The sequence below is a fragment of the Myotis yumanensis genome, unplaced genomic scaffold, assembly GCF_028538775.1.
Source record: "Myotis yumanensis isolate MYYU_CA2020_CCGP unplaced genomic scaffold, mMyoYum1.0.hap1 SCAF_5, whole genome shotgun sequence".
Classification (NCBI taxonomy): domain Eukaryota; kingdom Metazoa; phylum Chordata; class Mammalia; order Chiroptera; family Vespertilionidae; genus Myotis; species Myotis yumanensis.
This window is the reverse complement of record NW_027223756.1, coordinates 76,155,010-76,270,693: the sequence shown is the minus strand read 5'-3', so window position 1 is coordinate 76,270,693 and position 115,684 is coordinate 76,155,010. Positions and strand designations below refer to the sequence as shown.

At 52.2% G+C, this 115,684-nt stretch overlaps 6 protein-coding genes, 1 non-coding gene and 1 pseudogene across 13 annotated transcripts; 4 read left to right on the top strand and 4 right to left on the bottom strand.

Moving 5' to 3' along the window:
* Positions 1–3,413: 3,413 nt before the first annotated feature.
* Positions 3,414–3,515, top strand: LOC139011827 (U6 spliceosomal RNA). Its single transcript, XR_011471658.1, has one exon. It is a non-coding gene; the product is annotated as a U6 spliceosomal RNA (small nuclear RNA).
* Positions 3,516–6,439: 2,924 nt separating this feature from the next.
* PRSS57 (serine protease 57) lies at positions 6,440–11,993 on the top strand. Of its 2 annotated transcripts, none has more exons than XM_070415594.1 (5): positions 6,440–6,499; positions 6,944–7,119; positions 8,737–8,881; positions 10,382–10,645; positions 11,642–11,993. In XM_070415594.1, the coding sequence occupies exons 1-5, from the start codon at positions 6,440–6,442 to the stop codon at positions 11,879–11,881; spliced, it is 885 nt and encodes a 294-aa protein (XP_070271695.1). In that variant the 3' UTR covers positions 11,882–11,993. The 2 variants fall into 2 exon arrangements, with proteins under 2 accessions (XP_070271695.1, XP_070271696.1); XM_070415595.1 differs by having other exon boundaries at positions 6,440–6,518; positions 6,966–7,119.
* A 398-nt stretch (positions 11,994–12,391) lies between these two features.
* On the bottom strand, positions 12,392–18,424 carry FSTL3 (follistatin like 3). Its single transcript, XM_070415590.1, has 4 exons — positions 18,242–18,424; positions 16,701–16,886; positions 14,435–14,650; positions 12,392–13,910 (listed from the first exon to the last, which is right to left on the bottom strand). The coding sequence occupies exons 1-4, from the start codon at positions 18,342–18,344 to the stop codon at positions 13,537–13,539; spliced, it is 879 nt and encodes a 292-aa protein (XP_070271691.1). The 5' UTR covers positions 18,345–18,424; the 3' UTR covers positions 12,392–13,536.
* Positions 18,425–23,480: 5,056 nt separating this feature from the next.
* On the top strand, positions 23,481–34,411 carry RNF126 (ring finger protein 126). 4 transcript variants are annotated; one of them, XM_070415586.1, is made up of 9 exons: positions 23,481–23,635; positions 30,129–30,187; positions 30,551–30,614; positions 31,184–31,395; positions 32,487–32,555; positions 32,629–32,698; positions 33,324–33,417; positions 33,659–33,774; positions 33,862–34,411. In XM_070415586.1, exons 1-9 carry the CDS (start codon positions 23,561–23,563, stop codon positions 34,009–34,011), a joined length of 909 nt encoding a protein of 302 aa, XP_070271687.1. In that variant the 5' UTR covers positions 23,481–23,560; the 3' UTR covers positions 34,012–34,411. The 4 variants fall into 4 exon arrangements, with proteins under 4 accessions (XP_070271687.1, XP_070271686.1, XP_070271688.1 ...); XM_070415585.1 differs by having other exon boundaries at positions 31,151–31,395; XM_070415587.1 differs by having other exon boundaries at positions 31,151–31,395; positions 33,659–33,782.
* Positions 34,412–35,177: 766 nt separating this feature from the next.
* FGF22 (fibroblast growth factor 22) lies at positions 35,178–39,644 on the bottom strand. 2 transcript variants are annotated; one of them, XM_070415610.1, is made up of 3 exons: positions 39,428–39,644; positions 36,750–36,856; positions 35,178–36,663 (listed from the first exon to the last, which is right to left on the bottom strand). In XM_070415610.1, exons 1-3 carry the CDS (start codon positions 39,639–39,641, stop codon positions 36,469–36,471), a joined length of 516 nt encoding a protein of 171 aa, XP_070271711.1. In that variant the 5' UTR covers positions 39,642–39,644; the 3' UTR covers positions 35,178–36,468. The 2 variants fall into 2 exon arrangements, with proteins under 2 accessions (XP_070271711.1, XP_070271712.1); XM_070415611.1 differs by having other exon boundaries at positions 36,750–36,853.
* Positions 39,645–43,424: 3,780 nt separating this feature from the next.
* On the bottom strand, positions 43,425–43,825 carry LOC139010751 (large ribosomal subunit protein P1 pseudogene; annotated as a pseudogene).
* Positions 43,826–50,755: 6,930 nt separating this feature from the next.
* Positions 50,756–83,769, top strand: POLRMT (RNA polymerase mitochondrial). Of its 2 annotated transcripts, none has more exons than XM_070415551.1 (21): positions 50,756–50,859; positions 51,373–51,471; positions 59,989–60,584; positions 74,810–74,940; positions 75,122–75,314; positions 77,227–77,376; positions 77,662–77,826; positions 77,914–78,084; positions 78,382–78,579; positions 78,804–79,592; positions 80,023–80,145; positions 80,486–80,608; positions 80,888–81,067; positions 81,363–81,449; positions 81,529–81,642; positions 81,739–81,791; positions 81,916–82,014; positions 83,035–83,107; positions 83,302–83,393; positions 83,487–83,545; positions 83,652–83,769. In XM_070415551.1, exons 1-21 carry the CDS (start codon positions 50,772–50,774, stop codon positions 83,699–83,701), a joined length of 3,633 nt encoding a protein of 1,210 aa, XP_070271652.1. In that variant the 5' UTR covers positions 50,756–50,771; the 3' UTR covers positions 83,702–83,769. The 2 variants fall into 2 exon arrangements, with proteins under 2 accessions (XP_070271652.1, XP_070271651.1); XM_070415550.1 differs by having other exon boundaries at positions 78,355–78,579.
* An 85-nt stretch (positions 83,770–83,854) lies between these two features.
* HCN2 (hyperpolarization activated cyclic nucleotide gated potassium and sodium channel 2) lies at positions 83,855–115,072 on the bottom strand. Its single transcript, XM_070415555.1, has 8 exons — positions 114,429–115,072; positions 104,688–105,111; positions 103,907–104,068; positions 102,321–102,539; positions 101,005–101,151; positions 87,316–87,556; positions 86,918–87,082; positions 83,855–85,214 (listed from the first exon to the last, which is right to left on the bottom strand). Exons 1-8 carry the CDS (start codon positions 115,070–115,072, stop codon positions 84,520–84,522), a joined length of 2,697 nt encoding a protein of 898 aa, XP_070271656.1. The 3' UTR covers positions 83,855–84,519.
* Positions 115,073–115,684: the final 612 nt, after the last annotated feature.

Here is a 115,684-nt window from a genome sequence, read left to right as displayed (position 1 = left end):
CACTAGGGAGCCACAGCAGAGTTTAGAGCAGGAGAGGGACTAACCTGATTTATTTTTGTGATGGCCCCTCTGGCTGCCAGGTGGGGAGTGAATTAACAAGGGCAAAGTGGAGAGGCTTGGAGGCCTGGCAGAGGCTGAACTGGGATCCCCCTCAGGCTGAATAAGATTGAGAGGCAGGTGGATTGTGGACGGATCTTGAAGGGAGAGCTGACAGGATTGCTACCAACAGGTTGTGGGATGACAGGCTTTGGGATTGTGGACGGATCTTGAAGGGAGAGCTGACAGGATTGCTACCAATAGGTTGTAGGATGACACCCTTTGTTGCCCCTCCCCATTTGCAGATTGAGCCACTGGAAGGGACATGTTAACATGATGGGGGTGTGGGAGGGGCAACAAAGGGTGACATTGGGTGGGCAGCTGGCCGTCCAGGTTTAGGGTGAGGCCCGGGCTGAGCTAGGGGAAGTCTAAACAAGATCATGTGAGAAGCAGGCACAGGCAGAAAACAGAGGCAACCAGTTCGCCTGCCTTCCCCTTGATTCCTTGCAGGCTATCTTGAGTCCTTCATGCTGCATGTGTCACGGTGTGAATCCCACAGACTAGGAGAGAGACAGGACCTGTCATTGCCAACATGTAGACTGCAGCCCTGACTTCCCAGGTTCTTTTTTTTTTTTTTTTTTTTTTTTTTTCCAGGTTCTTATAAGAACTCTAGTCCCCTGCCCCAAACACACTTACTTGCTGGGGTCTGGCTGGGGGGAGGGCAGGGAAGAGAGATTCTTCTAAAACCCTTCTAAACTATTTTCTTGTAAGTAAAATCGTTCTGCTCAGCAGGTGCTTAATAAACGGATGTGTGTGCAAAGGGAAATAGCTTTGGATGGGCCCTAGAGAAGCATCAGGATCCCCCCAGAGGGGACAGGGACACTGCCACCTCTTTGTTTACAGGTCTTTTCATCTCCTCCTTTTTACAATGAATGTGCATTCATTTAGCATTAAAATAATGAGATAAATTAGCAAACTTAAAAAAAAAAAAAAGACGCAGAGAAACATCAGGGGCCCTGGGCTTGAGTCCCAGCTCAGAGCCTCATGTGCTTTGGGACCCTGCGTCTGTTTCTTAACCTCTCTGAACCTCATTTCTTGTTGGGGTTCAGCCCCAGCAGGTCCAGGGGTTCCCAAAGGTGTGGACGGAGTCGGTGAAGAAGGACACGGAGGCAGCGTTCAGTTGATCAACATATCAAGGTTCTCCCTGTATTGTCCTGTTACATCTGTATTTATACCATTTGATCCTATAAGCATGCCTCTATAACAGTGATGGCGAACCTTTTGAGCTCAGCGTGTCAGCATTTTAAAAAACCCTAACTTAACTCTGGTGCCGTGTCACATATAGAAATTTTTGATATTTGCAACCATAGTAAAACAAAGACTTATATTTTTGATATTTATTTTATATACTTAAATGCCATTTAACAAAAATCAACCAAAAATATGAGTTCGTGTGTCACCTCTGACACGCGTGTCATAGGTTGGCCATCACTGCTCTATAATAACATCATGGTATGTTTTGGGTAACCTTCTACAGTTCCTTGTTTCATTTCCATAGTTTCTTATCTGACCTTTACCAAAAATCCTGTCTCTATCTAGTTCTGTTTATTTTAATCTTGTCTAGGTTAATCTCTGTGTTCCATTACAAGGGCTATTCCAAAGTCACTGCTCTGCTGATAAGCTACAAGGAGTGACTGAAGGAGATTATCCTATCCAGTAAAGGTTATGTCCTCCCAGCCTCGCTGCTTGCCTTACCTGGGACTGCCCTGTGTCGGTGGGTCTCCAGGGTTATAGGCTTTGGTGCTTTCCCTGGTGGGCAGACCCCTGGGGATGTGGGCCCAACAAGTCCCAAATTTATTGCCAACAGTCTTAGTCCAAGTTCTTCATAAGTAGTTGTTGTAATGTACCCCGTGAATCACAGAAGGACGCCTCAAGAAGTCAAATTAAAGAGTCACATTTATCGCAATCCGGGACTATGAGGGGCCATTTTGCTTCCCCAAATCTCATAGTAACAAGATGGTGGCAAAGCCAGACTTATATAGGCAAAGGTCACAAAGGTATTGATTACATCTCAAGGTTTGGAATGAGGACCCTGGTTTGCTAAAAAGCAGTTTACAGAAGCAGAAGCAGCATGTTAATTATAGTTTTGGGTCTTGGGGTCACTGAATTGACAGAAACACATTATCTAGAGCCCTCGGGTCTGCAATGAGGAACCTGGGTTAAACTTGGGCATGTTATCTAAATTACAGTTTTGGGTCTCTGGAACGCTGAGTCAACAAGGACACGTTAACTGGAGCCCTCTGTCCTTGGGATAACTGTGCTGTCCTTCCCAGGTAAAGGAAAATGTGCTTTCTAAGACCAGTATGACCACAACCCATGGGATATTCACAATACAATCAATAAGGCATTTAATCGAATGGGATGATTTATACAATTCAGAAAATCAAAGTAACTTTTCTATTGTTAAACAAAGCAAATAAGTACAAAAGCCAAACAATAGGGTTAAAGTTAAACTACAGTTTCTACCTGAAATGATTGCTACCATAGTTCATAGTACATGGTATTTCTGTAACACTAGAGGATTTCACTGATTTATTCTCTTCCTTAGTCCTGTTAATCCCTAACTCAATGGAAAAATCCTCACCTGGGGAAACAACCTTTCTCGGGGAGGTGGTCCTGTTTAAAACACATAGCGCTAAGAGGGGGAAGCAAACATGCCATGTACACCAGGTCCCTTGAAACATAAGCTGTGCAGATGTTTCTTCCCTGCAGCGACTGTGTCAGCAGCAAGGGTGGACCGGCTTCAGGCAAATTCCCCCATTTTTATTTTTTAAATGACAGTGCGTGTAAATCAGCGGCCACCTCTCGGATTGGGTTGTTTAAGACTCGGAAGACCTGTTTGTGACTTTGCCAACAGGTCAATCCGAGGCTTAACCCTATATTGGCTCCCCACAATTTCTCCATCTCCTACGGCAGCTGGGAGGGTTAACAGTGACTACACAGGAAAGGCTTGGAACAGGGTCCAGCACACAGTAGCGCAGGGTTTGGCAAACTATTCCTATAAAGGGCCAGATAATAAATATTTTCAGCATTGCAGCCGCAGGTCTTCCATTGCAACATGAAAGCAGCCAGAGGCAATATTTAGTACATGTATTGCTCAGCAAAAGGAAGCTGTGAGTAATCCCATCGCTGCCCCTCTGTCTCTGTGTTCATTCAGTCCAAAAGATTTATTGAGCACCTACTGTGCACCCAGCAGTGTTAGGTGCCAGATATGCAGGAATCTTATCCTCAGAGAAATGGCATTTTTTGGTTTACTAAGTAAATGATTCAAGGTTTTAGGGATGCTGGATGCATTTTGTTTAAAAATAGGAAGAAGAGTGCTGGCTTTGGCAACACATATACTAAAATTGGAAGGATACAGAGAAAATTAGCATGGCCCCTGTGCAAGGATGACAAGTAAATTCATGAAGTATTTTTTTAAAAGAGAAGCCAGTCAGGTGTGGCTCCGTGGTTGAGCATTGACCTATGAACCAGAAGGTCAAGGTTAGGGCACATGCCTTGGTTGCCCAGTAGGGGGCGTGCAAGAAGCAGCGGATCAATGATTCTCTCGAATCACTGAGGTTTCTAGCTCTCTCTCCCTTCCTCTCTGAAATCAATACAAATATTTTTTTAAAAGAAAGAAAATAGGAGGATGGAGAGGGACTGTTAGCAGCATCTCCCCTCCCACAAAACATATACACCTTTCTCAGCCTTAAACTTTCCAGGGCTCCCACCTCCCTTACATCAAAAGTCAAATTCCTTCCCACAACTCTCAAGGCCCTGCCTGGGAGCCCCAAGACCCCAACACCCACATCCCAGACTCAGGCATGCAGGCTGTTGCTTCCTAGAGATAGTGACACATGAGCTGGGGAAATCAAGTCAGGCAGAGATGGTGGGGAGAAGCATCCCAAGTAGCAGGGACAGCCCCCCAAAAGATGGGACAAGGCAGAGTGTGTCCTGAACTAGCGCACTGGGCTTGAGTTGACCTTTCACCCTCCAGAGAGGCAGCCACATCACCCAGTCCTCAATCCTCTCTGCTCAGTGTGCTGCAGCTCCCATCCCTCTGGGGCCACGCCCCCTTCCTGTACCACTTGCAACCACGATTGCCATGATGATGCCTCTTCTCCTTCCGCCTCCTTAGCCACCTCTGCCCAGCACCCCTGCCCCTGCTTTGAACCCATCTCACAGCTTGGCTGCTCCGGGACATCTTCTGGGGCCCTTGGACTCCAGGGGAAGTTTCACACTGGGCTCTGTGCAGGCCCCAAAAGCCCACTCCTCCTCTATCCTTGAGTCAGAGATCCCTTTCCCTCCCCCTAGCCCTGACTTCAGCTCAGGCCTGTGTCTCCCACCCCAGAAGGGGCCAAGGAGGTGTAAGCTAAACATGAGAGGGACTGTATCCCAGAAAAAAAGGGGCTTAAGCTTCCCCACCCCAGCTGTATAACCCCAAACCTCGGGCCCATCTAGGTCAGGCCCTTTACAGAGCAGCCTGCCAGAACCTCCACTCCTGCTGTCTTCCTGGCCTGGTCCATAGCCCTGGGATCCCCGGCCTTCACAGGTAAGGGGAATGGGCACCTGATGGGGCTACCCAGCTCTGGCTGGTTCAGCATTGGTCCAGCTACAGATCAGCAGAACCCAAACTCACTCCCCAGGAGGGCTTGTGTCCTCTGCACCTGGGAATTCTCAGAAAAGAAATTAATATGACCATGAGTCAATCTCCTCAACATATAAAGAGCTCTAACAAATTAATAATAAAAGTAGGACCCTAGCTGGTTTGGCTCAGTGGATAGAGCATCGGCCTGCAGACTGAAGGGTCCATTCCGGTTAAGTGCACATGCCCAGGTTGTGGGCTCGATCCCCAGTAGGGGATGTGCAGGAGGTGGCCAATCAATGATTCTCTCTCATCATTGATGTTTCTATCTCTCTCTCCCTCTCCTCTCCTCTCTGAAATCAATAAAAAAATATTTTTAAAATATATTTATTGATCTTAGAGAGGAAAGGAGAGGGAGAGAGAGATAGAAACATCAATGATGGCCAAAACCGGTTTGGCTCAGTGGATAGAGCGTCGGCCTGCGGACTGAAGGGTCCCAGGTTCGATTCCGGTCAGGGGCATGTGCCTGGGTTGCGGGCACATCCCCAGTGGGAGATGTGCGGGGGCGGCTGATCGATGTTTCTCTCTCATCGATGTTTCTGACTCTCTGTCTCTCTCCCTTCCTCTCTGTAAAAAATCAATAAAATATTTAAAAAAAAAAAAAGAGTAAAAAAAAAAAAAAAAAGAAACATCAATGATGAGAGAGAATCATTGATCAGCTGCCTCCTGCATGCCCCTTACTGGGGATCGAGCCCACAGCCTAGGCATGTGCCCTTGGCCGGAATCGAACCTGGGACCCTTCAGTCCGCAGGCCAACGCTCTACCCATTGAGCCAAACAAGCTAGGGCAATAAAAATATTTTTTTATAAAAAAATAATAAAAGTGTTTGATAAAGGGCGCTATTATTATCATTATTATTGTTATCATTGTCACTGCTGTTGTTGCGTCTGCTCTGACTGGGAAAGCCACCCAAGTCCTCCATGGGAAGAACAGTCAAGGACTCTAGCCCAAGAGTTCTGGGCTCACGACCACCTTCCATGCAGCCCCAAACAAACCAGACTCCCCTCTCTGCACTTCAGATTGGAAAATGGAAATATCGACCCCCATCGAGCCCATTTTGCAGGGCTTCTGGGAACTTGGTTAGTGGGGACCATGAAGGACAGTTGTCTGTTTCACAACTGCTCGTCAGATGGGAAGGAAATGGGCCTGGCTGTGGGTAGAACTGGCCGCTGGCAGGAGCAATAGGAGCTGTCCTGAGGCTGCAACCCTGGCCTCTCACTCCCTCTCTGTGCCTCAGTTTCCCCATCTGTAGCATGGGGATAGAAACAATACCGACATCCTCGGGTCACTCCAGAACTAAATGAGGTTGCACACACCTGCAGCTTCAGTGATGCTTATACCAACCCCCTCAAGGGTGTGTGGTTGGGGGAACTGACCAAGGTCTGGGGACAGCTGCTGGATAAACTGAAGCACAGAGAGGGTAAGTGACCTCCAGGGCCCCAGGGACTGGTGGAGCCAGGGTTTGCCTGGGCAGGCAGCCCCCTGCTCCCCCCATTGCTGTTTCCTCCTGTGCAATTGTGATCAACCACCCCAAGGCCGTCAAATCATCGGTTTCCTAGTATCACCAGCTCAGATCTGAGCGTTGCTGGTGGGGCCTGAAGGGGCCTCCAACCACAGACCACAGCTGAGTTCCCCCTTTCCAGGCCGTTGGGTGAGGGTAGGTGCCTTGGTCCTCAAAGCTCTCAGGGAGACTTCAGCCTTGAGAAGTCTGGGGCCATGGGGCCTGGGGCAGAGGGCTGGGACCAACTTTTACTGACTATGGCCACTGCTCTGATGATGTCCATGAGGCTTCCAGGTAAGGACCCCCAGGAGTCCCCATATAGAGGCCCCATCAGGAACTCCCCAGGTACCCCAAGGACCCCTCCCAGGCCCACCCCAGAAAATTCTGAGGTACCCCACACACGGGCCCTGACTTGGTTCAGCTACACAACCCCTGGCTGCTCTCCCTCTAGGGCCTCACCAGGCAATGGGGTGGGAGGCCCAGCTGGGATCTTGACCAGGTGCAGATGCAGGCGCAGGCCCAAGTTTTCTGGGGTCCAGTCCTCCTCCTGGCACATTCAAGGGCCTTCTCTGGGCTCCTTGTCACTCACTCTGTGTCCTTCTGCGTCTCTCTTTCTATCTCTGTCTCTCTCTATCTCTGACTCTTTCTCCCTCAACTCGACCCCCATCCCGTCCATTGCCTAAGCTGCCCCCATTAACCCATCTTCTGCCCCTCCCAACATACCCCTCCTCCCCTCTGCAGGCTCCTGGGGGGCTAGGATCATTGGGGGCCGAGAGGTGACCCCACACTCCCGTCCCTACATGGCATCGGTGAGCTTTCAGGGCCAGCATCACTGCGGTGGCTTCCTGCTCCGTGCCCGCTGGGTGGTCTCAGCTGCCCACTGCCTCATCGACAGGTGAGCCCACCTGGGGGCCCTCCTCCTGCTTGCTGCCACTGGGGGCCCCAGAATGCTCTGGCTATATTTCAGGGGTGGGAGTGGTGAGGGGTGTTCCTGGTGTGGGCATTGCTACATTCCAGGTGGGGGGAAGGGTTGGGATGGCCAGATCCCACCCCCTTCCCTGGGGGTCTCTTGCAGGAGGAGGCATCTCTGGGGCCAGCTTTATGGGACAACAAAGGGGAAAAGGTGGGGCTACCCCCACCTTGTCAAGGATCCTCCATGATAATAAGTAGATGTTATCGCTGTGCTTGGTTTATAATCTATCTCTATATATAAAAGCCTAAGCGACCAAATGACCTGTCGCCTGGTCACTATGACATGCACTGACCACCAGGGGGCAGACGCTCAATGCAGGAGCTGCCCCCTGGTGGTCAATGTGCTCCCACAATGGAAGCGCCACTCAGCTGACCCATGGGTGCCAGAAGCAGGGCTCACGGATGGGGACTGACTGGGCTTGAGCCGGTGGCAGGCACGCAGGGCCAGGATGAGTGGGAGTGGGCAGGCAGGAGGGGCAGGTGGCGTTGGACTGCCAGTTTCAGCACAATCCCCACAGCCCACACCGAGGGCCCCACCAGTGCACCGGACCCCTAGTAATTAATCACATTAACATTAAAATTATTGAAAAAAGAAAATTTCCTCCACCTTTCTAGGTTCTTCCAGATGGCCTGATAATTAAATCTACATGAGACAGATTAACAAAGGAAAATAACCAAATTTAATGCAGACATACATGTGGATGACCCACATACATGAGGGAGTCAGAGACCCCACATCCATGAGAGGTTCAGGAACAGAAGGACAGATGAGGTGTCTGTGTCACCTGAGCTAGGGATGCGGCATCAGAGGGAAGAAGGGTCATCCTCAAGACCTTCGGTGATTAGAAGCTTGCCCTGCCCTCTAGATAGGTCATAAAACGTTATCTTTGGTGGTAACTCTCATTATGGGCCAGGACCCCAATTTAGACTCATGTAGGTGGTTAAGCAAGAAGTAGAAGTTTCTTGTGAGCCCAGAGGGTCTTGATGGCCTTCAGCTCAAAATAATCCACATGTCAGCCTGGCCAGTGTGGCTTAGTGGTCGAGCTTTGATCTATGAACCAGGAGGTCATGGTTGGATCCCCAGTCAGGCACATGTCTGGGTTGCAGGCTCGATATCCAGTAGGGGGCGTGCAGGAGGCAGTCGATCAATGATTCTCTCTCATCATTGATGTTTCTCTCTCTCCCTCTCCCTTCCTCTCTCTGAAATCAATTTTTTTAAAAATCCCAATGCTAAAGGGGCACATCTTGGGGAGACATGTTCTGAACCTCCGCAGAGATAATGTGATAATTGAGGTGGGAATTATATTAAATATAAAAATATTCAATTCCTCCTAAATATGGCTTAGTTATTAGAATTAGTATTGCAATATTAGCGTTAATACTGTAATTGAGGTGGGAATGAAACAAACATGATTATTATCACAGGGTTGACATCAAGGTTAAATGGGTTGCTGTGCACCAGTTTTGCCAATGGGGCTACCAACGCCTGTGATAGGTAGCCTTACCCCAGTCTCCCTCACTATACCCCTCTCCACTGCAGAGACCCACGAACAGTCCGGGTGGTGCTGGGGGCTCACAACATTCGCACCTCGGAGCCCACCCAGCAGGTGTTCAGCGTCTCAGCTGTCATCAGGCACCCTGACTACCAGCCCGCAACCCACGCCAATGACATCTGCCTGCTGCAGGTGAGCTTCATGGGGAGGAACGCTGGATGTAAGTCTGACCTGTCCCCGCTACTCCTGTGATGACTGAACCTGTTTTAAAATAGCTGAAGGATCCTAAACACCTGAGTCAGGTGAAGTCTTTGCTCAGATGTCCCCTTCTCAGGAGACCTTCCTTGATGACCCCCTCATCCTGCAACCTGCCCCTGTCCTGCTGTCCCTTCTCCCTGTTCCACCTGTCTTATGTCCAGCACGACTGTCACCTGCTAGCAGCACCTGCACATTTGCTACTTCACCACTGTTCACTGCCTACTCTGGACCTGAGAGCAGGGATTTTTGCCTTGTTTATGACCATTTATGGCTCACAGCAGGTGCTCAATGTTCAGGCTGGTAGGGGGAACAAACGGGGCACCAGGGCCACGAAAGACCTCAATTCCCTGCTACTTGGGCCCTTCTTGGGGTTTTCTGGCCAGGAAGTAGCTTCACTCATAAATGTGAATTTCCCTCTGCTTCCCCATGAGGTGTGTCCTTTACAACTTCCCCCCCTGCAGTTCCCACCCAGGAACCCCAAATTCAACTCCAGGAACCCCCAGGGCCTCTGTTTCAAAGGGAGAATGCCCCAAACTTGCCCTCCAAATGTGTTGAAAAATTAAAAGGGGGAGATACTCAATATGACTGAATGGGTCCCTGGGAACAGGAAGGTCAGGGGTATGGGGTTCTCTTGGCAAATAAAAAGGGGGGGAAGTGGATGTCAGCAGCCAACGCCTGAATTTTACTCACCTGTGGAACCCCAAAGCTTGGAACCCACTGCTCAGACTCACCCATCCCATTGTGCAGATGGGGAAACTGAGGTTGGGGTGGTCAGGGATGTGCCCAAGGTCAGGGGGTGTGTACCAAAGTTAGGGGTCCAAGTCATTCATTCCAAAACTGTTGATTGAGTGCCAGCTGTGTGCTGGTCAGCAGAGACACAGCCAGGAACAAGCCATGGGGCTGACCCCCTTAAAGCCTTCAGTCTAACCGGGGGGCAGCTGGGTAAACTGGCCTTGACAGGGGCACATGGTTGCCCAGAGGAGGCACCTGCCCTAGCCTGGGAGTCTTGGAGAGCTTCCTGGTGAAGGTGGTGTCTAAGCTGAGACCTGAAAGTTGGATAGGAAAGGTGCTCCAGGTGGGGGGGGGGGGGGGTACAGTATGAGCAAAAGTGTGGGGGTGGGCCCAGGACATGGCAGTAAATTCATTCTGGCTAGAGGGGGTGAATTAATGGGGGGCAAGCATTTTATTCCAAGGGCAATACAGAGCAATGGGAGAGCTTAGAGCAGGGAAGGAGATGCTGTTTAGAAAGACCATTTGGGTTGAGCGGGTAAGGGCTGATGGACAGGGGGCATGTGGTGGCAAAAGCAGTGGGCCTTCTGACAGCCATTGCTTTCTCTCCATAAGGCCAAGAGATCAGGTGTCACAGGTGGGTAAACTGAGGCAGGAGCAGTGGTGATGGTTTGGGTGGTCCCAAACTCAGTGTTCTCCCCGTAGCTGAACAGCTCTGCCATCCTGGGTCCTGCAGTGGGGCTGCTGAGGCTGCCCCAAAGGGGCACCAGGCCACCCAGGGCCGGGACGAGGTGCCATGTGGCCGGCTGGGGCTCTGTGTCCAACTTTGAGGACTTGCCACCCGGGCTGATGGAGGCCGAGGTCCGCGTGCTGGGCCTGGACGTCTGCAATAGCTCCTGGAGGGGCCAGCTCAGCCCTACCATGGTCTGCACCCAGAGTGGGGACCGACGGCGGCGAGGCTTCTGCTCGGTAAGATATTCATTGTCCGTCCCTCCCACTTACCACATGGGGGGGACCAAGGCTCACAGAGAAGGGTCAGAGCTGGGCAGAGCCTTGGGAACCAAGTCCAGCTTAACCTAGACCAGACCATGTATGGCTGTGCCGTGCACAAAGAGCTACAGATTGGTGTATTTATAAACAGTATCCAGTACAGGCGGTAACAGATCTCCAGGAAGGAGCTCCTGCTCCTAATACCCTGGCCCTGGTGCAGAGGAAGAAACTCAGCCTGGAGGATCTTTTGTTTTAGGCAAGAGAGTCCAATGGTTCAGAACACAGTTTCTGGAGCCCAACTGCCTGGGCCCAAGTCCAGACTGTGCCACTTTCCAGGCCTTGGAAAAGTCGCCTCACTTCTCTGGACCTCACTCCATCTTCTCCATCTATATAGAACTGCCACTCAGAGGAGCAGAGCTAATTCCAGATGACAATTAGGGTGCTAGGACCAGGAGGGGAGGGGAAGAGAGGAAGCAGGAGTTTTAGGGTGACTATTCAGGAAGGCTTCTCTGAGGAGAGCACCTTAGAGCTGAGACTTGAAGGAGCCTTAAGATCTGAGGGAAGGCATTACAGGCAGAGAGACAGTCACAGGGCTGCCATGCACAGCTGTTCAGGTCTGCACTGCACAAACAGCTGCAGAATTCTATGTTTATACAAGCAGTGTCCAGTAGGGGACAGTAACAGGTCTCAAAGACACTCGGAAGCTTAGTGGCTGATGAAGCTTGGCTTGCTCTAGGAAGAGCCAGGAAGGCTGGTGTGGCTGGAACCAGATGAGTGAGGGAGAGAGATGAGGGTAGGATCCTCAGGGTCTTGAAGGCTGAGGTGAGGGTTTAGCCTTTGCTGTAAGAGCACTCGGGGGTCGTGGAAGGATTCTGAGGGCAGGAAAGGGTCCTGGTGGGCGTTACATGTAGAAGCTCCTTCAAGCAAAGTGAGACTGAGAGAACCCCTGACCTCACCTTTCCCTTCATCCCCCAGGGGGACTCCGGGGGGCCCCTGGTGTGCAGGAACCTGGCCCATGGCCTCGTTTCCTTCTCTGGCCTCTGGTGCGGCGACCCCAAGACCCCAGATGTATACACACAGGTGTCTGCTTTCGTGACCTGGATCTGGGGTGTGGTTCGGCAGCGACCCCACAGCCCCCAACTCAGCTCCTCACCCAGGACCACGGGGCCCCCACAGGAGCTTCCTGAACCACAGCAGCATGGTGTACCCAAATGAGATGACAACCAATGCAAACAGTTCTGGCCTGGAAGATGCTGTGGCTGGGGCAGGGGGTCCACAGAACCTTCCAGGGAGCTTGGAGGGTGGGTGGGCATAAATTCCAAACAAAAAGGGCCAGAATATCTGAATAAAATGTTAACTGACAACCAGACATGATGGTCTACCCTCATCCCTTGAGTTTCTTCTTGGCCTCAAGGTGGCTGAGGGTCCAGATGAGCCACTTCCTCCCTGAGCCACTTGCTTGGTCGCCTTTCTCTTCCACCCACTCCCACCACCACTCTACCTGTCTCAGCCCTCTCTATGGGTGCTGCCCACTGCCCAGAGCTAGACACTGAGGCCAAGATGGACAGTGGCTGTCCCAAGGACATATGCTCATGCTCTTCCAGATGCGTCTAGAGCCCCCACTTACTACCCTAATAGTAACCCAGGCTCCAGACTAGTAACCCTCTACCAAAGTGGGCAGCACAGAGGCTCAGAGAGAGAGTAGACCAGGAATTGACCCCAAGGTGGCTTTTTACAATCTTTATTTCTTTGGTGAGGCAGGACCCCAGGGTGGGGAAAATTGCCTTATTGGGTGGCTTGGGCAAACTCACCTACTCAAGGACACTTTTCTGGGTGACATAGGTAAGGCACTTCCTGGGGGCTGGGAGAGGGTGGGCACACTGCCCCCTGAGCTCCCTGCCCCAAACTTGAGGAGCTGAATTCCCATATCGGGCCTGAGCCTCTGGTCTACACAAAGGCACAAGGAGGTGGCATTGACAGCCCAGGAATGCAGGGAATTGGCCCTAGGCTGAGGTTGAGACCCCTGAGCCTAGCTGGTGGGCAAAGAGGGTTCATCAAGGAACTGGGCCTAGAGACCCAAGGGTGGGCCTCATGATACCAAGGGGTCCTGTGTCTGGACCTCACCTGTGGACGGGTCAGCAGGCACTAGGGGTGCTGTTCAGACACGTAGCTCCAGGAGGCCAGGTGTGCAGTGGGCCTTGGTGTCTACATCCCACCAGATGAGTAGGGGCTCCTGGGCCCCAGGAGATCTCACCCGAAGTGGATTGGGCCCTGTTCTGAGCTAATGCTGAGCTGAGGCCTGTGTCACGAGGCACAGACAGTGCCTCCCTGACCAGGGGATAAGCTGGGCTTTTCTCAGGGGCCTTTACAGGACCTACTGGGTATATGGAGGCAGTGGGGGAAGGAAAGCCCTCAATACTTGGGTTGGTAGGGGACAGACTGCTTCCTTGGCCTGTCCAGGGTTCTGAGCATGTTCTGAAGTTTATGTATATGCACCCAGGTTGTGGACCCCTCCTCATCTCTTGGTTCCTATTCTAGAAGGCTAGGGTGCCTTTTCATTAATTGCTGGCAAAGAACTCTCAGCCCTCTCAGTGGCAGTGATAACTAATAGTTATTCCCGAGGGAACAGAAGCAGGGTCCTCTTGAACAGTAGTAGGGTGTTTGGGGTGGAGGGTTCCCCTACCAGCACTGCTCCCAGGCCTCCTCCCACCAATTCTTCCAAGATATGGTTGGGGGGAAGGGTCCAGGGCTCCCGCAAGTGGTCCGGTCCTGTCTCTGGGGAGTGTCCATGGGACATAAATTAGGCTTTGCTCTGGCAATAAATAAAATGGGGGAGGCCTTGAACGCCAGGCCCAGGCCACCCTGTTAAGTCACACAAAGTTCTCCTCTTCTTCCTCCGACTCAACATCTGCTGGCTCAGGGGTGCCTGCTGAGTGGGAGGGACGAACAGAGAAATGGGGGTACGGAGAGGGGCTGGGGCCTACAGCCCACCACTGCTCCCCGCTCCGCCCCGCCCCTGCGCAGCTGCCCGGGTGTCGCACGCCAATGGAACGGCCCAGGAAGCAGGTGGCCTGGCGGAGGTGGCACGAAGACATGTAGGTGACGTTGTTGTTGCCGCAGAGTTCCTGGCCAGGGCTGGAGGGCGCGGGGCAGGGCGCAGCGCGACACATCACGCAGTGGGCACTGCCTGTCTGGTCCACCACGCACGACTGTGGCCGCTGGCACACCACGTGCGCGCAGGACTCTGTGGATAGGACGCCAGGGTGGGTCAGGGGCGCCACCTGGAGGACGAACCCCGCCCACAACACTGAGGACATCCTCAGGCCCCGCCCCCTCGGTTGTAGCAGAAGCCACACCCCTTCAACGAGACCCCGCCCACAGCCCAAGTCCACCCTCAAGCCCGTCCCCTCTTATTGCACCCTCAAGCCCCTGAGTCACGCACCCATACTTCTCACCCCACGGGAGCCCCAGAACCCCTTTCCAAACTTCCACCCTACTCTTCCTTATTCTCGATCCCACAAAAGACCCAATCCACTGACGCTTTCCCAGCAGCATAAAGACTCCCTTCATTAGACTCCGCCCACGACCTCGCCACCTAGGCCCCGCCCACCACAAGCCCGACCCCAACTCTCAAGACCTATACCTACACCGCTAGGCACGACGCACCGGAGGCCCCGCCCCCCGCAGGCCCCGCCCCCCGCACTGCGGCCCGGGTACTGAAGCGCCGGCCCGGTGGCTCCACCCCCAGCAGGCCCCGCCCCAACGTACTGCGGCAGCGGCCCCTGTACATGACGCGCAGGTCTGGGTGGCCGCGGCAGCGGGCTGCGCGCAGCTCACACTCGTCACGGTAGGTGGCGCCGTCGGAGCCGCAGACCTGTAGGCGCGCCGGGAGCTCCTCGCAGTCCGGGGTGCACTCGCAGCGCGGGCGGCCCCCCAGCATGCGGCACGCCTTGCCGGGGCCGCACTCCACGCCCTCGCACGAATCTGCGGACACAGGACGTGCGCCCGTGGGCTGGGGCTCGTGGCCGTGGCCAGAGGTCTTCTGAGTCCACGGCGCCTCGCCCCCTTTTCTGAGGGCTAGCGGCCGAGCGGGAGTGGGGGGGCTGTCCGAAGTAGGGGCGCACGGCGAGGATACTGATTCGGGGTCGGGGTGTGGGTCGGATGTGGGAGAGATTCAGCCACTGTCCTGGTGGACGCCTGGGGCTGGGGGCTGTGTCTGGAGGCGGGGCTCAGTGTGGGCGGGAAGGGCGTCTCTGCCCCAATCTTGGGGTCCAGCCCGAGCTACTGACGTCTGTTCCCTGACTCGACTCGCGTTTCTGGGCAGGCCGGCGGGAGGCCCTGCTGCGTCAGCCCGGGGGTAGGGTGGGGGGCTCCACCCCATCCAGGCAGTGTCCTTGCCCCATGCCTGCCAGAACCTCCCCAGAGGAGGGGACAGGGAGGGCGGGGCCTTGGCGCCTGGCATGAGGCTCACTTCCTGGGGAGCGGGCCTCTGCACTGGGAGTTACCCACCCCTCGCAGCCCCATTTCTCAGGTAGGGAAACAGGTCTGACCAGGGGAAGACTGCCTCTTGGGTCCCTGCCCCTACTCAGGCCCCGGTCCTTTGGAAATGCAAATCAGACCCCACTAATGGCTGCTCCTGCCTCTCAGGCTCTCCCAGGCTCATTGCAGCCTCCCAACCACTGTACGAGGTCATGCTGCTTGGAAAACTGAGGCCCCTCACTGCTGTGCTTGGAGAAGAGCCAGGAGCACCTCAGCATAACTCCAGGCCAGATCCTGGATGGACACTCTCCCCCCCTCCCCCCCTGCAACCCCAACAACTCAGTTCTGTTGCTGGTGGGTCTGGAGGGCAGACTCCGAGCCAAGTTTACACTCTAGCCTCAGTTTCCCTGTGTACAGAGTGGGGTTGATGGGGAAACCCACCTTACAGGATAAAATAAGTGGATGCTACTACTAAGAGAATGCACTGCGCCCCCACATTGCTTACCCATGCCAGGGCATGTGGGCTGCACCTGGGCGCCCGGCCGCCCACATACACATCTGGAAATGTTCTGCCTGTGTGGCTTCATACAAGAGAGAGAAGTGGGGGCTGAGTTCCTGTCCCCAAGGCCAGAATGGGGGGTGGGGTCCTGGACCATCTCATGTCCAGGCCAGGCATTTTTTTGAAGTCTGTCCTCCTCCCAGAAGCCAAAGGGGGTTCTAGAGTGAGCCAGGGTACATGGTGTTGACTTTAGGACCACCCAGCCAGGCTAATCTGGGATTAATCACATCTCAGAGCTCAGCCAGGCTCCTCAGCTTGGCCTTCTTCAGGTCTGCAGCCCTCAGCTCCAGCCTCCTCCCTGCTCCCCTGCCCTGACCCCACCCACCAGGACCCCACCCCAGGCTATGGTCTCTGCTGATGCTCCCCCCCCACCCCATACTTTCTACAGCTGTAAACTCCTAATCATTCCCCAACACCCTGTCTCTAATGCCCACCTCCTTCAAGTCATGTCCCTTCTAGGTCCCTGCAGGTTCAGCCCTGACCACAGGGGTGTGGGAGAGCCCCTGAAGAACTCCTTGTTGGATGGAGGAGGCAGCATTTCTCAGAACATGGTCCAGAAGGCCCATGATTACTAAACATGCAGCTGGGGTCCACCACAGTTCCCTGGAATCTGTGGGGTTAAGGGCAGATAAGGATAGTTGGGACACTGAGTGTGGGGTCACAAACCAGAATGGCCCGTCAGGAAAATCTACTTTCCCAGGAGCTAGTTGTGAGTTGAGTATACTTCCATCAGGTGGGGTGCAGGTGGGAAAGGCCATCCTGGCAGAGGGCTTGGGATAAGTAAAGGCCTCAAGGATGGAAACCAAGCTGGGGAGTCCTCAGAGCTTCTTCCTGAATCCTCAACTGAGGGAAGCTGAGACCAGGATCCCCTCCACAACTGCTCCTCTCAGCAGCCTCAACTTCCTCCTGCATACCCCTGAGACGGGGAGCTCGCTTCCAGCAGGTCCACCTTCGACTATAGTGACCCTGGATTGTGGCTGACGCCCGGGGTCTCACCTTTGCAAGGGAGGCAGTGGACAAGGCCCAAGAAGCCCAGGAGGCTGATCTTGTTCCCTGGGTGGGTGAAGTTGGACCAGGCGGTGTCAATGTTGCCAGAGGCACAACACTCAGCCTGGCTCACATCGGTCTTCAGCACCAGGCTGCAGGTGGCCTCTTTGCCCTGCTGGAGCCAGCAGACACCACCTGTGGACCAGGAGGGCAGTTCCTATGGGACCAGAGGTGCCCTCCTGTACCATTCCTGACACCCAAGCCTGGACCTTCCACCCAGCTCCCAGCCCTGGGGATGCATACAGTTGGTACTCAATAATTCCTAAGAGGGTGATCTACTCCCAACCTGGGAAGGAGGAGCTCCAGATCCTTTTGGGATCCTCCTCTCTGAGCCTCACCCTCCAACTACTCCACCACCAACCCCTAGCCAACCCCCAACGATCCTGGAAGCTCTCCTCTAGCCACGCACCCCCTTCATCTCCCCCCCTACCCACCCAGGCCTGGCATCCTGCCCAATCAAACACCCAGAGCTGGATGTGTCAGGGTCAGCAGGCTCTGGAGCTGCCTCCACTGCCTCTGCCCTTTGTCTAAACAGCACCCAAGGGCATGCAGAACCCCCTTCTCCTTGCAGCACTGCAAACCCCCCCCCCCCCCCCCCCCCCCCCCATCGCCTGGACTGCCTCTTACTCACTCCAAGTTGGGAACATTCCCTTTGCATGAGCTCACTGTCTCCCCGGGGACATGGCCTTCGGGGAGGGGGCTCCACTCTCCCTCCCTTCCCTCTGTGCAGGGCTGGGTGGAGCTGCTGGGTATGGGGGGGTGGGGGGGTAGATGGCCTCAGTTTCTTCACCCTTAAATGGGGGTAGGAATAGCCATGGCCCCCATCCCAGAGAGCTCACTGGTTCCCAGGTGCTGTCCTGAGTGCCTCCCAGAGACCAACTCTGGGAAGTCAGCACCTGGTGCTCATAAAATGGGAAAGTGAGACCAAGAGTGGCATCTCCCGATGAGTGGCAGGTAGGATGCTCTAATGACCCCTCTGCCTAAGCCAGACGCAGGGAAAACCTGAAGCTCCTGCTGGAGGTCCTGGGTCCGGCCACCTAGCCCTGCCTCTCTGAGGTGTCAGGACCCAGATAGTGCGGGTTCCAGTTCTGGCTCTGCCACTGATAAACTGTGTGATCTCATACCTCAGTTTCCCGCATCTGGAAAACAGTCATGATGAGTTCCCACACCATTGGACTGTTATATGGATTCAGGGAGGTAAGAGGTAGACACTAAGCGCTCAATAAATATCAGTCCTTGTGACTATTAATCATAATTGTGAGAGAGTCACATCTGCTCTGACCTCCTGATTACCCTCTTTCAGGCCCTTTGGGGCTGGGGGAGGGGGAGCCCCAAGCCCTCCCGGATTCAATCTGCAGCGGCCTCTGGTCATCGCCCTCCACCTCCCAGCTGCAGCCGCTGCTACGACCCCCAACATTCCCCCATCCGCATTCCGGGCAGGCCCACGTGGGTGGTCCACCCCACCCGCCTTTTCCGGCCACCCCACTCACCGGGCGAGGGGTCCCCCGAGCCTACGGAGCCCACGAAGCCCACGGCCCAAGCCAGGGCCCCCCAGGGCAGTGGCCACAGTGGCCCGGGCGCCCTGGGACGCATGGCGAACAGAGACGGCAGCGGCGGCAGCGGCCCCCGCGTTGGACCGGGACGCGCAGGCGGGCAGCAGAGAGGGCGGCGGCACCGACTTCCCAGTGCTCCGGGCCGGCGCTCCCTATAAAGGTCCCGCGGGCGGGGCCGGGCCGGGGCGGGGCGCGTGAATGGCGGGGCACGAGGCAGAGTCGTGCGCGATGTGTGCAGGGGCTGGGCCTGGCCACCGGGGGTGGCGGCTGGTGGGTGGTGGCCCGACCTGGGAGCCTTCGTATGGCTGTAGCGAAGGCAAGGGGGCCAAATTGTGATCGTGGTGTGAGTTCGAGGCGTCACCGTGAGTTTGGGGTTCTTCAGCTGAAGGGCTGTGGCTGAGCTAACTGGTTACTCATGGGAGTGTGTACCACCTCGTGGATTGCATGTGGTCACTTGCATGGCTCATATGAGATCCTCCCATCCCTATTCGGCCCATACCCACACTGGGGGACCTCAGCCCCAGACTGGCTACTCACACCCCAGGCCACCACCTAGCTCCTGGCTGCTCTAGCCAGTGGGCACAGCTGGGTGTGAGCAAGTGTTTTGGGGAGGGGAGGAGCTGGGGCTGCAGGGAGAGACCAGGGACACAAATGGTCCCAACATCACTGACTGCAATAATCATAGCATCAGACTTCCAAAGTGCCTACTGTGTGCCTATTCTTGGCCCCTCACACCTGGGAGACTGTGCACCCCCTCCCAGACCTCTGCAGAGGTGTGCCTGGGCCACACCCACAATAACTTACTGTCTTAGGGGAATTCCCTCCTCTCTGCTCAGGTTCTGTGCCCTGGAATCTTGGGTGTCCCGCAGTTTATGATGGCAACATCCGTGTGGACCTGGGAAGTGAGTCCACAGGGGCCTTGGTGCAGCCAGATCCTCTTCCTGTTGTGGAACTGATCCCTTCTACCTTGGGGGCCTCCCAAATTGTTCAGGGCACCCTCAAAGTGCTCATGGGTTCTGTGCAGCTCCTCTGTGTTGGTGCTTCTAAGAAATAATGAATGACCACCTCCTGGTGGCAGGGACTGTTGTAGGGTGCTGGGCTACCAGGGTGACCAAGGCAGGCCCAGTCTTGTCTTCACTGAGCTCATGGTTTGTAGGGGCCATAGCCAGTCAAACGCATAGACAAATAAATTGATATATAACTTCAAAGAGTGGTAAATGCTTTCAGGAAAAATTTAAAAATGGAGAACAACTGGGTATCTCCCAGGGCCACATCTGCCTCATCACCCCCCATTCCTGCATCTGCCTCCTCTTCAGGTGTGGACATTGAGCGTCCCTGTGGCCACATAGCACAGCACCTGTTCTGCATGCTCAATACTTTCTGCCATCAGATGCCAAGTCCAGACCTCTTCCTCCACCTTAGCTGCCAGCCTGACCCATATCCTCTAGCCAGTGGCCAAGGGTTACATTACTGCCCAGAGGCACTGAGGGAAGATGCCCAGCTTCTGAACTTGGCCTTGGCCTCTAACAGTCTGAGGAGATTCTCGCTTGGTTGGGGAATGGAGCAGGGATAAAACTCTGTGTTCTCACCGAGGATGTGTGGGGGCTGGACAGTGCGACCTTGGCCGAGACCTGATCTCAGACACCCTGGCCTGGGCTGTGCAAATCAAAAGGTCATTGTCAGCCCGGCGTGGATTCCAGAGGCCAGCTGCCAGTGGCCTCCTGCTCCCTAGCCTGGCGTGTCTCCCCACCCCAGAGGCCATGTGCTGGGTGACCTCAAGCAAGTCACTGGCCCTCTCTGGGGAGCCTCTACCTTCCCATTAAAGTCTTTTCCATTTGTACTTTCTTCTCTACCCTGACCCAGCCTCAGCCTTACCTGCTACTCCCAGCTCAAACACCCACCATGACTCCCCATGGCCCCTGCTTACCATTCCAGGCTTCTCTCTCCCCCGACCCCACAGGAAAATTGGCAGTAACAATTGATTGTGACCAGAGCTGTGATGAACACCCCAAGGCCATACCTGACCCAGCCTGGGAGAGACCAAGAAAGACTTTTCAGAGGAACAGGACATTTAAATTGAGACTTGGGAGTTGGACTGAACCATGGGGAAGAGGGGGGTGGGAAGAAATGCACAGTAATGGGATGTTTATGCTATAAGTAAGAGAAAGCCCAACTCAACCAGAGACATCTGATCCTAATCCCTGGACCCTGTAACTATGTCACCTTCGATGGCAGAGACACTTTGCATTTTAAGGACCTTCGGATGGGGAGACAATCCTGGATTTCCTGGTGAGCCCAGTGTCATCACAGGATCCTTAAAAGTTGAGACAAAAAAAAGTGGACACCTTTCCCTCTGTATTCAGAGAGATGCTACATAAGAAGGACATGACCTGCCCTAGCCTGTTTGACTCAGTGGATAGAGCGTCAGCCTGTGGACTGAATGGCCCCAGGTTCGATTCTGGCCAAGGGCACATACCTGGGTTGTGGGCTCAATCCCAAGTAGAGGGCGTACAGGAGGCAGCCGATCAATGATTCTCTCTCATCATTAATGTTTCTATCTCTCTCTCCCTCTTCCTTCCTCTCTGAAATCAATAAAGAAATATATTTAAAAAAAAAAAAAAGGACATGACCTGCCATTGCTGGCTGTGAAGATAGAGGAAGGGGCCAAGAGCCAAGGAATGTGGGCAAGTTCTAGAAGCTAAAAAAGGTTGGAAACAGATTCTTCCCTGGAGTCTATGAGAAGGAATGCAACTTTGCTGATACCTTGATTTTAGCTCCGCAAAAACCATGTTGAACTTCTGACCTCCAGAACTGGAAGAGAAAGACTTGTGGTTTTTTATGCCACCAAGTAAGTGGTGGTGATTTGTTACAGCAGCAATAGGCCAATACAGGTGGACCTTTGGGTTCAGTGTGTTGACACAACGATACAGTCCCTGCCAGGCTGGACACAAACAAGGGAGTGAACAAGGTGTGAAGACAGGTGGCAGTATGGAGACTCTGGGAACAGGAAGGTTGTAGGGTCTCTGAAGAGGTGACCCTGAGGCCTGGAGGTGTCTGTAGAAGCCCAGTCCAGACTGTGCCACCTTGGCCAGGCCCACAACGTTTTGGTGTACGGGACAATGCTCCAACCAACTGAGCCACCCGGCCAGGGCCTGAACTCGTAGTTTTAGAACATGGAAACCATGTGTTCTTGTTCCCACTGCATGGCCAGAGCTTTGCCTGGGTCTGGCACCCAGCAGGTACTCATCAATGTTCAGTTACTCAAAACTGTTGACCACGTACTGTATGTTGGGTGTTGGCCTCACATATTGGGAGACACCATTGCTAATTCCTGGATTAGGGGATGGCTGTAGTGGAAGAGATCAGGGTGCTGAGCAGCAGGATGCATTGGGGGATGGGGCTCCCCCATGAAGGGGTGGGGACAATCTCCTGAGAAGGGACAGTGGAAAGGGCACTCCCAGCAGAGGGCATACCCAATGCAAAGACCCTGAGGTGAGATCCAGCTGGCCGCACCCCAAAGGAGCCAATGAGGCTGAGCTGGAGAGGGGATGGGTAAGGGGCAGATGACCTCAGGGCAGACAGCAGGGTCCACTGAAGACCAAGGAGGTGCTGTGGCTACCCCATGTATGTCCCAAGTCTCATCTAAGCTCTGGGAGGCAGTTTCTGCCACTTGCCCAGAGAGGTTAAGCAACTTGCCCAGGGTCACACAGCCAGTGTGGTTTGTGAGATTTGAACATGAGCCTACTGGCTCCAAGGCCTCTTGGGTGGTACTTCATACACTTCTGCAGAATTAAAGAATGAATGTCGTCGGGTGAAGTGAGCCAGTAGCTGGGCATGAGAGGTTTTAGGCAAAGAAAGGATCTACTCCTCCCTGGATCTGAGAGATCCTGGATTCCCAGTGATGGGGCCAGTGCGCACTCTGGTGGTCAGAACAGGAATCGCCCCCTGAGCCTTGCGGGAGACAAGACACTGGCTGGCAGACAAATCCCTCTCCTTAGCCTTTTACATTCAAGACCTTTAAAAAATTTATATATATATATATATATATATATATATATATATATATATATATATAATTGATTTTTTTACAGAGAGGAAGGGAGAGAGATAGTCACAAACATCGATGAGAGAGAAACATCAATCAGCTGCCTCCTGCACACCTCCCACCAGGGATGTGCCCGCAGCCAAGGTACATGCCCTTGACCGGAATCGAACCGGGGACCTCTCAGTCCGCAGGCCGAGGCTCTATCCGCTGAGCCAAATCGGTCAGGGCCACTCAAGACCTTTTACACCTGGGCGGCACTTTTTATTTCCTCAACACCCTGGCTAATACCCTCTCCCCTCGGAAGCTCTGACTGTGTCCCCAGGAAGAGCCAGGGCCACCTTAGGGTTCCATCCTCTGGCTCAACCTCAAGCAACTAGCGGTGTCTGAACCCATCTGTGTTTGCTCCGGCCAGAGAGTAGTATTTCAGACCACCCTTTTCACTGTCGTTTCCCATGCTGTGTCCTTGCAGCCAGGTGCTCAATGGATATTTGTTGAGTAGAGAAAGAAAGAAATGCATGATTGGGCCGGGACCTCCTTTGATCCAGGAATGGGTCTCTTGTCTGTATTCATTCAACAGTTGTTTAGGGAATGCCCGTGTGCCAGGCACGGTTATGAGTCTAGCCGGAAACAAAATACAAACATCTCATCTGCTGTGGAGCTGACCCAACAATTTATTAGGTGAAAATAGTGCTAGTGAGGAGGGCATCTCAATAGATTAGACATTGTGAAAGAATTGAAAGACATGAGGAAGAACGCCCCCGTGTCTAGGAGAACGGTGCACCCGGCAGAAGCACAGCCAGTGCAAAGGCCCGGAGGTGAGAGCGCGCCTGTTGCGTTCCAGGAGCAATCAGGACGGTGAGGGGAGATAGTGGGACTTGAGGTCGGAGGAATCGTGAGGGGAAGTGGGGAGCCTTTGCAGGTTAGGAAAAGCAGATCGGCTCGTTCCATTCAGGCCCCGCCCCGCTGTCCAACGCCGAGCTCCGGAGGCTCCTGCACCTAGTTTGCCCCTCGGCGGCCACCGTCGACCGGGCCACCGCCCGCTGTGCGCGCCGCCAGACCGGCTCCCGCGCTCCCCACTCCGCCCCGTGCGCCGTGCGCCGTGCGTGCCGTGCGTGAGCGTGCGCGGGCTCGTCGGCCGGCGAGAGAGCAGCAAACGGCCGGCGGCGGACGCCGCGCGGTGGGCGGGCGGCGCGGAGGAGGCGGCGGCGGCCATGGCTGAGGCGTCGCCGCAGCCCGGACGGTACTTTTGCCACTGCTGCTCGGTCGAGATCGTGCCGCGTCTGCCGGTGAGCCCCGAGCCGGGCGTTGGGCGGCGGGCTCTCTCCTGCGTCCTGCGGCGAGCTGGCCCAGACGAGGAAACTGAGCCCCGGCGGCGGCGGTATGGGCCCTGCGGGGGTTTCCGAGGCGGGGCCTGTCCCCGGTGGCGCCGCGGGGCCGGTGATCCCGATCCGCGGCCTCCCGCGCCGTGAGGCCGCTGGGTCCCCGACGGGGAAACGGAGGTTCGTAGAGGCCGCGTGACCTGCTCCGGCGCGCCGCCCAGGAGGAAGCGGGGCCTCGGAGGAAAGGTGACCGGGGGCCGTTCCCGGAGCGCGTCGGCGGCGCCGCGCCTCGCTGTGGGCCGCCGGGTGGAAGCCCCCCACCTGCGCTCCGTCGTCGGGACGAGCGGCTGCGGCCCTGCGCCGGTCTGACAGCTGACCCGCGCCCGCGATCTTGCGCTTCCTGGGGGCTTGAGCCCACCCAGCATCTGGCTCTTTGAGGCCAGATTTCCCCAGGTGGCCTGGTCGCGCCGTGTAGTCCAGGGGGGGGGGGGGGGCTGCTGGATCCAGACAGTTTTCCAGGCCCTTCAGCCCGGAGATTCTGAGTCAGTAGGTTCCCCTGCTCTTGGCTGACCCGGTCCCATTTCACAGGTGGAAAAACAGGCCCTCGGCGGCCCATGCCGGCCACGGACCTGACATTTGCTGCTGGGCCAGTTCCCCGGGAGCGGGTGTGTGATCTGGAAGTGGCCAGGGTTTACCGAGCACCTACAAGGTTCGCTCCTTGGACTTTATCTCCCCACCGTCACCTGGCTGGTGGGTGGAAGAGCCTGTTTTGATTTCAAAGCCACACTTGGTCCTTCCTTTCCAGCTCCGGGGTTCCCTGGGAAGAGGGATTGCTGCTTGGGGGGGGGGCAGGAAGAGCCAGGAGAAGGAGTCTGTTCAGATGATCCCAGCCACAGAGAAGATGAGGAACTGGAGCCGGGGTTTGGAGAGTGGTGCCTAGGGTCCAGGAGGAGAGAGGGGGTAGGGGTGGTGTGGCTTCCAGAAGCAAGGGCCTTCCTCCCCCTCCTAAGGAAAGGGGAAAATAGAATGAAACCGAAACCTTGGGTGGGTGAGCACAGACTTGGGGAGCTGAACTCCAGTCTTGCTTCTGTCTCTTCTGGCCTCCTGCGCCCCAGCTCTTGGTTCTTTCTTTCTCCACTGTGGCAGGAAGGGGCTGGCCGCCTGACAGCCCACCGGCCTGGATGAGTTGGATGCAGTCCCTCACAGTTGGTGTGAGCCCCAGGGTAGGCCCTGGGTGGAGGCTGAGGCTGAGGCTGCAGCTGGGCATCTGCACGGTTAGCTGTCCTCGGTTTTCCCATCCGGGGGCCAGCACAGGGCCTGGGTCCTGGCCTGGCGTGGCCACTTCCTGGCTATATGGCCTTGGACCAGGCAGACTCTGACCTCTTCTGACTGTTGCTGGGCTGATGAGGACCTTCCTAGTCACAGAATCCAGTGGTGTCAAGATAGCCATCACCTTTGCCCTCAGGGTTTATAAACTGGTTGGTCAGGGAGCCAGCCTTGAACACTATCAAGTATTTAGTCAGGAATGTTGGTAAATATCCTAAGAGCAAGTATGGCGCCGGGGAGGGGGTACCTGGGTGGGTGGGAGGGTGCTTGGTGTGGGATTCAGTGAGGCTCAGTAGACAGGGGGATGTTTATCACTAAGGGGAACACCTGGTGTTCTTAGGGAGGGAAAGTTGGTTTTTGGTAACAGCAGAAGGTCCCAGCCAGCACTTGCCCTCAGAAACGGGGACTTCTGTTTGTGGGAAACTAGCCCCACTGTGTCTGCTGTAAGACACTTGGGCTGGTTTTCATGCAGCTCCTACTGCAGTTGTGACAGGAAATGGCTGTTGTCACAGTAGCTCTTTCTCAGGTACCCTGGACTCATGGGCTTCTCTCTATCAGCTGGGCTCGAATCTAGGATCCTGCTGAGGCTGCACCAGCTGCACCTCTTCTCCGCTGTGTGTGGGTGAGGTGTTCAACCTCCCTGGGCCTCAGGTCTCCTCTCTGTCCGATGGGTTTGATGAGATAATCCACACTCGCTCAATGAGGCCCACTGGGAGTATCTTTGTACAAAGGAGCCCAGCACCTGACTCCCAGAACGCAAAGGGAAAGGTGGGTCGCCTAGCTGGAGTGTGGCATGTGAGAGCAGGAACCAGACAGGCCAGCTGGCTTGGAGGCCTTGAGGCTGATGCACAGGCCCAGACTCGATCCTTACCTGGAAACGAGTGCTGGGGACATGGTGCACGTGCATGACTGCAGGGTCCTGGATGCGGACCTGCTGCGCCTGACATCCTTGGGGCTTGTGCAGAGGTCAGTTCTTCAGTGCAGGTTCTTGCACACCAGTTGTGTCCGTGGGAGGTGGGAGCCTCAGTCCCTATGATGGTGTCAAAAGCAGCCTGGGGAGATTGAGGAAGGTTGGGTTAGGTAGGTGCCCTTGAATTAAACCATCTGCTGAGGTCTGTGTCTGTGCGATGGGTGTGTGGCTGGTGTGAAGTGGGCCTTAGATGATGCCAGGTCCTGGTAGGGCTCATGGAGACAGATGGGGCATGACCGGGGTGTGAGGGACCGGGATGGGATTGGGACAGTTCTCCTAGTGACATTGAGGCGGTTTACATGGGGTGGAAGGAGCAGCAAGTGCACCCAGGGGTTTGGGCTGTAGAGGTCTCAATTTGTCTGTGTTTGGGTCTGAGTCCAAGTACCCCTGCTACACCTCTGCACCAGCCCTCTTGGGTCTGTGCTGCACCTGGAGCTCTGCTGATTCCCGAGGGACCCTGGGAGGCCTGGGCCACTGAGGCACTGTCACTGTAGTGGGTGATCATATGAGACAGGCATCTCTCCAGCTCCTGCCTCAGTTTCCCCAACTTCACTGTGGGCCCTCTGCTTATGTGTGATGTGACGGAGTCTTGGACAAAGGATGGTGCTTATCCTGAGGGCTGGTCCAGGGGACATGGGTCTCCATGTTAAAGCCCCCATGTCCTTCCCATCACGAATGAGGGGCCAAATACCGTAGTACCTTCTGACCATGTCCTAGGTGCCCAGTGTATGGAGTGAGTGCTCAGTGCATTTAGCATCTGTGTGTCATCCTTGGTGCGCTGGCCACTGCTATTGCTATGGTGATGATGCTGGGGTGGTCCCCTGTCACCCTTCCTCTGAGGGGAAAAGTAACTAATTCATGACAAGTCATTGGCTAAGGATAGGTGCTCACAAGTTAGGCCCCCGCAAGCAGGCTGTTGTCCCCACCTAGAAGAGGAGCACTTGCCACCTTGACCCTGTCACTGGAGATAAGTTCTGTCCTGTGGGAGGGATACATTCCATCTCACAGTCCCCTTGCTGGGATGTGGGTCTCTACCATTGGCCACTCTGATTTAATAAAAATCTCTGGGATATGCTCTCTGAGGAGGAGAGCATGGGAGACTCCTGGTTCTGGCTCCTCCCCACCGCCTGCAAGCAGGCTAGAGCCCTGCCTCAAGTCTGGGGCAGCCTATGGCTCAGAAGGGCCGCTCTGGACTCTGCACAGAGGCAGGGCCTGACCACGTCCCAATGTCAAACCACAGCCCTTGGGTCCTCAGCTGCTGGATTTCAGAGCCCTGGGGTTGAGGTCATCCTCCGTTTACAGGTGAGGAGACCGAGGATTGCAGCCGGGAGGTGACGTTTGAGCAGAGACCCAGCTTCCGTGAGGGGGCCAGCCAGGTAGATATATGGGAAAGAGTGCTCCTCCAGAGGGGATGGTATGTAGGCCTTGAGATGGGCAGGACCGGCATGAGGCTGCCAGGGTGAGAGGGCAAGGGGGAGGGCAGAGGTAGCCTGGACTTGAGTCTGGAGGGGGCGGAGCTGTGGGAGTGGCCTGGCCAGATGGTTCTGGACCTAACCATGTGCTGACTGTGCTTAGTGCTGAGATGGGGCTCCATGGTGACCTGCACAGAGCGGTTGGTTCAGGGGGGTGTTGGGACCTTGGAGGACAAGGACAATGGGACAGGCTGAGAGAAGTGAGCGCCCAGGAGCTGCAATGAGCCTTAAAAGTGGGAAAATAGGTTGCCCATTTCCTGCAGGTCAACCTGATGTTCATTCTGAGGCCACATGGCACATCTACAAGTCTGGGGTGAGGGCTATACTAGGATTTGGATCTTCCTGTGAACCTGGAGCTGAGGGGTTCCCTGGGCAGACTTCTGGTGATGGGCAGGTTTGTCTGACCTTGCCATGTTCATGGGGTGTCTGGTTCCCTGCATCCTAACTGTGGCCAATGCAGACCCCCCTGCAGCCACATTTCCCCGTGGGCCTGTTCACAAAGCCTCCTGTAGCTCATGTGAAACCGGCTGAGGGCTGGCAGGTGGGTGCTAGGAGGAGCACCTGAGTGACCCTCCACTGGCTGGGAATCCCGTGTTGGGTTATGATTGTGGTGATCACTCACTGTGGTAGAGCTGTCCCTTGCCCTCACACCCCTTCTCAGGAGGGCAGAGGGCTGCTCTCCTCACCATTTCTTATAACAATTTCCTGAGATATGACTCACTTAGAATGTACACTTCAGTGTGGTTAGTATACTTGGAGTCCTGCACAAACCTCTCCATCCAATTTCTGAATATTCCATCGCCCCAAGAGAAACCTGTCCTCATCAACAGTCACCTCATCTCCCTCCCCTGACAACCACCAACCCACTTCCTGTCCCTGTGGACTTGCCTGTTTTGGAGAGATCGCATAAATGGAATCATGCTCTGTGTGTAGCCTTTTGTAGCTTCTCCCACTGAGCTTCATGTGTTCAGGGTCCCCTCCACGTTATAGCGAGTGTCAGTGCATCACTCCTTTTCATGGCTGAGTAATGTTCCAGGACGAGGATGACCACATTCAAGCATTGATGGACACTTGGGTTGTTGTGGCTCTTGTGACTCGAGACATGGACATGGTTGGATAGGGTTCTTTGTAGGTGTGTTTTTATTTCTCTGGTTGGACACCTAGCAGTGGCATTTCAAGGTCATGTGGTAACTGTGTGACCTTCCGAGGAACTGCTCACTGTGTTATAGACAGACTGCCCATTGCACATTCCCAACAGCATGTTGGAGGTTCTGATTCCTCCATGTCCTCGCCAGCACTTGTCACTGTCGTCTGTTTGAGTGTAGTCCTCCCATGGGTGTGCAGGTGTCTCACTGGTTGTGACCTGCATTTCCCTGTTACTGTGGTGTCAAGCGTCTTTTTATGGGTAATGGCCATTTGTGTATCTGAAGAAATGATCCTTTGGTCATTTTTTAACTGGGTTGTTTGTCTTTTTAATGTTGAATTATAAGGATTCTTTATATATTTTGGATACAAGGCCCAATGACCTGTGCAGCTCCCACCTGCCCTCCCCACTTGGCTCTGGCAGCTTTGCTTTTGGCAGCCAGGCAGGTGAGAGGGACCAGGTGTGCGCTGTGGAGTGCCCGCTGCCCAGATGAAGGTGTCCGGCACCCCACCATGGGGCTACTCCTACAGAAGGCGGTGTCCCATGGGACTGTAAACAGCCTCGCCTTCTCTCTCACAGCACATGGGCCGTGCTTCTGAAATGTCACCTTGGGCAGAAGCAGGTCTTGCACACGTCTTGTGTCCTGTCTGTGGCGTTAGGGATACCTGTGATAACCCTGAAATCTGCACACACGCAACAAGCATGATGTAGGCTGGGCTTGTTTGAGGGAATCAGCATGGTTTGGGGCTCATACACATTGTGCCTGAGGCTGGTCCTTGCTCTCCCCTCAGGACATCACAGTCTCTGCCACCTGGCTGCGGGAGGGAGGGATGCAGTGGGCGTGGCCAGTGTGATGGGGTCACACTCCAGCTTAGGGTCCCAGATCCTCTGCCAAGGCTGCCAGTATGTTCCAGAAATGCCATTGTGGGGCATCCACAGGCCGGTCCCTCTGCTGTCAGTGGCCACTTTCCTGGGAGCTGACCTCTGAGGCCCACATAGCCCTGAGTCCCATACACAGTCTCTTGTGCAGCCATCTAGGAGTATAGGGTCAGGTGCCGGCCCAGGACCACATCTCCTGTATGTGCGTCTAGGGGGGTCACTCGAACATTCTCTTGAACAGCTTTACTGGACCCGCATTAGCTGGCCCGTGGTTGCTACAGGCCTTGTCAGAGCCTTCATCAGCTAATATGCTGAGTGGACACACTGAAACTCTGTCACTGGGATGTGGGTGGGTGGGGAGATCACCTGCAGAGGAGCAGGTCAAGATACAGAGGTTGTAGCTCTGGTTGATGTGTGCCCTGAGCTGTCCATACCCACCACCTGGATCTCTGCTGGGTCTGACCCTGGACTGCAACAGTTTCACAGATGGTTTTCTTGAGATGACACCCATCCTGGGCCTCACTCCTATCCTCTGCTGCTTGCTGGGGCCTGAGACCAGGGCCCAAGGTGTGTCCTGCCCCAGGCAGGGATGTCCAGTGAACCCACAGAGGCAGATGACATGGGGGTCAGGATCCTGAGATCACACTCACCTGCTTTCTCCTCCCACAGGATTACATCTGCCCACGATGTGAGTCTGGTTTCATCGAGGAGCTTCCGGAAGAAACCAGGTAATGCAGCCCCTTGGTCACAGAGGTCTCGGGCCCAGGTGCATGCTGATAGGATCCAGGCTTCTGGGGTGAGAGGGCAGAGCTGTGCCAAGGGGACATGTGGGTGCTGCACCCAGTGCTGGTTCAGAGCCGTTTTGATGGACAGAGCCTGGGAGGGTGATGGTGGGCAGGGGGTGGGCTTGGGGCAGTGCCCTGAAGTCCCTGGGCAGCCAGAGATTAAGATGGTCTTCACTCTCCTGACTTGGGATGAGGGCAGGGGCTGCTGAGGGTGGAGAGTGACCCTGAGGCCCGTGGGGGTCAGGCGGGGGTCCTGCCTCTTCTCCAGCGGTCGCCCCACTGCTGACTTGCACCGTGTCCACCCAGGAGTACAGAGAACGGTTCCGCTCCCTCCACAGCCCCCACAGACCAAAGCAGGCAGCCATTTGAGGTGAGTTGACTGGCCTCCCCTGACAACGGACCATGCCCTGCATGGCTGAGGAAACAGACTCAGCCCCTCGTCCTGCAGGTGGTTGCTCACCCTGCTCCCCAACAGGCAGGGTTGTCCTTCTCCCTGACTCCCGGGGCCTTTTTTTTTTTTTAAACGTAAAAAAATAATTTTTTAAAATTGATTTGAGAGTGAGAAGAAGGGGGGCGGATAGAAAGAGAAGCATCAACTTGCTTTTCCTCTTAGTTATGCATTCATTGGTTGATAGTTGTATGTGCTATGACCATGGATTGAACCTGAAATCTTGGTGTGTCAGGATGATACTCTAACCAACTGAGTATCTGGCCAGAGCCCTGGGACCTCTTGAACTCCCCATCCTTGGCCCCTCCTCCGAGAGCCTCCTGCATCCTGCATGTGCACCAAGATTTCTCTGGCGTCTTCCTGTCCCCTTGAAGCCCTGAGCCTAGAACAGTAGCCACAGTGGGGAGGAACTGTGGCGCCCATGCAAGGGGCCCACGGTCACGGCCTTCCTCCCGCAGAATGTGGACCAACACCTCTTCACGCTGCCGCAGGGCTACGGGCAGTTTGCTTTCGGCATCTTTGACGACAGCTTTGAGATCCCCACGTTCCCCCCAGGGGCGCTGGCCGACAATGGCAGAGACCCCGAGAGCCGGCGGGAGAGAGAGCAGCAGTCCCGGCACCGGTATGGCGCCCGGCAGCCCCGAGCCCGCCTCACTGCGAGGAGGGCCACCGGCCGGCATGAAGGCGTCCCCACGTTAGAAGGGTGAGGGGGCTGTTGGGGGCAGGTGGGTGGGTTGCTCTTGGGGGCTTCCAGCCTGCCCACCCCACTCAGAGACCATCTGCCCATCCAGAAGATGGTGTGGATGTTGCCTCTGGGCAGGGTAGTTCTCCCATGAGTTCTGGCAGAGCCACCCAAGCCCACCATGCAAAATGGGGTGGTGCAGGTAGGGGTCGGGGCCCTCGCTGGGGAACTGGGGGGGCTGAAGTGTGTCTCAAAGACCTGGACAGGGCTCGGAGAACCTCATGTCCACTGAGTGTCCCCATTGTCCTTCTGAGCAGGGCTTCATTGGGTGTGGATGATTCACCTTCAGGTCTTTGTCCCAGAGCAGCATCGAGCTGGTAGTTCCTGATATCCCTGCCCTGTAACAGGGCCCCTTGCCCCCTTCTGTGTGCAGGTACCCAAACGGCTTTTTAGCTTGATGACTGCACAGGAAGGGGAAAGGCGCTCAGAAGGACTGAGAATAAAAGCATTGTTCCTTGCAGGCCCCATCTCTCCAGAGGAGGCGAGGCGAGGCTAGGCTTCTCACACATCTCTGAGATAGACTTGACTGTACATGAAGCCCCCGTGTCACTTAAAATGGGTTTAAACCTACATAGAGCCCATCCATTTCCCTCACTGAGCTGGAGGCATTTCTAGCTCGGCCCAGCCAGCCCCTGATGCCCCTGCTGTCTCATGTCTGAGCAGCACCCACACCCCACAGACCTTGAGCTCTGGAGACAGCAGGATCTGGACTGGATGTTTTGGGCCCGCTGCAAACAGCAGGGTTGACCCCATGGCTCTCATGACCTCCAGGATGTTCCCCCAGGTTGTATAATGGGGGTTGGATGTGGTGTCACAGCCATAGGTGCCATCTGGGCCTTGGGGAAACCTGGCCTGGAACTCAGTGAGGGAGATGCTTCTCTGGGTCCCTCTCATGTTTCATTCTTCTTCCTTATCAGAAATCTTACTGGTCGAAAGCACAACCTTTCAATGTTGTGGATTTAGAAGCTGGGCTCCAGGGTTCTGTGTCCTCCCCAAGGGGTCCCTGACCCTGGGAAGGCACTGACCACAGGCCTGGCCTTGCTCTGTTTCAGGATTATCCAGCAGCTGGTCAATGGCATCATCACTCCAGCCACGATCCCCAACCTGGGCCTGGGCCCCTGGTGAGTAGGTGGGCGGGTCCCCTAAGTGCCCCCCAGCCCCTCTGCCACTTGAACCCCACACGTCTCTGCCCAGGGGTGTCCTGCACTCAAACCCGATGGACTACGCCTGGGGGGCCAACGGGCTGGATGCGATCATCACGCAGGTACAGGGTGGGCCTCCCCAGGTGGCACTAGGGTCATCACCATCGTTTCAACAGGCCCATTCCCCCCAGCCCCCCAGCACTGAGAGGGTGAGAGGATTGTAGGAGTGTTCTGGTGGATTACATCCCTGGCGTGGACGCTCAGTTTCCTAGCGCCCCAGAACTTCCATCCTGAGGCTAGGGCACACCAGCCAAAATGCTTCCTCCTGGCATGGCACCACTGTAGAGCAGGAAACCGCGTGCCAAGGATGGGTGTTCACCATGACCTCTGTGGCACTTGTGAGGCAGGAACATTGCCACTTTCAGGGCTGCTCACCAGTGACCCCTTTGAGTATTTTGTCTCTGATGGGATCTGGCCCTCTGGTTCTAGCTGATGCCTCACAGGACACAGGACCGCATGAGCCCCAGGGCCCTGTCTTCCCGCTCTGGCTGTGAGGTGACACTAACTAGATGAGCAGAAGAGTGGGCAGGAGCCAGTGGCTGGGCCTCATGGGGTGACTGACCTCTAACCCCTAAATGGAGGGTCCGGGGGACCAGGACAGAAGTGGCCTCAGTGCTTTTGCAGGTAACCTAGCCTTGCATTTCAGAGTCGGGCAGGGCTCCTGCACTCTGGCCTCTTGTCTTTCAGCTCCTCAATCAGTTTGAAAACACAGGCCCCCCACCCGCAGACAAAGAGAAAATCCAGGCCCTCCCCACCGTCACTGTCACCGAGGAACACGTAGGTACGTGGCCCTCAGTCACCCAGCTTCTTTTATTTTCAAGGTATTTTCCCTAGGACGTTTATGTTAGACCAAAGGTCGGTTTGAAGGGGAGGCTTTATCAGTGTCTTCTCTGTTCCCCTGGGACACAGGACTCAGGACATAGCCTCTTTCCCTCCCCTGGGTCCAAGGTGGCTCTGGATGGGCAGTCTCCCCAATGGGACACCTTTGATTGGATGTGTCACGGCATCCCTGCTCCCCGCAGGCTCTGGGCTGGAGTGCCCTGTGTGCAAAGATGACTACGAGCTAGGTGAGCGTGTGCGGCAGCTGCCCTGCAACCACCTCTTCCATGACAACTGCATTGTGCCCTGGCTGGAGCAGGTGAGCAGGTGGGTGGCCATGGCCACGAGCCCGCTCCACCCCTGCACCCTGCCAGCCTCTGAATTGCTTCCCTCTCTCCCCACAAAGCATGACAGCTGCCCCGTCTGCCGAAAAAGCCTCACAGGACAGAACACAGCCACCAACCCCCCAGTCATGACCCCCGTGAACTTCTCATCATCATCATCGTCCTCCTCCTCCAGCTCGCCCAGCAATGAGAACCCAGCAAGCAACTCCTGAGTCCCCCCACCAGTCCCCAGAGTAAGCACAGGACCCCGGCCAGCACCAGGCCCTGTGGGCAGGGGGGACATGGACATCCCAGAGCCCAGGAGGTGCCCCCCACCTGCCTCAGCTCTCACACCACCATGGCTCCCATGGACTCCGGTGCCAGCTGTGCCCCAGCTGTGGGCAGAGGCTCGGAGGACCCACTGCCTCCAGGCTGTGGAGGAAGCCCGGCCCTCCCCCAGGGATGTCCCTTGAGGGGCTGGGCACAGAGGGACGCAGGGCATATGTCGCCCTCAGGCGTCCCCAACATCCCCTGTCCCATTCGTCTCTAACCTCACCCTCTACATGTTCAACAGTGGAAAGGTTTTTATAATTTTAAATTATTACTGCTTTGAAATAAATGGACGTTAGCTCACATGCGGCCCTGCATGATCTGTGGAAAGATGGGGTAGAGCCACTCAGCTGGGGTCTTGGCCCCACCAGACAGGCCAACAGTCCCTACCTTGAGTGCAGGGGGCTCGGGACCACAAGAATGACCAGCAAAACGGAACTAAACTGCTCTGACAGATGTTTTTTAAAGGAAAAAATATGTGTATCTTGGAAGTTATTTAAAAATACACCTACTTAAAGAAGCAGGTGGTTGGCGTTTTCCTTCTGCGCCGGACCCTGGGTTGTGCCTCTTGGGCACCAGCCAACACCGCTGTCCCAAACCAGAACCCTGGAAGTGGACTGGTGACATTCGACCAGCAGGTGCAGAGGGTCACTGTGTTGGAAACATGAAACAGGAAACGCCAATGTGCTGAGCTGTCAGGTGGGCCTCCCCAGCCCGTGCTTACTGCAGCTGATGGTGTTCATGTACGAAGGCTGTTCTGGAGTGAGGGTCACCAGGGTGGAACCACTGGCCCTGACCACAGTGAGTGTCCACTCTGTACTATCATACCCCCCCAGTAAGTGACCCCTGGCTTTGTGTTCTGTATTTTAAGTGGCAGGAGGCTGGGATGGGTGGAAGCCCTCACCCCACTCCCCAGGGATTACCTGCCCCAAGCAGAATGTCCCACCTTAGTTTAGGAGGAGCTCCCACGTTAGCGCGCCCCCCCCCCCCCCAACCCCATGGGATAAATGGCATCATCATTCTCACTTTATATTTTTTGAAATATATTTTTATTAATTTCAGAGAGGAAGGGAGAGGGAGAGATAGAAACATCAATAATGAGAATCCTCATTCGGCTGCCTCCTGCATGCCCCCTACTGGAGATCGAGCCTGCAACCCTGTCATGTGCCCTGACCTGGAATCAAACTAACTTCCTGGTTCATAGGTGGACGCTCAACCACTGAGCCACACCAGTTGGGCAATCATTCTTCTCACTTTATAGGAGAGAAACTGAGGCCCAGAATGGAATTGCCTGGCCCAAGGCTCCAGAACTCAGCCCTGTGGTGGGGGGTTTCTGGGGTTCTGGGAGAGTGGTGGGCACTCGCCCAGGCACAGCACTTCCCATGTACTCCCCTCCATCCCCAGCCTATGGAGGACACTGACATGAAGCCCCTCGGTCTGCACATGGCACCTCTCCCCCTGAAGAACTGAGAAGCTTTGAAGACATTACTCAATTTCAGACCCTGTATGTGTGTTTCTACATCTGCTGTGACCACACGCATTTATTCTCTAACACTTCTGGGATCAGGAGGCTTGCCTAAGTCTCAGGGGCTAACCACAGGTGTGGGCAAGTCTGGTCCTTCCTTAGGCTCCAGGAAGAACCATTTCTGGCCTTTTCCAGCTTCTAGAGGTGCCACATCCCTGGCTCATGGCCCCTCCCTCCATCTTCACAGCCAGCAGCACAACCTTTTCCATCTCTGACTCGCATGCTCAGACCTTCCTCTTAGGAGGACCCTTGTAATGATAATGCTCCCCCTCTCCCTCCCATAATCCAGGATCATCCCCATCTCAGGGCCTTGACTTAATCCTACCGGCAAAGTCCCTTTACAATGTGAGGCAACATGTCCACAGGTCGGGACCTATCACCCATGGCATGTCCATGTTGTCCTCTCCCCGCTGGTCCCCAGACTCCCTGGTCCCTAGCTTCCCTTCTCTTTACCTCAACACTCCAATGGGTTCCCACTGCTGAGTCTGACAGGCTGTATCCCGACCCAGAATACTCTTCCAAGACCTGGTGACCTTCAGTCTCTAGTCCAGGAGGCGCCTTACGGGGACTCCTCGCTCCCCAGCTCATGACTCAACACCTACAGCCCCTACTCAGCTCAGTGTTCACCCGCCTCAGATTCAGACAAGGGTGGGTATGGGGTTCCTGCAGGGTCCCCAGAGCCCTGCAGACAGCAGGCATTCAATGCTTGTGAAAGGAATGAGTGACCAGACATGGTTTGGCCACAGCCTGGGCCTCCTCCGGCCTCTGGTCCCTGGCCACCTGCCCAGATGTCTTTTGGATCTTGTCTAGCTGTGCCTCATGGCCCCTCGGAGCCTCAGGAGACCATGACGGGCAGGAAATGAGTGGAAAGGTGGTGCCGCCGTGTCCGGCCACCGCGTCGAGGGACCCCCCGCCTGTCCAGCGCCAGGAACATGGGCCGGCCTCGGTGACGCCAGCGAAGTGAGGCATAGGTGTTGTAGCCGTTCTCCTCAATGCGCTCCTGGAACCTACAGTGAGCAGTGTAGATCCGCTGCGGGGGGTCGGGAACATGAGGCCACTGGACCCCGTTTCCTGCCAGTGCCTGCCCACCACCAGCCACCCCCACCATGCACTCACCGACCCATAGAGGTGGCCCCGGCGGCTCATGGCCACGAAGAAGCCGGTGTGCACAGCCTTGAGGGCCACGACGCCCACGCGGATGGAGCGGATCTCAATGATGCCTGCTGGGAAGGGCTCGGTCAGGGCCCTCAGCCACCGTCTGCTTCCCATGTGCTCCCTCATTCAGTCATTCCAGTGACATTCACCAAGCACCACCTGTGTGCCTGGCCCTGTGCTTGGTATGGGAATACACCGGGGCCCACAGGGCCTGTCCCCAGGATGTGCCCCTGACACAATGGAGGATGTAAGTGGGGAATAGTCGGGCTTTCTCCAAAGGGTACTGGGGAACCAGAGCAAGCTGTGGAGCAGGGGAGAGTCCTGGTTAGGTCAGGGATGAGGAAACCAAGCCAGAGGAGTTAGGTGCTTGCCTGAGTGAGCTGTTGATTTTAGTAAGAACAAGTATTGAGTGTAACAGTGACCATGGGCCATGCAGCTTCCCCTACAGTTCTCATGGCCTTTGCCATGTCCAGCCCTGACAACTCAGCCAGCTGCAGCCACTCGGTTATAGGGAGATGAAACCCCAGAAGGGAGGCACTGCCCAGGCAAAGGCCTGAGAGTGGGACAGGGGTGTTTATAGCACAGTGCATTCAACTTGGTACCCGCTTACACTGTTTCAGTGCCAACTCTATGCCAAGCACTATACCCCACTAAGCCCACACAGCAGTTCTGGGGTCGGGCATCTTACATAGTCTTAGGGGGCTAAGGCCAGGTGTGGGCAGGACTGGTCCTTCCTTAGGCTCTCGGGAGAACCATTTCTGGCCTTTTCTAGCTTCTAGAGGCGCCACATCCCTGGCTCATGGCCCCTTCCTCTAACTTCACAGCCAGCAGCACAGCCTCTTCCATCTCTGACTCTGACCCTCCTGCCTCCCTCTTATGAGGGTGCTGCCTGTGCCCACCTCCCAAGGGGGGAAACAGGCCTGGGAAGGAGCAGAGGCAGCTTCAGGCCCAATCCGTCGGTGGGTGACCCTGGGCGAGCTCTGCCCGGCTCTGAGCCAATGTTTCCTGTCCAGCGAAGCAGGACTTCAGGATGAGCCACACCCCCCCTCAGCCATGCACTGGGGTCTAATCTGGGCACCTTTTATATGCTGTGCTGGGCATTAGGGACATACTGGTGACCAGAGACGGCTTCACCTTCATGGGGTCAAATCTGTGCACGGAGGTCTAATCTAGAGTCAAGGTTTTGCCCTCTAGTTTTCAGTTTGTACTTGGATACCTGAGATAACAAGGAGCTCACCCCATCCCCCATGGGGCCTTGCACCTGCTGTTCCCTCAGCCAGGCCCCTGGCTCCTCTTGTGCATGGTCAGCTCCTTTTCTTGATAATAGGCTCAACCCAAGCCCACCTCCTTGGAGAGGCCCCCAAGACCTCCCCCAAGAGCTCCCCGAGTCACCTCTTGTACATTGCCCTGTTTTCATTTTCTTTGCACCACATGTGGTCCCCTCTGAAATTATATTACATGTTTAACCGCTTTACCCTCTGTTCTGGAACCCCCATGAAGGTGAGCTGTCCTGGTCACCCTGTGTCCCTTGTGCCCAGTACAGCATACAAGAGTTACCCAATAACCACTGAATTAATGAAGGACAGAAGACCTCCAAGACCAACCCACACAGAGCCATCAACCAAGCCATCTGTCACTCCATCACTGGCCAGATTGGGAAACTGAGGCTCAGATAGAAGCAGCAACTGTCTCAGGTCACCCAGCAGAGCCAGGCCTCAACCCCAGCCTGAGGCCACCCTGCCTGGCTGTGTCCACCACCAGTCAACCGGCCCAGCCAGTCCCCTGTCATTGCCCTGGTCTAGTGAATCTAATGAGGGCCTTGGGAGCCCCAGATGAAAGCAGCTGGGAAGGGCAGGGGTGATTATCTGCCCTAATGGTGGTGATTCAGGCAGTGGCCAGCGATTAGCTTCATTCCCCCAGCCCCCCACCCACCCCCGCCCAGGGCTCAGAGTTGTGGGGAGACTGAGGCAGGCCCATGGCATCACCAACCGCCCTGGCCTCCCAACTGTCCCCAACCCCCTTCTCTTTGACCCTGCATCTCCTCTTGCCTCATACATTCCACAGATACTTATTGAGTGCCTATTGTTTACTGGGTGGGGCAACAGGGACAGTGACTCCAACTCGATGGGGTTCTTGAGCATCAAGGAGCCCAGCAACACAACCCCCCAGCAGCGTGACCCTGGGCAGGTCATCTCCCCTCTCTGGCTCAGTTTCCTAGAAAGAAACAAAGTGGTCCCTCACCCAGGCAGATCCTGAGTTTTGTTTTGCATAGTGGGAGTCAAGTTCAGAGCCCAGCTCTGCCCCACTGCGTGATGTAACTTTCTAGAGTCTCAGTTTCCCCTCTACAAATGGGCCCAGTGACCCCAAACTCAACTATCTGTAAACACCCTTTCTCTGCTAGTGAGCCAGGCCTGGGGCTGGGAGCTTCCTCTGTGACCATTTAGGTTTGGCGGATTTGACTGCGGAGGAAAATGAAGCCAAAAGGGTAAATGACTTGGCCAATGCCATGCAACCACAGGAGCCCCCAGGACCGGCTCATCGTTAAGATTACCGCTGCATTTGTTACTGCCCACCCATTGGTCCAGAACCTCCCCCCGCCCCCCGCCACCCCTGTCACCCGGCAGCCCCACGCGACTCACTGTCAGGGCTGTGGCACCAGCGGGTGCCTTGCACGAGGCCGCTGGGGTCGACGCGCAGAAAGAAATGGGTGGAGGAGAAAAGGCGCCGCCAGCGCACGTCGCCCTCCAGGTGCGGGTAGCTGCGTGGTCTCCGGGGGCCGCCTGGGGTCCTCGCAGCGCCGGGAGCCCGTGCCAGCAGCAGCCATGCCAGGCCCAGCCACAGGCGGCAGCGCATGGCCTCGCCGCCCGCTCTCCGCCCGCTTTTGCCTCCCGGAGCAAGTCCGCGGCTCTGCCATTGCTGAGTCAGGGGCGGGGAGTCCGAAAGGGGCCGCCCCGGCTGGGCCAATGGGGAGCCTCCGGGCTGGGCACCAGGCGGGGCACCTGGAGCGGCGCCAGGACGCAGTGGGCGAGGGGCGGGGGCGGTCCATTTAGGAAAACCTGCTGGGGCCTCGGCGTGTGTTTGTCTTGCGCTGTGGGGAGGGTGGTGCGTGTCTGTGAATCACCGGGTTGGCCTGCAAGGGCTGCGGGGTGTCCGTGTGAGACAGGCAGGGCACAGAGACAGAGATAGAAACAGAGAGACAAACACAGAGGTAAGAGACTGAAGGACAGAGACGAGGACTTGAGACAGAGACGGTGAGAATGAGGCAGAGAAAGAACCCAGAGACATGGAAAGAGCGAAATACGAAGACTGAGAGGCAAAGAGACTAAGACGAAGAGCTACAACGGGGAACAGACTAAGCTGGAGAGATGGAGAGTATGAGACACAGGGGAAGATGGTTAAAAGAGACAGAGAGACAGATGCGGGAGAGACAGAGGGTAAGGCGGACAGAGAGACAAGAAGTGGGGTTGATTAGGGGTCAGAGGTTGGGTGGGAAGTTCTGGCCTGAGTGTTGTCTGTGCGAGCCAGGCCCCCGGACTGAGCATGTTCAGATGGAACTTGTCTGCCCTCCAAACTGGAGCTTCCTGAGAGCCAGGCCTCTGGGCAGGAGGCTTTGCTGAGGGGTGGGCATGGGGGTGGGGTGCACACAGGCATTTGAGCAGGTGGGGGGATGGGGTGTTGTGGGTGGGGGGATGGGGATTCATGGACGTGTCTGTGGCCAGTGGATGGTGACCGAGGCCAGCACCGCATCCCCAGCGTCTGGAGCTGCATGTCCTAAGCATCAGGAGTGGGGAGGCCCCCTTTATACCCACATCTGCTCATCATTTACAAGACGTCCAAGCCCCACTGGGAGCCATCCTGGGCCCTTGGTCCTGCGTGGTGAATACAATGAACCTCACAGACTCAAGCCAAGAGGCGCCATTGCTAGCTGGGGAAACTGAGGCCCGGGAGGGGCAGCACCTCCCCCCACAGCCCCTCAGAGGACGCATCCCAGGGTTCCAATCCTTGACCCTCTGCTCCCACCAGCCCAGTCCTATAGCCATAGCCCCAGGTGGCACCTTTAAATAGCATTGGGGTGAAGAAAAGGTGACAAGCCCACCCTACTGGAACGCTGGAGGAGTAACTGATCCAGCTGGAAGCTGAGTCCTCTTCCTGGAGGCTCTGGGGGATTCCATGATCCCTCTTCCTGGCCCCAGGAGGGCCACACAGGGGCTGCCCAGGCCCCGGGACTCCAGATGGGGGAGGATGTCCCTATGGCCTGGTCCATTCAGCCTGTCTCGCCACACTGGGGGCCCTGAGGCCAGCACCTGAGCCTCCTGCATGCGTTCAGCACGTCCCCAAGCCTCCGTTCCTTCTCTGTAAAATGTGCCAGAAAAGGAAAGGTTAGAAGGATGGAATGAGATACTCTGCACCTTGTTGGGCAGAGGTACAGCACACAGGCTCGGAATAACATTCCCCACTTGCCAGCCAGAAACTTGGTCTTCACTTCCTCACCTGTTTCCAACCCCCTCCCCAGGAGGATAACTGGGGGGGCCTTGTGTGACGGATGGGACCACCCCTGGGAAGCTGGCCCTGCCCCAAGTGTGGTCGGAGTTTAATGACAGTTTCATTTAAATATAATTCACATACCACACAGTGTTTGCAGTACAGGCAGAGTTTTCAACCACCTCTATCTAGTTCCAGAACATTCTGTCACCCCAAAATGAACCTGCTTCCCCTTTAGCACCTACTCCCCACCGCTTTCCCCAGCCTCCAGCACCCACTAACCCACTTTCTGCCTATGGACTTGCCTATTCTGGATATTTCACATGAATGGAATCACTCTGCATGGCCTCTTGTGTCTGGCTTCTCTCACGGAGTCTTGCGTTTCTAAGGCCCATCCACGTTGTAGCATGGGTCAGTGCTTCATTCCTTTTCACGGCGGAGTAATAATATTTCAGTGTGTGGATGGGCCACATTGTGTTTAGCTATTTACCCACTGATGGGCACTTGCTTGTGTCGACCTTTTGGCTGCTATATATCATTGCTGCTGTGGACATCAGTGCATGAGGGTTTCAGTTACTCCATATTCTCACCAGCACTTGGGATTGTCTGTCATTTTGATTATAGCGATCTTAGTGGGTAAAGCACAATACATGCTCTGTTCCTGGAGTCCCCAATTATATATCTTCTTTTTTGCTCTCCATCAGCAGCAGAATGGGTTAATACCGTGTAGCAAATGCACACAAGAGAGTACAGTGCCGCCATGAAAAGGAATAACCTCCTGAAACACACAACATGGAGGACTCCCAGGCATCATATTAAGTAGAAGCAGCCGGGCACAAAAGAGGTCCGTTTCTGTGACAGTCTAAAACAGGAAAGTCAATATATGGTGTGAGCCATAAGGATAGGGGTGTGTCACTCGCAGGAGCAGTTGACCGGGTGGGGCATGAGGGGATTTGGGCAGCTGGATGTTCTTTGGAACACCTGTGTATTCCATTTGTGAAAGGTAACCGGACTGTATACAACTGTATTCTTGATGTATGCTTACATTACGACTCAAAAAAATGCACACATGTAATGTCAAAAGGCTCAGTCCTTTGTCAGAACCACACTGCAATCTAATTCACCATCCATGCTCAAATGCCCCCTACTGTTCCCATAGTGTCCTTGAATAGCTTTTTTTCTGTTCCCAAACCATGAAGTACATTCATTTCTCTAGTCTCTGGGATTGGCTGAATAATAGCTCCCAAAGATATGTTCACATTCTTCTTTTTAATTTTAAAAAAATATTTTTTAATTGATTTCAGAGAGACAGAAACATCAATGATGAGAGAGAATCATTGATCGGCTGCCTCCTGCACACCCCACACTGGGGATCCAACCCGGAAACCAGGGCATGTGCCCTCGTCGACCGGGACCCTTCAGTCCGCAGGCCGACACTCTATGCACTGAACCAAACTGGCTAGGGCTGCACTACAGCTTTTTTTTTTTTTTTCCTAAATATTTTTATTGACTTCAGAGAGGAAGGGAGAGAGAGAGCGAGAGAGAAACATCAGTGATGAGAGAATCATTGATCAGCTGCCTCCTGCACGCCCCCTACTGGGGATCGAGCCGGCAACCCAGGCACGTACCCTTGGCCGGAATCGAACCCTGGACCCCTCAGTCCACAGGCCGACGCTCTATCCACTGAGCCAAGCCGGCTAGGGCTACAGCTTTTTTATCCACTCATTTACTGATGGGTACTTGGGCTGTTTCTAGATGTTAGCTATTGTAAATTGTGCTGCTATGAACATAGGGGTGCATACATTCTTTCTGATTGGTGTTTAGGGTCTTTTAGGATATATTGCTAGCAGTGGGATCACTGGGTCAAATGGCAGTTCCATATTTAATTTTTTGAGAAATTCCATACTGTTTTCCATAATGGTTGCACCAGTCTGCATTCCCACCAGCAGTGTACTAGAGTTCCCTTTTCTCGACATCCTCTCCAGTGCTTGTCATTTGCTGATTTGTTGATGGTAGCCATTCTGACAGGTGTGAGGTGATATCTCCTTGTCATTTTAATTTGCATCTCTCTGATGATCAGTGACTTTGAGCATTTTTTCATATGTCTCTTGGTCATCTGTATGTCCTCTTCTTTTTTTTTTTAAAGCCCACAGCAACAGAGGTCAGCTTTTATTGTATGTGTTACAAAAGAGCTAGTTTAGTCAAAAAGACCAAAGCCCATGTCATCATCAGACTTCTCAGATTCTTCTTTCTTTGCTTACACTTTCTTCTCCTCAGCTGGGGCAGCAGCGGTGGAGGGAGCAGGACCTCCTGCTAGGGCAGCACTAGCTGCAGGGGCAGGTCCACCAGCCCCTACATTGCAGATGAGACTCCCAATGTTGACATTGGCCAGAGCCTTTGCAAACAAGCCTGCCCAGAAAGGTTCACCATTTACACCAGCTGCTTTAATGAGGGCGTTGATCTTATCCTCCGTCACCGTCACTTCATCCACTTTATCGTCCGTTGAGCAGGATAAAGGCCGCGTAGATGCAGGTGAGCTCTGAGACTGAGGCCATGGTGAGGGTGAGTGCTGGGCGAGCGCTGCTAGTCGCTGGATGAAGTGAGGGCCTCACCCCAACGCGACCTTAGCTTCCTCAGAAGAACCAAGCACCTTCCCAGTAGCTGGGAAAGGGGGCTGTATGTCCTCTTTGGAGAGGTGTCTATTCAGGTCCTTTGTCCATTTAATTGGATTGTTTATCTTCCTTTTAAGTTGTATGAGTTCCTTATATAGTTTGGATATTAACCCTTTATCAGATGTATCATTGCCAGATATGTTCTCCCATACAGTGGGCTCCCTTTTCGTTTTGTTGATGGTTTCTATTGCTGTGCAGAAGCTTTTTGTTTTGATGTAGTCCCGTTTGTTTATTTTCTCCTTAGTTTCCTTTGCTCTAGGAGATGTATCTATAAACATAGTGCTACGAGAAATGTCTGAGATTTTGCTGCCTATGGCCAAACTCCAACCTCTTGATACCATATTCCCCATTTAGTTACATTTGTTTTCATCTACCTTGTGTCTTATTAATATTTTGCTTGCTTAAGTTTACAAGGAAACTAACTTGTTATCGCCATCAGGAGTGAAAAGCTAGTGCCATATATTGACACATTGACTTTATTATTATTATTATTTTTTTTAAATCTTTATTGTTCAGATTATTACATTTGTTCCTCTTTTTTCCCCCCATAACTCCCCTCCTTCCAGCTCCCACCCCACCCTCCCCCCTCACTCCCCACCCACTGAGTTCATCCATAGGTGCATGATTTTTGTCCAGTCACTTCCCGCATCTCCCACACCCCTTTTCCCCCAAGAATAGTCAGTCCATTCCCTTTCTATGTCCCTGATTCATTATAGTCACCAGTTCATTCTGTACATCAGGTTATTTATTCACTTGATTCTTAGATTCATTTGTTGATAGATGCATATTTGTTGTTCATAATTTGTATCTTTACCTTTTTCTTCTTCTTCCTCTTCTTAAAGGATACCTTCCAGCATTTCATATAATACTGGTTTGGCGGTGATGAACTCCTTTAGTTTTTCCTTATCTGTGAAGCTCTTTATCTGACCTTCAATTCTGAATGATAGCTTTGCTGGATAAAGTAATCTTGGTTGTAGGTTCTTGGTATTCAGCACTTTGAATATTTCTTGCCATTCCCTTCTGGCCTGCAAAGTTTCTGTTGAGAAATCAGCTGACAGTCGTATGGGTATTCCCTTGTAGGTAATTGAGCCTCTTTCTCTTGCTGCTTTTAAGATTTTCTCTTTGTCTTTTGCTCTTGGCATTTTAATGATGATGTGTCTTGGTGTGGTCCTCTTTGGATTCCTTTTGTTTGGGGTTCTCTGCGCTTCTTGGACCTGTAAGTCCATTTCTTTCTCCAGGTGGGGGAAGTTTTCTGCCATTATTTCTTGAAATAGGTTTTCAATATCTTGCTGTCTCTCATCTTCTGGCACTCCAATGACTCTGATATTAGTCCGCTTAAAGCTGTCCCAGAGGCTCCTTACACTATCTTCACACTTTCGGATTCTTTTTTCATTTTACTTTTCCAATTGGGTGTTTTTTGTCGAATCTTTGGTTTGATTCTTGTGCTCCTCTGGTCTGCTATTGGGTATAATATTCTTTATTTCAGTCCGTGTATGCTTACTTTCTAATTTCTTTATCGTAGCATCGAGGGTCTCATTAGTTTTCGTGAGGCTCTGCACAAATTTATGGCAAGCCCTCAAAATTGCGATTCTTAGCTCCATATCCTCCATTTCTGTCATGTTTTTTTGTCTCCGCATCTTTTATGCTTTCTTGGTGCACCCCCTTGTGGTCTCTGTGCGCAGTCTTGTTCTAGCCAAGCCTTAATTGTTGTAGTTCACACTAGAGGGATTTGACCACCAGGCCGACTGGTGGTGGAAATCAGCTGTGGGAAAACTTCAGTCCTCAGGGGAGGCGCTAGTCCAGCCCTTGCCTGAGGCGATAGGCAAATGGCTGTGCGCAGGGTTTGGGCGGGGCGGGCTCAACAGGGCGGGGGGAGGGAGCAGCTATGGCCGCTCTCAGTCCGTCCCCAGGGGCTCTGCCTCTCTGTCCCAGCAATCGCTGCAAACCTCGGAGGGGCCGTAGCCAGACAGTCCCACTTCTCCCGTTTGAGTCTGGGTCCCTAGAGACTCGCCCGGATCTGTAGCCCAGAGTCTGAGACTCACTCCTGATTGAAAACGACAATCGCGCCCTCAGCCGCCAGCCCGCTTTGCGCGCGCACCCTCACCACCGCACCGCCGTACCTTTAAATTTTCCACACTGCGCCTCCGCTGAGCGTCGGAATGCTGTTGTTTTTGCTTCTAGTTGAAGAGACTCTCCTCAGCCAGCCTTCCCGTGGTTCTGGTTGATGTCCGCTCCGACTTTTAGTTGTATTTTTGAAGTGGTTGTCCACGGCGGCAGTCTCCGGTGTTTACCTATGCCGCCATCTTCGATTCTCTATTTTTAAAAACATATTTTTATTGATTTCAGAAAGGAAGGGAGAGGAAGAGAGAGAGAGAAACATCAATGATGAGAGAGAATCACCAACCTGGGCATGTGCCCCTGACTGGAATCAAACCCGGGACCTTTCAGTCCACAGGTCGACACTCTATCCACTGAGCCAAACCGGCTAGAGCGACACATTGACTTTAAATAGAAATACAAGAAGAAGAACAGGTGATGCATTTTCATATCAAAAGGATCACAGCCAGGAAGCTGAGATAGGAGTTAAATATACTAGGTGGGCACCAAGTGAGACTTCCCATGTTTTAGTGGGACTGAAAGAAGAATAGCTTTCTTGACGCTAAGACCCAGGAATCCAGGTCTTGGGGAAATACTGGTTTAGGGCATCTGATGTCCCACAGAATAGAAGAAAAACGGAGGCATGAGGAAAGATGAAAGAATTCAGAAGTCTTGGCTTCCAGCCTAGGTTTCTGGCTCTGCCAGACTTTTGGGGTACAAGGGGGTGTTTTCAGGTCTTAGGGCACCAGACCCAGCTGATTCAGCACCCCCTGAGCCAGAAAGGCAACCCCAGTTTGAGTCCTGTCTGAAGTCAGTGCCCCTCAGGGCATCTTGGAGTGCACTGGGCTGGGTTTGGGCGGGTGCTGCCATCTGTGAAGACATTTCCAGCAGTGACATCACTGTGCCTCACAGCGCACTTGCCCATGTGGGCAGTCGCATCTGGAATGTGCTGTCAAGAGGCCTCCAGGCCCAGGAGTCTGGCCCTTCCAGAGCACAGGTTCAACCTCCACTCTGGGCTAGTGGGGAAATGGAAGTAGGAGCATAAGGGGACTGGTGGCAGCTTGAGCTGAGGCCCTGGGCCCACTGTGGTCAGGCTCCTGAGCATCACTCCAGTGTCCTTTCAGCTTCCTTTCTCCACCCCCACTCTGATTGAGTGCCCCTAACTATCCATGCTTGTTCCAGGGCCTTTACACTTGCAATGACCTCTGCCTGGAACGTCATTACCCCAGATATTCTCATCCTCTATATTGCCAGCTGATGACAGACCAGGTGCTCCCTTCCCCTGGCCTCAGTTTTCCCTACTGAACGATTGCCGGAAGCCGGTCCATCCTTGCTGCTTGACACAGTCGCTGCAGGGAAGAAACATCTGCACAGCATATGTTTCAAGGGACCTGGCATACTGATCTTAATATGTTTGCTCCCCTTCTTAGTGCTATGTGTTCTAACCAGGGCCACCTCCCCAAGAAAGGTTGTTTCCCCAAGTGGGGATTTTCCCCCTGGAGTTAGGGATTAACAGGACTAAGGACGGGATAAATCAGTAAAACCCCTTAACTAAGTGTCAGGCAGGTAGTTAATCATCTTAACTATGAACAATCATGCTTAAGCTACATAATCTTTACTTAGGATAATCTCCTTCAGTTACTTCCTTGTAGTTTAACAGAACAGTAGAGTAGTGACCTTGGAATGGAGATAACAAACTAGCCCTAACCTTTGGAATAGAATGGATAGGATTAAAATCAACAGAACTAGATGGAGATGGGATTTTTGGCAAAGGTCAGATAAGAAACTATGGACATGAACAAGTAACTGTAGAAGGTCAAGGGAGGACCCAAAACATACCATGATGTGACTATAGAGGCATGCTTATAGGATCAAATGATATAAATACAGATGTAATAGGACAATAAAGGGAGAATCTGGCTATGCTGATCATCTGAACTCTGTATCTGTGTCCTTCATTCTTCGCTGACTCCGTCCACACCTTTGGGAACCCCTGGACCACCGGGGCTGGACCCTGGCCCACGATAGGTGGTGTTAATTCCCCAAAGGAATAGACCCTCCAAGAAGGACTCTTTGTGGCTAATTGGGCTCAAATTCATAACCAGAGTCTAGCAGCCATTGTCTACAGAGGTCTTTCACCCAATCTGCATATCAGGGAAAAGCCACAGACTAGGCTGCCAGCCTCCTGTATTATTCTCCTGCCACTGCCTGAGCTGACCCTTACAAGAGAGCTCCTAGAATTGAAATTTGACCAATGGGCTGAAGACCTGCCCCATCCAATCTATATACATATAACTCTAATATACAAATGGACTGAATGCAGAACAACCGGTCGCTATGATGTGCGCTGACCACCAGGGGGTGTGTGTGGAACGTGGCAGGTGTTGGCCGAGGTGGGATGGTAGAGCAGGTGAGCGGAGTCACCAGACCAAGGCAGGGTGCTGGTTGCTGTCATTGGGGCGAGCCTTTGGTGGTTAATGAAAATTCTTTGCTCCTGCATGCCGCAGTCCCGCCCAGTGCCCGCACCTACTGCCAGTATTGATGTTCTTGGTGAACGGAGGCGCAGAGATGAGTCGGACGACAGGATACGGAGAAGCAGAGGGCTACCGCTCGCTCAGGCGAACAGCAAAGCCCCCAAAGCTCTCTTGGCTTTTATTTGGGGAGTACAGCAAGTAACAATGGAGTACAGCAAGTGACAATGATTAACAGGCATGCTTATGAGATCATCTGAACTAAGTTATACATTAAACTATTAATTTCCTATGTTATACAAAGACCCTTTCCACCTGCAGCAGTGCACCCTCCCCTGAACTTTCTATGCCCTCATGGACTATTCATCACGTCAAGGAAAGTTCTGCCTCGGAACAATAAGTCTCGCGTGCAAGACTTTGTTCTGACGCGGCCTGTGTGCAGGCTCACGCCTTCTCCCAGCAGAGCGTCCTCTTCTAGTTAACTTCTTTCCACTTTACCACAACAGCCAGTGCATCCGCTGCTGGCACTGGAGCTGCTGCTTGCACCTGCTGCTGGCGCCCAGCGCTGGCCCGATTGCTCGGCACCATCAGTGGGTGCGAGCGGTGGCTGCCAGCCCTGATTGCCCCTGATGACTTCTCCACCTCCCCCTGCTCCTGAGGGGCGGTTGGCACAGCAGCCACCACTTGCACCTGCTGACGGCACCAGCCCTGCTCGCACCTGCTGCTGGTGCTGGCCCCAATCGCTCTGCGCTGTCAGCAGGTGCAAGCCGGGTGGTGCTGTCAGTGTGTGGGAGCAGTGGCAGAGAGGGACCTGGGGGCCACTGCAGGAGGGGCTGGGTGTGGAGGATGGGCCAAGACCTGCCCCTGTGCCCACTGCAGCCTCAAGGCCCACAGTTCCTTTCAAGGTGCACTAATTTGTGCATTGGGCCCCTAGTATTTGCATATTTATTGACCAACTATGCAGCCTACCAATCAGGACAGTGCTATATAGACCAATCAAACTGAGCAAATTTGGAATCCTCATTTGCATAGGATTGGACCAATCAGGGAGATGGGGGGGGGGTGGACATTTGTCTCTATATAAGCCAGCCTCACCTCACCTCTGCTTCAGCAGAGTCCCTGTCTACGTTTCCCCCTGTTTGTTAATTGAGCTGTAATGCTTGATCTGGTTTATCTGAGCCATTCTCTCAGGGGAGCTGTTTTTACTGAATAAAGTCTTTCCTATGTCATTCCCAAGTTGGGGACTCCTGATATTGAATTGGTAGCAGTGACCTTCGGTTGGTCAACAGTGGGGATACCTTCAAGTCTGAGTCTAAAGCTCTGGCCCTGGAGGCCAGGGCTGGGAAGTTCCAGGCTCCAGGGATTATTTTCTTGCATTTGTCAGGTCAATTTAGTATGTTAGTCCACTCTTTCTGCCCACTATGCTCCTGTCCTTGGGTGTTTGGGGACTAGTGGGTAAATCAAGGCCAGAAGAATGGATGAGGATAATGTCCAGGGAAGTGTCCCAAACACATCTGCCTGGGGGTCAGACAGATCTGGGCTTTCATTCCAGTCTCCCTAATTAATGTTCACACTGTACCTTTGGGCAACTTGATTTATCTCTGTGAACCCCAGCTTCCTTCACACTAAACTGGGTATAATAATAGTTCTTGCTCCAAAGATGTTATTGGGTTAATGAAGACTGCGAACAGAAATCTAAATTGTGCTCGGCTGGTGTGGTTCAGTGGTTGAGCATCAACCCATGAACCAGGAGCTCGCCACTCTATTCTCCGTCAGGGCAAATGCCCGGGTTGGGGGCTGGATCTCCAGTAGGGGGCGTGCAGGAGGCAGCCTTCAGGGACTTTTCTCTCATCATTGTTTCCCCCTCTCCCTCTCACTTCCTCTCTCTCAAGGCAATAAAAACATACTTTAAAAAAAAAAAAGAAATCTCTAAATTGTAGAACGCTGTCCTAATTATTGTGCGATGTTAATTTACAAAAAGAAATCCAGGTTCTGGATCCTCCCAAAGACGGCCCAGTGTCTCCCAAACAACGGCACTGCCCACCCGCTCTTGACAGAGGAAGAGCCAATCAGAAAGCTGTATCTGCGCCTGTCCTTGTGCCTCCGGGGCCTCGCTGCTCCTGGGAGTTGTGGTTCCGAGGGCGCTTTTGCGGCCCTGGAGTCCCTTCGCAGCCGCCGTAGACCTTGGAACTACAACTCCCAGCAGGCACGGGCAGCGCAGGCGCAGAGCGGGCGGGTAGCTGGGTCCGCGTGTGTCCGGCATGTCGGCGCTGCGCTGGGGCCGCGGCGCGGCTGGGCTCGGGTGGGCCTTGTGGCCGGCGGGCCGCCCCGGCCTCCTGGCCGAGGAAGGTAACACAGGGGAGTCCCAGGGGCGACGTCGCGGCCGCTGCCACTCCCAACCTTTAGCACCCGGCCGTGACCTTTGGCTTTTCTGCCCTGGGCTCTAACTACAAAGCCACGACCTTTGCCTTCTGAGGTTTGGGGGAACCCATTAACGTGACCCCGCTTTCACCTGCCCTTGGCACACTCTTCTGACAGGGGTCGGCAGGACACTTTGACCTTTGACTCTTGGTTTCTTTTGGTGCCTTCTGAACCCCTGTTTGCTCTTGACATTTGAATTCGCTGTACCTTTGGTTCCAGGAACTCTTTATCCTTGATCCCTCACCGCAATTTTCTTAGCGCGTGGGGTCCCCTTTAACTTTGATCTTTTGTTTTCTTTCCAATGTGAGACCTCTGATCACTGACAGCTTCCACGGAAAATTTAGGGCTTCTTTGCCCCCGGATCCTGCAGTATCTGTCCATGTGAGCTCCCCCACCCCTCCCGGCTCCAGACCCCCTTTAACTTACCCCTCTCTCCCTCAGGGACCCTGGGTGGCCTATGGGGCTGCAGAAGGAGCTCGTCTGCCAGCCCTTGTGAACAAGACCGCCGGAGGGACTGGGGCCACGCGGAGCTGCTGGAGGGTGAGCCCTAAGGCTTGAGGCCTGAAGCCCCTTCACTGTCCCCTCTGCTTGGGGTCACCTTCCTGGTTTCTCACAGTGACCCCACAAGTAGGGTAACTAACATGGTCCCACCTCTCTGGTGGTCCTGAGGGCCCACCATGATGATGAAGCAGTGACCACTTGTAATGTCCTCCTTTCCCATACCCACCAGGTGCTCCCAGTTTCCAGACGGCCGGCACCCGAAATTGTGGCTGGAGAGACTGGCCCAGGACCACACGGGCAGAGCCGGGATTAGAACCCTGACCTGATCCTTGTTGCCCCAGCTGGGCTTTCTGAGTGGGCACCTGGTGGGATTGTTAACTTAGAAAGGCTTTCAAAGTGAGAGGCAACAAGTGTTTATTTGAGACCAATAAGAGTAGCCATTTGGGAGTCATTAATTCAGGCAGAAACCCAAACTGTTTCAATTAGGAGACAAAGGCAAAGGGTTTTCATGAGAAAGTGAAGGGGAACAGTTACATCCATAGAAGGAAGGCATTGTTATTGGTGCAGGCAACATAACGAAGTGGCGCTAATTCTACACAACATTTTAAATTTTTAGTCCGATAGCCATCAGTCCAGTAGTCATAATTATCTGCTTTCTTACCTTCATTACAAATAGTTTTTTATGACACAAGGTTGCTTAGGCCCAATCCAAAGGTTATCTTTCCCTGTTTCCTTTTTTAAGTACGTTTTCATTGATTTCAGAGAAAGGAAGGGAAAGGGAGAGAGGGATAAATACATCATTGATGAGAGAGAATCATTGGTCAGCTGCCTCTTGCAGGCCCCCAACTGGGGATCGATCCTGCAACCCAGGCATGTGCCCTGACTGAGAATTGAACTGTGACCCCCCCTAGTTCATGGGTTGATGCCCAACCACTGAGCAATACTGGCCAAGCAGCCTTGTTCTGTTTTTTTTTTTTTTTATTATTAATATATTTTATTGATTTTTTACAGAGAGGAGAGGGATAGTCTAGAAACATCGATGAGAGAGAAACACCGATCAGCTGCTTCCTGCACACTCCCCACTGGGGATGTGCCCGCAACCCAGGTACATGCCCTTGACTGGAATCGAACCTGGGACCTTTGAGTCCGCAGGCCGATGCTCTATCCGCTGAGCCAAACCGGTTAGGGCCCTTGTTCTGTTTTAACATTCCAAGGTTTGAGGTAAGAGATGTGCAAGGCAGTTCCTTTGGGATGGCTGCTCCAGCTCCATTTTAAAGTGGCTCCATTTTTTTTTTTACATTTCCCCTTTTTTGTTCAAGATCTTTCCTTGAAAACATTGCTAATCAACCATCGAAAAGCAGCACTGATCAGTTATTAAAAGCATCGTTGGTCCTTTGTTGTCAGGTGGCTCATTTTGGATATGTCATGCCATTGCTGGTTCCTTATCACCAGGAAGGCTCATTCCTGGTATGTCATGTCCCATGTAGGAGGGAAAGTAGTTTTTTAGGAGCCTCAGGACACATTTGAGCAATGAGCGCCAGAACAGAGGAAGGCTTTGCCATCATATTCCGCTCCCCCTCCCATCATCATATTTCTTTAAGGATAAACATCTGTAGTTTCTTGAGGTTTCTCATATGAAGTCTCAGGCCTTAGAAATAGTTTCAAAACTTTGAACAACCATTATCAAAATAGTACCTTTATAACATCGAGCTGTGCAAAACAATGCTCTAGAACAGCAAAAGTTTCTGTACAAACAAAATGCTAAGTCCAATATGAAGAATAGACCTGAGCCGGGGTGATACCTAAGTGAAGTCAGCTGAAGATGTTTGAGAACCATGAGGTGTCAGTGGGCACTGTATTTAATCATTTGACTTGGGCCTGAATTTTATCTAGTTTTTATTTTATTTTACCAGAGGTGTTTTATCCAAGTACAACTAACAGAGGAAACCCCACCTTGCTCAGCTAGGATATGGTCAACAGAAGTTCTGTTGTGTAATATAAATCACACTAGGGAACTTAAAGATTTTTTTTCCTGATTGGCTGTTGTTTTAGCGTAACTCCAGCAATTTCCTCTATGGTTTTGGATACGTTTCTAATAGTGTATATTTATTCATTGTAATACCTGCCCAAGGAAAAGTATTCTTCCAAATCTGGTACCTTCTTTAGGGCTGACATGCCAGGTATTAAACCTGACTACGTATGTAAATAGTTGCATGTTTTGACCTGTGAAGTAGGTTTAAAGATGATGTCCCTTGAGGAGCTATCATCCCAGATGGAAATTAAGGGGAAACAAAATATATAATGAGTGCTTGGCCTCTCATTATTTGTGAGAAGTAAGGAAAAGGAAGGTGTGTAGATTATACAGGCCTGATCTGGAATCTTGGGTTAGTTGTCCACAACAGGTGTTGTCTTCTTCACTTCCTAGTAATTTTAAATTTCACATCCTCTTGGTTGAGCAGTCTGTTAGATGCAAGAGTTTTCTTTAAATTGGGAAACATGAATCCAAAAGTCAACACCTTTAAATTTGGTCACATGGATTAGTTAAGAATACCTGGCCCTAGCCGTTTTGGCTCAGTGGATAGAGCGTCGGCCTGTGGACTGAAGGGTCCCAGATTTGATTCCGGTCAAGGGCACATGCCAGGGTTGCAGGTTCCATCCTCAGTAGGGGGCGTGCAGAAGACAGGCAATCGGTGATTCTCTCTCATCATTGATGTTTCTATCTCTCTGCCTCTCCCTCTCTGAAATCAAATGAAATTCTGGAGGAATCAAGTAGAAAGGAAAGGTAAATGTTTTAATTCTGCTTACAAAATTATAATTTACTAAATTGCAGGGGGGGAGGACTGGTCATAGCTACCTTAGGAGGAAAAAAAATTCTTATATCTGGAAAACAAGGATAAAAAACCCCAGTCCTTATTAGTTCATTTATTACCATGTTATTCTTATTGATCTTGATTTTTTTAATATATATATATATTTTATTGATTTTTTACAGAGAGGAAGGGAGAGGGATAGAGAGTTAGAAACATCGATGAGAGAGAAACATCGATCAGCCGCCTCCTGCACACCTCCTACTGGGGATGTGCCCGCAACCAAGGTACATGCCCTTGACCGGAATCGAACCCGGGACCTTTCAGTCCGAAGGCCGACGCTCTATCCACTGAGCCAAACCGGTTACGGCTGATCTTGATCTTTTTGTTAGCAGTTTTTCGAATCCAGTTTTTCTTAGAGTTCTGTAAATATTAACTGTATTCAATGTTGTGATCTGAAAGTTAATTAGAAATCTGTATTTTAGAGTGTCAGTCTTCTCCATAAATTTCTCTGAAGAAGGAACATTTTTAGAACATTTTACCGGTCAGAGTAAAACAATAACTGTCTGTAAATGACAAAATATATATATTTTTATTTCAGAGAGGAAGGGAGAGGGGGAGAGAGATCGAAACATCAATGATGAGAGAGAATCATTGATTGGCTGCTTCTTGCCACCTGGGTAGGTGCCTGACCGAGCATTGAACCACAACCTCCTGGTTCAACTCAACCACTGAGCCACGCCAGTTGGGCGACAAAAGATTTTTAACTGACCATGATTAAAGATCTGATGAGAGTTTACACATATACTTATACACATGTAAATAATGTAACTGACTTAGTTATCCATTCCAATCTTAATTAGCTTGGTCATATATAAAATTCTTTCCCCTCACTCCCCCCCAAAAAACACTCATTTTAATGTTTTAAAAGACAGACAAAAAAAAATGATAGGCAGAGGAGTCTAGACCAATTAGAACTAAGCCAACAGTAACAAAAATGAACACAATGTAATGATTTGACCTTATAAAGGAAATGACCAATTAAAATAAAAGTTCACTAGTCTTTATGTTTGTAATATATTAATGAACAAAATACCGAAAATACAATGTATGAATTTCCCCCCTTAGGTTTATAATAAATTATCCAACTTCGACTTAATACATTTGCTTTTTTAAAAATATATTTTTATTGATTTCAGAGAGGGAGAAAGAGATAGAAACATCAGTGATGAAAGAGAATCATTGATCAGCTGCCTTCTATAGGCCTCCTTCTGGGGATCGAGCCTGCAACCCGAGCATGTGCCCAGGAATCGAACCTGGGACCTTTCAGTTCACAGGCGGACACTCTGTCCACTGAGCCAACCTCTATTTAATACGTTTACTTTTTAAAATTTATTTATTTACTTACTGATTTTAGAGATAGAGAGGAAAGGCAGAAATTTATGATTTTAAAAATATAATCAAGATGAGCCCTAGCCAGTGGCTCAGTTGGTTGAAGCATCGTCCCATACACCAAAGGGTTGTGGGTTTGATTCCCAGTCAGGGCACATACCTAGGTTGTGGGTTCAATCCCCAGTCGGGGCACATATGGGAGGCACCAATCTATGTTTCTCACATCACTGTTTCTCTCTCCCCCCCTCTCCCCCTTGCTCTCTCTCTTTAAAAATCAATAAAAACATATTCTTGGGTGAGGATTAAAAAGAACAACAAAAGAAATAGTTATGAATAGTAAAATAGTAGAAAACAGTGAATGAATAAATATGATTTTTCATCAGTGGCCATTCATTATTTTACTTTTAGGAACCTATAAGAAATTGTCTTCTTTGTTTTTTTTTTTTTTTTTTTTAATATATTTTCATTGATTTTCTACAGAGAGAAAGGGAGAGAGACAGAGAGTCAGAAACATTGATGAGAGAGAAACATCAACCAGCTGCCTCCCGCACACCTCCCACTGGGGATGTGCCCGCAACCAAGGCACATGCCCTTGACCGGAATCGAACCCGGGACCCTTCAGTCCACAGACCGACGCTCTCTCCACTGAACCAAACCGGTCTTGGCGAAATTGTCTTCTTTGAATTTCAAATGTTCTAGTCAGTCTAGTTGTTTCTTAACTTCCTCAATATCATCTTGAATTGTTGAAATAAGTGACTCTAGAGCAGTGGTTCTCAACCTTGGCTGCACATTAGAATCACCTGGGAATCTTTTTTAAAAAAAATATATTTTATTGATTTTTTACAGAGAGGAAGGGAGAGGGATAGAGAGTTAGAAACATCGATGAGAGTGAAACATCGATCAGCTGCCTCCTGCACTCCCCCTACTGGGGATGTGCCCGAAACCAAGATACATGCCCTTGACTGGAATCGAACCTGGGACCCTTGAGTCCGCAGGCTGACCCTCTGTCCACTGAGCCAAACTGGTTAGGGCATGGGAATCTTTTTAAAATCCTGATTTCTGGGCCTCATCCTCCGGAAATTCTGTTTCTTTGTTATGGGGTGGGGCCACAACATTAGTAACAAAGAAACAGAATTTCCGGAGGATGAGGCCCAGAAATCAGGATTTTAAAAAGATTCCCAGGTGATTCTAATGTGCAGCCACAGTTGAGAACCACTGCTCTAGAGAATCAAAGTTTTTTTCTGGTCTGAGGTAACCAACAGTGGCCACATTGAAGATTTCTCCATGAAGGCCTCTTTGAAAGTATGCATGATATGAGTTTCCATGGACTTTTTGTAGTCTTGTAGTATGAGTTTTATCCTGTTTTCACCACCATTTTATAGACATCTCCACTTACAACACTGGCCCATTCATAAAAAATGCCAATGGATACATTAACTGGAAAATTATCTACTACTAGAGGCCTCACGGGTAGGGTCCCTAAGCCTGGCAGGCAATCAGGGCCAACCTGTGAGGCGACCGGTGGGGTGATTAGGGGGAGTCCCCTCACTGGCACCTGCCTTGGCTGACCTGGGGCCTGCAGGCTGGGGACAGCTCCTGTGTTAAGTGTCTGCCCCCTGGTGGTCAGTGTGCATCATAGTGACTAGTTGTTCCACTGTCTTTCCACTGTTTGGTCGATTTGCATATTAGGCTTTTATTATATAGGATTTTTTGAGGAAAGTTAGCTGTGGGGATGCCCAGCTGTTTAGAGCCACAGTCAAAGCCCTGCACCACGTGGCCGTAGTAGAAGTAAAGCATGTGTTCCCTGATGTCATTGCTCGGGTCTCAGGCTACTGTTTGGTCCACTGAAGTGTTGTCTAGATCCCCAGACCAGCTAGGGGACATGGCGGAAGCTCAACCTGTGGGAGCACAATGGGCCAAGAGGCACCTGCAATGCATCACAGCAAGCCCTTCATCCTGCTGACCCAGCAGATGCTGCTGGGTGACTCAGAGGCTGTCTCTCTGCCTTAGAGGGGCTAAAATTATTAAGATCCCTCCTCCACACATCCCTGCAACACCCACACTCCCTACGCAACTTATACACCTTTTGAATATAACTTCTGCAACTTACACAAACCTGCAACATCCACCTACCTTCTGCAAATTACGCACCTACAATTGTACACACCTGAAGCTTTTACACACCTTTTGTTTCTTACCCACCTAATTATTTTTTGTAAAAACAAACAAAACAAAAATGTATTTAATATATTCACCACAGGGACACAACCAGAGATTTAATTTAAAAAAAAAAACAGTGCTCACTTCGGCAACAAATATACTAATAAACAAATAAAATAGTAATGATACAGAGATTAGCATGGCTCCTGCACACGGATGACATGCAAAAAAAAAAAAAAAAAAAAAAAAACAGAAACAAAACAAAATAGTATACCACAGCTGAAGATAGAATCCTATACAGAAAGCAAGGCAAGGACAGACCATCAGGGCTCTTGGTTAGAGACCCGCTCTGCATAGGTTTATTGCAGGTACTTCTTTTTCCTTTTGTTTTTGTTTTCCTCACCCAAAGATATTTTCTCCATTGATTTTTTTTTTAATTTAAGTATTTTTAATTTTTTCCAGTTACAGTTTATGTTCAATATTATTTTGTATTAGTTTCAGGTGTACAGCATCCATTGATGTTTTTATTTTTATTTTTAAAAATATTTTTATTGACTTCAGAGAGGAAGGGAGAAGGAGAGAGATAGAAACATCAATGATGACAGAGAATCATTGGTCGGCTGCCTCCTACACGCCCCTACTGGGGATCGAGCCGCAAGCCGGGCATGTGCCATTGACTGGAATCAAACCCAGGATCCTTCAGTCTGCAGGCCAATGTTCTATCTACTGAGCTGAACCAGCTAGGGCAGCATCCATGGATTTTTAGAGAGAGTGGATGGGAGGAACGGGGAGGAGAGAGAAACATCTATGTGAGAGAGACACATTAATTGTTTGCCTCCCGCAGGGGCCAGGGATCAAGTCTTCCAGCTCAGCTTAGATGTCCCCATTCCCTCTCACATCTGCCTCATCTCTTCCTTGACTTGTTCCACCCTGCAAGTCTCTCCTGTGTGTTTGATTCTCCTGAATTTCAGCCACTCTGAGGGCCAAGTTTATGCTTGTCTTTTCTTTTCCATGAATCTTTCTAGAGCCCCTTCTGTGTGCTGGCCTCCTACTTTGGGGTTTGATGTTGTAATAAGAGGTGCAGGCAGAAGATAAATGTAGTTGATCCACTGATTGCATATTTACAAAGCAGTTAAAATTGATTTGCAAACCCAAATCAATTCTTGAGTTTTCACGATCGTGTATAGACATGTGCAGAGCAGTGAACATTGCAGTTTCCTGATGTGCGTGTACCGCGCTGAGGTGGAACCAAGGACGTTCTGCTTTATTTCAGTACATCCTAAAAGCCAGTGGCCTTTTCAGGGTGTACTTGGTGCCATGCTTTTGCATTTTTGCACTGTTTGTTGGTGATTTTGCTGTAAAGTGGCATCAGGTGTAAAGCTGGGGTCCTGTCCATTGATCCTGAGCAGGAAGGCAGTGCTGTGCCTTTTGGAGAAAATATTTGCTCACTTTGCTCAGGGGTGAGTGATAGTGCTGTTGACTGTGAGCTTGATGTTACTGAATTAGCAGTATATGTGAGATAAGGGTTCAAACAGAAACATACATAAAACGAGATGTGCTGATCAGCTGGCAGAAGTGTGATTGGAAGCTCGCAGGAACCTTGTGTTTCCCCAGGAGCCGTGGCTCTGTATTTGCTAGTTCAGTGTCTTGGGAACTGTGACAACAGAACTGCAGAGAACAGTGCTGCTGGTCCTGCATAGCAGGGCTGGGCTGGGAATCCTTGGTGAGAGCCTTTGAGTCAGCAAGAGCAGCAAGTGCAAAGACCCGAGGCCATTATGGCTGGAGCAGAGTGAGTGGTAGGGGCAGTGGAAGGCCATGGGGGCACCTGGGTAGCTTTTGAGAACAGAGTCCTGGGGATGTGCCAACACAGTGGACTTGGAGGGAGAGCGGTGTAGACATCCCTGGGGTTTTGGGCTGAGCACCTGGAAGACAGAGCTGTGGTGACAGATGCGGAGGGGACATCAGGAGTGTGTTTGGGAAGTTTAGTGCTAGGGGGATTGGGTGGAGAGGTGCTAAGTAGGTGAGTGGGGTGCATATGCTTAGAAGTTCAGGGACATGTGGGAGTTATTAGCAAATACATAGAAGGGAGCCTTCAAGAGCAGGTGAGACCAGCTGCCTCCTACCTCCTGGCTGGCAGGGTGTTTGGAGGGATTTGAACCAGGTTCCCCTGACATCCTTGCCCTTTGCCTCCCCACAGTGCTTGAGGCCAGAGTGCGGCAGCTGCAGGCCGACAATGTTTCAGAGGTGAGGGCGAAGCTGTTGGATGTGGCTCGACTCCCAGAGGCCGATGGCTCCCAGTCACCCAGGAAGGTGGAGGCAGGAAATGAGGGTGCTGCCCTGGGGCTCACCAGCCGCTGGGCACAGAAGTTGCACAAGGAGAAGCTCGTGATGCAGAAGCGCAAGCAAAAGCTGGAGGAAAACCTGCAGAAGCAGGCCCGCAAGCGTCAGCTGCGTGTGGAGCCCCAACTGCTGAATCGGCAGCTGGCAGGCTGGCTGCAGCGTTGGGAACGCAGCACCCCCAGGAGTCCCTGGGAGGAGCAGCTGGCCCAGCTGCTGCAGGAGGCCCCTAAGAGGCTGAGCCGCCAGGAGGAGCATGATCAGGCGAATAGGCTCTCCAAGATGCGGTACGAGGCCCAGCAGCAGAGGCTTCTGGCCTTCTTGGAGTGCTGCGTGCTTGCGGACGAGCTGCCCCTCGCCCACCACGTGCTGGTCATGCATCACAGCAAGTCCCGGCAGCAGCGGGCACTCACCCTGCCCATGTACAACACCCTTCTGCTTGGCTGGGCTCGCAAGGTGAGCGGGGCTAGGTGGGCCAGGGAAAACGGGGTCACCACCTGTCACAGGTGGAGGTGAGGCTGGGGGGCGAAATTTGCCTGTGGCTGCACTTAGATTCTTACGCTTTTGTCTTTTAGACCCAAACTTTAAGTGCTTTGTTACTACTCTAATTCTTGTAGGCTTGATGGATATAAATCTCATGTGGCCCTCAAAAGAAGTTTTGAAAATAACCAAAAAAGAATGACGAAATCCTGTTTACGTTTTTGTGCATTTCCTTCTGGTCCACTGGTCTGGGGCAAGGGGTTTCGAGCAGCCTGCAGGCCCTCACCAGGATAATGACTTCCATGCTTTGGGTTTAGTTTGCTCCTTTTCTTTGTTTTCTGGGGTGGAAGGTTAAATGATTATCTTAAGACTCCTTTTTGAATACAGGCATTCATAGCTATGGACTTCCCTCTGGGTGCTGCCTTAGCCGGCTCCCGTGTTTCTCCCTTTTCTTCATCTCTGAGTATTTCTAGTCCCCCTGCGATTCCTTCTTTGACTCTGGCTGTTCAGGAGAATGTTCTTCACATGCAGCTTCAATTCGAGGAACTGTAGGAAAATCTGTTACTGCTGAGGGGACAAAGGAGCCAGTTTGTGTAGATACATGCACCGACATGTGAGGACATCTGTGGTGGAGATGTCCATGTGCTTGACTGACGGACTAACAGCGAGGCCCAGGAGCAGCCTGGTGACTGCCATCTGCGTCACTGCTATGACGTGGAGATGCCGACATCCCCCCAGGTGACAGTCAGCTGGTGTTTTGCTTGCATCATTGTGGGAGATGTACTCAGTTCCTTGAGTTAGTTGAGATGAAGGGGTCATCCTCCAATCTGAGTCCATGAAGCTTCCAGCATTCCCAACGGAGAGCACTGTTACAGCAGGATGTGTTTGACTAGGCTGGGCCCATGACACTGCAGGGCTGCATGGCTTCCTTGGCTTCCTAAGTAATGTTTATGGGTGGCCAGCATGTGTAGGATGGAACGTGGTGGTCATGCCACTCACTTCTTCTTTTTTTTTTATTAAATATATTTTATTGATTTTTTACAGAGAGGAAGGGAGAGAGAAAGAGAGTTAGAAACATCGATGAGAGAGAAACATCAATCAGCTGCCTCCTGCACATCTCCCACTGGGGATGTGCCCGCAACCCAGGTACATGCCCTTGACTGGAATCGAACCTGGGACCCTTCAGTCCACAGGCCAACGCTTCATCCACTGAGCCAAACCGGTTTCGGCCATGCCACTCACTTCTTTATGAGCCTTAGCTTTCTCGTCTGTAAGGTGGGGAACTGTTCTGCTAGTGTCTTGGGAGGAGCGAGGCACTGAACCTAGGACTTCCTCCATGTGTGTAGGAGAGGGGTGGGAGGGTATGTGAGATATGTGTGTGCGTGTGTGTGCGTGCACGTGCGTGTGTGTGAATTCTTATCTTTTTTTATTTTATTTTTTTAAATAATTCTTTAATTGATATTTTAAAGTGTGTTTTCACGTGGGTGATGATACTACTAAAAGTGTTTTTGGAAGATGGGATAGATATGCTTCCTCTAGACCAGTGCAATCCAATTGGAAATATTCTTTTTTATTTTTTTATTTTGTACTCCCATCCTCCCCTTTGGCAGCCATCAGCTTGTTCTCCATTTATGGGTTTCTTTCTGTTTTGTTTATTCAATTGTTTTGTTCTTTAGATTCCACATATAAGTAAGATCATGCAGTATTTGTTTTCCTCTGTCTAATTTCACTTAGCATGATACCCTCTAGGACCATCTATGTTGTTACAAATGATAAAATTTCTTTTTTTTATGACCAAGTAATACTCCATGGTATATATGTACCATATCTTTATCCAGTTGTCTATCGATGAACACTTAGGTTGCTTCCATATCTTGGCTATTATAAATAATGTCGCTATGAATATGGGGGTGCATATGTCTTCTCATATATACTGGTAGTCTTTGGATTTCTTCAGATAAATACCCAGAAGTGGAATCGCTGGTTCATAAGGCAGTTCTATTTTCATTTTTTGAGGAACCTTTATACTGTTTTCCATAGTGGCTACACCAGTTTGCAGTCTCACCAACAGTGCATGAGCATTCTTTTTCTCTCCACATCCTTGCCAACACTTGGTATTTGTTGGTATATTGATGATAGCCATTCTATCAAGTATGAGGTGAGATCTCATTTTGGTTAATTTGCATTTTGCTGATGATTAGTGACATTGAGCTTCTTTTCATGTCTATTGGCCATCTGTGTATGCTCTTTGGAGAAATGTCTATTCAGATCCTCTGCCAAATTTTTAATTGGATTGTTTGGTTTTGGGTGTTAAGTTATATAAGTTCCATATATATTTTGGATATTAACCCTTTATTGGATGTATCATTGACTAATACATTTTCCCATTCAGTGGGTTGTTCTTTGTTTTGTTGATGGTTTCCTTTGCTGTGCAAAAACTTTTTAGTTTTTTAAAAAATGTATATTTTTATTGATTTCAGAGAGGAAGGAAGAGGGAGAGAGAAATAGAAACATCCATGATGAGAGAGAATCATTGATCGGCTGCCTCCTGCATGCCTACTAGGGATCGAGCCCAAAACCCGGGCATATGTACTTGACTGGAATCGAACCCGAGACCCTTCTGTCTGCAGGCTGACGCTCTATTCACTGAGCCAAATCAGGTAGGGCTTTTTTCTTTTTTTTTTTAAGAGAGAGGAAGGGAGAAGGACAGAGAGAGAGAAAGAAACATCAATGCGAGAGCAAAACAGCGATCGGCTGCCTCCTACACACCCTCTACTAGGGATCAAGCCCGCAACTTGGGCTTATGCCCTGACCGAGAATCGACCAGCAACCTTTCAGTGCATAGGACAGCCCCCAACCAACTGAGCCACACCGGCCAGGGCTCCCTTTGCTGTTTTTGCTATCAAGTCGCACCCAGACCCTCTGGGTTTACTGAGACATCTAACTCAAATGGCAGTCCTGCTCAGGACAGTCTAGAACTTCAGTCTGTTTGACCAGTGTTTCTCAAAGGTAGACGGCTGTTCAGCTCCCCAGCCCCATACATGCCCCTTCTTAACTAGGAGAAGGCTGTGTACTAAATGGGATATAATGTTCACTAGTACCCCAAATTCCTACAAGGGCCTGTACCTCTTTTACATTTTTTGGTGTGGGTAGGCTTTTACTTTCTCAGTGATGGCCTTGGGTACAACACAGAACTTCCAGAAACTTTACTGTGGTGTCTGGACCTTGAATTCTCTGCAGATTCACTGCTTCTCCTTTCTGTTGTCGGTGATCCAGTAAAGCCTGCAAGGTTCTCTGCAGCAGAGGCAAATTTTCACAGGTTAACGTCATGTCATCGACATAATGAGTCCATTTCACAGGCATCAGGAAGCAAAACAATGACTGTCCTGAGCCACCATTCCTAGGTGGGGCTAGGTAAATAGTCTTTTTTTTTAATATATATATATTTTATTGATTTTTTACAGAGCAGAAGGGAGAGGGATAGAGAGTTAGAAACATCAATGAGAGAGAAACATCAATCAGCTACCTCCTGCACACCCCCTACTGGGGATGTGCTTGCAACCAAGGTACATGCCCTTGACCGGAATCGAACCTGGGACCCTTCAGTTCACAGGCCGACGCTCTATCCACTGAGCCAAACCGGTCAGGGCGGTAAATAGTCTTGAAGGAGCACTTGAAGGAATACTCCAAGTGGGAAACATTTTCCAATAGTCTCTTTGTCACTGTGAGGGCATCAGCCTTGACTGAGGACAATATGAGTGGCAATTGAATGAAGGCCGGCATAAGTGCACTGCGGTGCATGAAGGAAAGCAAACTCAGAATTGGGGCTTCCAGGGAGCCTGGGTGTTTGTTCAATTTACAGCCATTGTTGACCCCTCTTAGTTTCTCTCATTCAGGAGCAGACTGCTGCCATGTTACAAGGACGTCAGGATGGCAAAAGTCTGGCAATAAGGGGCCTTTTTAAAAAAATTCTCAACCAAGGACATGCTTTTTCCATCGATTCTAGAGAGAGAGAGAGAGAAAGAGAGAGAGAAACATTGATGTGAGAGGTAAACATTGATCAGCTGCCTCCCATATGCACCCTGACCAAAGATCAAACCTGCAGCCTGGGTATGTGCCCTGACTGGGAATCCAACACGCGACCCTTCAGTGAACAGAACTATGCACTAACCACTGAGCAAGCTGGCCAGGGGAGGGGCCATTTTTATTGAAGTATAATAGACTTTATCCACATGCGCCACATGCTCATACTCAAGTTCAGTCCTATTAGTGTGTGCCTCAATTTTGATAATAGACATCCTACACCAGGACATCTCAGATTTCCAGGAATTTCACATACTTTCTGGAACACTTATAAATTACACTTATACAAATACAACACAAAGTTTAATATTATTATGTATTTGATAGTGCTTCCCAAATAAGCCTAATTGCTAGTAAAACTTAGCTCTTACTATTTTTTAAAAAATATATTTTATTGATTTTTTGCAGAGAGGAAGGGAGAGAGATAGAGAGTTAGAAACATCGATGAGAGAGAAACATCGATCAGCTGCCTCCTGCACATCTCCTACTGGGGATGTGCCTGCAACCAAGGTACATGCCCTTGACCGGAATCGAACCCGGGACCTTTCAGTCTGCAGGCCGATGCTCTATCCACTGAGCCAAACCGGTTTCGGCTTAGCTCTTACTATTAAGTTTCAGATTTCTTAAGCAATCAAGGACCTGAGTAAGACAGTATAAAACACAGTAAATTATTTTGATAAATCATAGAATTTTTGCATTTCGGCAGAAAACTTCACATAAATCTTTTTTTTTAAATATATTTTTATTTATTTCAGAGAGGAAGGGAGAGGAAGAGAGATAGAAACATCAATGATGAGAGAGAATCATTGATTGGCTGCCTCCTGCACGCCCCCTTCTGGGGATCAAGCCCACAACCCGGGCATGTGCCCCTGACCAAACCTGGGACCTTTCAGTCTTCTATCCACTGAGCCAAACTGGCTAAGGCTCACATAAATCTTATAAGAATCAGACCAGTAGTACAGGAGACTTTTAGCATGGAGAGGGAAAACTGAACTCTAATTTTGCATCAGCTTTTTTTTGTTTTGTTTTGTTTTGTTAATTCTCACCCGAGGATATTTTTCCATTGATTTTTAGGGAGAGTAGAAGAGAGAGGTAAAGAAAGAGAGAAACATTGATGTGAGGGAAACACATCAATTGGTTGCCTCCTGCAGGAGCCCCAACCAGGGCCTGGACCGGGGAGGAGCTTGCAACCAACGTATGTGCCCTTGACCAGAATCAATCCCGGGACCCTTTGGTCTGCAGGCTGACATTTTATCCACTAAACCAAACTGGCTAAGGCTCAGCTTACTTTTGATTTGACATTTAAATTCATGTACTGAATTAAATTCATTCCAATCTTAACTAGTTTGACTATACATTAACATGTCTTTCCAAAGGTGCCTTCTCTCAAACCTTCTACAACTTTCTTTTTTCCCTTGTAGTTTATCTCTTACTCATTCAGAAATTAGCAACCTTATTTTAGGACAAATCCACTTTCCTTCAATTCCCTCAAAAATGTATTTAAATACCTTATACCTTCTATTACCAAAAACATACCTATTAATTTGCTTTCATCTTAATTAGAATTCTTAACCCTTCGTTTTCATTAGAAATAGAGGTTTCTAAGAAGGAAACAAAAGTAGGTGAACCTATGTCCAGTAATTGTTTCAGTATTTTTTCTTACTTGGAACTATATTTCTGAGAATTTTAGAATAGCCAATCCTTACAAGTGCTTGTTTATTGTTAAATCAATTAAATAGAGGTTTTTGGTTTGTTTTTACAAGTTAGCAATACCATCGGAGGTAGAAAATATCACACAAATACTACACATGTGTAGACATACATAAACATACAGATGCAGAGCCCTCAGCTTCCATAAACAGTGGGTTCTGTTCAAAGGACCTTCCTTCCTTTTCTCTCTTCCTCACAGCTTAGACTCTGTCTTGAGACCACATGGCTTCCCCCAGACCTGCAGATTGCCCGACATCATAGATACTGTGTCTCACTATGGGATGAGTGTCCCATACCATGTGCTGGAGGCTGTCTGCAAAATCTGTTTCCATTCCTACTGTAGACGTGGTGCAATCAGACCCCTGAAACACCGGGGTGCAGATCCCCTGGTACTTGACCAGCGCTCTAGGATCTCTTATACTTCTGTAGACTCCCAGGGCCGGCATTGCCCAGGATGGTCATGGTCATGGTCATGGTCATCTGGCCAGGCCACCCTACAAGGGAGTGGGTACCATGACATACTCAGGCACCATGTAGCTGCTTGTAATGCTGCTCCTCTTCTCTGCTTCCTGCTGAGTTATAGAATTGCTGTCTCCCCGAGTCCCACAGCTGCATGAGGCAGACAAAAACACTCTCTGGTCTTTTGCCGAAACTTGGCCCAACCCTGGCTTAGCCACAAGTGCTTGGACCTGAGGCTGTGGGAGCCTGCATTCTCCCAGTTTCACAAAGTGACAAGCCAAGGTTTCCAGCTATTGCCTTGCTCCCTACCTCTTTTTTTTTTTTTTTTTTTAATATATTTTATTGATTTTTTACAGAGAAGAAGGGAGAGGGATAGAGAGTTAGAAACATCGATCAGCTGCCTCCTGCACGCCCCCCAGTGGGGATGTGCTGGCAACCAAGGTACATGCCCTTGACCGGAATCGAACCTGGGACCCTTGAGTCCGCAGGCCGACGCTCTATCCACTGAGCCAAACCGGTTCGGCTGCTCCCTACCTCTTATCAGCCAGTTCCAATGCTAACAAAATTGTAGACAGTCCGACATCCTTTTCTAGTATCAGTTCTTCCTCTAGTTGTTACACTGGCTTCTACCTCCATCCAGGTGTCAGTGGCCAGCTGCCTCACCTGTAAGAGGGGCCAGCCCACAGCCGTGGCTCAGCGCACCCCTCCTTGCTGGTGTATGAGTACTTAAGTGAACGCCTAAGGCCAGCCTGCATCTTCAGGGCATCCCCATACTCACGTGGTATCTAGCATTCAGACCTCCCCTCCCCACATGGGGGGCGATGGCCAGCCTGGGATTTCCTGTGGGGATGCCTCTTTCCCAAACCCCATTTCTTCAGTCTCCTGGCCAGCTCACCAACTGTCAGTACACTCAGATCCAGGGGAAAGCCTCGAGACTAGAAATCTACCTCCATACATGGGGGGCAGGTTAAGACCCAAGAAATAGGGTGCCACTCTAGTCTGGTAATTAATAGAATTTGTTAAGGGAACTTACATGCGAGGTGCGTCTTGGGCAGTGGCGATGATGAGATTTCCTCTGCACTATGTGGCAGGTGCTAAGCGATAATGTGGGACAGGGCAGGATGGATGGAGTACCTGGGGCATGAACTCCCCCAGGTGCTCCTTACATCCTTGCCCAGGGCAGGGTGAGGACCTGTCTTAGGAACCAGCATATCTTGGAAACCAATGTATAAGGCCAGCCAGCATCTTCCAGGCATCCCCACACGCACACAGTATCTAACTTAGGGGCCACTCCTAAGTACATGGATCAGACGGTCTGCGGAGGTTATGGAAAGCAATCTCTGTTCAGCTCGGATCTGGCTGGATCCAGCTCAAGGAACAGCCTCTTCTCACTTCGTAGTGTAGTTTGATAACAGGGAGCGTGATACCTCACACTTTGTTCTTTCTCAAAATTTCTTTGACTATTCGGGAGTATTTTGTGGTTTCACATACATTTTAGGATTAGTTGTTCTAATTCTTAGGAGAATGGCACTGGTATTTTGATAGGGATTGCACTGAATCTGTATATTGCTTTAGGAAGTAAGGATATTTTTACAATTTTAATCCTTCCAATCCACAAGCAAGTTATATTCTTCCACTTAGTTGTATCTTCTTCAGTGTCATAGATTTCTGAGAACAGGTCTTTCATTCACCTCTTTGGTTAAATTTGTTCCTAAGTAATGATGCAGTTGTAAATGGGATTGTTTTATTTTATTTTATTTTTTTAAAAAATATATTTTATTGATTTTTCACAGAGAGGAAGGGAGAGAGATAGAGAGTTAGAAACATCCATCAGCCTCCTCCTGCACATCTCCTACTGGGGATATGCCCGCAACCAAGGTACATGCCCTTGACCGGAATCGAACCTGGGACCTTTCAGTCCATAGGCCAACGCTCTATCCACTGAGCCAAACCGGTTTCGGCTATTTTATTTTATTTTAAAATATATTTTTATTGATTTCAGAGAGGAAGGGAAAGGGAGAGAGAGAATCATTGATTGGCTGCCTCCTGCACGCCCCCTACTGGGGATCGAGCCCACAACCCCGGGCATATGTCCTTGATCGGAATCGAACCTGGGATCTTTCAGTCCACAGGCTCTATCCACTGAGCCAAACTGGCTAGGGCTGGGATTGTTTTATTAATTTCTTCTTCTGATTGTTCGTTATTGGTGCAAAAACAGCTGATTTCTGTATACAAGCAGTCCTCGGGTTATGTTGGACTCAACGTACATCATTTTGTGGTTACGTTGCCATCTCCCATTTATTTATAAAAAAAAAATTGTGTCATTTCAACGTATGTACATATGTGCTTTATGTTTTTTATTATTTATTTACCACAAGTAAAGGTCAGGAATTGTTATCTTTCTTTTAAATTTTTTTTACTGTTTCACTTCATTACTGCTGTGTATGTGCTCCATGTGAGTGACGTAGGTGCTTATGTAGGTGGGTTCCGACTTACGGTGAAAATCGCCTTACGTGGCGCCGTAGGAATATATATCCGACTAACCCAAGGACCGACTGTATTGTTTCTGTGTCCTGCAACTTTACCAAATTCCTTTGTCAGGTCTTTATTTTTAATTGATTTTAGAGAGAGGGAGAGAAACATTGATTTGTTGTTCCACTGATTCATGCATTCATTGTTTGATTCTTTTATTTTATTTTATTTTATTTTATTTTTTTAAATACTTTATTGATTTCAGAGAGGGAGAGAGAGAAACATCAATGATGAGAGAGAATCACTGATCGGCTGCCTCCTGCACGCCCCATGCTGGGGACCAAGCCCACAACTTGGGCATGTGCCCCGACCGGAATCGAACCCCGGACCCTTCAGTCCGCAGGCCGACGCTCCATCCACCGAGCCACACCGGCCTGGCTGGTTGATTCTTTTAATATGTTTACTGTTTTGAGAGAAGGGAGAGGAATAGAGAGAGAGAAACATCGATTGGCTGCCTCCTGCATGCCCCCAACTGGGGATTGAGCCCACAACCTGGACATGTGCCCTGATTGGGAATCAAACCAGTGACCTCTTGGTTCATGGGTGGATGCTCAACCATTGAGCCACGCCGGTTGGGCTGTTGGGAGTTTTTTGATTACTGCTTCAATCTCATTGCTAGTAATTGATCTCTTTAGATTTTGTTTTTCTCTCTGGCTCAGTCTTAGAAGGTCATGTAATTCTAGAAATTTTTCCATTTTTTGTAGATTGTCGAATTTGTTGGCATATAATTGTAGCATTCTTTATTTTTTTTTTTTTATTAATATTTTTTTTTATTTTTGCTAAAAGTATTACAAAGGTTATTACATAAGTGCCCTTTTTATCCCCCCCACCCTTGACAAACCCCTGCCCTCCCTTACCCCCCAGTGTCTTATGTCCATTAGCTATGCTTATATAGATGCATACAAGTCCTTCGGTTGATCTCTTACTCCCCTCCCTCCTGTCCCCCAACCCTCCCTGGCCTTCCCACTGCAGTTTGACAATCAGTTTTTTTTTTATTTTTTTTTTTTATTGCTTAAAGCATTACAAAGGGTATTACATGTGTCCTTTTTTCCCCCCCACCCTTGACAAGCCCCTGCCCTCCCTTACCCCCCAGTGTCTTATGTCCATTAGTTATGGTTATATGGATGCATACAAGTCCTTCGGTTGATCTCTTACTCCCCTCCCTCCTGTCCCCCAACCCTCCCTGGCCTTACCACTGAAGTCCGACAATCGGTTTGAGGCAGCTCTGCCACTGTATTTATTATTGTTCAAAAGTTTGTAATGGTCTTAATTTTCCATGAAAGAATGAGATCATGTGGTATTTTTCCTTCATTGACTGGCTTGTTTCACTTAGCATAATGCTCTCCCGTTCCATCCATGCCGTTGCAAATGGTAAGAGTTCCTTCTTTTTAACAGCAGCATAGTATTCCATCGTGTAGATGTACCACAGTTTTCTAATCCATTCATCTACTGATGGGCACTTAGGCTGTTTCCAGATCTTAGCTATGGTGAATTGTGCTGCTATGAACATCTGGGTGCATATATCCTTTCTGATTGGTGTTTCTGGTTTCTTGGGATATATTCCTAGAAGTGGGATCACAGGGTCAAATGGGAGTTCCATTTCCAATTTTTTGAGGAACCTCCATACTGCCTTCCATAGTGGCTGCACCAGTCTGCATTCCCACCAGCAGTGCACAAGTGTTCCTTTTTCTCCACATCCTCTCCAGCACTTGTTGTTTGTTGATTTGTTGATGATGGCCATTCTGACAGGTGTGAGATGGTACCTCATTGTTGTTTTGATTTGCATCTCTCGGATGATTAGTGACTTTGAGCATGTTTTCATATGTCTCTTGGCTTTCTGAATGTCCTCTTTTGAAAGGTGTCTATTTAGATCCTTTGCCCATTTTTTGATTGGATTGTTTATCTTCTTTTTGTTAAGTTGTATGAGTTCCCTATAAATTTTGGAGATTAAGCCCTTATCAGATATGACGTTGGCAAATATGTTTTCCCACGAGGTGGGTTTTCTTGTTGTTTTGTTGATGGTTTCTTTTGCTGTGCAGAAGCTTTTTATTTTGATGTAGTCCCATTTGTTCATTTTCTCTTTAGTTTCAACTGCCCTAGGAGCTGTATCAGTGAAGAAATTGTTTTGGCATATGTCTGAGATTTTGTTGCCTTTGTATTCTTCTAGAATTTTTATGGTTTCCTGTCGTACATTTAAGTCCTTTACCAATTTTGAGTTTATTCTTGTGTATGGTGTAAGTTGGTGGTCTAGTTTCATTTTCTTGCATATGTCTGTCCAATTTTCCCAACACCATTTATTGAAGAGACTATCTTGGCTCCATTGTATGTTCATGCCTCCTTTGTCAAAAATTAATTGAGCATATTGGTTCGGGCTAATTTCTGGACTCTCTATTCTATTCCACTGATCTATATGTCTGTTCTTGTGCCAGTACCAGGCAGTTTTGAGAACAGTGGCTTTGTAATACAGCTTGATATCTGGCATTGAGATCCCACCTACTTTGTTCTTTCTCAGGATCGTTGCAGCTATTCGGGGTCTTTTTTTATTCCAGATGAATTTTTGGAGAGTTCGTTCTAGATCTTTGAAGAAGGCCATTGGTATTTTAATGGGAAGTGCGTTGAATGTATAGATTGCTTTGGGTAGTATGGACATTTTAATGATGTTGATTCTACCAATCCAAGAACATGGTATGTTCTTCCATCTGTTTATGTCTTCCTCTATCTCTTTTTTCAACGTCCTGTAGTTTTCTGAGTAGAGGTCTTTAACCTCTTTAGTTAAGTTTATTCCTAGGTATCTTAATTTTTTTGGTGCGATGGTAAATGGGATTGTTTTTCTGATCTCCCTTTCTGAAAGTTCACTATTGGTGTATAGAAATGCCTCAGATTTCTTGGGGTTAATTTTGTATCCTGCTGTTGTAGCATTCTTTAATTTATTCTTTCTATTTCTGTGGTGTAAGTTGAAACTTCTCTTTCATTTATGATTTTACTTATTTGGGCTCTTTTTTTTTCTTGATGAGTTTGGCTAAAGGTTTGTAATTTTCTGTTTTCTTTATTTCTTCTCTGATCTTAGCTATTCTCTTCCTTCTGTTTATTTTGGGTTTTGTTTTTTTTCTAGTTTCTTTAGGTGTAGAGTTAGGTTGTTTATTTAGTATTTTTCTTGTTTCTTGAGGTTGGTCTGTATAGTTATAAACTTCACTCTTAGAATTGCTTTTGCTGCATCCCATAAATTTTGTAAAGTTGTGTTTTTATTTCCATTTGTCTCAAGGTTATTGTTGATTTCTTGTTTGATATCCTCTTTGACCCATTGGTTGTTTAGCATATTGTTTAGTCTCCACATATTTGTGTTTTTCCAGTTGTCTTCCTGTAGTTTTTTTTTCTAATTTTATGCCATTGTGGTTGGAAAAGATGCTTGATATGATTTTAATCTTATTGAATTTATTGATGTTTGTTTTGTGACATTTTGTGATCTATCCTAGAGAATGTTCTATGTACACTTGAAAAAATGTATACTGCAGTTTGGGGATTAAATGATCTATAAATGACTTTAAGTCAGTCTCGTCTAATGTGACATTTAAAGCCAATGTTCCCTATTAATTTCCTGTCTGGATGATTTGTCCATTGATGTGAGTGTGGTATTAAAATCCCCTACTATTGTATTACTGTGGATTTCTCCCCTTATGTCCATTAGAAATTGCTTTATATATTTAGGTGGCCCTATGTTGGGTGCATAGGTTTTCACGATTATTATATCCTCTTGGATTGACCTCTTTATAACTATGTATTGTTCTTTTTTACAGTTTTTTTTTTTTAAAGTCTGTTTTGTCTGATATGAGTATTGCTACTCCATCTTTTTTGTTTCTATTTGCATGGAATATTTTTTTTCCATCCCTTCACTTTGAGTTCCTATGTGTCTTTCAATTTGAGGTGAGTCTCTTAAAAGCAGCATATAGATGAGTCCGTTCCGCTATCTTTTTATTGGACCATTTAATCTATTTACATTTAATGTAATTATTGAGAAGTGTTTACTTATTGCCATTTTGTTCATTGTTTTTGGGTTCGTTCTTTCGCATATGCCCCTACTGGGGCCAGGAATGAACCTGAAACCCAGATACATGCCCTTGACTGGAAATCGAACCCATGACCCTTTGATGTGTGGACCGACATTCTGACCACTGAGCAGCACCAGCCAGGGCATAACCATTTCTTTAAATATTTAATCAGATTACTTATCTCTGTTTTCTTAGGGTTTCTTTTTTCCCTGAAGATTTTTCATGTTTCTTTATTTAAGAGAGATTTTGTCTTTTTGTTTTGTTGACTTTCTATAATTGTTTATATGAATTAGAGAAAATAGCTTTCTCTCCCAGTCATGAAAAAGTGGCCTGATACAGAAGTGACCTCTGTATAGACTGGGTGTGCTGGGTGGTTTTTGGAAGTCAATAGGCATCCACAGGCACTGGCCCACAGTGGCCTCAGGTTGGGAGGCCGGGTGGGTGTGGTGATGTCCTACTGTCCCTTTGTGCAGAGGCAAAAGGCTCTGGGCAGTGTAGTTGGGAACCGATGTGGTAATCCCCATGGCTCTGTGGAGGTGGAGGGGATGTACGAAGGTGCTCCAGGCTCCTCTGCCCAGAGGGCTCCTGAGGCCCTCAGCCTTCTCTGTTCACCTCTTTCTCTTGTTTGTTGTCAGAAGCTGTTCATAGTCCTCAGTTGTCTCACAGAAATAACTGTTGTCTACTTACTGGTATATTTGCGTTTGGAATGGGAGAGGGCAAATTCCGCATTGCCCCATCTCAGACTCCCTGTGGAAGTGGTTTTTTTTTCTACATCAGTCTGTGTAGTTACTAAGCATGTGAAGAACTGAATATTTAATTGAAATGTAAACTAAGTGACTGTACAGGTGCAGTAGAGCCATGCTCGGCGGGAAGACAGCAGCTGTTTCCAACTGGTAACACAACTTCCACGTTGGAAAACTAGGGGAAAGAAGCAAATGAAACCCAAAGCAGGTGGTCAGGGAGAAATGCAAAGACCATAATAGAGAAAAGAAACAGCAGGAAACCAACAAACCTGAAAGTGGGTCCTCTGAAAAGACAGTAGAACTTTAGCAACTCAGTGACCTTCTTGCAGCTCAGTGACCTGGAAAGGGCTCCCTTTTTAGCTGCCCTGAAATTGTGCACGTTCATAGCCACAAAACCGAGAAGTATTAACCGCCCCCCATCCCCGGAGCCTAAGCTTACTTTGTGACCAGCCATGATTTTACCACTGTGCTAACATTTCTGCTGCACACAAACCTTAGATGGGCCGTCTGCTGAGTTCGCCACTCCCTGCTAGTGGCCCTTTCCAGCCTGATTCTATAACTGCAGAGAGGGGTCTGGGGGCAGCAGGCTGGGCCATCCCAGACCCTCACCCTGGCTTGGTCTCCCCAGGGCTCCTTCAAAGAGCTGGTTTACGTGTTCTTCATGATGAAAGATGCTGGCCTCGCCCCAGACCTGCTGTCCTATGCGGCCGCCCTGCAGTGCATGGGGCGGCTGGACCAGGATGCCAGCACCATCCAAAGGTGAGTGGGTGTCCTGGTGGTCCTGCCAGGAACACAGTGACTTGTTGGGCCTGGGAGGGTGGCGTAGCCTGCGCTGGAGGCCCAGATTCTCTGCGGGACCTGATGGTCGCCTGGTGCTGAGACCTCTAGGTTGGTTGGGGGTGGCTCTGTGAGTTGGGGGTTCACCATGTATCCCCCACAGGTGTTTGAAGCAGATGGCCCAGGATGGACTGCAGTTGCAGGAGCTCTTCACGAGCTTGCCACTGTGCAAGGAGGACAAGGCCGTACTCCTGAGGGCTGTGCGCAAGGCTGAGCCCACCTTCTTACCTCCGCAGCCGCCCCTGCCCTCGTTCGAGGTCAACACCTCCCCACTGCTCAAGGAGATCTACAGCACGGTGAGCTTCAGCCTGCAGGTGGGGTCCTATCACGTGCGGGCTGAGCGACGGTCATCCTGTCCCTATGGGAGCACCGGGAGCCTCAGCCCTCCCTTTATTTCTCCTCACTGAGCTGCCCGCATCTGTGGGACTTCCTCCCTCCTCCTCAGAGGTTGAACCAACTCAGAGTTGGCAAGCTCCTGGCCCCCAGCAGGGCCACCACCCCAGGGTTGAAGCTGGAAGGTGACAGAAGGAGGAAAAGCCACATGCACGTCGGGCACCACGGCAGTCACTGTCCTACTTGAGACTCAGCCGTAGGCTGAGCACAGGAGTGGTAGCAGAGAGGGTATAACTCATTCTAAAGCAGCAGGGGCAGCTGGTGGGGCAAGACCTCAGCACCGCTTCCCAGGACAGACGACAGCACTGAGGGTGGATAACCACCGGGATGCCTTGGGTTCTTATTTGTTTTTATTGGGATGTAATTCACCAACCATACAGTTGGCCTTTTAAAACATAATTCAGTATTTTTTAGTAGGTTTACTTCTAATTCCAGAACATTCGATCATCCCAAAAAGAAATCCCAGCCTCCTGGCAACCATTAACCCACTCCCTGCCTCTGTGGATGTGCCTGTTCTGGACATTTCACATAAATGGACTCACACTGTGAGGCCTTTTGTGTCTGGCCTCTCTCACTGAGCATCATGTTTTCCAGGCTCATCCATGTTGTAGCAAGTGTCAGTGTCTCACTCCTTTTCATGGCTGAGTAATACAGGGCGGGGCAAAGTAGGTTTACAGTTGTTCGCATGGAGAACAATATAATAAATAAGAATACAAGAATAAAATCTGTATTCACAACTGTAAACCTACTTTTGCCACACCCTGTATTGTAGTGTGTGGATGGACACATTGTGTTTATCCACTCATTAGCTGAGGGACACTTGGATTGTGTCCACTATTTGGCTGTTGTGAATCACACTGCTGTGGGTGTGCATTTACAAGTGTTTGTGGGTTTGTTTGGTTTTTTTTTTTGGTTTGTTTTTTAATATATTGATTTTTTAGAGAGGAAGGGAGAGGGATAGAGAGTTAGAAACATTGATGAGAGAGAAACATCAATCAACTGCCTCTTGCACACCCCCTACTGGGGATGTGCCCGCAACCAAGGTACATGCCCTTGACTGGAATTGAACCTGGGACCCTTCAGTCCGCAGGCCGACGCTCTGTCCACTGAGCCAAACTGGTTAGGGCTGTTTGTGTTTTTTTTAAAAAATACTTTATTCATATATATATATATATATATATATATAGTGATTTCAGAGAGGAAGGGAGAGGGAGAGGGAGATAGAACATCAATGATGAGAGAGAGACATTGATTGGCCGCCTCCTGCACGCCCCTTACTAGGATTTGAGCCCACAACCCAGGCATGTGCCCTGACCAGGAATCTAACCATGACCTCCAGGTTCATAGGTTAAAGCTCAACCACTGAGTCATGCCAGCTGGGCAAGTCTTTGTGTTTTTTATTCTCAGCATGTTGGGTTTTGCTATTTTTAATTTATCTATTTTGAGGCAGGTCACACATTCAGGCTGTGCAAGTTTAAAAAGCAAAAAGTGATATCCAGGAATTTGAATTGCCTTCTTGGGCTGTCCAGCACCTAGCCCAGTGAGGCCAGGCAAATACAGAGCTTCTTGTTTTTAAACCAGTGTAGTTACTGTTCACGCTGTTCTGCACCAGCCTTTCCCCTGTGATGTGCAGGATGGATGATTTTCAGGAGACTTGGAGAAACGGATGTGATCTGCAAGGGTGGGCATTCTGGGCAGCACAGGGCGGGCAGCTGCTTGTCTCTACCTTGGCTGTGGACGAGTTTTGCCTGTGAGAGATGCGGGTCTGCAGGGCAGGCACCCGGGGCCTCACCACCTGCCTGTCCCTACTGGCAGGACCACCCTGCATCCTACCCAAAGCAGCACCTACCCTTGGAGACGCTGAAGGACCTGTTTCAGCAGCAGCTCAGTGTGGAGATGGCCACCATTGTCACTGTGGACTCCGTGGAGAAGGCCCCGTCGCTGACCGAGGAGGTCCTGCAAGCGGTAAGGGACCCAGCTATGCTCAGGTTCCTGCTCGGCTAAACCAGGAGTCCCCTGGTCTGGGCGTGCTGCCTGCTGTGCTGCATCCCCTCCTCCCCACCCTGCAGCTGTCCTGCCCTTCCCTTTCACTGAGCTGAGGTCACCGTGTGCTTTTCACTGCTAGAGAAGAGTGCTCAGCAGCTACTTGGTTCACCTTGGCACCACCTCCTGGTGGACTCCTCCTGGGAGCCTGGGAGCACTGGGCTCAGCGGGCACTGTGGTGATCCTCATCTGTACCCTGCCCCACAGCGAAAGACCCTGCAGGAGCTACGCACCCGTTGGGAGGCAGAGCTGTGCCTGGCGCTGCGACAGACAAAGGCCAGAGAGGCCCAAGCTGCCCGCGAGGGCCGCCCCTCACTCTTCCCGTACCTGTGCCTGCTCAGCGAGGGGGAGCTGACGCAGCTGATGCTGCAGGTGGGCAGTGTGGGGACGGGACAGGAAATGGGGGGTGGGTAGAGTGTGGGCACCTGTGGGGCAAGGGGCTTACAGCACCACCATCAGACCTTGCAGGTGCTGTCCCAGCAGGGAGAGTCACTTCTCTCCCTGGCACAAGAGCTGGGCATGCGCATCTTCAACCGACACGTGGTGCAGAGGAAGCAGCTCAATGATGAGGTGCAGGCACTGCAGGAGCGCTATTTCAAGTACCTACACCTGCTGGCATCAGACACACAGGTAAGGTCTGGAGTGGGGAGGAATGAGGAGCTGCTCCTGGGCCTGGGATTTGGGAGTTCCTCAGGGGTAGGGAGCCTAGTGGGCTTCCAGGTGGGGAAACTGAGGTCCCCCTACTCCCCTCCCTCCCACCCTGGGGCAGTTGGTTATGCCCCCATCCCCTGCCACTTTCTGGCTGCCCCCACCTTGTTTCCTCATCTGTAACTTTGTACCTGCGGGGTGGCTGGGAGTGAGCTCTCTGCCCAGCCCCCTGACCCATGATGCTGCCCACAGGTGGTAATGTCCCGTTTGCCACGGCAGCATTGGGAGGCACTGGGGACAACTGAGGCCTCCCAAGACCAGCCCTGGCCCTTGACTGTGGTGGTGCAGCTGGGCAAACAGCTGGCTGAGGTGCTTGTGCAGACAGTGAAGATGCCCAGCAACCTAGCCCAGCAGCAGGACACCCAGAAGCTCATCCCCGTCCTCTACCATGTGTACTCCTTCCAGAGCTTTCGCCAGGTAAACTGACGGGAAACTGGCTTCTGGGCCTAGCGAGCCCTCCCCTGTATCCAGGGGCAGAAGGCACTTAGAGTGTGGGGGTCTGAGATGGGGATGGGGCTCAGGGTGGTGGGGTACTATGGAAGTCCTCTGTCATGGCCTGATGGGGGCTTCGGGCCCTCTGCCTGCTGCTTGCCTTTGGGGCAGTTGACTCCTTGATTGGTGTCTGCCATTCTGACCCCCAGATTGGGATCCTGAAGCCACATCCAGCCTTCATACAGCTGCAGGAAACTGCGGCCGAGCGCACAATGACCTTTGAGTCAGCTGAAGTGCCCATGCTGTGCCCGCCACTGCCCTGGACTTCGCCACACTCAGGCGCCTTCCTGCTGAGCCCCACCAAGCTGATGCGCTCTTTGGAGGGCACCATACAGCACCAGCGCCTGCTGGAGGGCTGCCCACCCACTGAGCTGCATGGTGCCCTGGATGCCCTCACCCAGCTGGGCAACTGTGCCTGGCGTGTCAATGGGCGAGTGCTGGACCTGGTGCTAACCATCTTCAATGCCAAAGGCTGCCCCCGCCTGGGCGTGCCACCCCCTGCCTCTGAGGCACCCCGCCCATCCAAGCACCGCCTGCCAGCCAATGCCTCTCCAGAGCGCAAGACGGAACTGCGGCGGGAGCTGGCCCGCTGCCTGAAGGTGGCGCGGGAGATGCATAGTCTGCGGACCGATGCGCTCTACCGCCTCTCGTTGGCCCAGCACCTGCGGCACCGTGTCTTCTGGCTGCCTCACAACATGGACTTCCGAGGACGCACCTACCCCTGCCCACCCCACTTCAACCACCTGGGCAGTGACCTGGCACGCGCCCTGCTGGAGTTTGCCCAGGGCCGACCTCTTGGCCCCCATGGCCTTAACTGGCTCAAGATTCACTTGGTCAACCTCACCGGGCTCAAGAAGCGTGAGTCACTGCAGGCACGCCTGGCCTTTGCTGATGAGATAATGGACGACATCCTGGACTCAGCCGACCAGCCCATGACGGTAGGGGCAGCCTCCTCCCTCTGTCTGTATCTTGGCCTGTCCTCACTCTGCTCCAGCCACCTCAGCACCCGCCTAGGACACCCTCTAGGCAGCCCCACCTCTAGGCCAGAATCAATAACCCCAGCCCCCCGAGTCTTCCCCTTGGGACAGACCTTTTTTTCTGGCCTTTTCCTTTGCCCCAGTCCACCGGCCACCTCCCACTCTGTGGTAGCCCTCTTTCCATCCCCATCTCATGGCTGCTCACTCAGGTATGGGCCCAGTCTCCCTCCGTGGTCCATCACTCCTGTCCTCACCTTGCTGTCCCAGAGGCTCTGTCTCAGCCTCTTCGTGTCCTCACATCACCAGGCCCAGCCCAGCTCCCATCCTTGCTCAAGAAGCCCCATCCCACTGACCCCAACCCAGCCTCACCCGGCCCACTGCCCTCCTGCAGGGCCGGAAGTGGTGGATGGAGGCAGATGAGCCCTGGCAAGCCCTGGCCTGCTGCATGGAGATTGCTCGGGCTGTGCGTGCCCCCAACCCTGCCGCTTACATCTCCCATTTTCCCGTTCACCAGGTGAGTTGGTTGGGACCCTGGTGTGGAGGGGGACTATCCAAAGTTGTCTCGAGTCTGAGGTTCCGCAGGACAGTGTAGGCATCTAGCTGGTGTCTTTGTGTGGGGGCCAGCCCCAGTGGGTCCACCGGGGCTTGTACTGTGGCCTCATGCAGGCACATTCCCTATTTCATCTGCCTCAGTTTCCCCTTTGTGGTGGCTTAACAACACCTGCCCCTAAGAATTGAGGTCCAGCAAGCTGGCAATACGAGCAGAGTGCTGGGGGAGCACAGAGCTGTGGTTCATTGCCAAGGATGCTCCTGCCAGCCCTGCCCAGACCCCTCACCATCTCCTCCTCACCCAGGATGGCTCCTGTAACGGCCTGCAACACTATGCTGCCCTGGGCCGGGACAGCGTGGGGGCTGCTTCTGTCAACCTGGTGCCCTCAGACGTGCCACAGGATGTGTACAGCAGCGTAGCAGCACAGGTGGGCACCATGGCCCCCTAACCTGTTCTCATCCCCAAAGCCTACCTGCGGTCTGTCCTCTGAATACCTGTGTGTTGCCAACCCCATGGCCTCTCCTGTTGTATGTGATGTGACTGGGCAGTCAGGGTAGGCTTCCCAGGGGAGGTGTCAGAAGGGGGAACTGTGAGGCCAACAGAGAAGGGATCTCATGGGGGTGCTGCTGGTAGGGTGGGTGGGCCCAGACAGGGAGGCAGGCAGAGGGTCCTGGGGTCGACCTACTGACTGCCAGCACCTGCCCAGGTGGAGGTGTTCCGCAGGCAGGACGCTGAGCGGGGTGTGCAGGTGGCCAAGGTTTTGGAGGGCTTCATCAGCCGCAAGGTGGTCAAGCAGACGGTGATGACCGTGGTGTATGGGGTCACCCGCTACGGGGGCCGCCTGCAGATCGAGAAGCGCCTCCGGGAGCTCAGCGACTTCCCCCAGGTGTGCAGTTTCACCCCACATCCAGCCTGCAGCTCACCCTGCTGGGCAGCAGGCAGCTCGGAGGGAGGGGCTTGTTTCCCCCGGGGGGGAGGGGGGAGAGGGGGAGGGATCCAGAGGAGCAAGCTATCTTCTTGGGCCCTCAGGCCTTGGTTTCTACACCTGAAAATGGGGGTGTGGACTTAAGGTATCTGGGACAGCCTTGTGAGATCACCTGGTCCTGGGCTGTGGAGTGGGCATAGAGGCTGCCCCTCCCCTCCAAGCTTGCCCCACCACTTCTGTGCCCTGCCATCCCCAGGAGTTCGTGTGGCAGGCCTCTCACTACCTTGTGCGCCAGGTGTTCAACAGTCTTCAGGAAATGTTCTCAAGCACGCGGGCCATCCAGGTATGTCCTCCTCCTCCTCCCCTTCCCAGGGTGACTTCCCAGACTGGGCCCCACACTGAGCCTGTGCCCATCCCTGCAGCGCTGGCTGACGGAGAGTGCCCGGCTCATTGCTCGATCCGGCTTGGCTGTGGAGTGGGTCACCCCGCTGGGCATCCCCATCATTCAGCCCTATCACCATGACTCCAAGGTGTCGGTATGTATGGCCCCCACCTCCATGCCCACCCCCACCTGCACCCCAGTTGCCAGGGCAGGCCTCATGCCCCATTCTCCTTCCACCCCAATCCCACAGATCAGTGGAGGGATCCAGAGTCTCACCTTCTGCAGCAGTGGGGACACCAACCAGTGAGTGCAGAGTGGGGGGTTAGCTGGACTAAGAGACAGCTGGGTGAGGACCTGGGCGGGGCGGTGCTGACCAGGGTAGAGATACTGGGTCCTCTACCTGAGCATACCCCAACCCCACACATAGGAAGCCCAACACACTGAAGCAGAAGAATGGTTTCCCACCCAACTTCATCCACTCCCTGGACTCCTCACACATGATGCTTACAGCCCTGCACTGTTACAGGTAGGTCCTACAGCTGCACAGCACACATTCATTAACCACCTGCAGCAGGCCTGGTGCTGGGGACATTGGGGAGACCCTTGGAGTGTGGGAGACAGGTTGGAAGCCATTCCTGTAGGTGGGAGTTGGGGCAGAGAACCCAGCCATGTGAGTCTGTTGGGCCTGGTGCCCAGATCATTGTGCAAGCATGTGCATGGCCCTGGGGCAGTGAGGGGGGAGTAGGGACCATGGAGGGAAGGGGTAATTCCTCTGAGTGAAAAGCTGGCCCTGGAGGTCCCTGTGACCCCATCTACCCAGGTGAGTGCAGCCACACACTGCATGGCGAGGTCTAGGGGCTTGCGTTGTCATGTCAGGTGCATGGGCCTTGTGGCAGCTGCAGAGCTTCTGGTTTCCTGTCCTGAGCCCCTCAGAGACGGTGAACCTGTGGTAATGGGGCAGGTGTGTGGACAGTTCTGTTAGAAATGACCATAAAGCCTTGGCCAGCATGGCTCGTTTGTAGCATCATCCCATGCACATACCTGGGTTTCAGGTTCGATCCCCCATAGGGATGCATGTGTGAGGCAATTGATTGATATTTCCTTCTCTCTCTCTCCACCCCTCCCTCTCCCTTTCTTCCCTCTCTAAAATCCATTTTTTAAAAATTGGAGGGTTGACTGGGCTGAGCTTAGGGGTCAGGGGCAAATTCTGTGCTCCCATCCTTCCCCTGTGCATGATGAAGCCCTGTGGTGGGTGGTGGGGTTGGGGGACAGCACTCACTGGTCCCTGCAGGGAGCTGAGAATCAACCAGGCCGCAATTGGGAACAGGTTGAAGAGGATGGGGAGCAGAGTTCCATTCTAAGATGAGAACTTTTTATCTGTATGCTGAGGGGACAGTTGCAGGAAATGGGTGGGGGGGCACATGAGGAGAGAAGAGGGTGGTGGTACATCACTGGAATGAGCCCCCTAGACCAGTGTTCAGGAGCTGGGCCCTGAGTGGACATGGAGGGCTGGCCCCTCCTCATGGAAGCCCCTCCTCTGCTGCAGGAAGGGCCTGACCTTTGTCTCCGTGCACGACTGTTTCTGGACCCATGCAGCTGATGTCGCCATCATGAATCAGGTGCCTGCCATGTCCCACCTGCCCAAGAATGGACACCCCTGGTCCCATGGCTCACTCCATGTGGGACCTTGAACCACAAAGCTTCCGTCTGGCTTTTGGTCCCAGTGCCCACTCAGGTGTTGGGGCAGGGGGTGGTGACCCCATCCCTCAGGCCCTTGTTCCCAGCTCCTGAAGGAACCCCCTCATCCCCCAAGGTGTGCCGTGAGCAGTTTGTTCGCCTGCACAGCCAGCCCATCCTGCACGACCTGTCCAGGTTTCTGGTGGAGCGGTACTGCTCTGGCCCCAGGTGAGACATCCTCCCCCCCCCCCCCCGTACTTTCCACCACCCCCCCACCCCCCCATCCTTCCTGGACCTCACTGTCCACTCTCTCCGCTTCAGGTCCACCAATGCCCAAGTTGCCAAGTTGCAGGAAATGCTACTGTCAGTACCCAAGACAGGTAAGGCCATGGGCAGGGGAGGGATGTCCCAATTGCCGTCTGGGGGCTGGGCCTTTCTAGTCCATCCCAGGACCAGGGTTCATGGTCTTCCTGCTCTGTTCTGCAGGGACCTTCGACCTGGACCAGGTAAAGCACTCGACGTACTTCTTCAGCTGATGCAGGCCCACCGGGCTGTCCCTGGGGCCCTCTGTACCATAGTGTAAATAAAGCTCTGTTGCTACCTAGGGGAGCGCTGCCTTCTGCAGGGAGAGGGTGTGTGCTGCCCTGCCGTCTGTGGGCTCCCGGCAAGCAGATGCGGGCAGGCTGGGCGCCAATGCTGTCGTTTATTGCGCGGAATGGGGGTGTGGAGGTTAGTGGGGCCTGGGGGGTGTGGTGGGAGCATTGCTGCCTCGGCTAGTCAGTACATTCATCACAAAGGCGGGGAATCCCCAGCCTTGCCCCCACACCCAAGTGTAGCCAGGACTGCCGACCCCTGGGCGCTGGGTGCTGGAGCGTGCTGCGTGTGCCCACTCCAGGGAGGTCACCGCGGGGCGCGCGTGGACGGGGCGGGGCCGGTTATTGCGTGAGTGCGATGTGGGCAGCAGGGAAGCCAGCAGGCCAAGTATTGCACTTAAACAGAATCCTCATCGGACAGCGGGCCAGCTACGAGGGTAGGGGTGGGCGGAAGTCCACAGCTATCTCCTTTCAGCTATGGGGTGGCTCCCTCCCTGTTTCACAGTTGGGGAAACTGAGGCACCGAGGTGAAGGGAGCCCCCTCACATGCCTGTGAGGCTACCACCGGGATGCGGGGGCAATGTGGGTGGGCGCAGGGTGATGAGGGGGGACGGCAGGGGCCCGTCCGTCCGACTACAACTACCTACGTCTCCTCTATGGCTTCTGGGGTGGGTGGCCGGGGCAGCGCAATGGCATGGCTTTGGTTTGGATGAAGGCCCCGCCCCTGGCCCACCCGGGCCCGTGGGGCGGTGCAGCGAGGGTCACAAGTTGGACGAAAGGCGCGAGCGCGCCGAGTCCAGCGGGTCGAGGCCTCCTGTGACACTGGGCAAGGCCGAGTCCCTGCGGTCCGGGCTGGGCCCAGCGGCCCGTGTGGTGGATATGGGCCCCAGGCGTGGCGTGGAGCTGCTGGCTGGACGCGCGGAAGCTGCGGGGCCAGGACCCGGAGCGCCGTGGGGCAGCGAGGGCTGTGAGGCAGACAGCGGGCGCGAGGCGCGGCTCAGGCGGCGCGCTGGAAGTGCGGGCCCAGCTCGGGGTGCAGCTGGAGAGCAGGGTGCGCCGCCATAGGGCGAAGTCCGTGGTGCCCGGGGACTGGCAGGTGCGCCCGGGGGACTAGCAGCAGGTGGGGGCCCTGGTGAGGCAGTGGCAGCAGGCACAGGCCCCGGGGGCAGGCGCCGCACAAGGCGGGGCGAGCTGAGTGCCAGTGGCCCCACGAGTGGGCGTGCCACCTGTGGGCAGAAGCTCATGGCCACGGCCTGCTGCAGCGTGGCAATGGCCGAGGTGACCTGCGGCGGTGGAGGCGGCGGGAAGAGGCCCACACGCTGGCCCAGCTCAGCCTGCTGCACCATCTCCCGATCATACTTGACGATCTCCTGGATGATGGCGTTCTCCTGGTTGTTGAACACGCCTGAGTTGAGGTCGTGTTGTACCTTGTGCAGCAGGATCGAGTTCTTCTTGCCTGGGGACAGGGGAGTTGTCAGTGCACAGGGGAGCGCCTCCTGCATACAGTGAGCGGGTGTGTCCAGTAGGCATACTGCTGCACGTACTGAGCACCTCCTGCATACATCAACCAGGTATTGGGCACCAACACTACAACCAATAGGCACAGAACACCTGCATAAAGCAAGCAGGTAAGGCACCTACTCTTCAGAGCCAGTACACATACACCTGTGTGTATTGCAGGCCTCCTGCATACAGCCAACAGGTATTCTCACCTACTCTCTACAACCTGTACTTACACAGATGTATAGCGAATGCCTCCTGTATACACCAAGCATCATGTATCGGGCACCTACTCTATAGCCTGTATGCAAAGCATACTGCAGGCACTACTGAGCACCTCCTGCATACAGTGATAAGTATATTGAGTGCCTCCTGCATATAACAAGCAGGTATTGGCACCTACTCTCTATTGTGTGTATTTGAAAGCCTCCTGTATACAAAGGGATGGTACAAGTGTCTGCTGTGTATGGGAAGCAAAAATTAAGAACCCCTGTATATAGCAGCTATGCATGATCTATATACAACAGGAATCAAGCACCTGTTGTGTGTAGCAAGCAAAGAGCACCTGCTGCATACATAAAGCAGGTATGAGACACCTATGTAGACTGCCAGCATACATGGAGCATTTCCTGTATGTAGCAATCATGTATTGAGCACCTATAGTATACAGCAGCATGCCCAGAATACCTGCCTGTTCACAAGCCAGAGTGCCAAGTGTGTAACATACAATAGGCATGTGTTGAGTGCCTGCTGTATATAGCAAATAAGTCCAAGCACCAGTCACAAATATGTTAAATACCTACTGTATAGAGCAAATTGCTGAGTGTCTTTTGTATATAAACATGTATCGAGCACTTTCTGTATACAGGAAAGTCCTCCCTCTAACCCCTCTCTGCCCCATCCAGTCCTGCCTTTTCAGCCATTGTCTTTATTCCCACAAATAGCAGCAAGGGCCACTATCTCCTTGCCTCTAGTTGGCAGCCAGTCCTGAGGGCTCCACATCCCAACTATTCCTGAGATTCCCTCCACTTCACCTTACACCCAAGGCTACTATGTACCACCCACCTGTCTACCTTGTAGAATACAAATTTGGTCAAGTCCTCCCCTGCCTAGAATTGTCTGTGGCTCCCTATTGCTCCTGATTTATAGTCCAAATGTCTCCCGCTGCCCACTAGGCCCTGTGTGCCTGGGTTCTTGCCTACCTCCCCAGCCTCCCTCTTCTCAGCTTCCCTGGCTCTCTGGACTCCAGGCTCTTTCTCACCTCAGGGCCCTTGCACATACTGCATCTGTGTGTAAAGGACAGGCCTTCTCATCCTAGCAACACCTACTAATGCTGGTTCCCACTTAGCACCTCCAGGAAGCCCCGCCCCTCCCACACGCCCTCTATGGTGCGAGCTTCCTGAGGGCAGCGCCAGAGGCATCCTCACGGCCCACCAGCCACACCTCCTGGCACACGGTGGGTGCTCGGCAAGTGTTTGCCAAATCATCAGAGTCCTGCACAACTGGCAACACCCCACACTCTTCCTTCCTTGGGAAACCAGGGCTGTGTTTGGCCAGGGGAGAAAGCCAGTCGGAATCAAGTTTCCCGTGGGTCATCTAGGCCACACCACCTCCCATCTCAGCACAGTTTCTCCTAGGACCACAGCCAGGCCCACTCACCGATGCGGTCCAGGCGGTCAATGGCAACGGTCTCGAAAGCCCGCCGCATCATGGGGTACTCCTCCAGCACCTCGTTGAAGTTGTCCACACTCAGTGAGTAGAGGCGGCAGTAGGTGTCAGCTCGAACGCTTGCTGTGCGCCGGCCGCGCGTTAGCAGGCAGATCTCTGTGTATAGTCAAGGGAGGCACCTCAGGGGCTGGGCAACACCCAGCTGTACCCGTTCATCCCTGGGGTGCTCCCAGCTGCCCTGAACACGGTCTGGCCCACCTTCTGCTGATGTGGCCCTTCCGGTCAGAGGTCCTTCCTGCCAACACCTTGCGGCCTCCCCACATAACCCTCCATCCCCAGGAAGGGGCCAGCTTTGTACTGCGTGTTCCCTGGTCCCCACAGACACTAACCCCCGAAATAGGAGCCATCGGACAGCTTCATCTCCTTGTTGCCTTTGGTGAGCACACTGACCACGCCATGCTGTATGAAGTACATCTTCTTGCCAATGGTGCCTTCACGGATGATGTAGTCACCTGGCTGGAAGACCTCGAACTTGAGTTTGGTCAGCATGGCTGTGACAAAGTTGGGGTCAGCATTGGCAAACAGTGGCATCGAGGCCACCAGCTTCCGGCAGTTGAAGTTCACAATCTCCTGTAGGGGCAGGAGGCAGGGTTGACATCAGGATACAGTTTGAGCTCTTGCTTCCATCTCAATCTACCTTTGGGACTTGTTTTACCTCAGTTTCTTCGTCTGTGAAATGGGTTTAACACTTCAGCCTGAAAAGCCAGCCTTTTACTTAACGGACAAATACTAGAGGTTTTGCCACCAAAGAATGGAGCAAGAGCCAGGCCAGTGTGGCTCAGTGGTTGAGCATTGAACAATGAACCAGGAGGTCAGGGTTCCATTCCTGGTGAGGCATATGCCCGGGTTGCGAGCTCGAGCCCCAGTGTGGGACCTGCCGGAGGCAGCCAATGATTCTCTCTCACAATTGATGTTTTCATCTCTCCCTTTCTGAAATCAACAAAAATATATTTTAAAAAAAGAATGGATCAAGAAAATACGTACACTGTTCCCTATAATTTACCACTGTATTGGCAATGGTGGCCATGAGACAAGAAAAAGCAATTGCAGACATAAAAATTGGAAAGGAAAAATTAAAACTATCTCTTTACTATCTCCTTTAATGTGACTGCCTAAAAAACCCTCAGGAATCAATAGAAAGCTATAATGGAAGTTAGTCATACTAGCAAGTGATAGAAAAATAAACAAAGCCCTATCCAGTTTGGCTCAGTGGATAGAGCGTCAGCCTGTGGACTGAAGGGTCCTGGGTTCAATTCCAGTCAAGGGCACATGCCTGGGTTGCAGACTTGATCCCTACAAGGGAGTGTGCAGAAGGCAGCCAACCAGTGATTCTCTCATCATTGATTTCTCTCCCTCTCCCTTCCTCTCTGAAATCAATAAAAATAAACATAAAAACTAAGAACATTAAAATAAACCAACGTGGAAGAAGTCAGGTTGACAGTTAACCTTGACAAAAAAGCTGGGAGACTTAAATGTTTCCTGTTTGAACGGTGATACATGGGGATTTTATTTTTTAAAAAAAAATATATTTTATTGATTTCTTACAGAGAGGAAGGGAGATGGATAGAGAGCTAGAAACATCGATGAGAGAGAAACACCGATCAGCTGCCTCCTGCACACCCCCCACTGGGGATGTGCCCGCAACCAAGGTACATGCCCCTGACCAGAATCGAACCCGGGACCCTTGAGTCCGCAGGCCGACGCTCTATCCACTAAGCCAAACCAGCCAGGGCAGGGGATTTCATTTTATAGAACATCGAGTGCCCTTACGACATGAGTTTTCTCTAAGATGTATTTCAATAAAAAGGAAAACTCATCTTAAAAGAAAATCACCAGCTTTTGTAACACAGACAGTAACTTCTCAGGGAAGGTATAATGGATGGGCCCTGGCTTAGAAGTTGCTTAGAGCATCTTCCCAATGCACTAAGGTTGCGGGTTCAATCTCCAGTCAGGGCACATACAAGAATCAACCAATGAATGCATAAATAAGTGAACAACAAATCAATGTTTCTCCCTCTCTAATTAAAAAAAGAAAAGAAAATATAATGGATGAGAAGATCCCATTTACACCAGCATAAAGAGCTACACAAACAAATGTGGCCTGACGGTAATAAGCCATGTCCAAACCTATGTAAGGAAAACTGGAGAATGCTCCTGAAAGGCACTAAAGGAAACATGAACATACCGTGTGCTCTTAGACAGAAAACCTCACAACCGCACTATCATAAGGATGAAAGACATCCAGCCACATGGCTCAGTGGTTGTAGACCCATGGACCAGGAGGTCATGGTTTGATTCCCAGACAGGGCACATGCCCAGGTTGCGGGCTAGTTCCCCAGTGTGGGGTGTGCAGAAGGTGGCCAATCAATGATTCTCTCTCATCATTGACATTTTTCTCTCTCCCTCTCCCTTCCTCTATGAAAGCAATAAAAATACCTATTTTTCAAAAAGAATAGAGCTACCACATGATCCAGCGATCCTCCTAGGTATTTACCCCCCTCCCCCAAATTTTTTTTATAACTTAAAAAAAAATTTTTTTTAATCAGGAAGGGAGAGGGAGAGAGAAATAGAAACATCAATGATGAGAGAGAATCATTGCATGCCCCCCACTGGGGATTGAGCCCGCAACCTGGGCATGTGCCCTTGACCAGAATCGAACCTGGGACCTTTCAGGCTGCAGGCCAATGCTCTATCCACTGAGCCAAACCAGCTAGGGCTACCCAAACATTTTGGAAGCATTTAGTCATGAGAATATATGTATCTCTCTGTTGACTGTGGCCAATATATGGCAACAGCCTAAGTGTCCTTTGATGGGTGACTGGATAAAGAGGTGGTATGGAATACTACTTGGCCATAAAAAGGATGAAGAATGGCCATTTGCAACAACATGGATAGATCTTGAGAGTATCTTGCTAAGTGAGATATGTCAGATGGAAAAGCATAAGAACCATATGATTTTATTCATGTTGGATATAAAATAAAAAGCAACAAATGAACAAATAAAACAAAGTAATTGATACAGACAACAGGAAGGTGGTTACCAGAAGGGAAGAGGTGGGGGAGGACAAAGAGGCTAAAATATATGGTGGTGGTGGGAGACTAGGCTTCAGGTGGTGAGCACACAATCTACACCAATAAAAGAGAAACATGGTAATTGGCATACGACCGCTACCCTTCCCATTGGCTAATCAACGTATCCTTATGCAAATTAACTGTCAGCCAAGATGGCGGCCGGCAGCCATGCACTGAAGGGAGCAGGGAGACTTGCTTGCTCCCGTGACTGCAGACTCCAAAGTTCCCCGACCCTCAACTGCAACTCTAAGCAACTATTACTATGTTGCAAATAAGAAGCTAAACAAAACTGGCTTTCAGTCAGCCCGGGACCGCAACATTGTATCCATGTTTTCAGCAGCGAGGCCTCAGAGCTAAAGCTGGCCCAGAATTAAAAAAAAGAAAAAAGAAAACAAGGAGCGGTTGGGAGCTTTTAGTCAACTGGCAGCGGGAAAACAGCCCTCAGCCCCTCAGCCAGCCTGGCCAGGCACCCCAGTGCGGACCCCCACCCTGATCCAGGACACCCTTCAGGGCAAACCAGCCGGCTCCTACCCATGCACCAGGCCTCTATCCTATATAGTAAAAGGGTAATATGCCTCCCGGCACCGGGATCAGCGGAGCAGCGAGGCTCCCGGCACTGGGGTCAGCGTGACAGGGGGCAGTGCCCAAACCTCCTGATCAGCCCTGCTCTGTGCCTGATAGGGGGGGAGCTCCCCAATCCCCTGATCGCCCTGCGGCTCTGTGTGTGACAGGGTGCGGCGTACCAACCCCCTGATCGACCCTGCTGTGTGTGTGACAGGGTAGAACCATAACCTCTCCATCGGCCCTGCCCTGAGTGTGACAGTGGTGGCGCCCCAACCCCCTGATCGGCCCTGTTCTGTGGGTGATAGAGGGTGGCACCCCAATCCCCCTCCACGGGCCTTGCTCTGTGTGTGACAGGGTAGAGCCATAACCTCCCCATTGGCCCTGCCCTGAGTGTGACAGGGTGCAGCGCCGCAACCCCTGATCCGCCCTGCTCTGTGTGTGACAGGGGGCGGTGCCCCAACCCCTTGATCCGCCCTGCTCTGTGTGTGACAGGGGGCGGTGTCCCAGCTCCCCTATCGGCCCTACTCTGTGCATGGCAGGTGGGAGCTCCTCAACCCCCTGATGGACCCTGCTCTGTGAGTGACAGGGGGCGGCACCCCAACCCCCTGATTGGCCCTGCTCTGTGAGTGACAGGGGGCAGCGCCCCAACCCCCTGATCGGCCCTGCTCTGTGCGTGACAGGGGGTGGCACCGCAACCTCCCCATTGACCCTGCCTTGAGTGTGACAGGGGGCGGTGCCCCAACCCCCCAATCAGTCTATCCTGAGCGTGACTGAGGGTGGCATTGCAACCTCCCGATCCGCCCTGCTCTGTGCATGACGGGGCAGCGCCCCAACTCCCCAATCGGCCCTGCTCTGATCCTGACCAGGGGCTGCACCCAGGGATTGGGCCTGCCCTCTGCCACCCAGGAGCAGGCCTAAGCCAGCAGGTCGTTATCTCCCGAGGGGTCCCAGACTGTGAGAGGGTACAGGCCGGGCTGGGGGACCCCCTCCCCCCCGAGTGCACAAATTTTTGTGCACCGGGCCTCTAGTCTCTATATATAAAAGGCTAATATGCAAATTGTCTCATCGGGAGTTCGACTGGGAGACCAAGAGTTCGCTCACTCGCTGTGACATGCACTGACCACCAGGGGGGAATGTGGAACGAAGGAAGGCCCTGGTTGGCAACCGGCAGCGGGGGGGAAGGGAGGCCCCAGTTGGTAGCCGAAAGGAAGACCCCAGCCAGCAGCCGGGAGGCCCTGATCGCTGACCAGGCCTAGGGACCCTACCTGTGCACGAATTTCGTGCACCAGGCCTCTAGTAGACTACATAATAAAAGCCTAATATGCTAAGTGACCTGTAGTCCGGTTGTCCGTTCAAAGCATAAGATGCTAATGATATGCTAAGGGCGCTCAACCACTCACTATGATGTGCACTGACCACTAGGGGGCAGACCGTCAACCAGTTGCTATGACGTGCATTGACTACCAGGGGGCAGGCCCTCAGACCAGTAGGTTAGCCTGCTGCTGGGGTCTGGCCAATTAGGACTGAGTGAGATGGGCCGGACATGCCCTGGAGCCCTCCTGCTGTCCCTTCCCGGCTGGCTAACCTCCCGTGTTAGGGACCTGATCGTGCACCAGTGGGGTCCCTCGGCCTGGCCTGTGCCCTCTCGCAATTTGGGACCCCCAGGGGATGTTGGAGAGCTGGTTTCAGCCCGATCCCACAGGCCAGGCCGAGGGACCCCACTGGTGCACAAATTCGTGCACTAGGCCTCTAGTATAGATGTATATAATAAAGTTGTTCACCTGAAATTTATGTAATTGTTAACCAATGTTACCCCAATACATTTAATTTTTTAAAAAATAGCATGGTAGTGGCATAAAAACAGACATATACTAGTAGATCAATGGAAGAAAATAGAGAGCTGAGAAATCCTTGCTTATATGACCAATTAATGTAGGATAAAGAAGAAAAGGGATATATAATGGGATAAAGACAGGTTCTTCAATAGGTGGTATTGAGAAAACTGGGCAGATAAATGAAAAAATAATTAAATTTGGATCACTTTCTGCCCTGGCCCATTGGCTCAGTGGATAAAGCGTCAGCCTGCAGACCAAAGGGTCCTGAGTTCAGTTCTGGTCAAGGGCACGTACCTTGGTTGCAGACTTCTCCCCCGGCCGGACCCTGGTCAGGCGCATGCAGGAGGCAACCAATCAATGTGTTCCTCTCACATCAATTTTTCTCTCTGTCTTTTCCTCTCTCTTCTACTCTCTCTAAAAATCATGGAAAAATATCCTCAGGTGAGGATTTAAATAATAAGTAATAAAAAAAATTGGATCACTATCTTACAGTATATACAAAAATGAACTGAGATTACTTAAACATAAGACCTGAAACCAAAAAATTACTAGGGGAAAACAGTACACTCTTTGACATGGGTTTTAGCAATCTTTTGTTGTTAATTCTCACCCAAGGATATTTTTTCTTTTTAAATATTTTATTTATTTAATTTTAAATATGTTTTTTATTGATTTTAGGGAGAGAGGAAGGGAAAAGGATAGAAACATCGATGAGAGAGAAACATAGATTGGCTGCCTCCTGCTCGCCCCCTACTGGGGATCAAGGCCACAACCAGAGCATGTGCCCTTGACAGTGAATCGAACTTGTGACCTCTTGATTTGAGTCAACGCTCAACCACTGAGCCACAACGGCTGGGCCTGAGGATATTTTTTCCATTACTTTTCAGGGAGAGAGTGGAAAGGAGGGAGGGAGGGAGAGGGAGAGAGAGAGAGAGAAACACATCAATTGGTTGCCTCTTGCACATGCTCCAACCAGGGGTGGGAAGTGAACCCATAATCCAGGTATGTGCCCTTGAGCGGGAATCAAATCTGAGACACTTCAGTATGCAGGCTGATGCTCTAACCACTGAGCACATCGGCCAGGGCCTAAGCAATCCTTCTGGGTATGTCTCCTTGGATAAGGAAAACAAAAGAAAAACAAATGGAACTACAGCAAACTAAAGTTTTTGCACACTGAAGAAAACCACAAAATGAAAATACAACCTATTGGAGGTGACAAGGTATTCACCAATGATACATCTGATAAGGTATTGATATCCCAAAATATACAAGGGAAAATAAACAGAAAAAGAAACAAAAACAAGACAAAACAAAACAAATATATAAGGAATCTATGCAACTTAACGCCAGAAAAAACAATCCAGTTAAAAGATGGGCAGAAGACCTGAATAGACATTTCTCCAAAGAGGACGTACATGAAGGCTGACGGACATGAAGAAGTTCAATGCCACTAATCATCAGAGAAATGTAAATTAAAGCCACAATGAGATATATCACCTCACATGTGTCACAATGGCTATTATAAAAAAGACACAAAGGGTAAGTGTTGGTGAGGATGTGGAGAAAGGGGACCCTGTGCCTGTTGGTGAAACTGCAGATTGGTGCAGCCACTGTGGAAAATAGTATGGAGGTTCCTCAAATAATTAAAAATAGAGTTTCCATATGACCCAGCAATCCCACTTCTGGGTATTTATCCAAAAAAAAAAAAACAAATACCAATTTGAAAAGGCATATGCACCTCTATGTTTATTTCATCATTATTTACAATAACCAAAATATAGAAACAACCTAGGTGTTCATTCATAGAGGAATGGATAAAAAAAAGTAGCCCAGCCAGTGTGGCTCAGTGGTTGACCTATGAACCAGGAGGTCACAGTTGGATTCCCAGTCAGGGCATATGCCCGGGTTTCGGGCTTGATCTCCAGTGTGGGATGTGCAGGAGGCAGCTGATCAATGACACTCTCTCATCATTGATGTTTCTATCTTTCCCTCTTCCTTCCTCTCTGAAATCAATAAAAAAATATATATTTTTTAAAAGAAACGGTATATACAGGTTGTACCAAAAATGTATACACTCTTTGAATAATTATTAATTCCAATAGGTTAAATCTGAAAAGAAACATCAATTGAGCTATCAGCTATTAAAGTGTGTATACATTTTGGGGGGACACCCTACATATACAATGGAATATTACTCGGCAAAAAAAAAAAAAAGAATGAGTCCTAACCAGTTTGGCTCAGTGGATAGAGCATTGGCCTGCAGACTGAAGGGTCCCAGGTTCGATTCCGGTCAAGGGCATGTACCTTGGTTGCGGGCACATCCCCAGTAGGCGGTGTGCAGGAGGCAGCTGATCAATGTTTCTAACTCTATTCCTCTCTGTAAAAAGTCAATAAAATATATTTTAAAATAAATAAATAAATAATATAATGAGCCCCGGCTGGCGTGGCTCAGCAATTGAGCATTGACCTATGAACCAGGAGATCATGGTTTGACTCCTGGTCAGGGCACAATACCTGGGTTGTAGGTTCGATCCCCAGTAGCGGGTGTGCAGGAGGCAGCCGATCAATGATTCTCATTACTGATGTTTCTCTCTCTCCCTCTTCCTTCCTCTCTGTAATCAATAAAAATATATTTAAAATAAAATAAAAGAATGAGCCCTGGCCAGTGTGGCTCAGTTGGAGCCATCATCTTGTACATCAAAAGGTGGCAGGTTTGATTCCCAGTCAGGGCACACAGCCAAGTTGCAGGTTCAATTCCCGGTCAGAGCGCATGCAGGAGGTCACCAATTGATGTTTTTTTCTCTCTCTCTCTTCCTTCCTCTCTCTAACATCAATTTTATTTTACTTATTTTTTAATGTTTTTTATATTAAAACTAGAGGCCTGGTGCACAACAATTTGTGCATGGAGGAGGGGGTGTCCCTCAGCCCGGCCTGCACCCTCTCCAATCTGGGATCCCTCTCACAATCCGGACCGCTGGCTCCTAACCACTTGCCTGCCTGCCTGCCTGATCGTCCCCAACTGCCCTCCCCTGCCAGCCTGATTGCTCCCAAACTGCTTGCTCCCCGGCGCCGACCTGATCGCTCCCTAACTGCTTACTCCCCTGCTGGCCTGATCACCCCTAACTGCTTGCTCCCCTGCCGGCCTGATCTCCCCTAACCGCCTCTGCTTCGGCCCCTGCCCCGTGGCTTTGTCCAGAAGAAATTCAGACGTCCGGAAGATGTCTGGTTGATCTGGTCTAATTAGCATATTACTCTTTTATTAGTGTGTGTGTGTGTGTGTGTGTGTGTGTGTGTGTGTATATATATATATTATTGACTTCAGAGAGGGAGAGGGAGAGGGAAACATCAAGGATGAGAGAGAATCATTGATCAGCTGTCTCCTGCACACCCCCTACTGGGGATGGAGCCCACAATCCGGGCATGTGCCCTTGACTGGAATCCAACCTGGGACCCTTCAGTCCACAGTCCGACGCTCTACCCACTGAGCCAAACCAGCTAGGGCTAAAATCAATTTTAAATATATATATAAAGAATGAAATCTTGCCATTTGCAACATGAATGGACATGTATGTCTATGGTTATTATGGGTATTATGCTAAGTGAAATAAGTCAATACAGACAAATACTGTATTGCTTCACTTGCATATGGAATCTAAAAAATAAATAAAAAATAAATGAATAAACAAAACAAAATAGAAACAGAACTACAGATATTGAGAACAAGTTAATGGTTGCCGGAGGGGTGGGGATGGGAAATGGGAATAAAAAAATAAATGAGGAGAATGAAGGTGGTGGCGTAGGAAAACACTGGTACTTGTGGCCTCCCACAACCACATCACAATTACACTGAAGTACAGAACAACCATCATTCAGAACCACCTTGGAAGCTGGCTGAATGAAGTCTTACAACTAGAGGAGTAGAGAAGAAAGCACACTGAGACTGGTAGGAGGGAAGGAGGGCAGAACGAGAGGGCCCGACACCCCACGTGGACCGCTTTTCTCAGTCGGGAGGGACATCGTCCCTGCAGAGGCTGCCTGTGAGGAGCAAAGGGCCCGGCCCCACACCAGACCCCATAAGAAAAGTCCCAGTAACCTTGGGCTGTAACAACCAGTGGGGATTGGGGCTCAGTGACAGGGGAGGCTGCTGGAGACCCAGGTGCCCCTCTTAAAGAGCCAGTGCACAAACTTAGTTGAACTCTATCCCTCTGAGCTCCAGCGCCAGGAGGTGTTGGGGGACCCAGAAACATACCAGGAAGAACTGGATTGTCTGGCATTGAGGCAGGAACTCGGGCCGCTCTCTCCCAGATGGGGATTGTTTCCTGTGCTCAGACCTCCCCTGTCGCAGGGCTGACTGGCAGGCGCCATAGCTGAGTCTCAGTCAGCCTAGGCAGTGGTCGCCAACTGGTGGTCGGCAGTCGGTGGAACACTGGTGGCCCGTGAGGTCCGAAAGGTTGGTGAACGCCGGTCTAGAGCACACTGTTTGCTCCACCTGGTGATTCCCTGAGAACCCTCCCCAGCCAAGCTGTTTGCAGCAGCTTTTCCATATGAACGGCCTGTCCTGGCTCAGGCTTCAGACTTTGTTAAAACCTCTCAAATAAGCTGCAGCTGGGGTCAGCATGCCCCAAACTTATCAATAAAAGGCCAAAGACCCGGCACTAGCACCAGCCTGCTTTGCTTCACAGCTAGGTCTTGCCTGGGCACTTCCTAGCCCAATACAAATAGCAGGCATCTGCAGATTTCTCTGTAGCTCCTGCCTGGTGGCCCCAGGCAGTGGCTGACTTTGCACCTCCCTGGAGACTCTAGAGCAGTGGTTCTCAACCTTGGCTGCACATTAGAATCACCTGGGAACCTTTTTAAAATCCTGATTTCTGGGCCTCATCCTCCGGAAAATCTGTTTCTTTGTTATGGGGTGGGGTCACAACATTAGTAACAAAAAAAAACAACAGAATTTCCGGAGGATGAGGCCCAGAAATCAGGATTTTAAAAAGATTCCCAGGTGATTCTAATGTGCAGCCAAGGTTGAGAACCACTGCTCTAGAGCCAGTCAGACCATACCAGATTACAACTCTACACACCCACAAGCAACACACAACACACTCAAGGGGCAGACTCAGTGAGCACCAAAGCCCCACTGAAGCAAGACCTGCTTCATAGGGGGTTTCCTGCACAGCAGCTCTCCCACTGTAGTCACAGCTGGTGCTCACAGCCAATTGGCCTGGAGGTCAGTTCCTCCCAGTGACATCAGCAGCGATCAAGGATCAACTACAAGACTTTGCAGCCCACACAGGGGTGCACCTAGAGTACCCAACTCCGGTGACTGGGGAGGCTGAGCCACTGGGCCCTACAGGACACCTACTACACAAGGCCACTCTGTCAACTCAAGGAGACATAGCAGCTCTACCTAATACACAGAAACAAACACAGGGAAGCAGCCAAAATGCGGAGACAAAGAAACATGTCACAAATGAAAGAAATGGAGAAAGCAAACTACTGGATATAGAGTTTAAAATCATAGTTATAAGGTTACTCAAGGCTCTTCATGAGAGCTTCAAGGGACTTAGTGAGACTTTCAAGGATCTTAGTGAGAATGTCAAAGATATGAAAAAGGACCAGTCAGAAATTAAGCATACACTGACTGAAATAAAGAATAATTTACAGCCCTAGCTGATTTGGTTCAGTGGATAGAGGGTCGGCCTGCGGACTGAAGGGTCCCAAGTTCGATTCCAGTCAAGAGCACATGCCTGGGTTGTGGGCTCGATCCCCAGTAGGGGACATGCAGGAAGCAGCCAATCAGTGATTATCTGTCTTCATTGATGTTTCTATCTCTCTCTCTCCCTCTCCCTTCTTCTCTGAAATAAAAATATTTTTTAAAAATAAATAAAATAATTAAAAAAATAAAAGAATAATTTACAGGGATTCAACAGTAGGGCAGAACTCCAAGAATCAAATAAACAATTTGAAATATGAGGAAGCAAAAAACATCCAATCAGAAAGCAAAGCCCTAATCCAGGGTTCTCAACCTGTGGGCCTCGACCCCTTTGGCAGTCGAACAACCCTTTCACAGGGGTTGCCTAAGACCATCCTGCATATCAGATATTTACATTATGATTCATAACAGTAGCAACATTACAGTTATGAAGTAGCAACGAAAATAATTTTATGGTTGGGTCACAACATGAGGAACTGTATTTAAAGGGCCAGAAGGTTGAGAACCACTGCCTAACCGGTTTGGCTCAGTGGATAGAGCGTCGGCCTGTGGACTCAAGGGTCCCAGGTTCGATTCCAGTCAAGGGCATGTACCTTGGTTGCGGGCATATACCCAGTAGGGAGTGTGCAGGAGGCAGCTGATCGATGTTTCTCTCTCATCGATGTTTCTGACTCTCTCTCTCTCTCCCTTCCTCTCTGTAAGAAATCAATAAAATATATTTTTTTTAAAAAAGAGCAAAAAGAAAAAAGAATTTAAAAATATGACGATAGTGTAAGGAACCTCTGGGACAACTTCAAGTGTATCAACATTTGCATTATGTGGGTGCCATAAAAAGGAGAGAGAGAGCAAGATGTTGAAAACCTATTTGAAGAAATAATGACAGAAAACCCCTTATCTCGTGAGAGAAATAGACTTCTAAGTCCAGGAAGCACAGAGTCCCAAACAAGAGGAACTCAAAGAGGCCCACACCAAGACACATCATAATTAAAATGCCAAGGGTTAAAGACAAAGAGAAAGTCTTAAAAGCAGCAAGAGAGCCCTGGCCGGCTTGGCTCAGTGGAGAGAGCATCAGCCTGCAGGTCCCAGGTTCGATTCCAGTCAAGGGCGCATGCCCAGGTTGTGGGCTTGATCCCCGGTGGGGGACATGCAGGAGGCAGCCGATCTATGATTTCTCTCATCATGGATGTTTCTATCTCTCTCTCCCTCTTCCTTCCTCTCTGAGATCAATAAAAATATATTGAAAAGAAAAAAGCATCAAGAGAAAAGCAGTTAGTTACCTACAAGGGAACACCCATACGACTGTCAGCTGATTTCTCAATAGAAACTCTGCAGGCCAGAGGGAGTGACAATAAGTATTCAAAGTGATGAATAGCAAGGACCTACAACTAAGATTATTCTACCTAGCAAAGCTATCATTTAGAAGGTCAGATAAAGAGCTTCACAGACAAGAAAAAGCTAAAGGAGTTCATCACCACCAAACCAGTATTAATGAAATGCTGAAGGGTATTCTTTAAGAAGAAAAAGAAAAAAGATAAAAAATTCGAACAGTAAAATGGCAATAAATACATATCTATCAACAACTGAATCTAAAAATCAAATGAACAAGAAATCTAATGAACAAAATAAACTGGTGAATAAAATAGAATCAGCGGCATGGAAACATGGAACAGATTGATGAATCTCAGAGGGAAGGGGGGAGGGGGATGGGAAGAGATTAACCAAAGATCTTATATGCATATATGCATTAGCTATGGACACAGACAATAGGGTGGTGAAGGCTGGGGGTGGGGCAGGAAGCAGGTGGAGGGGGGCAATGGGGGGGGAAAGAGGGACATCTGTAATAGTCTCAACAATAAAGATTAAAAAATAACAATGAGTGAAACTATACAAGCATTAGAAAAAAACATCTTCCCTCCTCAAGACCTTTTCCTAGCTGTGCCCTCCACCTGGGATACCCACAGGGTCACAACGCCTCAAGAAGATGTCACCTCCTTCTCCCCTCTGTGACCCCATCCTTCCCAAAGCTCCTCCCTCTGGACCTCCCTGAGGGCACAGTGCCGGGCTCACAGACTCGCTCGGTAGCTGCTTGGTGAGTGCTGTGGGTTGAATCATGTCTCCCCAGAAGGTTCGTTGAAGTCCTGAACCCCGGGTCCCTGGGAATGTGACCTTATGTTGAAATAGGGTCTTTGCAGTTGTCATTAGTTAAGATGAGGTCACACTGGAGTAGGTGGGCCCTGAAGGACGGGCACCCTTATAAGAAGAGGACAGACACACACACAGGAAGCGGAGGTGGAGATCGGGGTGATACAACCCTAAGCCCAGGGTCACCCATGACTGCTGGCTACACCAGAAGCAGGAAGAGGCAGAAAGGACCCTGGCTGGAGGCTCCGCAGTGAAACAGCCCTGTGACACCTGGATCTCAGACTTCTGATCTCCAGAATCTGAGACACTAAATTCCTGTTGTTTTAAGCTGTCCAGTGGGTGGTCATCCCTCATGGCTGCCCCAGGAATCTTGCCCAGTGTCACACAGGCTGAGGGGCAGAGCTGGAATTGACTCCACAACCCGCCTAAGCTGACTGGCTCCAGCCTTCCTTCCTCTGCCTTCTCCCTCTGTCTAACACAGCCCCAAACAAGGTAAGTAGTATGGGCTTAGGGTTAGGGTTAGGGACCCAGGGTGGCTGGGGCATCATGGGAGTGCAGGAGGCAGAGGCTCAGGGAGGGACATTGGTGTGTGTACAAGTCTAGCTTGAGTCCTTCATATTGCAGCTGGGCCTGGGAGCCGGATAGCAGGGGAGTCTCAAACCTTACCCAACCCCGAGGGTCCTGTGGCCCCGCCTCACCTCTCGCAGGGGCCCGTTGAGCTCTCCCAGGATGCTGTCCTCGTCGAACATCTTGCCCTGGTAGCGGTGCTCATAGTAGTCGTGGATTTTCTGTCGGAAGTCCGCAGGCAGCTTGTGGAAGGACATGTACTGCTCCACCTGCTTGTACTGTAGGGGCGGCATGAGGGGCCGAGGTCAGTGGCTGCTGTTCGGGGAACCCCTGCCTCAGCCTAAATGGGGCCCCCAAGTTTAACTACAACCACAACAAGCACAGGACACCCAGTTACATCAGAGTTTCAGATCAACAGCAAAAATGTTTCTTGTAAGTGGATCCCGTGCAATACTTGGGTTATGCTTATGCTAACGGAAGTTACTCCTTGTGTCCTATCCCTGACAGCTTGACCCCAGGCCCCCAAGATGCTGGTCCCCCATTCCAGAGACCCCCAACTCTGCCTATGGCCCTGGTGCTCCCCCCCAGGATCTTTCTATAAACCCAGGGGATGTGGCAGAGGTGCCAGGCCCTGCTGTCCCCAGGATGGCACCCCCAGGGGTGCCCCAGCTCCATTTCCACTCCGGCCCCACCCAGCCACAGCTGCCCTGAGCTCAGCAGAACCCGTGATGGTGGGCGGGTGGCAGCACCAGCTCATGTTTGGGTGTGAGGCCGTGGCTTCCGGACAGCCAGGGCACCTGGCACTGGGCCCAGCTGACCCGGCTAACCCGACTGGCACTGCTGGGGGTGCTCACAGCTGCCCAGCCAGGGTCAGCCATCTGGCAGCAGTGCAGGATAGATAGGAGCAGCAATGGGGTGGGGGCCAAGCTCACCCTTGGCCCTTAGAGAAACTGAGGCACAGGGTAGCCATCAAGGCCATACTCCAGAAAGGGCTGTTCTACGGGGCCAGCACCTGCTCTCCCTCAGCGTTTCCAGTCCCTGGGCCCTTGGACTAATCGCATGGAGGCTCCCCAACCCTGAGGCCAGGTCCAAGTGGCTGAACATATTTGATCCCCCAGTGACCTCCCCCACAGACCTGGCTGACCAGCATGTACTCAAGTGACCCCAGTCCTCTTGGACCCTGGCTCAGTGCCTTCCCTGCCATAGCCTCCCCCCAGCCAGCCGAAACGCCAGAATTTCACCTCCGAGAGAGCCCCCCCCCCCCCCCCCCGTGTTCCCTGCTCCCAGAGAGCTCCCTGACGCCTCATGGGCTGGCCCTGCCCTGTTTGGACCCCCTAACTTCCACCACCCTCCTCGGCATATGTCCCTTCCGGTCTCCAGACTTCCCTCTAGGGCCCCCACACCCCCCACAAGGAGCTGGAGGAATAGTGGGGTGGGCCCCCCAGACCTTCTCCTGGTACTGGCGCCTCGAGGAGTCCAGTGACTGGATGAGGGCTGTGGCGTGTCCGATGAACATAGCGTAGCAGGTGGCACCCACGATCATACTCAGCATTGTCAGCCAGATGTCCGTCATGCTCTCAGGTGCCTGCCGACCGTACCCAATGCAGAGCATGTGGCTCATGGCCTTGAAGAGCGCAAAGGAGTAGAGCTCGCTCCACGAGTGATTCTGCAGGTCACACACAGGTGGACAGTGGGCAGGTGCTCACAGCCCCAGGGAGCTCCTTGGCCCCCGGGCCCCAGCTGCCTGTCCTCCCCCAGGCAGCCAAGGTGGTGAGCTTCCCATGTCCAGAGACAACTAAGAAACTAGACTCAGGCAGGTGATGTGACGTGTGTGCGTGTCACAGTGAGTCAGCACCAGGAGCAGGTCTGGAGCTGCTTCCTCACTTCACTCCCGGAGAAACTGAGGATCAGGGGGGCCAGAGTCTGGCCCTGGGTGCTCAGGATCCCCCCCCCCCCCATCCCCCTTTGCAGCCTCTGCTTAGAATGGGTCAGAGGATGTGAAAGTTCAGGGACCCCGTGGACGGTGAGCTGGGGACACCTGAATCCGATCAGAGGGCCAGGAGGGTGGAGGCATCTGGCAGGGCCAGGAGGATGCTCACCCCCCCCCCCGCCCCCGTCCTCAGTTAACCCGGCTGTGGGAGGGGGCAGTGGGGCCCATTCAGGAAACAGGACAGCATGCCCGGGTGTCCGGCCAGACAATGAGCTGCCTCAGCCAGGCAGCTGTGCCAGGCGCTGGGTGCGCGCCTCAGGATGCTCCCTCTGCTGTCTCTCACCCATCAACGCCCCCATCCCTCCTCCCACTCCTGCCCAGCCCCACCCCACCAGTGCCAGCGGCTCAGCACTCCGGGGGGGGGGGGGGGGGGGGGGGGGAGAAAGGCTCCTTGTGGTGCTAAAGAGCACTGGAGACTCGTGCTTTTCAACATGGGCATCTCAGCTGGGCAGCAATTGGTGACTGAGTCTCTCCATGGATTGTTATATTTTACTAGTGGCCCGGAGCACAAAATTCATGCACTGGGGTGGGGGGGTGGGGGTCCCTCAGCCCAGCCTGGGCCTCTTGCAGTCTGGGAGCCCTCAGGGGATGTCCGACTGCCACGGAGGCGGGAGAGGCTCCTGCCACCGCCACCACACTTGCCAGCCTTGAGCCTGGCTTCTGGCTGAGCAGCGCTCCCCCTGTGGGAGCACACTGACCACCAGGGGGCAGCTCCTGCATTGAGCGTCTGCCCCCTGGTGGTCAGTGCACATCATAGTGACCTGTTGTTCTGCCGTTTGGTCAATTTGCATATTAGCCTTTTATTATATAGGACGGCCCATGATACCACATTCCCATTTCTTTTTTTTTTGTCTTTTGAATAAATGATGTACATTAGAAAGTAGACTCAATGGGGCGGGGGGCAGTAAGCAGATATTATGTCTGGGTGACAAAAGTTGTTATAGTCACTGGAATGATCAAGGAGCTGCCTGTCCCTGGTCCCAAAGGGGCGCTATTTTGGGTCCCCAGTTCCGGGTGGGCGTGGCCCAGGGCGGGGCGCTTACCACCATGCCGTTGATTGACACCCAGCAGTTGCGGGGGAAGTCCTGCAGCATGGGCACCAGGAACTGCAGGCAGCCGTCCCAGTGGCACAGCAGCAGCATCATGCTGATGAGGTTGCAGATGCGCATGACTGCGCTCGCCAGGTCGTAGGTCATGTGGAAAATCTGGGGCGGGGACGCAGTGAGGTAGAAAGGAGCACCCCCACACCGCCCCGCAGGACCCAAATCCCCTCCCAGCATCCCACACTCCCAGGAGGCCCTGCTACCTTTCTGGTTAGTGAAATGTCCTGAGAGCGTGTAGGCAGGACCACTGCCCCTTCCAGCTACCCTGTCCCTGCCCACTTCCCCCCTCGGAGCCTGTCGCTGCCTTGGAAACTGGGGGTGACATCACTGGGCATGGGAGGGCCTGACTTGGGCGACAGGGACATGACTTCACTTCCCTGGGCCTCAGTTTCCCCACTGCCAAACGGAGCTGTGGATTCATCCTCTTACAGGGCAGAATGAAGGAAAGGGGCGCAGACGTGTCAAGAGTCCGCGCTGTGTTCCCTGTGACCACAGCCCGTGGCTCCGCCCTGCAGGGGCCCCTGGGACCCCACCGAGCCCCACACCAGGCCCAAGTCCTATCCCCGAGACCAGCCCAGATCTCTCCACCTCCAGCAAATCCGAGACTGTGGTGCCAGTACAGCGCAGGCCCTTCACTGCAGCCTTTGTGACCCCACCCCCGCCCTCTGCTGTGCCTGGAACCCCGCCCCTGCAGCAATGGCCCCGCCCACAGCGCCCTCACCTCCTCCCACTGGTGGATGTAGCGGATGAGTCGCGACAGGCGCAGCAGCCGCAGCAGGCTGAGGATTTTGGTGAAGCGCACGATGCGCAGGGCGCGCGCCGTCTTGTAGACCTCGGAGTCGATGCCTTTCTCCACGATGAGGAAGATATAGTCCACGGGGATGGAGGACACAAAGTCCACCACGAACCACGTGCGCAGGTACTTCTTCTTGATCTTCTCAGGGTCCAGGATGATCTCCGTGTTGTCCTCGATCACGATGCCCGTGCGGAAGTTCAGCACCAGGTCCATGAGGAAGAACGTGTCCGAGACCACGTTGAACACGATCCACGGGGCCGTGGTCTCGTCCTTGAAGAAGGTGATGCCCACCGGGATGATGATGAGGTTGCCCACCATGAACAGCAGCATGGTGAAGTCCCAGTAGAACCTGCGGAGAGGCGAGGCGTCAGCCCCGGAGCCCCGGCCCACGCCGTGCGCTCTGGAGGCCTGCCCTCCGCACTGTGCCCCTGCGCCTTCGAGACCAGCCCAGATTCCTCCTCCTCCAGCAAATCCGAGACTGTGGCGCCAGTGCAGCTAGTGTGGACTGTCTCCAGGCGGGGGACCTCCTGGAGGGGATGCCTCCTCTCACAGGGCAGAATGAACCCCTTACAGAACCCCACAGCCCGCTGGCTCCCCCAGCCCGAGGCCCTCTCGCTGGCTCAGTTCTGACCTTCCCTCCCTGAAGAAGCTCCAGACCTCACAAAGCCTAAGAAAGAGATCGCTCAAAACTTGACTAAAACTTTCCTTTGACCAAAACACCCAATGTGCCTGGCATAAGGGTGGAGTCCAAGGGACAAGAAAGGAGAGGGAGCTAAGCAGAGCGAGGCCAGGGTGGTGGGGAGGGGGTGGTGGTGGCAGTGCAAGGAGGAGCATGAGGGCAGGTTCAGTGAGGGCGCCCGGGGTCGGAGAGTGCAGGGTGGGAGCTGGACATGTCAGCTTGACCTGGGGATCCAGGACACCAGCACCAGCAGGTGGGCGTCCAGGTTCTTGTATTTCCATTGCAGGAAGTACCCCGAGTGCCGCAGACAGGGAGGCAGCAGGGGTGCCGGTCCAGCTGGGGAAGGTGGCAGAGACCAGGTGGGGCCAGGGCAAAGGGCTGAGACTGTGGGAGGAAGCTGAGCAACAGGACTTGGCAACTGCTGGGACGTTTGGTGCGATAAATGCGCCCGGAAAAGGGATGGTGGGTTGTTTCCATTCCCAAATACAAGACCCCGAGGTCAATTCCTAAATTCCACCCGGAGAGCTCTCAGAGCAGGGCCCATCCACTCAAGGAACAGCTACAGCTGGCCCAGCACGGGGTCCTGAATAAAGTGGTCATGCGGACAGACAGACACAGCAAAAGGCCACACGGACAAACTGCCGGCCCCGCAGCAATCAAGCAAATGTGAATCAAAACCACTCGGAGGGAGAACTGCCAGTTCCTCAAAAAGTTAAACTGAGTCACCATCCGATGCAGCAATTCCACCTTAACATTGAAAGAAGGGCCCGGCTGGGGTGGCTCAGTGGTTGAGCGTCGACCTATGAACCAGGAGGTCACGGTTCAATTCCCAGTGAGGACACATGTCGGGGTTGCAGGCTCGATCCCCAGTGTGGGGCGTGCAGGAGGCAGCCAATCACTGATTCTCTCTCATCATTGAGGTTTCTATCTCTCTCTCCCTCTCCCTCTCCCTTCCTCTCTGAAATACACACACACACACATACACACACACACATATATTTTTTAAAGATTGGAAGAAGAGACTCAAACAGGTACTGTGCTCACATGTTCACAGCATCACGATTCATCACCCCAAAAAGGTGAAAACAGCCCGTATGTCCATCACTGATGATTGTGGTCCACCCACATACAGGGATGTTACTTGGCTACGAAAAGGAATGAAGCACGGACACTACAACACGTGTAAACTTTGAAAAACAATGCTCAGTGAGAGAAGCAGACATAGAAGGCCACTCGGCGTGTGATTCCAATGATGTGAAATGTCCGGCACAGGCAAATCCATGGAGACAGGAAGTAGGTTCACGGTTGCCAGGAGTGAGGAGGAGCATAGGGAGTTTCTGTTTTGGAAAATGAAAATGTTCTGGACATGGATGGGATGAGGAGTGCACGACACATTGTGAGTGTACTTAATGCCACTCAATTGTACACTTTCAAATGAGTAAATGCCAAATTTTATGTTATATGTATATATACATATGTTAACATTATAAAAAACAAACAACCACGAAGCCTGGGGTCTCAGTGATGAGCAGCTGCCCCAGATCAAGGGTCTGAGCCCACACCTGCTGTCTAGATTCAGGCAAGGAGGGTCTCGAATTTTGAACAGACAATTATTTGATTTTGCCTTTAATGTGGAGGGAAAGGCACCTCCCCCCCCATCATGTCGGCCTCTCAGGTGTCTCGGGATCTTCAATCCCCAAGTGGGTTTGTGCGGGGCTCTCCTGTAGGACCAGCACTCGCCCCATCATGGCTGGAGACCCCACGTTCACTGAGGGAAGGCGCTGTCACATGTAGGTGGGGCATTGCCCGGAAAGACCCTCAAAGCCTGCAACTCCCTGGGCTCCTCCCGGATGGACAGAAGAAGAGACTGAGGTTCTCAGTGGCTGGAGGGACTCTCCCCAACGAGCACACGTAAATAAAAAGCCGTAAGCCCAGCACTGGCTTGGCTGCAGTGAGCTCCCTATTTTGGTAGCTGCTGTAAATTGGCTCCTTTCTGATGGCGCTATGAGAGCTATTAACACCACGCCTACCGGCTGGTGTTCCACTCCAGGGAACTGATCCCAAGGAAACTGTCCAAGAGGAAGAGAAAAAAATTAAAAAGTTATTTGCACCAACATATTCACGATAGCTCAGCCTGGGAGAGCCAAAGGCTGGAAGAGACCCAACATCTAACACTGGGTCGCAGTGGCCAGAGCTGGCCGACACCCACTTTTGCCCACTGGCAGGTGTGACCTTGGGCAAGTCCTCCCAGTCCTTGGGAACCTCAGTCTCTTCTATTCATCCCGGAGGAGCCCAGGGCGTGGCAGCTTTTGAGGGTCCTCCCAGGGACCTGCCCGCCCACATGTGATGGAACCTTCTCGCAATGGTGGTGGGTGCTCTGGCCATGATGGGAGGGCACCGGCCCTATGGGAGAGCCCTGGACAAACCCATCTGGGGTGGGATGAAGACCTGGAGGGAACCGAAGGGCTGACTTGATCTGGGGGTGGGTGTTAAGGGCAAAATCAAATGATTACTAGAAATTCCAGACCTTTTTTCACCTGAATCTAGACAAGGTGTGGGGCTCAGGCCCCCCATCTGAGGCACCTACTCATCCTTGAGACCCCAAGGCCTCAACATCCAATGGGATTGAGGGGCCCCACCTGCTTGCTCCTTCTAGTCTCGACTCCCAATACCCAGAGCATCCACTATAGAGCTCCTAATCCCATCCCCACCCTCTCTGAAATGAGAATTTCTACCCCCATTTTGGGGCATACACCCTGTTACAGAGCAAGCAAGAAAGAGTAACAGAAGGCCAGGGGGCCCTAGAAACCACCAGGGGGCCTAGAAACTATCTAAATGGCCACAGAGCATGAGGGCATCCTTGACATGTGACTCTCCAGACATTCTCCCCTTTTATTCTTGGGGTGGGGGAGGTAGGGACAGGCACCACACTTCCCCACTGACAGACGAGAGAGGTGCCACAGCCAGGGAATTGGGGCAAGGCATTGGAACCCAGAACTGCCACCCCCAGGGCCTGTCCTCTGTCTACTGTCCCGCTGTCTGGAACTCTGCCCACAGGCTCTGAGCCTCAGCCCGATCACATGCTGTGCACTGTCTTCCCATTCTGCGTGGTGTCCCCTGGGCTTTTAAGGTGCTGGAGCACAAGGCAGGCACTGAAGAGGGGCTGATGGGCAGGACGACCTGGTACCATGCACAGGGCATCTCACCTGCTCCGACTGGATGCCCCCAAGTTGGCGTGGGGCTTGTCCCTTGTCCTCTCCAGCCAGCCTGGTCCCCCCCAAGGGGAAACTGAGACTGGGGGTAAAGGAACTGGGTGGAAGGTAGAGGAACCCAGGGTATGTGCCCCAGCACCCTGCCCACCCCCTGAACCGTGCAGCCAGGGGCTAATCACTCTCCTTCTCTGAGCCCCAATGCCTCATCCGCCCAATCCCAGCAGCCCTTTCCTCATCGGGCACCCCAGGTACCACCAGGGCACAGGGACCACTGGGGTACTGTCAGGCAGCCAAGCAGGAGCTGATGCATGGTCAGCCCTCAGTTACCCAGAACCTCCAATGACCACAGTTAAGTCCTGTATTTTAAAATGTCCCCTAACAAATAACAGTGGGGCCCTTGCTTCTGTGGAAGCACCCATATCCTGGCTGCTCCTTCCAGGAGGGCAGTGGACGGACTGGCCAGTTCACATAGAGAAAAGCAGGCCAGAGAGGACAGGGAGGGGAAGGCTCATCAGCAATGACCCCTGGCCCCAGGCCCAGGCCCCTCAGCCCCTGCACCCTATAGATGGGAGAGGGCCTGCAACCTCTCCCAGGAGCACCCACACAGGCTGGTGACCTCAGTGGGGCCCTGCTGGCTGCCACCACCATGAGCTCAATTCTCCTCTAGCAGCTGCCCAGCTATTCTCTTGGCTCAGACAGACAATCTGAGGCATGGCCGGTGCTAAGTGACAGGACCCACACAGCCAGACTTCCCAGCAGGAACTGGGTTGAGGCCCCCACAGCCACTGGTGGGGGACATGGTGAACAAGGCAGCCGGCTCCCTCCCTCCAGGATGCGAGAATCCAGAACCGTGGGAATTACATATCTGGCAAATCTGAGGGATTAGGGGCCAGGTCTGTGATTAAGGGAGAGCGGGACGGAGGATTAGGGGCCTGAGCCCTCGGATGTAGAGCTATAAGAGAGGCGAGTGTCAGGGATTAGGAAAGGGATACTCCTGCCAGGGAAGATGCTGGATTCCCAGCTTATCCCAAGACAGGGTGGACTGTGGGGTTGAAGGTGTGCCCGGCCACGAGGACACACAGTGACCAGACAGACCTGGCCCTCCCTCAAGGCCCAAACTCAGGCGGGGGAGACAGGTATTCCATACAAACAGATAAATAAAAGGGGTGCTTCAGAGGGACCACTTTAGCCAGGGTGGTCTGGGAGGACTTCTTGCAGCAAGCGGCATTTGAACGGATTATGGAGAAGGAGCCCTTGGTTGAGTGTGGGAGGCGCTGCACCATGGCAGAGGGAGCAGGAAGTGCAAAGGTCCTGTGGCTGCAGTGAGTTCCCCTTTCAAGGCTGGCTGGGTGGCCTGGGGCTGGAGCAGAGGGGAGTAAAGGAGGTGAGAGGAGATGATGGGAGGGGACAGATGGTGGCTTTAAGGGCCTTGGGAGTTTGGGCCAGGGAGGCTTTAAGTGAGGGAAAGATGGACTTACGTGTACCGTGCGACGCCTCTGCTGGCAGCCAGAGGCCAGGAAATGGGCAGAGGATGGCATTCGACAGGAGATGAGATAACTTGTGCTTGTGGATTTGAAGTGGGTTTACTGACGGGGGAAGTGTGGCAGGGTCTGGCCTAAGCAAGCGAGCGGCTGAGGAAGCTCCTCCCTCCAAACCCCCAAGCATCCCCTTGAGAAGGCCTGGGGAGGTGAGAGTTTAAAGCAGGGAATTCAGGGACCAGAGATTTGAAATTCTAGCAGGAAGCCTCTGGAGTGATGAGAGAGGCTTCGGTTAACTCCAGCCCTGACCCCTTTACAAGGATCATGGAGTTAACTTCCTCCCAGATGCGGGGTGGGCCGGGCCTCAATCCTCCCACCTGGGAAATGGGTTTTTTCACTGCTCCCAACTCCAAGGGCTTCATGTTGGGTCTGGAGCCAGGGAAACCCTCGCCCTTGGCCCTTGGGCCCACCCACTCTGGATAAAGTGGGGTTTATGCCTATGAGAAAAGTGTAGGGATTTGCAGGGAGCCCCCCATCCTGATCTCCAGCTGATCCTCCGGGCCATCTGGGGGCGGGGGGACAGGGTGTCCAGTCCTGTAAGTTTCTTCAAGTCAGCCTCCCCTGCTACCCCAGTCTGGGGGACCGCAGAGGACATGACACAAAAACAAGTCAGCATCCGCAGATCCTGGCTTTGTAGAAACCGCTCTGAGGGCCAGGAAAGGGACCAACTCATCTCTTTCCTCCCATACCAGGCCTCCCAGCAATAGGCAGTTCAGGAACATTATACTGAAAATCAACAGCAATAGGAAAGACTCAAGTCAGATCTCAGAGGCACTTACAGACTTAAGAACAGATGAAAGGCAGCAAGGAAGCCACTTGCCTAAACTCTCTCTGGGAGATGAGGACTCCACCCCCAGGTGAGAGCTCCCCTCAACCTGCCCAGCACCCAAGCATGCCTCTCAGGGGGTTCAGAGATGTCGTGGGCACCTACTGTGACAGGGATCTCTATAGACCCTCATGCGCATGGTGGGGGACTGATGGGCAAGTAGACAACCCCAAGTGAAAAGGCAGCAGGCACACCGCGGGTGGGAACAGCAGGTGCACATGCTGAATGGGATCCTGGGGGAAGGGGCTTGTAAATGGAAGCTGGAAACCAGAAGCACTGGGGCGAGGACGTGTGTGACAGGGGGACCAGCTTGTACAAAGGCTATCATTCCACAGGAAGGAGAGGAGAACCGTGTGAGATTTGAGGCCTGGCGTGATGCTGGCATAGCTGTGAAAGCCAGACACCCCCTTTTGCTCATTCCACCACCATCTCACATTTGGGGAAACTGAGCAGGGAGTTCCAGAAAGGACTCGAGACCAGTCATAGATGACGGGGGCTTGCAGAAGACACCCTCCACAGTACCGTCCTGGCTGAGATGCGTCCCTCCCACAGGCCTCTGTACATGCCCTCCTCCCTGCACACGCCATGCAGCCCGCACAGAATGAGGCACAGCCAGGGCTCTTCCAGTACCAAACAGTCATTGTCCTGTTCTCGGTGCCAGCCAAGTGCCAGGCCAGTGTGCAGGGACAGGCTCCACTGGCAAGCAGAGAAGTCATAGCTCAAGGAAGTGGAGACTCTGTGGCCCGAGGTGGGACCCTGGGGGCTGCTCAGGAGGGAACGTCCACCTCACCACCCCAATTTCCATTTAAAATCAGGAATGGTGTGCAGACAGGGACACCACTGGAACTGGTATCTGCATCTTCGGGGTTTGAGGACACAAGGAAGCCAAAGTGGAAAAGTGGATCCAAAAAGGCCCCTCCCCCCTGCCCTGTGAACTGTTTGTTTTTGTTTTGTTAATCCTCACCCGAGGATTTTCCATTGATTTTTAGAGAGTGGAAGGGAGGGAGATCGAGATCGAGATGATAGCGATAGAGATAAACATGGAAGTGAGAGAGACACATTGGTTGCCTCCCACACTCGCCTGACCAGGCTGGGATCAAATCTGCAACCCAGGTACGTGCCATGACCAGGAATTGAACTTGCAGCCCTTCCTCTCGAGGGACAACGCTCTAACCACTTAGCAACACATCCAGGTGCTCCCAATATCTTGATCAATCCCCAGAATGCCTTTTCCTTCCATGTCTTCTTGGCCGGTAGTCAAGAACATGGATGGGGCCAGCCTGCCTAGGTGTAAATACCTGATCTGCCCTTGACTAGCTGTGTGGCTTTGGGCAAGTGACTTTACCTCTCTGTGCCCCACCTTTCTCATATGTAAAATGCAGGTAGCTGCAGCACCACCTCACAGCTGATGTGAGGACTGAATCAATATTCCTAAGGTGCTCCTACAACACCTGGCCCAGGAGGGGCTCGGGAAGCATTGTTTTGGTCATGTGCTTGGAGTCTGTCTCCATGTTGAATCAGAGGTTCTAGATGTGGCACAGTTCTGAAAGCATGGGGGTTGTAGAGGTCCTGCTGCACCCCAACTTGGCAGCAGCCTAAGTTTTTCAATTTGACTGTGGCTCCCCTAGTCCCAACTACAGGCCACCCCTCACTTGCTCATCCTATTTTACAATTATCTAACCAGCCCAGACCTCATGGCCTGCCCAGGATCCCACAGGCGACTGTGCACAAGGGACACAGGATGGGGAGCCCAACTGCTCCCCCCAGCACCCCTCACCCACGCCCCACACTACCCCTTCTGCGAAGAAGAGGAAGCCTAGGACCACCTAAGTGCTGGAGGGAATGAGGGGATGGTTACTTTCTCAGCCATCTCCCCCTGCCTACCATGTCCTCAGCCCACTGTCTCAGCCAGCTGGCACTAGCTCCCCCTTTTCATAGACTGGAACATGACCCTTCACAGCTGAGACCCAAGCTCTCCAAGCCTGTACCATCTACAAAGGAATGCTGAGCCTCATGCAGGTCAAGACCATCCAGATGCATACCATCTGGACTGCCCCGAGGCCCCCCCACTCCCTACCCCTCACCCCTCCACAGCCTCTCTCAAAACTCAAGCCACTGGTTAAGGCTATATTCACCTCCCAGGGAAGGTCTGAGGGCTGAGGAGTTGAAATCCCAGGCTTTCTTCCAGCCTTGTCCCAGATTTGTGTGCCCCTGGGCTTCCCCAGTTGTCAAGTGGAGACATGGCGGGGAGATGGAGAACCTCTGGGTGAGGAGTTCTGGCGGGCTGGGAGCCGCGGCTGGGATGCTGTCCGTGGTGCTGAAATCGCGCCCGCCCTGAGAGCCGGGCTGGGAAGCCTGGAGGCGTCCCACATGGACCCCACTCGCGAACACAAAACTTCACTCACACCGTGCAAACAACTCACAAACACTGCCCACCGGTGCACACCCACCCTGGCACACGCACACATACCTCCATTTCCCCCCACCACACAGACACACACCTAGGAACACGCTCCTCCCATTACTCAGCCCAAGCCCCCAGGACCCCCGCCTCCCACAGTCACATGCTCGTGATCACACACACGGTCTGCAGTGTCCATGCTCGCAGCCCACAGAGCGCAAGCCCAGGAACAAGAACCGCAATAATATAGGTCTTGTTGGGTGGCCCTAGGCTTCCTCTTGGCTGCAGAAGGGGTAGTGCGGGGGCACGGTGGTGACCCTGCGCCTAACCTCGCTCTGAGCCTTTCCACGCATCAATCAACCGGTTTTATCCATAACATCTACACACCCATTGACACATGTGCATACCACCCAGAGGCTGAGCGGCTCAGAGAAGACCCGGCGGGAGACCCCGGGATGCTCAGCGCCCCCTCCTCGCGCAATTCCCAGGCTCGGGACGGGACGCACCTCCCAGGGATGTGAAGCGCAGGTGGAAATCGTGTAGCTGGCCATGGCCGCTTAACCCTTTCTCTGCTAGTCTTTCCAAGGCGCGTCCTTCCAGGGCGCACTTCCTCCTTCCTTCCGCTCTGCCGCCTCCCTGGCGCTCACGTTCCCCTCTATTCGTCCTCTCCGTCCCTCCGCGCTCAGACCCTAGTTCTGCGGCCGTGACGTGCGCCCTCCGGGCAGGGCTGGGGATGTGTGGGTGCGTGGGAGGGGGAGCGCCAGGGTTAGGGCAGGAGTCTGCGCGCACCTCCCAGTGCCCCTCCAAGGGCGGAGCCTCGCGTGCCCAGGTCATTCCAGGCGGGTCCTGGGCGCGCCCGAGGTCACCGAGGGGCCCCGAGGTCACCGAGGGGCCCCGAGGTCAACCGCGGGGCGAGCGCCCCGCCCTCCCCGAGACGCTCCAAGGACAGCCCCGCCGCTTCCGCTCGCTGGGACCCCTCCGCGCCTGCCCGCCCCTCCCGGTGGCGGTACCTGAAGTCGCTGTACGGGTGGATGATCCAGGCCCCCGCCGACTTGACGCGCTCTTGCTCGCGTTCCACAGCCTTCTGGCTGCCGAACATCCGCAGCGAGAACTTGTTGACGCCCGGCTGCAGGAGCGCGCCGAACTGGCGCTGCATGAAGCTGGCCTGGCTGCCGCGCGGCTCCCCTGCCGGGCCCGCCTCCTCGCTGCCCGCCTCGTCCGCCGGGCCCGGCCCCGGAGCCGGGCCCGACGCGGGCCCCGCAGCTGCCCCACGGCATGAGAACGACACCTTGGGCCCCCGCGCCAGGCCCTCCGGCCCCGCGGGGCTGCACTGCGGCTCGCCGCGCCCGCACTCGCCGTTTGGGCTGCCCTTGGCCGTGCTTGCCGCGCCCGGGGTGCCCGGGCGGCCGCACGAGCTGTCGCGGCTGCGGAGCCGGGCCCGAGGGCCGCTCTCGTCCGCCGCCTCCGGGGGCGCCGCCTCAGTACGGGGCGGCTGCTGGAGGGGCGCGGGCCCGGGGCCAGGAGGGGGCGCGGGCGGCGGCGGTGGCGCCGGCTGCTGTTGGGGGGGCGCGGGCGGCAGCGGCGGCGGCGGCCCCGGCGCGGGGGTCGCGCCCGGGCTTTCCCCAGGCCGCCCGCCGCCCCCGCGCGCGTCCATGGCGAGGCGGCGCCGGGCAGTGCGGAGCGGAGCCGCCGCCGCCGCCGCTGGCCTGAGCCCGAGGGAGGGGGGGAGGCGGGGGCGAGGCGGGGCGGAGCCGCGTGGGGTGGAGCCTGGTTCGCAGGGGCTGGGCAGGGGCGGGAGTCCCGCCTCCGCCCGCGTCCGCGCCGGGAAACTGAGGCCGCGCGTCGGGGACAGCCCAAGGTCACGCTGCCTGAGACCTGAGAGACCCGCTCAGATATCTTCTCAGAAGGGGAGACCAAGGCCCACGAAACGGCAGGACGCGCTCAAGGTCACCGAGCCCAGCCACGGGGCCTGAACCTCTGCACGCGACCTTGGCCTTGGGTTTCTCCTCTTTCCAGAGCACCCGGCGGGGCGGTAACCATTACCGGCGGGACGCGGAGAAGGGGCGTTCCCGTGCCAGCCTCCTTCCTTTCTTTGGGTTTGAAGATTTCCATAATAAAAGGCTGTTTTTAAAGGCTGCGAGAGCCTTGCTGGTTGACTTAGGGCCCCTCAAGTGAGAATGTGTTATGTGGGGAGGGGCAAAGTGGGGTCAGTGCCGCTGGTCTCATTCCTCAGTCGCCCCTCCCCCCCGCCTTCTGCATATAAGGA

Coding starts and splice junctions, on each gene's coding strand:
- FSTL3 (XM_070415590.1), bottom strand. CDS start 18,344: ATGCGTCCCAGGGCGCCCGGGCCACTGTGGCCACTGCCCTGGGGGGCC. Junction 16,887..18,241: donor CTCGGGGGACCCCTCGCCCG/GTGAGTGGGGTG, acceptor CCTGGTCCACAG/GTGGTGTCTGCTGGCTCCAG. Junction 14,651..16,700: donor CCACTGCCTCCCTTGCAAAG/GTGAGACCCCGG, acceptor CTGTGTCCGCAG/ATTCGTGCGAGGGCGTGGAG.
- PRSS57 (XM_070415594.1), top strand. CDS start 6,440: ATGGGGCCTGGGGCAGAGGGCTGGGACCAACTTTTACTGACTATGGCC. Junction 6,500..6,943: donor CTATGGCCACTGCTCTGATG/ATGTCCATGAGG, acceptor GCCCCTCCCAAC/ATACCCCTCCTCCCCTCTGC. Junction 10,646..11,641: donor GGCGGCGAGGCTTCTGCTCG/GTAAGATATTCA, acceptor TTCATCCCCCAG/GGGGACTCCGGGGGGCCCCT.
- RNF126 (XM_070415585.1), top strand. CDS start 23,561: ATGGCTGAGGCGTCGCCGCAGCCCGGACGGTACTTTTGCCACTGCTGC. Junction 31,396..32,486: donor GGCGTCCCCACGTTAGAAGG/GTGAGGGGGCTG, acceptor GCTCTGTTTCAG/GATTATCCAGCAGCTGGTCA. Junction 33,418..33,658: donor TGTCACCGAGGAACACGTAG/GTACGTGGCCCT, acceptor TGCTCCCCGCAG/GCTCTGGGCTGGAGTGCCCT.
- HCN2 (XM_070415555.1), bottom strand. CDS start 115,072: ATGGACGCGCGCGGGGGCGGCGGGCGGCCTGGGGAAAGCCCGGGCGCG. Junction 104,069..104,687: donor ACATCCACCAGTGGGAGGAG/GTGAGGGCGCTG, acceptor TCCCCGCCCCAG/ATTTTCCACATGACCTACGA. Junction 101,152..102,320: donor GGCGCCAGTACCAGGAGAAG/GTCTGGGGGGCC, acceptor CCGCCCCTACAG/TACAAGCAGGTGGAGCAGTA.
- POLRMT (XM_070415550.1), top strand. CDS start 50,772: ATGTCGGCGCTGCGCTGGGGCCGCGGCGCGGCTGGGCTCGGGTGGGCC. Junction 78,580..78,803: donor CCTTCCAGAGCTTTCGCCAG/GTAAACTGACGG, acceptor TCTGACCCCCAG/ATTGGGATCCTGAAGCCACA. Junction 83,394..83,486: donor CGGTACTGCTCTGGCCCCAG/GTGAGACATCCT, acceptor TCTCCGCTTCAG/GTCCACCAATGCCCAAGTTG.
- FGF22 (XM_070415610.1), bottom strand. CDS start 39,641: ATGCGCTGCCGCCTGTGGCTGGGCCTGGCATGGCTGCTGCTGGCACGG. Junction 36,857..39,427: donor CTGGTGCCACAGCCCTGACA/GTGAGTCGCGTG, acceptor AGCCCTTCCCAG/CAGGCATCATTGAGATCCGC. Junction 36,664..36,749: donor GGGGCCACCTCTATGGGTCG/GTGAGTGCATGG, acceptor GACCCCCCGCAG/CGGATCTACACTGCTCACTG.